Below are 133,414 nucleotides of genomic sequence, written 5' to 3'. Positions count from 1 at the left end.
GAAAATTGCACCTTCTTCCTCGAAGCCATTTAAGCTTCCCCATGGAACTCACAGCACCAACATATCCATTCCCAGCACTGCCAAAGGTAACAACAAGCCATGCTTCTTCATTTCCTGCTACAATGCTACTACTTTAGTACTTTGCTGATGCTTCCTTCATTATCACCAAAAAACAATATTAAAAAAATGAAACTTTCAGGCGGTGGCAATCATTTGCTCAAAACCCATAAGCTAAATTCAGGGGTTTCTCCTTCACACTACATTTAACTTAATTTTTAAATGGTTTTTATCCTAATTTATCATAATTTTTCAATTCAATCCAAAGACTTGTTATATGGGTTTGTTTACATGAATAAAGACTTGTAATATAGACATATGATTAACAATGAAAATTGAATTTTAATAATAAGGACTTATTTACATAACGAATGTAAAAATATGAATTATTTTTTACATTTTAAAAAAATAGAGACTAATTTATAAAATGAGCCAAAAGTTAGAGATCAAAATGTCTATATATTCATTTTTATTTGCTTAAAACTTGACTTTATTTATTTGCTGACCAATAAAGATTAGGAGTTTAAATACACGAGGTTTGCAAAAGCATCATCCATCCTTGGCTTAATCATTGTTGAAACTTGTAAGTATTAACCCATAAAACAAAAGGCCCAATTCAAAGTTATTGTCACAAATAAAACGTAAAGTAGCACGGATAAACAAATTAGTAAAAATATAAATCGCCAATTTATTTCCTAAAATATGACTTGCTGCCACTTTTTATCCTTAAATTTAACAAAATTAAAGAAGTCTCAGAAATGATAATTCATTTTATCTACATTCACTATTTTTAATAATTTTAGTTTCTGAACATATGTGAATATCATTATTAAGGAACATGTTACATATAACTTTATTCAAATTAAAATATTTGACGAATTACCATTTCGATAACTCTTTTTGACGAATGCAATTTTAGCAATTGATTGCATCACTTCAAAGAGATTTTAAAAGATACAAAAATATTCACTTATTATCTAAGTAGGAGTAAAATACTAAAATAGGAATAGAAGAAAGGTCCCACCCACACCGTCTATTTCCATAGGTTTGTGGGGATAAGAGAAAGAGAGGGTTGAGCTGAATGCAAACGACGTCAACAAAAATATAAGTAATTGGACACCTTAAGAATATTTGTCTATCTTTGATTTAAAAAATATTGAAGAATAATAAATTGGATAAATGTAAAAAAAATCTTATAACTTATTAAATTTAGTATAATTTTTTCTAATATTCAATAAAAATAAAAATACAATATTATTTTTAATTTTTAATTTTTTATTATCTCACATCTTTTCATTATAACATATGATAAATTATTAGTAGTTTACTTATGTATTTTATTAATTTATTTTAAATTATTTTTTAATTTATAATATGATACTTATGAGATATAGTTAAAAATATATCAACATAATTAATAAATTATAATTTTTTATAATAATAAATATAAAATAATACTTTAAAATATATCACAGTATTAATAAATTATAAATATTAGTAAATTATGATAATCAATTTTATTAAATGATAAAATAATTTAAAGAAAAATTAAAATCATGCTTGTATCTTTTTCTAATACAAACCAAACATTAAAGTACAAATAACATAATAAAATTTACATTATTTTATCTAATAATCAAAAAAAATAAAATAATTCGTATTATACCTCAACCATGAAACAACATAAAATATAATAGATTTTATCTTGTATTCTTTAGTAAAACAAAGGCACCTAAATCTATAGAATAATAAAATTGTAGAAATAAAAGAAGAAAAGAAATTGTATCTAGCGTTTCCCAATCATTCTTCCCTCCAAACCAAACACCCGCATTCTTTCCTCCCAAGAAAGCGGGTTCAGCCTTTCTCCATTCGTCAACCGCATTTCTTCAACTTCAAGGTCATTCTTCCTCTTCCTTCTTTTTTTTTTTTCTTTCTTTCAAGCTCAAACCAGAGGGATCAAATTTCCGCCGTGTTTATTCCTTGCAATTTTCCCCCCTTTTTCGTCACTCAGGCATTGTAAAATTGTTTTTATTCATATATTGTTATAAAAATAACTTAATGGCATCACGTGATTGTTGTTTTTATATTTTTTGTTAACAGTTTTGTGTCTCATTGGATGATTGATCCAAGGGAGAAGGTGCATGGCATGGGAGGGAGGGGAAGAGAGTTCTTCGTGGTGTTTATGAATTGAAAAAAAAATTAGAGGATATCACCGATCTTTTCTCACCGTGTTCTTCATTTGTTAAAATCATCGGTCAATTTCGTTTTATTTTCAAAATTGTTTCGGTTTGAATGCATGCATCTTAATTTATGGATTTGGAATCTTCTGGCGATTCGGTGAAATGTTGCAAGCACTGTGAATGCGGGTGTAGTGATTGCTCCATGGCAGCTCAATCTTCAGGGAATTGGCTCCGGTCTGTGAAAAGGAAGCACAAGCAGTTGGAACAGGGCGGCCAATTCTCTGCGCCAGGGCCGGATTGCGATCCGGTGGCGCATGTCGAGATTGGGAATGAATGTGATGCATTACGTGAGGCTGTTAGCAGCCAACAGAAATCAATAAAGGATTTGTATGAAGAATTGGAGGAGGAGAGGAATGCGGCCTCCTCGGCCGCGAATGAGACCATGACAATGATATTGAGGTTGCAGAGGGAAAAGGCAGAGCTTCAGCTGGAAGCGCGGCAGTTCAAGAGATTTGTGGAAGAGAGGACATCTCACGATCAGCAGGAGCTTCTTGCATTGGATGAATTGTTGTATAAGAGAGAACAGGCAATTCACTCACTCACGTGTGAGGTGCAGGCTTATAAGCACAGGTTGATGAGTTTTGGCATCACTGAATCGGAGGCAGAAGGTGATCAGTATAAATTTCCCCCTTATGAGTACCCTCCTTTGAGATGTAATGCAATGCATGCTTCAAGTGATGATAATGATGAGATAGACATTGACAAATATGCGTTTGGCGAAACACCTAAGGACCGTTTGAGGAACCTGGAAAGTAGGATATCTCAAATGGAGAGAAGTCCCACTTATAGTCAGATGGATGGGGAATTCAGTGGAAAAAATATTCTAGAGAAGGTGATAGTTGGACAGTCTCCAAGATGGGCTAAACATTCCAGGAAATTTTCCTGTGACTCATCTTCATTGTGCCCTGAGTATATGATTGATTCTCCTAGCTTTAGGAAGATAGATGAGGACCTTTCCAATTTGAAGAAGGTAGACAATGCATCAGAAGCTGGTGATGATATGATTGATAAAGTCTATACAATTGACTCCGAGTTCAAAGCTGGAGCTAGTGTTTACGATGATTATGCAACCACTCCAAGGGATTTTGTTAATCATGCAGATTTTGAAGATCCATATGTGAAGAAGCTTTGCATGAGGCTTCAAGAACTTGAGGCTGATAGGGAATCAATGAGGCAGGCAATCATTTCAATGCGCACTGATAAAGCACAGCTTATTTTGTTGAAGGAAATAGCTCAAGAATTGTGCAAAGAGATGTCACAGCAGAAAAAAATGACAGCGAGATCCTTTATTAGCAGCTTTTCATTCTTGACAGTTTTTAAGGTACTTTAGAAACAACTGGTGTCTGCAAATTATATGATAATATGGACTTGTATCCTACTTAATTTGCCCATTTTTTTTAGCTTAAGGTCCCTTTGATATAATCTCTATTCTTTTCATTCATCTCATGGTTGAAGATTTTGACAGTAGCAGCACTTATGCTATTTCATTTTATTTTTTTTGTTCAGTGGATTGCATCAATTGTTTTCTGGAGAAAGAAAGCTCATCAAATCAAGTAAGCAGTTAGTAGCTTTAGTCTTTATTTAAAAATTTGTGTACCACATCTGGTGGGATGTTGCCTGGTTGTTGAGTTGTTGAAATGTGCAGTCTCAAAAAGTGTGCAAAATCAGGCATAATTCTCACAACCACCTTAGCCAGAAATCATTTAAAGAAAACAATAGTTTTGAATTCAAGTAGTCTCATAAAGCATGCTTGCAAAAGAATGTTGTAATATTGATCCAGTCATTCTATATTTCTGAAGATGTTGTAAAACTGATCTAATGGTTAAATTAAAAACATGAAATGAAGACAAAACGAATGTAGTTTAGGTGCTCTCTTTAGTAAAACACAATGCCGTTTAAGGTTTACGGTTTACGCATCAAGTAAAGCTTATTAGAAGTTTTTTTTTTAGAACTCCCGTATCATTTTCCTGGGGAAAACAACACTTCTCCATTTTTACATTGCTGGTGCCCTGTTCCATAGCTGGAATTGCATCTCAGAAACAATTTGTTTGTCTCATTGGAAGGGGAGTAGAAACTTTTCAACAAGAGCAATAGAAAAATGAGATTAAGCTTGCCAATAATGTGTCACGCTAAACGAGTCAATTGTTGGAGCCTGGAAGGTTTCACAGTTGATACAGAAACACCACTTCAAGTTACCAAAGGCACAAAACACAACATAGGTAGCTCCGCACAAGCTTCTTAAATTTGTAGACTCATGTTCGAGATGTTACCGTAGTGTGCGTTGATTCTCCTATTTTGTCGTTTTTCAATGTGCTAGAGGCCTAGAGCAAAATCCCCAATATAGTTCATTCGCCTTTCTTCTCTTTTCCTTCAAACATCATTCGACGCTCTCTTTCTCTCTCTCTGGTGAAGTGTTCCTGGGTTGAAGGTTGCAAGGGTTTGGCGGTGGCAGTGCACGTCTCAACCTCTCACTCTCAGTATGCAAAGGTACTGCTTTCTGATTACAAGTTAGGATCCGATATGGATTTGTGGTTCTGTTTCGGAGCATCAATTTTTGCCTATAATACGAATAAAAAAAAACAATTCCCTCGCTGCTGCAGTGGTCTCAACTTGCAGGTCGTTGGTGGAGAGGGCGACACTGCAAAGGGAAGAGGGCGACACCAAAACGCAGTGGTCTTACCCTTGGAACCTGTTGCAACTCAAAACGCGATGCGGAGCCTGTTTCAACTGTTTTTTTTTAATAACTTGAATAGATTAAGTGAAATTAAATCTGAACTGGGGAAAAAATTTAATCCACATGTCATGTGTAGATTAAGTAGACTGGAGATCTTCATTTCCTCCCCGCAATGGAGAGGATCCGAACACAAATTTGGCTGTCAGGGCTTTGATGTTCAATGTGTTAAATTAAATATACTTGTAATATATTGTATTAACATAAATATTACTTTCTGGTTTACAAGACCAACATAGATTGTAAAAATCTTTGAATGATTATAAATTAATTTGTCATTAGTTGTACATTGATACAGCCCTCTCAAAGCAGAATTATTATTAAAACAAATTCAATGTGTTGTGTCTATTAATGATGATAATATTTCTTATATGAGTTTAGAGGGTACATATTTCTTAACCCGGGTGGAAAGCTGTTAGGGGATCCTTGAATGATTGTTTGACCATAAATTATTCATCATCTAATTGTTTTTGATTGTAGATATATGTTGGGGCTACCATCTGACAGCGCGGGCTTGCTAATGCTGCTTGACAAGGGACCCCATGTAAGGTCATGGAGATATCTTCAAAGTACACAAGTGGGAGATTAGTTCTCCAATTTTATTTTATTTTATCAATGAGAAAATATCTCCAATTATTGTTTTAGCTTAAGGGTAGGCTCATATGTTGGAGTGGGGGAGCGGAGCATCAACCGAGTCTGAATCACACAATTTTTTTTTTCCTTTAGATTTTTCTCGCCAAAAAGGTGGCATTTTGTGCAGTGTTCTTTTCTTTCTTTTGTATGAAATTAAATGTAATTTGTTGGTTGATTGACGAAAACTTGGACATGACAAGATATTTGAGTCATCTACCCGAGTTTATAATTTGAAAATATATTTTTTAGCACTAAATTAATTACCGTTAATATCATGAAACTGTTTGGGTTATTTGTAATTTTAAAACATTGGGTAACACCAGAACAAAGCAGTTTGGTGTGGTTTTTTCCTTTTTCTCCTATCCCTTTAAGTTATAGAGTGTTTCGAATGTATATGCAGAGTTAACCTGATGAGGAATGACAGTTTAATGGGGGTGCCTAAACTTTTTTTTCTAGACTGGCAAGTAGAGATTATACAAAAGAAATATGAGTACTTTATAGTTTTTATGGTTCTTTTTCTTTTTATGTAGTCTAACATCAGTAGCTCTTCAGATTTATGTTGTGTTTGGTTTATATGCATCTATTGAATTAATTATGATGTGAATATATTTCTCTATATTTAATGTTAATTAATAAAATAGTATTAATTAAAATAATTTATAAAATCAATTATCTTTGCTGGAAAATGAATCAAAAAAATTAAATACATTTTTTTGCATTCTTAAAATATTTTATTTAAATAATTAATTAAAAATTAAGAAAGCAAGTGAAGTAATTTGTAACAAATTGCACACGGACACAAATTAAGAATAAAATAGTAATTTAATATCTATAAAGTGAAATTAATAAAAAAAATCAAACAAAATTAGTTCTTTATTAGTAATTAAATAAAAATTATTTGTTAATATTGATATGTAATTTGCCAAATTAATGAGTATCACACTGAAAAAATAGAGTTTAATATATATAAATTTTTGAATTTACAAGCATGAAAAATTGTATAATTTTAAAATAATTTGATTGTTTAAAGTAATTATAATTTTTTTGATAAATAATTAAAATAGTGGATAAAATACTTTTAATTTGGGTCATAAATATAGTGATGAGAGGTGAAAAAAAATATATACCTATAGGTAAAATTTGCTATGGAATAAAAATATATAATTTAGTGCATGCATGTAGTAAGATTAAAATATATCAATTTTTTCTCTATTTACTTATTAATGGGACATGGGTAGCTATTAAGGTACCCAAACTTACCCGTACCAGTGATTTAAAATTACTTAAATAACTTTAATTATATATAAATTAAGTTAATTTAATATAATATAAATATAAAAATTAAAATTATTTATTTTTAATATAATATATGTTTTAAAAGTGTTTATTTTAATATAATAATATGGTTTAAATTTATTTATTTTAAATTTAATTTATGTTTCATTTTAATTATTTTAATAAATATTCGTGAATATAATATACTTACAGGCATACACACGTGCACGTCAACACATACGCACGCATATGTGATTAGTACGCTAGTACAACAGAAAATGTATCAGGCACATATTACATAATTCAAGATGTGCAACCCCATTCTTCAAAAAAAAAATATGCACCCCTTGTGAGTATAAATCATTAACTTACCACAAGATAAATAGTTATTGGATTAGTGTTGTTTGTGACAAAACTTCGATATGTGCATGTTACTGCTAAGAGAAATGTTATATCCGCCCAAGTGTTTAATAAAAAAAGTGACATCCAATTAAATTGTGACAGGCAAGAATCATGCATTAGCTGGAGCAACAAATCATATAAACCATTGGAAGAAAATCTGATTGAATGCATAGCCTTGATTTATAGAATCAAAACAAATATACCATCATTAAGTACTTGAGTTTTTCTTAACACTTACATCAAACATGTCTTAATCCTTGTTCTTCTCCAACAATTGAGCATTGACATTGGATATTACAACAGAAACAAGTACGACAACATCAACATCACGACACGATGTTGCAACAGATTGACTTGTTATGATGCCGCATTGATGACAATTTGACAAGAAGATGTGAATGAACAAAAAATAAATCCATAGATATCGGTCTTAGTTCGAACGTTGCTATCTACCTTTGTGAGGTCCACGAAAAATCTGTTGAGACACTCTTTGTCTTCAATGAACGAAAACAAGATCATCAAAGGCCACTAGTGATATCGAATGATGCATCCTTGAAACGCAGATCAATGCGCAAGAATTATGGAACCGTTCAAAAGCAAAGCGTCGAGGTTTGAAGATGTTTTCCAAGTTTAAGAATGCTACCTATGTGAGGAGAATGCAACCGGTATGCTAGACTCGCTCAGCTTGGATCCGAAGGGGCTACCTGGTGTGGGCGGGTTCATGTAAAGTTCAGTGGAGACGCTACAAATTGCAGGAACTTGCCCTTTCCAGGTTTGAAGATGAAAAAAGAAAGACATTTTAAAAAGTTTAAAATAATTAAAATCTAATTAATAGATGTCATAGTTGAGATGGGTCGATCATTTTTTACGGCTTAACTCCTCCAGATGTTATGACATTTCTCTCTTGCTTAACGGATAGTACATAAAAGAGAGAGAGGAGATATTGTCTTTCAAGGAGAAAGTTTTGAATAGGCACAAAACTACTCATCACATTTAGACACAACCAATTAAAAAATTACACATTATTTAAAATATTTTCTCTCTCGAATCCATCCCATCTCTTTCACGCATTCAAACTCCACACAACAGAAAACGTGTGTGTTTAATGTTAGCAACAACACTAAAATTCCTAAATTAATTTTGATATTATCTTAATCAAAACTAATCAATGTCCCCATCACAGTGTTCAAATTCACATATGCAACAATTTTTCTTGTGCGTGGCTCAACTAGTTGTGTTTGATTTTTTAGCCAATGGTGAATGCTATTAGGGCATGGTACACAAAGAAATATTTTTTTGGTCAACAAATCAAAGATTGTATTAACAAAATTGAACTAGGAGTACCTACAAAGATTGTATTAATAAAGGTATTGTTTGATGTTGAACCAATGAATGATTTAAATTTGATACTGTTTATCTGATGTTGTGAGGGCATTGGGTCTGATTTTTTAACTTTCAATGCTTTTATGGTAGAAGTAAGAGGTAGGAGAGTCTGAGAGAGAGAAAAGAAAAAAGAGTAGGGATGAATTGGAGAGATAAATATTTTTTTATTTAATTTTAAACAATGTATATATAGTTTTTTAATTTGTTGGGTTTAAATGTGATTTATTAGATTTGTACTTATAAAAAAATTTCTCTACTGCTAATTAGATAGTAAATAGAGAGAGGTACGGTCTTGGTCTTTTAGAGATCAGTCATTTTAAGTGTGCATGAGATTATTTTATTTTTATTCTTTATAAAATACACTAGTAATATCCATGTATGGATAGTTTGTTCTCTGCTTACGGCTGTTTCTTGTTTCTAATTGCTGGTGGTTTAGAAGAATTAAATTTTAAGAACACCACTCATTCTATCTAATGTAAATTTTTAAGAATTTAATAATTAAAAAGAAAAATGATTTAGAAATCTATTTGAAGATTTAAATATAGTTCAGGAACTTAACGTCTTGATTAAAAATACTCGTTTATAAATCAAAACGCGTTAACGTCTTTTGCTTAAAAAATAATCTCTTTCAGCCGTTAAAACAGTACCTAACTTGTAAAAAGGATTTGAAAAACCTCAAGATAAAGATAGTACTATTTTGTTTTAAAAGTTTATCTGAATGTAGAGATTCGTCTTATAATCTTCTTTTTTTTTCTTGAAATAAGATTCCTCTTGTAATCAATAAACTTTAACAACACTTGGGGATAATTCTTTTTAACTTCCAGGTTGAGTTTCATATCACGGAGCAATAATCATAGAACATTAAGGAAAAATCTGAACAGATTAATCAATTATTACAATTCAGTTTTTTTAATTTTTGAAATGAAAGGGTAGCAAAGAATTACAAGTGTGTGATTGTACTTGCTTAAAACATGATGATGTTGCATTTGACGTAGTCTTTAATCTAAAACATGAATTCCTAAAGCTCACGAGTTGAAAGGGAGTTACCGTATATTATATCATATGAGAGCATCATTGACACTTGTATTGCCCAAAAAAAAGTGAATTTAATTAGAATAAAATGATAATGCAAAATATTTTTTACTAAATCATTTAATATTTTTTTATAGTAAAACTGTAGACTTTTTTTTGTAATAATTACTGTAAAATTATATATAGAGTGGTTTTTAATTACTTAATAATATAAAATATTTACACTAAAATTAAACTCATTATTTATTTAAATTTAAAAATACTTAACAATAACTAATTTTTACATTTCTCTTCATTTTGTTTTTGAAGAGCATATCTCTTGACGTTTATATTTTTTATAGAAAAAGGCTTCTTAAAAAAAAGGCTTCATATTTGTTCTCTTAACCATCCATTAGTAGTTAGTTTTGTTGACAACAACTCCTTTTAATTTTTTTATTCCCTTAGCTTTTATGAGGATTTAAAAGTATTAAACGTGTGTTGTTCTGGTATAAAGAATTCCCAAGGAGAACAATATTGCTTCCTTGTAAATTCACCTTAGACTTTTAGATATTATTAGTCCATCCCAAATTTGAGATTGAGAGTATACTGTCATGTCTTATTTTTTAGTGACGGGCTGTTTCTTGGCCGATGCCACATAAATCATGTTAAAAATTACTACGTGTTTTTAAATTTAAAATACATTAGTTAATGATAATATTAATTATATTTGTTAAAAATAAAGTATCGCAGCAAATGTATTTATTATAATAATAAATATTTTATTTCATTAGAAACAAATAAATTTATTTTACGACTTCATACTTAAATTAGAGATCGATCCATAGTTTAAACCACTTGTATCAGTAACTTTTGATAGATAAAAATAAATTAAATACATAATCTAAAACTCATTTAGCTTTTCAAAATATCTTTTGTTTTCAGTTTTCAATATCAAGATATTTAATATTATCAATATTATTTTCTAATTAAATTTAACATTTTATCATCTCATTAATCACTATCGAATTCAATTTTAACATTTACATATCTTATAAGTGAGTTTAATGATTATATACTATTTTACATTTTTATTGAATTACAAATTATTATTTTTATAATTTTTAAGATAATTTTATAAAAATCACTTAATTTACCATAAATTATGAATTGTGATTCAACTAGAGTGTAAACAGTGTATCATGATATTTTTTTATCAAGTTGTAATTGTAATTCATAATAAACTAAGTAATCAAGAGTTAGAAATATACCTCCTCTAAAAAAAAGTTAGAAATATAGCTAAGTTTGTGACTTTGTCCTAATTTATAATTTATTTTATTTTTTTACCTTAAGGACCCATTGCTTGGGTTTTTGGGTTTTGGACTTTTGGTAGGCTTGGCCGCATAGTCACATCAGATATTGAAACCAAACCAGAACGAAAAACCTCGCCGTCGACACGATGCGGAGCTTCAGGATGAGAAACTTGTTGTCCCGTGTCAAAAAGAAAACCATCAAAAACAGAAACAGAAGTTGCATTTCCATTACAAAAGAGTTAGCACATCTAGTGGAACAAGAAGAAGAAGAAGAAGAAGTTAATGAAGAAGGTTTCAACATCAAAAGCTCTGCCCCATCACACACTCACGGTGTTCAACCCTTGGGGAATCTCTATCTGAACACAAGTTCCACCAACTCCAGAGACACTGGCTTAGGTAATCTTCACACCCTTTCGGATGAGCTTGTTCTCGACATTCTCGGGTTTTTGGATTCTACTTCCTTAGGGGTTTTAGCCTCTGTGAGCAAGTCTTTCTATGTGTTCACCAACCATGAACCCCTTTGGAGGAATCTCGTGTTGGAGAATCTTCTCGGTGGGTTTCAGTACAAAGGGTCTTGGAAATCCACTTATGTTTCTGCTTGTTACCCTTCATTTGATAACTTCGCTGTTGCTCTTGGGGGTTTCAAAGTTAGAGACTTTTACTCGGATTATCTCTTCCAGAGTTGGCTCTGTGCTAACCTCGAAATGAAGCCTGAGTGGTTGGAGAGGGATAATGTGGTTCGGAAGAGAGGAATTTCGGTCGAGGAGTTTGTGTTGAATTTTGAAGAGCCTAATAAGCCGGTGCTGTTGGAAGGGTGTATTGATAATTGGGGTGCTTTGAGGAATTGGGATAGGGATTATTTGGTGAGGTTGTGTGGTGATGTTAAGTTTTCAGTTGGGCCAGTGGAGATGAAGCTTGGAGAGTATTTTGGGTACTCGGATCAGGTTAGAGAGGAAAGGCCTTTGTATTTGTTTGATCCTAAGTTTGCTGAGAAAGTTCCAAAATTGGGTGATGAATATGAAGTTCCGGTGTACTTTAGGGAGGACTTGTTTGGTGTTTTGGGCAATGAGAGGCCGGACTACAGGTGGGTTATTATTGGACCTGCTGGGTCTGGATCTTCCTTCCATGTTGATCCGAATTCAACTTCGGCTTGGAATGCAGTGATCAAGGGGTCCAAGAAATGGATTTTGTTTCCTCCTGATGTGATTCCGCCTGGCGTTCATCCTAGTCCTGATGGTGCGGATGTGGCATCTCCTGTTTCAATAATTGAATGGTTCATGAACTTCTATGGCGCCACCAAAAATTGGAACAAGAAACCAATTGAGTGCGTATGTAAAGCTGGAGAGGTGATCTTTGTGCCTAGTGGATGGTGGCATTTGGTGATCAATCTGGAGGAATCTATAGCCATAACCCAAAACTATGTCAGTAGGTGAGGTTCTTCATTGATTTCTGTAGATTTCCGAAGTTTAATTAATGAAATACTAATTTTTGAGCAGCTTTGCAGTGACAGTGGATTTTCAATCCATTGAAACTAAACTAATTGTTTTTAATGAGTTTTTAAGCTAATGACTGTGGAGAGCTTGATAAAGCTATGACTAACCTCATTGACTGTTTCTGGATGGACCGGTGCTGGACTGCTGGTCCTTTTTTCCTTAATTGTAGTTTGATATATGTTTTGCTTTTGAATGGTATGATGGATTGACTAGTCTGTTTTTGTTCTGTTGAGTAATCAAGTGCCTCATTTTAGTTGTAATATGACACCAAAACCTGAGAATCTTCAAGGAAGTAGATATTTTGATAGAAATATTTTCTCGGAATACTCATTATTTGTTTGTTGTTGATGTTAAAATATCCATTGGCTACTCAGAATTTGGCCTGTTAGAGTATCAGTATCACCATTTGTGTTAGACATTTGAAAAAAAAAATTAGACTCATTTTGCTGTTATGAAGGGTCTGTAGATGGTTATTGCCTGGTTTGTAATAGAACGAAGGTTAATTATTGATCTCTGCTCATTTTAAGTTGAGGTGGGCTATTGCAGTTTGCATGACCTATGCTTTATGTTTGGAGATGAGGGTGAGTGAAGAATTATCATATGTATGCCCTAACCTAAGTAGGGACTTATTAGATGCTGGATTAAGTCACCTATGAAAACATCTGATTTTTAAATAGATGAATTTATTATTTAAACTATTATAGCGTGTGATCTTTCCATGTGGAATGTGTCTTCCATATAATCATTAATAAGCAGATGAGTGAAATGTGCATCTTGACAACAATAGGATGATTGCATTTGTTCTTAATAACCTGAAATCCTGAATACTTAATGAAATTCCTGAAATGAACTCATATATAAATACTAAATTACTAATAATTTGATTATATTTCAAATTTAGATTCAGCGTTGTATTTTGCATGTGCAAATGATAATCTAATATCAAATGTTGGTGGGCATTTGTTGCAGGAGAAATTTGATAAATGTATTGGATTTTTTGAAAAGTCCAAATGCTAGCACACTGGTATCTGGAACAAGGGATCGACTGAATTTGTACGATAAGTTTAAGAATGCTATCGAGGCTTATTTTCCTGGAGAAATTGATGAATTGACTCGGAAAGAAGAAGAGAGAAAGATCCAGCAAAGGAAACTTTCCTTCTGGGATTCTGTCGCGGATACTAATGCGGGAGCTTTCAAGTTCTCTTTCTAGAGAGTTTCTCGGCGACAACTGATGTTGCTGATCCACATTGCGGGAAGATGCTATGCTTCAAATTTTGACATTTTGATTACTTTTCTATTGATTGTATTTGTACTCTTTGTACTCCTTTTTAAATGCTATAAATGTCATGACAAGCTTCCATTTTTAAGCTCCCTGTTGTTAATTATCCAAAGTGCAAAACAAAGGATTCCTACTAAAGATATGTACTTGATGGAGGGTGTCCTTAGAAATGTGACGGAGAGAGCAAAATTATTTGGTGATGAATAACTCAACTTGCATTCCCTGGACACAAGATCCTCTTTAGATAAGTTTTTGTATAAGCACTAATAGAAGTTGAAAATAAGAGAGAAAAAGGAATTAAGTTTCTAAGATTTAATTTGCTCATGCAAAGTTGAAATAAATATCTACCAACAAAAAATAAGAGTAACGATTCTTAAATAAAGATTGATAGAGGTAGTAAAAATCGAACTCATTATATAAGGACGTTGTTCGAATCTCATTGTTTGTTAATGATTTGCAAGTACCAGTATTTTTTGAGCCAACTCACCAAAACTTTTGGTACGAAAAAATAAAATAGAAATAATGTCTTGATTCTGACTTATGATATTTTGTTGTTGCATTATGGTGTTTTTTTGACGGAAACATGAGCATCACCAGTGGTAGCAACTCAATCCTGAAAACGCTGAGGTTGAAGAATCCCAAGCTTGTACTGTTAGAGTGTTGTTCCAATGCTAGGGACCTCAAAATCATCCATGCCCACATGCTAAGAACCCACCTTTTCTTCGACGTGTTTGCAGCCAGTCGCCTCATTGCTTTCTGCATAGACTCAACCACCAACTTGCTGCATTACGCCATAAGGGTCGCGTCCCAAATCCAAAATCCCAATCTCTTCATCTACAATGCACTCATACGTGGGTGTTCCACAAGTGAAAACCCTGAAAACTCCTTTCACTATTATATCAAAGCTCTACGCTTTGGTCTATTACCTGATAATATCACCCACCCTTTTTTGGTTAAGGCATGTGCCCAGCTTGAGAATGCACCTATGGGCATGCAAACACATGGACAAGCCATTAAGCATGGATTTGAACAAGATTTTTACGTTCAAAACTCTCTTGTTCATATGTATGCCTCTGTTGGGGACATAAATGCTGCGAGGAGTGTTTTTCAGAGGATGTGTCGGTTTGATGTGGTGTCATGGACTTGCATGATTGCGGGGTATCATCGATGTGGGGATGCTAAATCTGCACGTGAACTGTTTGATAGAATGCCGGAGAGGAATTTGGTGACGTGGAGCACGATGATTAGCGGTTATGCCCGGAACAATTGTTTTGAGAAAGCAGTTGAGACGTTTGAGGCTCTTCAGGCAGAAGGGGTGGTTGCTAATGAGACTGTGATGGTGGGAGTGATATCTTCTTGTGCTCATTTGGGGGCTCTTGCAATGGGGGAGAAAGCTCACGAGTATGTGATGAGGAATAAGTTGAGTTTGAATCTGATTCTTGGGACAGCTGTGGTTGATATGTATGCAAGATGTGGGAATGTTGAGAAAGCTGTTATGGTTTTTGAGCAACTGCCAGAAAAAGATGTCCTTTGTTGGACAGCTTTGATTGCTGGATTGGCCATGCATGGTTATGCAGAGAAAGCACTTTGGTATTTTTCAGAAATGGCAAAAAAGGGGTTTGTTCCTAGAGACATTACGTTTACTGCAGTGTTGACAGCTTGCAGCCATGCAGGAATGGTTGAAAGGGGTTTGGAAATATTCGAAAGCATGAAACGTGATCATGGGGTGGAGCCGAGACTGGAGCACTATGGATGTATGGTTGATCTTCTTGGTCGTGCAGGAAAGTTGAGAAAGGCGGAGAAGTTTGTTCTTAAAATGCCTGTGAAGCCAAATGCTCCAATATGGAGAGCATTGCTAGGAGCTTGCAGGATTCACAAGAATGTGGAAGTTGGGGAAAGGGTGGGGAAGATTTTGTTAGAGATGCAACCAGAATATAGTGGTCATTATGTGCTACTCTCCAACATATATGCTCGTGCAAATAAGTGGAAAGATGTTACTGTCATGAGGCAAATGATGAAAGACAAAGGAGTAAGAAAACCACCTGGGTATAGTCTCATTGAGATAGATGGAAAAGTTCATGAATTTACAATTGGAGATAAAACACACCCGGAAATAGAGAAAATAGAAAGAATATGGGAAGATATAATACTCCCAAAAATAAAACTAGCTGGCTATGTTGGAAATACAGCTGAGACAATGTTTGACATTGATGAAGAGGAAAAGGAAGGTGCCCTTCACAGGCATAGTGAGAAGCTGGCCATTGCATATGGAATTATGAAGATTCGGGCTCCTACACCAATTCGGATTGTTAAAAATTTGCGTGTCTGTGAAGATTGTCACACAGCTACCAAGTTGATTTCAAAGGTTTTCGAAGTGGAGTTGATTGTGAGAGATCGAAACCGATTCCATCATTTTAAAGAAGGCACGTGTTCTTGTATGGATTACTGGTGAAACAACAATGTGACTAATACAGATTAGAGCTATGTTTAGGATATAGGGTAATTCGGATAGGATTGATCGATGATCTCAATAATTCAAATCAAATGATTAAGTATGTTCAAATTATTAAAGCTGAATTAAAACTAATCCGATTATTCGATAAGCTTTTATTTAATTTTTTAGCTTTAGTATTTAAAACATCTCTATTTTAAACTTTTTTTGTTGTTGTAACAGTTTTATAAGATGTTTATTATTTAACTTTTTATTGTTTATATTAATTAAGAATATAGAAAAAAAATTACATGCACTAACACTAGACGGCGTCGAATTTTTTGTATAATTAAACAAAAATTATACTTGGTATAAAAATAAACATACACAGTTTGTGATTAAATGATTATAAAAAATGTATTACCGGTGCATTTAAATTAAATTAAAAAACATCAATACCAGTAAGTGATTTAATTGTCTAAGATTATTGAAATAAATAATTTTTTGGTTTATAATGATACAAAATTTAAAATTTGATGAAAAAATATCTCAATGAAAACTAAACAGGATAACCTTTTTACTTTAATTTAGTGACCAATAATTAATTTAAACTTTACTTTGACTTTAAACTTAAACCAAACCAACTCCTCGACACCTTTATTTCCAGATGCATGACAAATGAAGATAGCCTAGACAAGTGAATAAAGGACTCTTAAGAATGAACTTTAAAGAAGCCAGTTTGTGCACTTTCTCAGTTATTGTCCTAACGTATATAGTGGTCCATGTGCCTCTGCACAGCACGATATCATCAATGGTCACAAATATAGAAATTTGCATTAAGAGTTTACTTGGTTAATTATATATATGTTCTTGAGTTCGAAACTTAGAAAATACTTATAAACAGATGTCAAGTTCTGTTCAGGCAACTTGCCATAAAAAATAAACGCAATTCAAGGAAGAAAAATATCCCGTAATTACATATACAATGCCAAGGCCCAAAGGCACAATGAGTTCGACAGTTCGTAATTGATTTGTTTCCCCTCACAAGGTGGTCATAGTTTTGTAATCTTGAATGAAATTCTCAATGCACCAATTGATGGAATTAGCAACTTGCAATTGACATGGATATTACATATTCTTGGTTGCCAACATGTTCCTCTAGTTTTTGGATTTACAAATGCAACATTCCTAGATTTTAATTTTCTGGAGGGTCAAGGGACGGGTAGGCATTTAAATAAATTAGCCATCAAAGTGATGAATATAAGTTACTTGTTTATATAAGATTGTACAGGGGATAGCGATGCTGTATAAGATTCATCACTGTACCTTACGCCTTTTAATGAACATGAACACAGTCGAGAAGAGACTACAACTTCTGGAATGCCAAACGTACTTCCTTGGTCTTGTAAGCTTTCACTGCCGGCAGCTTTAGATTCCGACTTCTCACAAGTTGATTTTAAGGCAACATTCAAGCCAATTGAGCTAGGTTCCGTCACAAAACTGTAAGCCATATGAAAAACATAACACCATTTAGGTTTAAAACAAATATGTATGGTACAACTAGTTTTAACTAGATAATGTGCAGCAAAAATTCATAATATATCAGTATAAACGTTCATGAAATTCTACTTATTAGATTAGATAGAGCTCACTGTGACTCAGAACAATCGGCGAGTTACTATGAGAAATTGAGAAAAGGAAAGGATAGAAATGTTTTCTCAAACCAACATCGCCTAATTGTTCGTAATATAAATTCCTTAGATCGACATATACCCAAGTTTTCTCATTCACATATTAGAAAGCTTCGTTACCAGAGCTCAACCAGAAACAATATGGCTCCAAAAACCCACTAGTCATAGGTCCACATTCATCACAAGGGGTGTTCATATAATATAATCATATTAAACAATTTTATTAAATTTAACCATAACCATATTTAACCAGTTTTACGATAACAGGTCGATTAAAGCTGGTTATAAAACTTCCATTTTATTTGATAACCAGTTAGAATTTGATTATTTGTTTTGCTGAAATGGTTAGACAACCATTAACCAAGTCAAGCTCCTGTGTCCAAACAACCAACCCCAATCATAGCAGTCAGGGCTCTGCTTCACTTGTTTTCAAAGCCATGGTTCATTACCAAGCAGTGTTCCTCTAAAGTTAAATCCAGGTTACTTGAATTTGCATGTATACCCATTTTCTCACTCATTAACCTCCAACCCATGGCTTGCATTCCAACAAGGTCAGAGAGAGTGAGTCTTGACCATAACCCTAATTGTCTGGACAGGCTACAGATGAACTAAAAGTAGCTGTATTGGCCACATGAAATTATCCTATCTAAACAGCTCAAATTTAACACGGCAAAAAGTATCACCAAACAAAGGCTATTCATACCTTGCCACAAAGCTTCTTCCTTCAGAGGCCATCAATGCACATATACCACAAATAATCCAAGGTGGAAGAAGTGCATCCTTAATTTCAATGGTACAAAGGCTATCTGATGATCCTTGTGCTGACTCAACATCTTTCCATATAGACCCATTAGAAGAAGCAGCAATGTCTTCAGCTCTTCTAGTCTCCACGCATTTAATCTGACAAACAGAAGTATAGATATTCCAATGATTTAAAATAGCTAGCAGTAGAAAAAAAATTATTGCAGCTTTAAACAAACTGTACAAAGAAATTTCAATTTTCAAGCTATGGGTTCCTCTGCATGTTTTTCAGTAAAATAACAATACATTATTGATAGTAGACCAAATGCACAGATTTCAAAAACTAAGCAACTAGTAACAATAACATTGACCACATAAGAAACTCTATTGTGGAAACACTATTAGTATTACTTGCCCAAGTAACTTGTTAGAGGAATGGTAGGATAGATCAATAATCAACTTAAATTGACATACGTCAGGAGAAGACAAAGCAGAATTTTGAAATGGCACAGGAGAGCACAAGACAGGTACATCCACACTAGACAGTGAGGTCAAGAGAAATCTGCAGAGTGAAGAAAAAAACATTAGTCAGCAGCATGATTGAAAATATAAGGGTAAACATCAAATAAGTCTGATTTAATTTAGGCTAATGAAAGTGACTGATGATCTTCCTATAAGCATTGTTTAGCTTTTGTCATAGTGAAGCTTGTCAAAATATTTTTTTTCCAGTAAACTTCACACTCAAGTTTACAAATAAGCTCTCATTTGATTAGAACTTATAGAATAAATGCTTAGTTAATTTGTTTACCAAAACACGCCATAAGTCTGAATTACAAAACCTGGAAAAGAAGCTATAAAGAAAGTAAAAGGTCAGTCACCTGTAATTTAGTAAAAAGTCATATAAAGCATGTACATTGTTGTTGCCACTAAAAACCAGCAAAGATTCTGGGCTATTATCAACATCAGATAATGACCTTAATCGCCGAGTCTGTTATTTCAAATAACAAGCACCGATTAATATAAATGATGCACAGGGAAAAAAAAGCATTCGAATTAATTGATAGACAAACTCACAGAACACCATAATATACACAAAAGAGACAGCCAATTATTAACATGAAGTGCAAGACAATAACCAATTCAAATAACTTTTGCACGCATCTTATTAATGAAATCTTATCCATCAACTAGTTGAGTTTAAGTTAGATATACATGTAAAACTTAATTCTTTTAGTAATGTAAGAAGACATAGTTAGAGAATAGAGTAATAACATTTTACACACAATTCTGAATTAAACACCAAATAGTTCAATTAATGCTAACTAGGAGCCAACAGTAACAGAGAAGTATAGTTTCAATATTCAGTACAAATTTATCAATAGAATCACAAAGAGATAAGCACGCTATGTCAAGGAATTGATCATTCAGAGATAAATACAAACATCATTTGGAAAAACAAGCACTATATAAATAACATATAGATACAAACCTGTCCTAAGTTTTGCTTCTCTATCTCTGACAACTCAACTAGATCCTCAGTTGAAACTTGTTCTACTTTCGAATGGCAAAGAGGCATAGAGAAACAGAGATCCTAATAAAGGGTATACAACCAAAAATAAAGCTCAGAGTTCATCTACAAAACAAATATTATAATAACAACAACAACAACAATAATAATAATATAAAGAAGCTCAGCAAAACAAGCAGGCTAGAGTAAAGCCTTAAAATAACATGAGTAAGTTTATGGAAAATTACATTTCATTTAGTTAAAAATGTCAGCAGTCAAAGTCTTAGAATAAGTATAGCCCTTGTTGAGTTGTTACTCGTTATACTGATATACTCCTTGTCATGATATACTTGAAGAACACAAATTATTGGGAAGTGGCAACTACAATGAGTCTACTACTCTTTGACAAAAACCTAGTAAGAGAAAACAAATAAAATGCCTTATACCTACTACACTTTCACAGACAATTTCCTAGAAACTACAAAATATACCATAAATGAGCTACAAATAATACATGAGTACAGCTTACATGCTCTCTTAACAATGATCTTAACCCTTGGGTTGACTGAGAGATATAAGCATTGCATGAACATTTGGATTTCCCAGAGATGTCGCCACCAGTGAACATCACCACAAACTGGGCAGTGCTAACTAGAAAACAAAAGGAAGAAATTGATGCATAATGAAGTTGGAAGGTTCAAATAATAGAAAAATAAAGTCTGCATCAATAATAGAAAAATAAATTTATGCAGAAACAAATTAAATTGCATCTCACAAGCAAACACATAAAATCCAGAAGAATAGAAAATGCAATGTAAAAAAGGCATCATATACACATTTTTATAATTATTACAACACTATCTGACAAAAGAAAATGAAGGTATTGTGTAATTACCATAAAAAAGGCCACAAATGTTCTTTCGAAGCATGTAATAGAGGTCCCGGAAGGATTCTTCCCAAGCTACTTGTCTTTTCCTTAAGAACTCCAATTCTATCGCATGAAAAGATGGGGAAAAGTGCTTAAGGAAAATAGAGAAAGGAAAAGCACAAAGAAGAAACCATAAATGGGAACTGCTTGACAACCTCCATCTGATGTTGATGAGCTCAAGACGGAAATTAGAGAAGGTGGTAGAATGGATTGAGGATACATCCATGACTGTAAAACTTTAAAGCCCTCGGAACCTCTCATATTTTGATTCGTGAAATAACTATGCTGGAAGGTTAACTGAGGCATGGTACCACGCATAAGTGACCTATGTATCATGAAATTTGGAAGTCAAAATAACCTTCGAAAAAAGATAACAATGGACAACAAGGATTTGACACCAAAGTAAGCAAGAAATGAAAAATCCAAACAAATCTCATAAATAGGTGCTGCAACTACATAAGATGTAGATAAACAGAAGAGACTGGTTACCCATTCAAGGTATCAAAATCTATGCAAAACAAACTATATACAGACAAAACAGATTTTACAATAGAAACATGAAAAATTAACATGGTTACTACTTACTAAGATAGAAAAAGGAATTATATAAGCAACTTGTTATTGAGAGCATGAAAAATATTTCAGTCATACTATACAGCATGCATGGTAAATACGTTAGTTCCATCAACTCCCATATTATTACATCAAAGGTCAATATTTTTATTCTGAATTTCTGAAATAACATAAAACTGGACTCCCATCATATAGCTCAAACTGACCACTATGATTAAAATGTTTTAATAGCCAGTGCATCTAATACTGACTGCAATCCAGTTGAATTGGCTTAACAACATTTGGTAAATAATTCATAAGACTCTATATCAACATTGAGCATAAAATCAAATAATCTTTATAAAAACTATAAAAAAAAAAAAAAAGCATTAAGGAAACCTAAAACACCTCATCTTTTCAATATATAAACTATGAATCCCAGTGTAAAAAGCTTTTTAATTCAGTCCATTGCCATCCTATTCCTACCAGGCTTGATGCCAATGCACTAGTCCATCTTATGCACTCATTACTTACCAATTCACAGAAGAGGAGGATACAATTCGCATACTGGTTTTTAGACTAAGATCCAAAGGGACCTTCTTGCCAGGTAAAAGGAATTCAGATAAGAAATTTCCTGTAACAGTTGTCAAATCTTTGTGTCCTTCAGCCAAATCAGCAGCCGTGTCATTAGCATTAGATGGTTCAAGTGCAGATAGTCCTCTTAATGCTTTTCCCTATAATTTATTATTATCAATATTAATAGCCAAATTATGAGGATCTAAAATGTAAGTAAACACATAAGAAAATGTCAGACACTGTCATTGTATACCAGGTCAATAGCAGCTGTGCCACAAGATTTATCAGCAGCTGATGAAAGCTCAGAAACACTACGAAATTTTCCTTGGCTGCACTTTTGAAATGTTTGGCAAGATTGTAATACACTATCTTTGCTGACCTCACTAGAAGTAACAGAATTCTCCAAGCTGACAACAAATTTGGAACAAGATCAGCATTGGGAAAACTTAACTATGGGATCAAGCAAACATATAAACTATGAAGCAAACCATGAATTTCCTTGCTGTCCCTTGGCCTCCAATGTTGAAAAAACTGAAAAATTCTTCAGATTACTAGTTTGCCCCAAAGATGGATTTTCCTGAGTGTAGTAACAAATATCAACAACATTAACATCTTGGGATCAATGATTTAATGAAGATGCCAACTGAATAAACTAAATGAGTCATAAATTGGGCAAAAACATAATAACCTTTGCATTTTCCTTTCCAGATGCAATTTTGAACCTGGGCTTTTTGGCAGCAAATACTTCATCAACCCGTGTGTCTGTGTATCTAGGGGGCTTCCATAACCTTGTTTTTTTAAATCCATTGTCCACCTCAGTGGTCCTGCAAACATAAATCAAGCAAGTTCTAAGCAAATTATGAAACAATAAATTGAAAGGGAAGCAGAATCTTACTTCGTAGGATCAGCCAAGGTGGATTGAGATTCATCAGTAAGGTCCACATTACTTGCCCGCTTCAACAACTCTCCCTGTCAAGAATGTACAGAGAGAAAATTAAAATTTTACCTCCACCACATTTAAATACTAGTTGTTCATATGGAAAGAAAGAATTTACTATTCATTTATCAGATTGAAACTGAGCTATGGCTATGTGAATTGGGGGGCATCAGATTACAAACTCCATTTCAATTGAAATGAGCATAGACAATAGTAATACTAAATGACAAATAATAAGGATGCAACTGATCACAAACAATTAGTCTACATAGTTCACTCCCAAATCATAATCCCAGGGAATATTTTACTTCAAACAGCTTGAGAGCATGTGCCTAGTCAAGCAAAAAGCACATATAGCAACTAATCCTTGGAGTGGTGAGAATCAAATTATATGTCACAAATGTATAACAATAAGAGCATAAATCACGAACTAGGATAACCGAAGAATTTTCCATTATAACCACACATATCGAATGCTAAATTGAGGTCGTGAGCTTGGGAACTTACCCTAAGTTCTGACGGTGTCTTCTTTCTAACCAAAGATCCACTTTTCAAAGGTCCTGAACCAATTCGATGAGAGCTCGGAGGCACAGAACTCGGTTTAGCCACTTCTGCCATGCCTCGTTCCGTCGCGCGTACTTTACCAATCAAAACACGCCATTGAGATTGATCTGCAAGTGCAGATTCCGTTAGCGAGAAAGGATTTGCAATGGAATTCAGAAATCGCACAATCAGAGAACAGGATAAATGTGCTACTAATTATGAGCGCGAGGGAGTGTAGATCAGGCTTAGGTTTTGAAATTAGAATAGAATAAATGCGAATCGGAAGCAGGAGGGAAGAGAAGAGACCGAATCGTGTGGTGGAAGATTCATTCAACGGCGAACGGTGTCGTATCGGTTTTCGCCGCAGCAGAGGGTGAGGGAAGAGAGAGCGAGCGAGCGAGCGAAGCGGGACCTAGTGGAATTGTCAAAATGTTTCGTTTCATTTTTATGTGCGTTTACATTTTAAAACGAAAAATTTTGATTTCCCTCCTGTTTGTGGCGCCGTTACGGCACCGTTCGGGACCGTTTGTACTTTTGGATTTTTTGTTGGGCTGGCCTGCTGCCTGCTGGGGACTTGGGTCCAGGGCTTTCATGCTTCCACCTAAATAATAAATTTTAGTTGGTGGACCCCACTCTGAAATATTCCTTAACTCCTTTGTTGTGGAAAGATGAGGCTAAATTATATTTTTGATTTGTCTAATTTTTCTAATTCATGAATTTAAATTCTTTAAAAAAGTTTTAAGGCATTTAATTCCTCTAGTATTAAAATTTCTCAATTTTGGTTAAACCGTTAAATTTGATACATTGGCTGTTAAATGAGATAATGTTGACTCAATTAGTGATTTAATCAAGACTAATTGTGATTATTAAAGTTAATTAAAAGATTAAAAAATTAATTAATTTTAATAAAACATTACAACCTTAAGCAAGTCTTTTCTTTCACTATTTTGACCAGGGACAACATTGGAAGCCATGGTTGAACACTTTTGAAGCTTTGTTCCATGTTTTCGTCATCTTCAACCCCTTGGATCCCTTCGACTCGTTCTTCCTCTTCGACCCAACAGAGAACTCATTTTGAACCCTAACTCACTCTTCTCTTCTTTTGTTTATTGATGAACCCTAACCCATTTCGTGTTTTTCTACTTAGTTTATGGAAAATAATAGAGCCTTAGGTAGCTTTCTAGACCCCTAAGAAGGTGTTGTGTGTTTGTGAATGTAATGTAGAAGTTTCGTTGGTAATGGCATGGACTGAGGATAACCCGAGGAGAAGGTTTTTTGGTTGTGGGCTATACAAGGTATGCAACACTACATTGTGTTTTTTTGGTTGTTCTTTGGATTTTGTTGTAATGGGTTTGCTAAGGAAAAGGGTGTAACTGGTTCATTTTTTGTTGTTTTACATGTATCGGATAGAAGAGGATGTAACTTTTTTTTTATTGGTAAGATCTTGAAATGAATATTCATGAGAAGAGAGTTATTCTTGGATTGCTTAAAAAATGAGCTAATGATAAAGATGAATGAGATGGAAGCAACCATGAAGATGGAGAAAACAAGTTTGAATGAAAGGAAAAATAGAGAGAAATTGTTAGCCATTGGACTAATTTTGTCTTAAAAGTTTTGTAAATTTGTTTTTTGTTGTAGTAGCTAGCAAGCGATATATTGTAAGTGTTAGGGTTGTTTAAACATGAATGTAAGATGACAAGCTTGTACAAGAGGTTTTGATTATCAATGAAATTGGTTCCTTATTTTGGTATCATCAAGTGTACATCCTTTTGATTAATTGTATCCGTTTTAATACTTCCTTAATTTGTTTAATTGACAAAAATAATTGTATTTATAAAAAAAAGGTATTTATCATTGATACCAAGATCAACAAAGTATTGTCTAATAGAAACCCACAATAGGTACCAACTAACTGGTCTCGGTTTCTTAGTGTTGGTTTCGATTTCTTAATCTAAATACATAAGAACCATAATACAAAAAAAAAATCTTAGTATTGGTTTGAGTTTCTTGTTATAGATGATCCAACTTGAGACTGTTGTGTTGGTAGGGCAAATTTTGAAACATTGTATGATAGTGGTCCAGTTGCATATGACACTTGGCTTGATGGTGGTGCAAATGGTGTTGGAACAAAGGCAACTAAAGATGTTTCACCTGAACTTGAGGTTGGAACAGGGGCAGATGTTGCTGCATTTTTTTATTTCTGCACCAAAATTAGAATTCATCAGATAAACAATTACCATAACAAAAACCAAATAGTTGAACTTCAAACCTTGTTTCCAACTTTTTCTTGTTGGGTTGGTTTTCTCTTCAAATTCTGTCACATATCCAAACATATGTTAATTTTATATCAACGAGTAACTTGCTAACAACTAATTTGAACTAAGTTTTATTACCTTGTTTCCACCTTTAGGAATCTCCCTATCAACTCATGTTTTTCCTTTACATGTGTTGGATCAAGTAGCCTTAGAATAATTAAGAAGGGGGATTAAATTAATTATTAATGTGCATTGACTAATTTAAATTTTATCTTTCTTTATGTTACTAGATTCAACAAGGCTTTTACTACTAAGTTAAGAAAGTAAAGAACAGAAACAATAACTTAACCAAAAGTAAAAGCGGCAATTAAAAGTACTCAACGAAAATTAAAGAGTGTATGGAAGAAGAAGACAAACACAAGATTTATACTGGTTCGGCCACAAACCGTGCCTACATCCAGTCCCCAAGCAACCACCGGTTCTTGAGATATCCAATAACCTTGTAAAATCCTTTACAAGCAAAGATCCACAAGAGATGTATCCTCCCTTGTTCTCTTTGAACAACTAAGTGGATGTACGCTCCACTTGAACTGATCCACAAGAGATGTACCCTCTCTTGTTCTCAGTATAACAACCTAAGTAGATGCATGCTCTACTTGTACCACAAAGGATGTACGCTCCAATGTGTTAAGACAAAGAATTCTTAGGCGGTTAGTCCCTTGAATCTTTGTAAGGGGAAACAAAATATATCTCAGACGGTTAGTCCTTTTAAATTTGTTGTTTAAAGGGAAAAGGAAGAATCAAAAGAATTTTCAGGCGATTAGTCCTTTGAATCTTTTGTCAAGAGGGGGAAGGGAGAATCAAAAGAATTCTCAAGCGGTTAGTCCTTTGAGTCTTTTGTCAAGAGGAAGAAGAAATGAAAAGATAGCACACTTTTGTTTTCTGCAAAATTTCCACTTATAGAAAAACAATGTTTTGAAACAAAGTTTAGAAAGTTTTTTTGGCAAAGAGAAAGCAATGGGCAATGGTTAGAGAAATATTGTGAAAAAAATTGTTTGGAAGAATATCATGTATGTTTTGAATGTATGCCAAAGTCATGCTTTTATAGACTCTTCATGTCTGGTCAAAGAAACCATTGGAAAAGTAATGACTTTTGAGAAAACCATGTTAAGAGTTATAACTCTTAACTTTTTCTTCAAAACTCTTCACTGGTAATCGATTATCACAAAGGTGTAATCGATTACACAATGCATTTTATGAAAAATTGTGACTCTTCATAATTGGATTTGAATTCCAACGTTCAGATTCACTTGTAATCGATTACACTGTTTGAAAATCATTTTGGAACATTGCAAACCATTTGAAAACATTTTGAAAATCAAACTGGTCACTGGTAATCGATTACTGATAATTGGTAATCGACTACCAGAGAGTAATCACTCTGGTAACTTAGAAAATTTGAGAAAATTCTTTTGTAAAACAAAACTGTGTTATTTGGTTTTTGAAAAAATCTTTTAATACTTATCCTATATGAAGTCTTGACTTGTTGCTTCTTGATTTCTCATCTTGAATCTTTGATTGAATTCTTGATGCTTGATCTTGAAGTCTTGAATCAATCACTTAGGCTTTTGGCATCATCAAAATTGCTTGGTTCATCATCATGAAACTTGCTTCTACAACATGCTCTTATGTTATGGTCAACTTTTCAACATCCTCTACAAACTACAATGGGAGGTTGTCTTACCATCCTCGGTAAGGTATAGTTGTTCCTTAGCTCATCATTTGCCTTGTTCCTAAATTTTTTTGGTCTACCAGGTGCTCTCCTCATTTCAGGTGGGTTTAGTGATTCATTTTCATTTGCAGGCCACAACAATGGACCATCACAAGGTTTTATATAATATGCATAAGTATCCAGGTATGTGGTTTTCTTGCATTGAAATAACATTTAGTTAATAACATGTTTGTTTAAAAACAATATCAAATATTACTAGAAGAATATGTGTAGCAACATGCAACATAATCTTCAAGAATGTAGTTGTCGTGCCATAAACAGGCAACTCCATGGCAGCAAGGGATACCATTGAGATCTTGTCTTATATAGCTACAAGTTATTTCCTTAACGTTCACAACAACTTAGTGATAGTAATTACAGACCTCAAATAATGAATATTGGTCATCACTAGACCAATTAGGAGTCCATCCCTTAACATCTTTTTTGTTTTTCTCCAATATAAGTTGAATCTTAGGACAAATAGTGCTCTTGTATCTCATCATTTCTTCTCTTAACTTCACAATCCTCTTTGTCGAGTAGAACTTTATCCTTTCTAGTAAGTCGATTACTGGTTTGTCCCTATACTTTAAGATACACTTGTTGTTGTTAACTTGCAAATCACATTGTGTGCTATTCTTAGATGCTAACTTAGTCTAGGCAATTTCTTCAAGATCATGCAATTCCTTCCAAGTACCTTCATTAACCTCCTTAATCTTCTGCATGATTCTCTAGAAATAAGGAACAGTTGTGGCTCTTGCAACTTGCAACATTAAATCTTTTAAGTGACCACCCAGGTGCATTTTCCTGAAATTGTTATATAAATGCCTTAAGCATACCCGATGCTCTACATTTCCCCCCAAGTCCTTGATTACATTGACCAAACCTTGTATATAATCAAAACAACAGTTAATTATATGTAATTAATGAAATAACTCAAAAAACAATTAAGTAACACAGTTAAGTTTCTTTAAGGTAAACAAACCTTTTGTTGATCAGATATGAAAACCCATTTCTTTGAATCAATCCTATTGAAGTCAACCAACAAGTACCCATGTTTTACACTATAAAATATCCTGATTGAGGACCAAAAGCAATTTAAAAACACAAACCTTGGGTTACATCCTCCAACTTTTCCTACGACCCAAATATTCCCCGAATATTGTCAAGAATCTTACATAGAACAGTAAATATGATCCTCATGTTTGCTCCCCTTCAACCCTGTGTGAGATGCATATCCCCAATGATCCTCATTGCTAGCCATTGTGTGTGAAACACAACAATTTCATGTGTCGTGTTTGCGAAGAACAACAACAACAAAAATCGTGTTTAGGGTTCAATAGAGAATCAGAGAATAGTGATTTTAAGGTTCAACAGAGAACAATGATTTTAGTTTTTTTCCTCATTTTTTAAATTGCCTAATTAAAACATTAACATTACTTAATACGCAACTAACAAGTAACTATGACACAATATCATCACGTCAACGTTAGAAACAACAGTCAACGCATCAAATTTAAGTCTTATTTGAATTTAGATTTAAAAAATTAAGAAGTTGTTATAAATAATATATTTACCTTAATGTTCACCTTAATTTAAATTAACTCAAATTAATTTAGTTATTTCAAATTAGAATTAATGAATTTTTTTAACTTTTTATAATATATATATATATATATATATATATATATATATCATAATTACAAAAAAATATATATCTCATAATTATCTTAGTTATTCCATAGTAACTTTGGATATTGTTACTTTCTTTTTTTTTTTAAAAAAAATCTTATGATTTCCCTAATTAATTCAAGAATTGTCTCACATGCATTTTGGTAGAAAAAAGTAAAAAAATCAATCAATTATCAGTTATTAATTATAATAATAATAATAATAATTATTATTATTATTATTATTGTTATTATTATTATTATTATTATTATTATTATTATTATTATTATCATAAAAAGGTTTTGCCATGTAAACTAAAATTACGTGATAGCACCATATCAATTTTTTTCTATTGAAATGTCACTAAATCTTTATATTGTAGTTTCTAATTCATAAAATATATAAATATAGTAACTAAGATGATTATTTAATTATTAAATATTTAATGATGACAATTAATCATGATTTGAACCTTCTATTATATAATTATGTATTTTGATTCAAATTAATGAATAAAGCCAAAATTTAAAATAAATAAATTTAAATTTAAACTTAGAAATCTTGCAAAATTTATTTAGACAATTGCATCTTAGAAATTTTTTATACTTGAAATACAAATATATATTTTAGAAGGAAACATGTTTGTCTTATTAAATCATTCAAACATATATCAGTCATACAATTCTTTTTCTGTTTTTTTTTTTTTTTTAGTCTGATTCAAACCGTAGCATAAGCTTACAACTACTTATTATGCTAGCAAACTCGTTCGAGTCCGTCCTCCAGTTTCTGATACACGAGACTACTCTTTGACAATCCACTTCAAACACCACCTTCTTGAACTATAGCTCCTTCGTCCACTTTATCGCCGTACGTAAAAACAGCTAAAGCTTCCCCCTCATGAACCTCAGGTTGCTCTTGCACGCTATTATTCTCCCTCTTAAACACGTGTACGTTGAGCATTTCTCCATTGTCCAAGCATATACTATATGAACTATGAAATCAGTTCTATATGTGGAGATAATAAAATGACATGACTTTTAATATATTTTACAGTGAATGAATAAATCATTCATATTAATTATGTAGAAGCTAGAAAGGATAAAATGATACATTTTCTTCTTCTTCCTTTCTCTTTTAATTTAAACAACTAAAAGAATTATCATTTTTTTTATTTTCATTTTCTTTTTTATCCAAACATGACATAAAATGGTTTAGTTAGAAAATTATTAGCAAAACACAAACAGCGGGGCTGAAGTGAATTAGTTAAGGGCTCTTTTTAGTCCAAGGACCGGCGCTGATGCATGGAATATGAAAATATATATATATAAAACGAATTATGATAAAACAACAACAACCATGTTGTACACCATTGCAGTCAAAAAGAAAATCAGCAATCACATAAATAATCACACCTTCAACTTAAAACTTTAAAGTTTTATATATTTTTTTCTCACTTGATGTTCAATTTTTTCAATATACTCATTATTGTCTTTTGGTTTGGGAACACACGGCTATTAACTAATTAAATATAGATAGTAATATTTGGTCAGTCCACCGGGTCAGAAATCATAATCATTGAAATATTCAATTCAGCTCTCAAGTCTCAGCTACTTTTTTGTTTTTGGTTAGATTGACGCACATTAATATATTTTCAAATCTATGTCCTCCTGCGAATTTTAGGAAACCATATGCACGGTCAAACATTAATTATATTGTTCCTGAACGCTTCGAAGACCACTCAGTTTCTGGTCAACTGAAACCAAGTTTCAACTATTTTCCTCTATGGCACTACTAAAATTCTTTCAACTTTTGTCTCACTTCATCCTCAGCCCCATCGCCCCATGTTTATATAATTTTGACGAACAAATTCATATATTTCGTTATAATTACTACCTCCAATTTTTGAACTATTAATTAATTCCTTTGTTTAGAAGCAGATAGACAGAAGAGTTAGACTCTATATTGGAAGAGACAGTAAATAATTTCCTGTTTATGGCTCATGCAAACTCACTAAATTTAATTTCGTTTATGCCCACAGATATTAATTTGGAAATAACTAGGAAAACAGCTAGCTATTAAAATGAGGGAGCGATTATACAAAATCTACAAAGTGCATTAAAGCTTGGAAATCAACTGAAATATTGGCAGTACGCCCTAGGCTACCAATAAAATCCTCTACTGGGTTTTCATCCATGGCTGCAACGGTGCTACTCTTCTCCATTTTTGGAGAATTGGCAGCAACAGCAGCTGCAGATACGGGGTTCCCAGTTAGCTGCTGCACGAGACTCATAAATTCTTCAGGCCTGACGTGAATGACCTTGGGAGATTTCAAATGCACTATAACTGGTGAATGATGTGAGAGGTGCTGCTTCTGCTTACTGATCTTTGTGGAGTTTCTGTTAATAATTAGAGAAGCAGGCTTTGGACCCTGCAACTGCTTGTGTCTGCTTGCTGCTTGGGAATTCATCTTCCTGTATGTGTGTGTGTGTGTTTGAGAATTCACAAAAGCTAAGAAGATGTTGAACTAATTGCTTATATAATTATAAGTTTGATAAGGCTTGAGCTTTAGAATTTGAGAAATAGTGGTGTAGGCTTATGGGTGGTACGGGGAAGCATATATATAGTATGATTGTATGAGTCAGAAATGGTGCGTGTTGGTTGAAAGTAGACAAGCGTCAAAACTCAAACGCCATGGTCTAGTCTGAATTGGTCGACTTTGCAATCTGCATTGATAATATTACATATTACTTGATTTTATTTTTCGTGCTTTTGGACTTTAGATACCAACATGGGGGAAATTTGCTATATTTTGTACAATATTTGCCGGCTGTCATGTCTGACTTGCTACGAATAGTGCTAAAAGTCGAGGTTTGGACCAGAATTTGCTGATAAATAAAAAAGATCATCACGGTCAAAGTCTTCCTATAATATATAAGGAGACATTTTTTGTTTCCTTTTATTGGCCGGCTGTAATATAATACTTTCTTTTCATTTTTAATTGTCGGATTTGAAAAAAAAAACTTTATTTATTTATCGTTTGTAAAGTTTAAAATTAACATTAATTATTATTTTATTTTGTCTCTTAATCTTTAATTAACTTATACGTGTATTTATTATGGAATGAAAAAATAAAATAAAATAATCACACAATTATTTTAATAGAATAAAGAAAATTTATTGTATACGTAATAATAGAAAAATTAGTATTCCGTACTAAGATTAATTAATGTGGTTGTTAATTCAGATGCTAAGAAATGACCGCTCAAAAAGCGCTGCTTCCTATTGAATGTCAACGTTTATATTAAGTCAATATATTTTTTCAAAATAAGAAGTAATAAATAGCTTGGGTATTGACTTTACCCATGAATTCCCTAATGCTCCCTTTGATAGAGATAAAATTGGAAATAGAGATTATGAAAATAGTATAAAAAAATGAATTAAAACAGAATGTAAAAAATGCAAATTCTAAATAATTATTCGTAAAAATTTATCTTGCCATCCATCCTATTTCCTTCCTACCAACCAAAAGCTAAAAGTTTGTGCATCGATCTCTCCCCCATCCATATCTATTGCATATAACTTGGTGTGTTGACTTAAAAAAAAAGTGACGAATTCAATTATTAACATTTTATTTAAACAACTCATGCCTAATAAAATCACAACCCAAAAAGCTCATTAGAGTAAATTCCGACTTGCATGGATTTGAATTAATAGCAAAATCTTAATCTGTTTAATTAATATATGTTTTAGACTTACGCAGATTGTTTTGCATAAGTTAAACACATAAGCAGCTTTGGTCTACTTATTTGCTATTACAGACCAACTTCTATATACCCGTATAAATTAAAAATATATTGTTAAAAAAACAACTATTTTTAAACTAAGAAAAATAAATAAATATTGTAGTTTGTCGAGCAATCTGTACGTTGATCCACTTATTCATTATTTGTTTTTAAAGAAAAGCAAGCATTTTGAAAACTCGTTTAAATACATATTTATACAAATTGATCTCACCTCAACTGATAATGCTTATTTAAAGACTAAATTGATGTTTTGGTTTTAACAAAAAGTCCACCGTATTGGCAGCTGTATATAGCTAGCTAGCCACATTTTCATAGTGTCAGTTTCATCTTTGCAAACTACGGACCATATGTAACTACACATATGCATAGCCTTTTCAAATCAACTAGCGTGTCTGTTTGCAAGAGAATTTGGAACAGGCTGCGTGAATGATGAGGTCTACTATATATGCCTTTCGCTTGATGCGTTCACCTCCGGTCTCTTGCAGTTGCATATCGCACATCATAGCTTGTGGACGTGTATATTGTTTTTTAGTGTTATGATAAGTCAATAATATTTATTAATGAGACTGCGAGAACTCACCTACATTGATAGTCAGTTTAGCTTGTCAAGAATATCATTGATTTCATTTGGGGGGTAATTTGGAGTGATTTCATATTTTGAAGTTTGAGTTTCTTAATTTCCTTTTCTTTTATTTCTAATAGTACCATTTTGATAGATGTAACTTTTATCATATTTTGTTGTGAGTTTTAATATTTGTGCTTAGGAAGTAGGAGTTATAAGGTTGCATTGATTTGATGGTTGATAATGGGGCTAGAGGATTGAAGGGAGGAGAAGGAAGAGGTCTTTGGTTTCAATCTTCTCCATTATTCTGTCAATTTTTGTGTGTGTATCTTTATCTTTATCAAATATCTTCTCAATATATCTTGCAACCTAAGGATTGATTTCATAAGGTATCTTTATTTTGTAAATCCTCTCAAAAGGGAGGGTGGAGATGCTTTTGTAAATCTTTGTTTGGTTCAAATGTTTGTTTGTAATTGTTACTCAAACATACAATAATTTGTTAAGGAGCAACAAAGTGGGCCTATAATCTATTAGTGAGGCCTATGATGTGAGGGGGATATGTGATTTTAGTAAGTATTAACTGGACAATCCATAGGTTAGTCCGACCCAACACAAAATTTCAAAGAATTGGATCATAAAAAAGGTAAAAAAAAAAATCATGATACTTGAAAAGACTATTTTTTCAAGCTCAACATAGTCCAAATATTGATGGGTCAGGTTAGACAATGAATTGTGACCCATTTTGATGACTATAAATTCACCATTAAAATGACACAAAAGAGTCACTCACTTGATCACATATGCGCCTCAAACTAGGGATGATAATGCGAAACAACCCACTAGCCCATCATAAATTTGGTGAAGTGAGGTGGAGACTTTAGTCCATTAATGTACTTTGGCTTGCTCCACCAAGTTGACCAACTCGACAAGATAGGACTGGTTAGCTTGTTGTGCTGCTTTTATTTGTTATATATATATATAGGAGTCTTGCTTCTACTTTAAAAAACAACAAATCACCAATGATACTATAGCATATATATGTAGAAACTATATTGTATCCTACAATTCATTCATGTTCCTAGTATAATGAAAGCATGCATACTTAATAATGCTTTAACTTAGATAAACCCACAAATGACTTCACCACCTAGCACAAACACATATAGCCAAATATGAAGACCAGAGGGAGTGGGTTATACCATTTCCTCCTACAAAAGGATTGCAATAATTAGTTTTATATAGGTGGAATCATTGTTTGTTCTTGCCTAGGAAGTGCACGGGTTGAAATAATGATATGTAATCAACTAGCACTCATCACTCTTAATGATATTATTACTTTTGCTGATAAAAAAATAAGTAAGTATTTGTTGAGAAATATTAATATCATACACATGTTTCAGGATTTTTTTAATTTAATTTTTTATAAATATAATGGACCAATCCGCTGACTAAGCCACAAGCGGGATGGATCAAGGTATTTAGCTCATCCCAACCCATTTTTACCGGCCGAAAGCGGGATGGCCCGACCCGCATTACCATCCCTACCTCAAACCCATTTATTTTCAAAGTTAAAAGAAACATCCACTAACGCACTCTCGTTATCATCTTAGCAACGTGTAACTCAACTCCTTATTACACTGCTATGTCGTTAATATGTTCATAATCAATCACATCATAAAGCATAAATTTAAAAATATATGCACATCATCAATATTTTATATATATAATTTATGTTATATTTATTATATGTTTATAGGATGCGAAAAGCGGTTTGACCCAAATTTCTTACAGGCTGTATTTTCATTGGCGGGTCAAATTAGTCTCTTATTTATTTTTTGTCTAAGTTTATAGCATTTTAAAACAAAAGATAATAATACAGTGACAACTTGGCTCGATAATTTTTGGATCCACACTTCACGCCCTTGACTTGCCTGAGTTCTGTTCGAACCTCAAAGTTTAGAGTATAAACCAGGCTAATCCAATTTTGCCTGCTCAGATCATTTACAGAGAAAAACAACTGAAAAAGTGAAATAAATAATAAAATAAAATAAAGCTCACATTTATACACTTTAATAATTTAATTGATTCAAATTTTGTATCTTAATTAATTTTAATTTCACATTACGGAACATGTCCTTAATATATTTCTGTACATCACATTATGGTGTTTATAAGGGTGGCTGAAAGGAGGAAATGTCTGAAAGGGCAAAAGTGGGGAAAAACAGAGAGAGAAATTGATGGATGATGCGTGGAATAAAATGGAGGATTTTGGGTCATAGAAAAGCCGCGTGTCATGGCAGTGCGGTGTGAATTGTGGGCAACACACTTGGCGAGAGATGACGGCTCAACTCCGCATTTTTGTTTTGACGTATTAAGTATTAAAGATAATAATAATTTGCTATTTTGAATAATTAAACGATAAGTGAGTGGACCTAATTCATACACACTGTGTCAGTAACCATCACGTCCTTGTCACGTGAGATTCCCTTCCACTAAGGGCACCGCCCACATCCCTTGAAAGTTTTTATGAACAGTGGTTAGTTACTGTAGTGAGTGACTAGTGATATAAAGGGAGAGGAACCTTGGATCCTTATGTATTCTATTTCTTTGAATTCCATCCTTATCATGACTTGTATAATTGACAAATGTTGACCCAACTATTTAAATTGAGATAGATGTAAAAAAATGAGACAGAGACACGGTATATGATGCTTTTTTTTTTTTATTCGTTGGACTTTATTGCATATATACATATATTTATGAAGTTACATTGAGTTCAATAATTTATAGTGATGTTTAAATTATAAAAAAAATGGTTACCCTATCTCCATAATGAATAATTGAAGTTCGAGAGTTGAAGGGTTTGCTAATCAAATTTCCCGCATCACATCAAAATAATTGAACTGGAGCATTATTTGATTGAACTGAACGTTCATTTATGAAGCGCATAGTTCATTATGTATTTGAACTCTATTTAATCTTTGCATTCCCAAAAATTTAATATTGCTGGGAAGATAAAGGCATGCTACATGTCACGTGCAAATGCAAACTATTTGGAATAAAAAATATTTTTTATCAGTATTTGGAATAAAATATATTAATATAATACTGGATATAATATAATGGGATCATTAATCGAAGGATTAAATATATTTTTATTTTTAATAAATATTTAACTTCGTAATTATTTTTTAGTAAATTTTTAGTTTGTGTTGTATTAAAAGAAAAAAATTATTTTAGCTTAAAACTAAAACAAAATATTAAAGAAAAATATTATTTGATTATAATTCAATACAGACTAAAAATTTATTAGAAAAATAATAAAAAATCGAATAATTATTAGAAATGAAAAATATATTTAAGTGTAAATGCACTTCTGCACATTTGGACTAGAGTAATACGTGGCGAGATGTTGTAAAAGGAAGGCGACCAACCATGGACACGAAAAAGATATATAGACAGCTGCTTATCGATAGGAAGCACCAAATAAGTCCTTTTGGGCCACATCTTTCTCTGCACAGCTATTCACTGCATGAGAATGACCTGTGTTTTTTCAACGTAGAAACCGTGTACTCTCACCAAATTCCTAGCCATAGATAACGAAAGCTTAGCCATTGCGAATTATATGCAGTCGAACATATATTATTATGATCTTTATCTTTATTCTTTAGTATAAACAGAAAAGATCGACTTTGATCAGTATATGTCCTATGGCAATCTATTAAACAATTTAATTAATTAATTATTCGACAGAATACATATCTGCAAGTTTCAATATATATTTTATTCAACCCAAAACTTATCTATATCAGGAATATGAGTAATTATGTTTCAACACCATAAATATTTAAAGAAAAAAGTAAATTAGTTCGATATAGCTATAACTAAATCATAGCAGATTATCAATCAAGTTACATGTAGTAGTGTATCCTATTGAAATGAAACTATCTTTGAGAGTCTTATGAGCTAAGCACGTTAGAATTTGGAATTAGGGTATCAGGTGGCCCATGCATTCCACCACTGCTTGTAATAGTTTAAATTGACATGTCAAGAAATTTGGACAAATTATATACCTAGCTACTGTGTATGTAAGCTAGTTTCAAAGAAATTTTCGAGACACCAAGCTAGCACAATAATATTCACAAGTTAATTGAACTTAATTAAATGATGAGGGAAATAAAGGACGGACAGAACGACCAGGACCATATATATAGTTGACAGCTTTTCATTAATCATTTTTCCATAATAGCAGTACCATTCTTAATAATCAAATCAAGGGTTATATAATTTTTTTGGGTAGCTAGAAGGGTTATTATAAATTTACATATATTTACGTTCTTTTCCATCTTGTTTCTGCTCATATTTTATTATTATTAATTTTTTCTATTTCTTTTCCTTCACATCACTTAATTACCATATTAATTATATGTTGGATGTATCTCACAATTTTATTCTTGTAAAAATTATCTTTTATTACTTGAAAACAAAAAATATTTATAAATGATCATTCACTTTGAGTAAGTATGAGACTTTATGGTTATGGAAACATCATTTTTCCTTTTTTTTTTCATCTCTCTTTTCCTTCTACCCAATCAACTCTAAAATGGGTACACGATGATTATTTTCCTTAGAATAAACCAAATCTCACATATAGTTAACGTACAAAAAACAATGGATATATATGCTGCCATATTGAGGGGGTAAAAAAAGTACACCTTTTTCGTAAGCAAAATTCCAAAACTCTGGCTTCCCTTTTGTGCAGGTAATCTAGATGGGATGCATGCAAGAAGCTAAGGACCTTTTAAGCTTGTACACATGCAGAGACCCCTCCAAACCCAACACAACTCCGTTATTCAAACTACAAAGCATTTGTCCATATTAGGTGTACTTGATTAGCACACACATCAGTGATGATAAGGCATCCTCATATAAGGTTAAACCTTCATTAATATATACCAAAAGCGTTAGGCTTGTCCTTGACGTGCATGACATCAAAATTCCAACCAGTTGACACACATCCTTAATGTGTCCAAACTCTCAGAATTTCATGGAAAATGAGAAAAACTATTCATGTCCAATACGTGTACGGTAAACATGGCAGGGCTCGGCATGCATTGATGCAAAGTCAATGGTGTCTCAACGATATAAACATGTATACGTACTATGACGCCACCCCCGCGTAATATATTCAATTTATAATAATTTATAGGATAATAATAAACAAAATGAACAAAGAAAAATGTGAGATAATCAAGTGGTGTCATAGAGAGATATAAAGACAAAAAATATACTGTAAATCAAAAGTGTTGTAAGAACTTATTGTACCTGTAAGGTTATCCTATTACATTAGTCACAAATGTAGTATTTTTTTTTTTTTTGATGTAAGGAGTAAAATTCATAAATGCTGAAAATGAGTAAAGTCTGCTGCAAGGTCAAGAAGAAACCCGCTGCAAGGTCAAGAAGAAACCCAGTTGGGGGAGGCTCTCCCCGCCGGCACAATGATCAAATATTGACAAGCTGAAGAAGCTAATTAAAATATGAGCTACTGTACGATTGACAACTGAAAAATATATATACAGAATGGAATTTGAGAATTAATTAATCAATGAAAGACATTAATTAAGGCTTGCTTAGATAAAAGTTAGGAACATGGTTTTGAGAATTCTAAAATACAAACATAAAACGAAGATCTTAGGATTTTTCACTTTAGACTTCTAATTAAAAACTAACTCAGCTCGAGGCAACGATTGTCTCTACCTTATATATTTTATTTTTGTAATATCTTTAGAAAAGATATAGTAAAAGTACTTGTGAATTTTCTCATTGGTATCTAAACATGCACTAAGAGGATAGCTCTGCATATCGAGTGACTTTGTTCTTACTTCATCATAGCTAGAAAAGGTTCCTTTGAGTCCACCCGAAAAGCAAAATTTTCCAGACCATAGTCTACTGCCCTGTGCGTACTCCATCTGAGTGTCAGGAATTTTCCTATTATTTTAGCGTCTTCTCGAGTTTCAGTTAAATAGGAAGTCCCTGCTTGAGAAATTCCACTACATCATCTATGTGGATAAATATTAATTTGTTGATTTTATTATAAGATAAATATTAATCCGTATTAATTTTTTAAAGTCTGAATTTTATTTAAAGGATTGATTTCTCCCAATAAATATTGTTCCTGAAGGCATGAATCAGACATCAAACCCATGATAAGGTGATTAAGAGATAAAATTCTTTATAAATCATATCACATTATTTTATTAAATACTTTTTTCATTTAATTTTTTAATCAATATCCTAAAAAAATACTGATTAGGAGGACTTTAATTATAAATGTCAATCAAGGCATTAGAACCTTGTCTCCCTTTACCCTTTTCAAATTACTAGATATAATTAATTCATAATAATGTAACAAAAAAAAAGTGATTAATCGCTAACCAACACGAATTGTGTGTACCCAGGTATATATCACGTGCCTAGTAAGTTTTATGAGCATACCATAAACCGTTGCAAATTCTCCTGACCAAACCAGCCAGCATCAATATTTACTTTCATAGGGTCCTGACTCCTGGGCACAACTGGAGTACTTAATTAGCTAATTATTAGCTTATCACAGATATGCAATAATTATAAGAGCAGGTGACATTAGCCAATAAATAGGAGGCTAGTTTAGTACTTTCGTTCCCGGCTCGTAACTGGCCGTTATAAAAAGGGTGAATGCTCCACGCTATAAGTTGGTCATATAATCCAGCGAATTTCTTCTCACGCACTCTTCTGATTTTTTCAGGAAAAAAAAGTACGGTAAGATAAAGCCCGCAGCTATTCATCTTCTCTCGTATTATCTTGTATAGTTTAATTATTTAATTAATTTATCATGGCAAACAATCTTCTCCTACTACACTACTTTGAGTACCAAACGAAGAATCTCTGATCTCTCACGCTCTTAATTTCACAAACGTACGGTGTATCTTTGCTAAATTAGTTATAGTAGCTAGTCTTAGTACTGTTATCGTTGTCTCTGATCTTCATCTTTCTCCGTCTTTAAATTTGTAGCTTCAACATTTATAGATCATCACAAGGATGCAATTCAATGTATTATTAATAAGTGACTTCATTTGATTGTTTTTTTTTTGCTATAATAAGACATGCAAAGTGTTATTTAGATTGAATTTATTTTCTATTTAATGAACACACAGTGGCGGTGAGCATGGAAAATGCAAGCACGTCTAGCTTAGCGAGAACGAAATCGGATCAGCTACTGGAGACGGTGGCCACAACAGCTGAGAAGTCGCCACCTTCGGCGGAGGGAGGCGGGGTCCTGTCAAGGAAATCGAGCTGGAGGATGACGGCGTCGTCGCCGGGTGGCGGCGGTGGGAGAAACACATACATAAGGAAGGCAAGGAGCGCTCAGTTGAAGGTAGAGGTGGACGAGGTTGGCAGCGGCGTGGCTCTTAGCCGAGCTTCCAGCGCCAGCTTGGGCCTCTCATTCTCCTTCACCGGCTTCACTCTCCCTCCCGATGAAATCGCCGATTCCAAACCATTCAGCGACGATGATATCCGTAAGTATAATTTCACACGCTCATAATTAATCATCTGCTTTTTTTGTTTTGTTTTATCAACAATCTCACGATATAATAATTTAGCCGTTAATCGCTAGTTCATTACTTAATTAAAATTTGTTAACTTATTATACTAGTATATTCAAACAATTAGTCTGCAAAAAAAAAAAAAAACAATTAGCTAGTAATACATTTATTTCCCATACGAAGTTTTGCCATATCTTCACAGCTAGACTATGTGGAGAATGGCTTACATGACCATAACCTTTCTAAATGTTCACGAGTTTAATTTGATATGCTACGTTTTGTTTGACATTAATTTCTGTCCTTTAAAGAACAAACGGTTAGGAATGCTCAAAAGCTTGTCTTGTGTGTCGTTACGGTAACCACAAAAATATATTGGGAGATTAAGGCTTAAGTCTATACATTGATAATGCTCAAAAGCAGTTCAGTTTAAAACTGCATGTTGTGCAGTTCACAATCTCACTAGTTAAAGTTAATTATATAAGATAATCATTTAATAAAATAATCAAAGGTCCAAATTGATTCTCTATCCATTGATGATAAGAGTGTCTATAACAGTCCAGATCGATGTGGGTGATTAATTGCTTTTCTTTTCTACAAATGACAATACGTGTGCATCCAGAACTACAATAGTAACCTTTGTGTGATGACAAAACAAATGAAGCAATAATGTTGCTTTTCTGGTTGAGTGTTTAATATTTTCATTTTTAAAAATTATAAATTTAGATTATTTTATTCAAATTGTTTTAGAAAAGACCTTTTCATAACATAAATCAGGTAATCCAAAGTAGTAAAGTGAAGTATATAGTCTAACTCCCTATGTCTCAGGGATGATTAAATTGACCTTGATACTCTGATTTAATGATCAGTTTCTCACCCAACTAGTGAAAAATCACGTGTGCATATTGAAATACGATCTAATCCGCGAGACTACATAGTCTTTTAGCCTCAAGTACAATGTGGGTAGAGGTTAAACATGTGTGGATTAGAATACAAAACAATCCAAGACAATACACAAATAAATAAAAAGTTTAATTTTGATATATTATTAATTAATATATATTTTTACTTTTTTTATTGACAATATGCTTAATAAGTTTAGCTACCTACGTTAATAGTTGTAAGATATACATATGACAAATATACCACTAACAATGCGTTAAAATTAATTAAAGAAAAAAATTAACATCTATTCGAAGCGTATACATCTCATTGGATAATAGAAAAAAAATGTAATAAACATTAAACAATGCAATAGTTAAGAAAAAGACATTAAAAGCAAAGGATGCAGAACTATCAAAATTTTCATTTAAATTGATAAAAGTCATAAAAGTTAACAGAGGCAGGAAAGTACGGTCTGTTTGACTTACTCATAAAATTTGGCGGAGCATTGGTTGTTTGGTTTTTTGGAAACGATTGTTTGGTACTACGGCAGCGATGTGAAACTTATTGGTCCATCCCAATGACTAAAAGAACGTTTCCTTTTGTCCCAAATTAACACAATCAAACTTTGCACATTTCAACTTAAATTCCCATACAATTAAACTCAAGAACTCTGTTTTTTTCTTACATTTTCCCCCTTTATATAACCAAGAAATTTGATTAATTTAACTAAAAATCTATTGATAGATGAAATAATAGGGTTTGAAAGATGGTCCAAATTAATTGATGCTGTTTTACTACAGAGTTTTGTTATTTGCAATTTGATATATTAGTTTTGCATATTTATTGATCGAAAAATTAAAATAAAATAGTGCACGTTTAACTTTATGCATTTAGATCTATTATAGAAACAAAAACAATGTAAAAGAATAATATACAAATAACAATAGAAAAATTGTGTTTTTAATTCTTAAATTTTTATTTGACCACGATTTTGGTTCTTAAACAATTTTTTTGTTTGATTTTTTATTTCTACCATTAAGTCTCTCCATGATGACGTGACAATTACATTTTATGACATTTTTTTTTCAATTATTTGGCTAAAGTATTTAAAAGGCATTAAAAAATGTGTGACGGATTCTGCAAACACTAACAAAAAATAAAAGAAAAGAAAAACACGAAGAACCTTCTCTCTCTGGGTGTTTAAGTTCATGCTCCAATTCTTATTTTTATTTTTATTTTTTAAAAGACAGCATTCATGCCGTTGTCTCATAACGTTTACCAGGATTTATCTGCATGAAATGTAAGTTCTCGTCAAGGCTAGGGGTTCAACACTAATAGAACATGTATTTTCTTTCTTCTTTTTCCTATCTAATGTTAGTTTTTCTGGGGGTTCAATTTATGCTTCCTAGTAAAATATCACTAAATACCACTATCGTAAAGTTGAACCTCTCTTGACTTCCATCCTTGTCAGTGTCATGTCTTGTTAGTCTCACCTGTTTTCAGTTACGTGGAGGTGTCTTGGTCGGGTCCAAACCAACCAACATCCTCTTAGCGCAAATCCGTGAATAAGGGTCCAAAAAACAAGTGACTCGTAGTTATTCCCCGAACCGAAAATAGTGTTATATATATGTCCTAGAGTGTGGTTCAGTGCTTGTCTTTATGAATCACTTGTTATGCCTAGCTATGGTCCCCCCAATCCTCACACCTACATAGTAACGTGGTTCTAATTAATTAATTAATTAATATAATTATCATTTCATGCATGCTCAGTGTACGTCTATTTCTCCCTAGTCTGCATTCATGGTACTGTTTTATTTACTTGGATATGACTTATGCCCAAACTAAAATTCTTTAATTTATCGAAAGCGGCTAACATTTGTTTAAGAAACATTAATGATATATTACACTTTTTAATATTTTTTATCCGTAAAAATTAAAAATAATATCAAAATTTATAATAATTCACACATTTTACTTAAGTTAAATCTCTTTAATATTACACTCTTAGTATAAATAAAATATTTTTAACTTAGTGAACTAATAAGGAGAGATTTTTCATTTAAGAAGCTTATAATTATTGCTTTCACATTTAATATGTGATTTTTTACTTCTCAACATGTTTCCAAACATGCTATAAACTAATAAATTGTTAATAATTTTATCAAAACAATGGATTGCTATTTGATTTTTGTGTGTAAAATGACGACACCCATGCATGATCTTATTCAAACTATCTAAACTCTCGTACCATTAGGTTGATTCTACTCGGTGGATTGATATTTGATTGGTTTAGGTTTCTCTTTGTCTTAAAATAAAATAAAATTTATTTTAAACTAATGAACATATTTCTTATATGTATCTAAATCATTTAACTTGTAAAATTTTATATTCCAATCCAACTTATGACAGAGTAGAAAGGATTGATTCTGATGTTTTACCACAAACAGACACTTAGATTCACTAGATTTGCATTTTTCCTGATTTGTTGACTATCTTGTGCCCATCTTTATAACTAACAATGTGGGGAATATGACTCATCTTTATAACTTGTTGACTGCTATATATCTTGGTCCCCATTCCTCAACGACAACTAGCTAGGTTGTGCCTGGACCCAATCTTCCTTTTTTGTGGGAGAGCATGTTGTCTCATTCTTGGGCCCCTTCATTAAATTTCGGCTTGACTTTATTCACCACTGCATGGAGTTAGCTTGACTAACTTTATCAAGTGTCATGATTAGTGCTCGATACCAACTTGTCCTGTATGCCTTAATTCTATGGAATCATGCAGTACACATGATATATATGATCCCTTTGAAACTTCCAGCATCCATGTATACGGTTTAAACAATCAACTTCACTTATATTGCCGTGTGTTTGTTTGAGCAACACATACTCATGAGTCATGAACATGCATTTTCTAATTTTTAGTACAATAATGCAATATGTGAAGCTACGTACTAATTAACTGCCTGGTGCTCTTGCATGATGAAGGACATTCTTTTTCCCTCCTTGTGAATGAATTGTATAAAAAGGGTTACTATGTATATTGCAGCGGAGGATATTGAAGCTGGAACTCCTAAGCCAAAGTTTCAGACGGAACCTACTCTGCCAATATATCTAAAGGTAATATACCTTTTATGTGTCAAAAATTAACTATGTTCCTCTTCATTCCCTGCCTGCACCTACCTCTGTCGGTACTGTTCAAACCTTCAATAGAGCATGAGTTTGATTTAGTGCTATATATGTATTTATTTGGGCAGGCAACGATGAAGCTTCATTTAGCGATCAACACCACCAATAGAACATGTTACATGGCTATCAATATAGCATGGTCAGGTTCAGTCTTGTACAAAGTTTCATTCCATGTGATGTCAATGTACAAGACTACCCCGTAAATGATTAGTAATACAGTAGATACAAGTACAACAAATGCCTAACTTGGTGCTAAAATTTTCTGAATTTTTTCTTTTTTGATGCCTCCGACAGGGCATCAACACATTAGTTTTATTTCTCATACGCTTGAAAGACCTAGGTTCAAGATTGGAACCTTTCTGGCTTCGAGGATTTAGCTATATGTGAGGCTTAATAACATGGTTTGGCAGAGAAAAAAGGGTATGAGTATGACTAGTTAGACAAAAAATTTGAAGGAAAAAAAAATGCCTTCGTGCATTGAGCTTCCTTTTGTGCTTTATTTTAAGTTATATCGTGTGTTTGTGATGGATCCCATTAATTGAGATAAATTCTTATTCTGCAATCTGCAGTTCACAGATGTGACATACAAAGTAGTGATGAAAGGCATAACTACAACTAAGGAGAAGGATATCTTAAAGGGGATCACTGGTTCTGTAAATCCTGGGGAAGTTTTGGCATTGATGGGTCCGTCAGGAAGTGGAAAGACATCTTTGTTAAATCTGCTTGGAGGAAGGTTGATTCAATCCACAATTGGTGGCTCTATCACTTACAATGATCAACCTTATTCCAAGTTCCTAAAGAGCAGGTAAAAATCCTACTAATAACTATCTGTACTGAAACTGGGAAGGTACTTAAAATACATAGAATGAATTCTTAACAAGTCAAATATTATAAATGTAGCAGGAAAACTCGCTGACTTTTATACGATCAAAGGTTTTTTAATCAAGAGTCAATCAGATGGAAATTGTGGTTATGGTAGCCCCACAATTTTGATGGTTAGAATTTTTTCTTATATCAATTTTGATGACAAATTTTTACATGGTCTGAGACAAACATAGGGGCCATCAGATAATAAAAAATAAATAAATTCTAACCATCTGGTTTATACCATAGTACCATACTTACATTAAGAATGCATTTGGCAGGATTGGATTCGTGACACAAGACGATGTTCTGTTTCCTCACCTTACTGTAAAAGAAACATTGACTTATGCAGCCCGCCTAAGATTGCCAAATACATTAACGAAAGAGCAAAAGGAAAAACGAGCTTTGGAAGTCATTGATGAGCTGGGGTTGGAGAGGTAAATGCTTCCATCCATGACAATTAGCATCTCAATTATTATGAGCAAAGTCATAATCATTTGTGAGCCCTTGTGAGTGATAAATTTTATATATAAATTGTAAAAAACAATCAGTGTAATTCGGGTGTATGAAAACAGGTGCCAAGACACTATGATAGGAGGTTCCTATGTTCGAGGAATATCTGGTGGAGAGAGGAAGAGAGTTTGTATTGGCAATGAGATCATAATCAACCCTTCACTTCTGTTTCTTGATGAACCAACTTCTGGTTTGGATTCTACAACAGCGTTAAGGATAGTTCAGATGCTACAAGACATAGCAGAGGTATTTGTCCTCATTCTTCCCTTTGAGTTAAATGAACTAGCATCCAACCACCTCAATTTAAACTTACAAATGAATGTTATAGTTTATTTTAAAAACATTATATCAAAGAAAAAGTCTTAGATCTCTTTCAAATAACTCAAAAAGAGACAATTAAACTTTCTAAATTTTACACATTTAGGTTAGTAGTATCGACAATGATATATTGACACCCCTTAATTACAAACATCTATTTAACACTTCTTATTTCTCTTTATCTCTCTTTCCTTATCACATCATATAACTTATCATACCTACAGTAATTATAAATGGACAGTCCTTAATTACAAACACTTTTTGATACCCCTTATTTCTCTTCGTCTCTTTTTTTGTTGCATTATATCACCTATTATATCTACTACTATTGAGCCTGATTGACTATCTTATTCTTGACAATGGAATCCTTTACAATTCAATTCTTGTCACATCACTTGTGGTACAGTTAGTCATTAAACTCATGACATGGAAAGATGTTAGTCTAGACAATGATTTGGTCTAATCTAATTTTATCACTAACCTTTTAGTCTTATACCAGGCTGGTAAAACCGTGGTGACAACAATCCATCAACCATCAAGCAGACTCTTTCATAAATTTGATAAGTTGATCCTTCTAGGAAAAGGGAGTTTGCTGTACTTTGGAAAAGCATCTGATGCAATGGACTATTTCCAGTTTATAGGCTGTGCACCTCTTATTGCCATGAACCCAGCAGAGTTTTTATTAGACCTTGCAAATGGAAACGTAAATGATATTTCTGTGCCATCAGAGTTAAAGGATATAGTGCAGGTGGGAAATGCTGAAGCTGAAACATGCAATGGGAAACCTTCAGCCTCAGTTGTACAAGAGGTAAATCCTCATTATTAGTTTTGACATCATTTAATTTTAGAGTAAAATTTTCACATCTGATTTCATTTGAACTTTAACAGTATCTGGTGGAGGCATATGATTCTCGAGTCGCAGAAATAGAGAAGACAAAGTTAATGGTTCCTGTCCCTCTTGATGTAGAACTGAAGTCTAAGGTTTGTTCTTGTAAAAGACAGTGGGGAGCAAGTTGGTTTGAGCAATTTTCCATATTATTTTCAAGAGGATTCAAAGAACGGAGGCATGACTACTTTAGCTGGTTAAGAATCACCCAAGTTCTAGCCACTGCAGTCATCTTAGGATTACTCTGGTGGCAATCAGATGCTAAAACACCTAAAGGTTTGCAAGACCAGGTAAAAACTATTTTTGCCAAGAGCCTAATCCCTATTCTTAAAAGGCCATAATCAGATTTTAACTTCGAGCATAAACATGAATATGTATGCTAACATCTTCATTCTTCACTTCAGGCCGGACTGCTTTTCTTTATTGCTGTGTTTTGGGGATTCTTTCCTGTGTTCACTGCAATATTCACATTTCCTCAAGAGAGAGCCATGCTGACTAAGGAACGAACAACCGATATGTACAGACTAAGTGCTTATTTCGTGGCTAGAACTACAAGTGACCTTCTACTGGACCTGGTGCTACCAGTGTTTTTCCTCCTTCTTGTTTATTTCATGGCCAATTTGAGACTCGGTTCAGGGCGTTTTTTCTTTAGTATTCTTACCGTTTTTCTCTGCATCATAGCAGCTCAGGTATGCATTGCATCTCACAATTCAACTATTAAGAAAACAACATAAAACAAAACGGCCTATAGTTCTAATGACGACTGGTTGTGAAGCAGGGTCTTGGACTTGCTATAGGGGCTACACTTATGGACTTAAAAAGGGCAACAACTTTGGCTTCAGTAACTGTGATGACTTTCATGCTGGCTGGAGGGTTTTTTGTGAAGGTAAATTTAATTAACATTTTTTTTTATTGGACTACAAAATCCTCATTTTCTGACATATGTTCAATAAATTTGTTTAAGGGAACAAATTGACTTATTGGACCTCAAGTCAGATCACATTTTTCTTAAAAAAATCAAAAACATATTCTCAATTAATAGAAGCTATTGAATATTAAATAAATGTCATAATTTAATATGAGAACTTGATAACAATGAATATGAGAAACTTCATCTAAATTTTGTAATTGTTAAATGTTACTGACTCGTGCTTTCTGAATTTGACAGAAAGTCCCCATATTTATATCATGGATTCGCTACATATCTTTCAACTACCATACGTATAAACTTTTGCTCAAGGTTCAATATGAACACATTACACCTACCATAGATGGGATCAGAATTGACAGTGGATTCAGAGAGGTTGCTGCTCTGACGGCCATGGTTTTTGGTTACCGTTTATTGGCATATCTTTCATTGCGGCGGATGAAACTTCAAGCTGGAAATTAAGAAAATTGATATTGAATGACGACTCGTAATTACTCCAAGTGAAGTGCACTCAATTTGTCTAATCTCATGTATTATTTCATTTAGCATGTTGACGCAACAAAATCATGCTGAATCATATTCTTAAAGATGCTTTTTAGAGAAGATGCTTTTTGAAATTATTTAGCTTCTTAGGATGTGTTTCATTAACTCAAGCTCGCAACTCCGGCAGTTAAGAATTAAAGGTGATTGTGCAACATATTAGTAAATTGTAACTTGTAAGTATTAAGAATTTTAGTTGATTATGCCACCAACTATACTAATCAAGTTTCAACAATAAATATGAACTATTAATCTACTTTTATCTCTGCGATCAATTTAAATTTAATATGAGTCCGTTACTTCTATTGTTGAGATTTAACACCGACTAAAGACATTGCCAATGTATTTCTTATGAAGTGTGATAATCTTTATCTTACGCATTGATTTTATGAAGTTTAGTTAGACCCTACATTTAAATTCAAAGAAGATATTAGAGTTTATTACAAATTCATTATTATGTGACGGATTATTAATTTAGTCTTCTGTATGCATGTGTGTGCATTCTTAATTTGGTCTCAAATTAAGAGTGTTACATACAAATCAAATTAAGAATATGTATATGACAGATTAAATTGGTGAAGTTGACGCATATAAGAATTTATTTAATAAGTTTTTTTTTATGTATATGGATCAAAATGAGAATATGAAACAAATATAAGGACTAAATTATACATTTAATTTATTTTTTATTTTTTATTTTGTATAACTAAAAGATCCTTAGAATTTTTAAAAGAGATAAATCTTTCCAGCAGTGAGTAAATCGCTGTAATATAAATAAGATTAAAAAATATTTTTTATTCTTACAAATTTTATTTTTAGTCTTAAAAAAAATTATTCATTTTTTATCTTCATAAATTTATAATGTGTGATTTTTTTCTGACATAAATTTATAATGTGATTTTTGTGCTCAAAGTTTAGTTTGTACTAGTCCAAACCTGACAACTTCTACAATGGGAGGTTTTGTCATTTCTCCCACTAGAAAAACTTTTTTTTAGCTGCTAGATCAGTTTATTTTAAAATTAATGGTTAATTTTAGCTGCTTAATTTCTTTTTCCTCAATTTTCCAGTTTTGTCACTTTGATTTTTCCCTTTCCTTCGAACGTTGTTGCCTGTGCAGCTGCATCTCGAACGCCGTTTGTGTTTACCGTTACCGGATCCAGGCCATCGCAGGGGGCCACCGTTGGCGAGTGGCCAAGGAAAACCTCTCCGCTACCGGGAAGGGGAAACTGCCTCTGACGTAGACGCGGAGGAACAATGATGCTAAATGGCGGAGGTGGCACGCCGGCGAGGTCGAGGTCGACGGAGGATATCTACACGCGGTCGCAGCTGTAGGCGTCGGCAGCGAACAAGGAGAGCTTCTTCACCCGAAAGATGGCGGAGAAACAAGTCGCAATTTCTTTGGGTTGTTGGGATTTGGGTTTGGACAGTGGGTGAGTAGTGTGGTTTGGACTGAATCTCCAGATTTGGTTTGAAAAATGGATTTGAAAATCTGGAGAAGAAGGAGACAGACAGTTGTCGAATGGTGGTTGTTATGGTGTTTGGTGATCGAGGTGGTGGTTTTGACGGTTGCGAAGTGGTTCATGGTGGCTGTTATGTTTATATGTATATATTCTACAATTTGTGGTGTTTTTAAATGTCACAAATTGTGTTCTAATTTCTTTTTTAATTTACGATTGTTTTCAACTCCTCAAATTTATATTTTAATAATTGAAATTAAAAAAATATCATTTAAATTTATATTCATCCAAATCAAATTTCTAATAATAAACTGAATAATTTTTAAAGGGATTAAAAAGAAATTTTAAATATTTTATAAGAATGAAAAATATATTTTAACATGTAAATATCAATTGGTAGTTAATTATTCTCATTTATAAACTTAAAATAAATAAAAAATGATTAGAAATAAAATTTAGGTGAGTGGCTTCAAATACTCATTTGCAAGCTTTTTTAAAATTAAAAGTTTCATGGATTAAAATTAGAACATGGTAAACCTTTTTAAAAGACAAAATACATACATAATGAGAGATTTAATGAAAGACTTAATTTTTATGAGTGAGAGGAGTAAATCTAAGTTACACAATATATGAATTATTAGAATTTAATGTTATATGATAATTATTTAAAAAGTTATATGACCTTTTAATAAAAATTATGACATGTATTTTAATCTTCAATAGATAAGATTTAATGACAAATATTTATTCACTTGTGAATTTTTTTAATTAGTTAGTCATGTGACAACATATATATAGTTTGGCTAATAATATTTGAACCCGAAACATAATTCATTTGTAAGAAGATTAGGGGTTTGAATTCTTCTTGTTAATGATCATCTTACAAATAAGAAGAGATAATATTTGTCATGCAAGATTAGTCTTGATTGACTATATATAAGATCCTTAAGGTATTAATTAAAGTGTGCTTTTCCTTATTTAAAAGAATCATATCCTAGTATTCAAAAATAGGAAAGAGTATATCCGGATCAGTTTAAATTAAGCATTGCAGGTTTATTGTCCTAATATACCCATCTTACAAAGGCAATTCTATCCGAATGGTGAATATAGAGAAACACTTGCAGATAAAATCGTTAGATTCAAGATAGAGAAACCCAAAGATAAATCCTGCAGCCACTCTGTGGGCCCAAAATTAACAAATTATAATTGGAACATTCTTCTTGTTTCACTATTTAAGGACTTTCCTTATGACAAAAAAAAAGTCTTTACTTTTGACCAAAGAAAAAGGTCTTTCCTTACTTGGCCTCATTGCATTGTTGGATTTTCGTGGTTTAAAATAGTTGACCAAAAAGATTATATATCTATTCCAATCCAAAGTTTGATTGTCAAATAGCAAAGACACAAAAAGATGGAGAACTCCATGAGATTAGGATTGATGGCTGTGGTTGCTGTATCTGGAAGCATGGCCTTCTTGGTTCATCAAGTCCATAAACGTATACTATCTAACTTCATGGAGAAATTTGAGTGTGAAATGGGTGGCGTCTTATACGCACATGGCCAAAAGAATTTGTGTGGTACCATTTCCATTCCTTAATTTCAACTTTAATTAACTACCATTTTCTTTTCCACTTTAGTTCTAATTAAATTCCTTGTGTAATTGAAATTAAAAGCTTATGTCATAGAGTGTTCATTTTGCGTTTGCTAGGATCAGAGAAACATCAAGCAAAGAAGAAGGTGCGGTTTGCAAAAGAAGCATTGGGAAACAATAATTGTCGTAAAGGTGATAGAATGGTTAAGATAAGGGTGCAACGGATCAAGGCTGAGGAAATTTTGGTGATCAAGAATGTTCAGAAATGGAGGCATGGGCCGAAATTAGAGGACATGATGCCTCCTAACAGGGCAGTTCTATACAGGGGAATTATGAAACATAGGAATAGGAGTATTTATGGGAGACTTCGATTTTAGGTTTTTTTTTTCAGAAAAAATAAAAACGTCTTAGTTATGGCTCCTTTGATGTCTTTACACAGAGACCCATTAAATTTTCATAATATAACAGCATTTTATAGTTGTTGTTTATATTTTTCTACAGTATCATATCATCTTTATATTTCGACCCATTACTTAATATAATATTTTATAGTTCTTTACATTTTTCTATACTATCATACTAACTCCACTATTTCATTGTCATGGAGTGGTGCCCACATCTACATGGGATTTCATCTCCATATTCTGATATACGGAAAAACATATATTAGAAAATGTCTGTTTTTTTTAAATAGATTTCAATAATTTGAGTGATTAGTCCCTAGTTCTCACTTAGGAGATATCTTGAGTTTACCCAAAAATATCTTTATTATTTTAAGCAAACCAAACATTTTTTTTCTCCAATAAAAAAACACACTATATAACATCTTAAATGAGCCTATAAGATGTAGTATGCTATGTTAAAAACACAACCAATCTAACTTGAGGCATGTGAACACACTGTCTTAAGCAAATTATCTATGTAATACGTACAAGTTCTCCAAGACACAACAAGAATTTCCCAGTATAAAAGCGAAGAAACAAAATTAGCAAGTTAATTTATTAAAGAATTTAGAGAGCACATTTTTTTCATACCTGTAATCAATTAAGTCAATACAAAAAAAATGTTTGATATTTGTCCCTTCTTGAAAAATAACCGGTCATTTAAGTACTGCCATATATAATTGTTACTCGTAATGGTTCAATGTAAGTCTTGTATTTTACTCCCCCAATTGCAAATTTGAAGAAGCTGGATTGGGGCTTATCTTTATTGCTCAAAGCCCTAAACCCAAAGGATGCCCACTTAAATTAGAATACTTGCCAGAAATGAGGCAGCAAACTTTGATAAAAGCACGAACAAGGGAAGAAATGGATTGCAATATCACTTTAGAAATTTTAATAATACCAACCACTAGCAATTTGATATGGCCATATTAATGCACCGGCACCACTAACTAGGACTTCTACAACTGTGTTGCAAGTTGCAACACACCTACTTAACACTTAACAGGGACAGTATAACCGGCCTTAATTAATGAATCATTTGAACCAATGACTCACACAAAATTGCTAATTGTTTATTATTGGTCAATAAAAAAAATACACACTGATAATCAGATGCATCATGTACTATGTAAAAAAAATACTATATGTTAGGCAATTTTATTTTATTTTTTGTCAATATCCACTTAGTTTCATTACCCTCTCTGACTCCCTGCCCAACAACATTTTCAAGACACTAAAGCTCCACGCAACAGAAGCATTAATTGTAATCTCCATCAATACTCCAAGCCATGCACTAAGCACTATTAGCCCCACAGTGATGAGTGGTGAGTGGTGACCCTTCTTCGTCTTCAAAACCACATGCACGAACCCAGCTTTTGTCAGCATCCTTTTGTTCACTTTTGTGGATCTTTTTTATCCCTTGAAGCACCCTGACAGTCAACACATGTTTTTTTCCGAAAGTCAACAATACTTTGTGCAAATTGTACAAAGAAGGTTAGTTTTTTTTTTCCCTTACTGTTCGGGCGTTTGATTGTTCTGTTGCAATATTGATTCTATTATAGTATTATCTATTATCAAAGCTTTAATTTCCAACAAAACTATAGTTTATTTTAGAAAAATGCTAACATTAAGAGTGTGTTTGGATTACGAGTGTGTTTGGATAAGGTAATTTAACTAGGTAATGTATTTTTTATAGGAAATTAAATTCTTTTTATTAAAAGTAACTGTTTGGATATTTTAATAAAATAAATTCAAAATTTTAGAATTTTAAAAGGAATTTTAGTCCGTTGAAAGAATAGAATTTTAAATTCTATTTTCAAGGGAGTGAATTTGGAAATTCCTCTCTCCGTCGCTGCCATGCCTCTCCTCCGTCACCTTCATCTCAGCGACAACTTTTTCTCCGGCCAGATCCCTCCCTGGTACGACACTAGGCAACACTTCTAATACCTTGCCCTCTCTGACAAGGAGCTCATCGGCAACATTGTGCCCGAGCTCGAAAACCTCTCTGCCCTCTTTGGCAAGAGGAATAGAGAGAACCAGTACCGCACCCAGCATCACAAATCGTAACGCCTTGAAGGGAACCTTCGTCCTTCAACATGCTCAGCGTCTTCTCCACGGTCTTAGCGTGGCCCAACCTAATGTCGCGCTGAACTCGGTTCACCTCGTCGGTGTCACCGTAGATCTTCTTCCAGCGCTGGAACCCGGAGTTGTTGAAGTACTCCCTCACCACCTCCTTGTCGTCGTCGCCCACCTCTACCTGCAACTGTCGTCGCTGCTCCGGGTCTGTTAGCGACAGCATCGCCGCCAGTGCCGCCATGAATCCCTCGCTCACCACCACGATCGTGGTCCCGTCGATGGCGCCCGAGACGTCTGCCGCAGTGGTCGTGGAGATCGGCAGGATGGCGAACGCCAACGAGAGAGGGAGTTTGGGCGATTTGTGAGAGAATCGAGTGGAAATGGCGGTTCTGCTTGGGTTCGCAATAGAGAGGGAAGAACATAGGGAGGATGAAAATGCCATTGTGATTTTGGGCGCTGTTGTAGTCAAACACAGAATTTTAAAAATAAAGAAATTTAAATTGAAGCATTTAAAATTCTCAGAATTTAAAATTCTTTAAAATTTTAAATTATCTCATCCAAATATATTAGAAGAGCAAATGCATAATTATCCGAATAAGTTATTTATTTTAAATTTTTAAATCTTATAAATATAGGTTCAAGAATTCTACACAAAAATTCACTCCCTTATTTTTCTACTAATTCTTGACTTCGAAAGTATCTTTTTCATTGATAAAAAAAAAAGTAACAATATTTGTATAAAAAATGTCATGTCAAATGCTGCAACAATATTTGTAAGCAATTTGATAAACAACCGCACCGTAGATGTTCTAACTAGCATGCTCAAGGCACTCAGTTAAGAAATTACTAAAATCAATAATTAATTATTCTAAAAATTTCTTACACTCAATCAATTAATGTATTTACATCACCTCTAAATTTTTAACTAAAGCAATCAAGTATATACTTCAAAAAAAATTTATATTAACTATATTTTAACTTGTCCATTTCACATAATAAATTTTCTTACCCTAAACGTACAAGTAGTAGTGATGTTGGGAAGAAAATGGACCGGCATCTTTCTTTTTCCTTTTTTTCTTTTTTCTCACGAGAGGAACCACGTCTTTTTTACCCTAGACTTCGTAGAATCGTTAGCCTTTAATAGGAGCTAGAAGTTTAATAACAATATAGTATTTAAGAATTTGTATTGCACAGAATAAATGTTTATTTTAAACAATTAAAAATTATAATAAAAAATACTTCTAAATATATGAATCATATAATAATTAAAATCTATAATAAATAAATATTTTTTAACATTTAAATTATTGATCATTTGTTTTTTAAAAAATAAATTTAAGTTAGAATTAAAGATATAAAAAATGATAGATTAAAAAAAAAAGTCTAAGTCCAAGCGCTCAATTGATGATAAAAACATAAAAAGATATATCAAATATATGTTAGGAGCATAATCAAATTTTGAAAATAACATGTGTGAGTGAAATCGAGTTTTGTTATTCAGTTAGAGCTTGTTAATTATTACAAGGATATCAACGGGATATTAGGAATGTATTTGAAGAATATTAGAAAGATAGTACAAGCTGTAATTTGAATAGTAGAAGATATATATATATATATATATATATATATATATATATATATATATATATATATATATATATATATATATATATATATATATTTGAAATTAGTTTTCAATCTTCACTATAGCTTGTTAAACGGTTAAATATATACTGTAAAATATTTAAAAGAATATAATAATTTAATATTAATAAGTATCAATTAGTAGTATAATTCAATTTTAGTTTATATTCATGAGTATTAATAAATACAAATCAATTTATATTCATTAAATTTTTGTATGCAAGGAAATGAATTTCAGAAAAGCAATTTAAAACCGGAAATATTATTTCAGTTTTTTGGTTAAACACAAAAGGTCAACTTCATTTGTAAAGATTATTATATTCAACCAAAAATGAGTTCCTGGTTACATATTTTTGTTCTGTTTAAAAAACAAACTCCGGGCCCGATCAGGCCGCGTAGATGAGGTGGAAAGGAAAAGGACGTTATTTGTTAGGGTTGCAAGATAGAGTCCACGTCTTCACCCTCTTCATTTAGTTTCACGTATGCTTTCTTTCATTTCAATATTTCACGTCACTCCTAGTAATGCCCCTCACAAATAATAAATCTCCTCTCATCCCTTCACACCATATAACCAAAACCCATTCTTGTTACACCCCAAACACCACCACCACTCCTAACACCCTTACCCTAATATTCCTTCAATACTCAATCTTTTATATTGCTTTCAACCCTCAACCATTTCATCCACTGTTCATCAAAAAGAAAAAAAAAAAAACTTCAAAATAACGGACACGTTTTGTGAAAAATAAGAATTCTAAACTTTCGATTTTAACGGCTGTTTTGAGAGTTTACAAACATTAAATCAAACACGCACCTAGAAAGAAATAGAGACCACAAGGCTCCAACCGAAAAAGATTGAATCTTTGATCAGGCCCACGATGTCGAACAGGATAATTCTCCGGCAGGCGGGTGGGTCGACGAACCGGCGGCAGCCGCTGCTGCTGCAGCGGCGTCCCTCGAAGATGGCGACGCGCGTGGGGGAGGTGGTGGGCGGCACGGCGGCGGAGTGCGTGGCGGTGTGCTGCTGCTTCCCCTGCGGCGTGGCGAACTTCCTCCTCCTGGCAATCTACAAGGTCCCTGCGGGGCTGTACCGGCGAGTGCTGAAAAAACGGCGGCACCAGAAGATGCTGAAGGAAGGGCTGCGGAAGCCCACGCGCCGCCACTGCTCGTGCGGGTGCTGCGACGACGTTAGCGGCTCCAGAATATACCCCATGTGCGCCAACGACGCCGTTGACATCAAACGGCTACGTTCGACGACGACGGAGCTTGATAACAACGATGACGCCACGCGCGCGCTCGAGAAGGAGATGTGGGACCAGTTTTACGGCACTGGGTTTTGGAGAAGCTCTTCTAACAGAGAAGTCAGAGAAGAAGAAGTAAAACCCTCCCAAACGCTCCCTTCTTCAAATATTAATGTTCTTGTTCCCAATCCTCAGCCTCAGCTTTTTGCTTCAAGTTCAAGTTGAACCCTACTACATACACAATTTGTATGCGCAATTTTAATTTTTCATTATTGAGAATGCAATTTTGAGTTTTTGGGTCTTGTTTTAATGTTCATCACACTCAACTTGTTCGTATTTGGTTTTGATGACTTTTTTTTCCCCCTTTTCTGCTGGTTTTTGTTGCGTTTTCCAATTGGGCTACTTTGTGTAAAATTTTATTTAGAAGAAGTATAAATTTTAAATAAATTTATTGTCATTAATTAAATTAATTATTTTTTTTAATTTTAATAAATTAAGTAATTGAGTTGTGCTGGTAGATGAATGTATTGAAGATTATTCGATTCAATTTCCTTTACGAACTTGTGGGTGTTGGAATTTCTGTATATATATTATTCTTTAGAAGGGAGATACAGAAGATCCAGTTTCATTGATTGATATAGATTGATGCCTTACTCGAATTTGTGAACTCATACGCTCCAGACCTAGGATACTAATTTCTGTTATATTTTTTTAGTCTTTTAAAGCATTTTCATCTGGGTGTTTATCTCACTTTTTTATTCAAGTTGGAAGTACTTCTCAAGTTGGGTGTTTATCTGAGTTTCATGTATTTTTATGAAGTAGTGAATGATGAAAGAATATAAGGATGCAAAGTTATATGAGAGACTTATTTAGTGAAATTTTTACAGTAATTTTAATTTTAATGGCCAGGCTGATTTTTAAATTTATGACCTCATATATTTTATCTCAACCTCTTATGACCAGACCAATCCTAACGAGGCATGTAGTTATTTAAATTATATATATGTGTGTGTGTGTGAGAGAGAGAGTAGTAAAATTCATTTAAGAGTCGCAAAAAAGTTAAAAAAAAAAACGGTGGCTTGCTGAATGTAAGATTGAGTTAATTAATTATTTTATAAGTGTAACACACTAAATTAAAAAATGTAACACCATACAATTATTTGTCGTGGAAGCTGAAGTTAACATTGATGTAGTAGGTAGGCTGCTTGAAGGAATTTAAACTCAAGGGATTAAATCTTAAAAAATTAGACGAGAGTAAAATGGTACTTTAGCTTTAATTTTAATTCCACCATTATTGCCTAATAAATGATTTTATTATTGTGGGCCTTATGGGTTTTAATTTTACAATTACACCTATGTTATATAGTACGTTTTACCTGCCGCATGTTGATTGGGGGTACTAGCTAGTAAGTCATAACCTATAAGATTAGACTATCAGAAAGGTGTTGAAAAAAAAAATAGATATTGTAACTTGTGAACAAACTGTCAGTTTCGCAAATGGAGACCAAATTAGGCGAGATGACGAACATGTTTTTTCGACGTAATTAATTTGAATGTAATGTGTGTGGATGAACTGAGACACTGTATAGATAGAGCAATAAAGGGATCAGAATCCAATCCATGAGACCCTTGAGTTAGTAGTACAGGCTGCAGGTGCTTCAAATGGAGGGGGTCCGCGGGTGCTAAACGTCCACGTTATACCATTTGTCTCCCTGTGAGATAGGACCTTGTAATTTGTCTAGAGACATGGATACCACTTTTCCTTTGTACCATTCCAATTTTTCTTTCTTTGTTCTCCCCAATGTTCTTCTTCTAAGTTTCCCTCCCAATTATTCTGACACATTGTTTTGGACTGTACCAGTTAGGGGCCAATGGGGATTCAAAATAATAACGCTGGGATACTAATATGGGTAAAAATGCAGATCTTGTGGCAATGATTCAGTGATAGTTGCCATCCAATATTACTAAGATTATTTGATGGATCCAGCTTCATTCATAATACTGAGACTTGAGAGATGCTGAGTACAAGGGTCCACAACATGGTTAAACTCTAGACATTAAATGTGACCAGTGTGTTTCATTGAGTCCTGGAAACAGAAAATTCAATATATAGGAGAAAAGGGTAATTAAGAAAAGTGAGTTATTTGTCAATAGTACTCGATTCTTTGGCAGGAATTAGAAATAAATTCGCCAATAGGCTGTGTTTGGATTTACAGTAAAAGAGTTTCGAAAGTATGTCTAACAGTAAAATGAATTAGATGTTATGTTTGATTATCTCTCAAAAAGTATGTTTGAGAGTAACTTTTGTTTGAAAATTCAATTTGAGAGATTTGTGATGGTTTTACAAACTTTGTAAACTTAAATTTAACCTAAACTTAATGCTTGCTAGCTTGATTTGCAATTAAAAATATTACGACACATATTTCAACGTAAAATCAATAAATAAAAGCAATAAATATAAAAACAAGAAATTTGATTCGTTGGCAAAAATTACTTTTTAAGTCGGACTTAATTTTATAATAGATTCTCAAACAACATACTTTACTTCAATTCCATGTACCTCGTTCACTTTTGTATCCATGTCTCTTCAGTGCTATAAAACATTATATAAGCAAACGTCGCATATTAAAAAAGAGTGGTAATTTATTTATTAACTAAGTTGATATTAAACTTTACTTGAATCGTATTTTAAATTGATCACAAGTTTTTTTCTCGTAGATGAATTTACGAATAGATAGTTTACAACTGCTGATGCAATTGAAATTGATATTTTCACTAGTTTTTTGAGTGTCAAACTCATCCAAGCAAATATAATAAAAAAAATTAATAATTTATTGACAAATGGTGTATAATATCACTGGATGACATGATCTGGCACAAATATAATCAATAAATTGAACGGGATTGTGATGGATTCAATTTATATATGATAACATGGGCCAATGCTTCCAAAAGTATTTTCCATGCATGCGTGAAGCATTCTGAAACTCATCTATTTCAAGCCACGTATTTGAACGAAAGAAAAAAAAAATCTTACGGAAAACTAAAATATTCACGACGATTTTGCTTCTTTATTATTTGATTTTATGCAACAGCTGTACCTTGTTAATTCTAGAAGGGACGATGACTTAAAAACTTAATTGCCAAAACCAATGACATTAAAGAAAAAAGAAAAACCAAATGCACGCATATATTAAAAAAAATAAAGCATATTCAATTATAATTAACCAATGAAAGTGAAGAATGAAAAAGACAAGAAACAATTCGAAGGCAATCGATGGAAAGGGATACTGCTAGCAATCAAGTTCTAAAAGAGGTTTAAAAATTATTGCATCTATTTTTTTTAGCTTCTACATTGAACACATACTTACTTTTGAGTGTCTTAGAGCTTGTTTGGAAATCAACTGAAAAATTACGTTTGAGATAAAAATAATTTTATCAACAAATTAAAATCTTTATTTTTAAGTTTATTTTTTTTTATCCATTGAATTCTAATGATACTATTTAGTGTTTGTAATTGGACAACCATAAAATCCCTCCTTTCAGACAGCTACTGAAGTGTCTCTCTGGTTGAAACCTGTAAGCTAGCTCCTGTGACCTCATTATTTTCAAGCAGAACAATTTTAAAATCTTATATATTCAAATTTACTACAGACATTTTTTAATTAACATTAAATTTTTAAAATACAAATAAATTCATTTTAAAAACTATTTTTGCTCGAAATTAAGTTTGTAAAATTAAAATGACCTAAAAGAAACTTACTAATGGCACTAAAATTTACTCTCTCTCTTTTTTTGCACAGGATTAAAATTTACTTGTTTGCGTTGAACCGAGAGAATGAAACTGTATACATTTTATCAATTTACTATTTGGCCTTTGCGCTAAAATCCTTTTTTTCCAGTGATTTGATCGGTTGTGGCATACCGTCACAGTTATGTTAATGGTCCATTTTCATGAAACACTTATTTATTCCCTTAACAAAAAAAAATATGACTGGTATCTTTTACTGTTCTGCTCATGCGCTGACCTCTGTTTGATATGCACCAATATCACACGAAACCGATCCATGTTTTTAACTTTTGGCTATTTCGGTTATCAGCCTTTTCTTTCTCTTTCACTTTTTGTGCGTATTTATACTAATTTATATTTGTTATTCACCAGCAAAAAACATGGTTTAGTTGCTGAAAGAGACATGTAAGGTTTTCTGTCCCTGTTGAGAGTGTAGGTTTTTTCTTTTGTAAAAAAGAAAAGAAAGTAGAGAGAGAGAGAGAGGAATATATTATACATGTGTGCATACTTCATCCTCTAACTAAAAATAAAATATTAATATTAAAAAATAATTTATATTTATAAATAATAAATTAAAAATGAATTCATTTTTATTTAAATATTATATCAAAGCTTAATTTAAGTATTTGATTACGATTTTATGATGTATTTTCAAGTCAAGATAGAATCCTTGAATAAAAATCAATGATACAGATTAATAGACCAAATCTAGGGTTGTCAATAAGGGTCGGTCTGGCCCGTTTTGGCTCGGCCCGCTTTTAGCTCGTCATAAACGGGCCAACCCGACTCGGCCCGCTAAGCAAAACGGGCTATCTTTTCTAGTCTGGCCTGTTTCAAGCTGGCATGCTTGGCCCGCGAGCCACTCGCTATCCTGTCAATTTATTTTTTTTCTTCAGATTTTGTATTGTCCTTTATCGTTGTTAGTAACATCAATTTAGCATTGTCCTTTATCGTTATTGGTAACATCAATTTTGAATCTAACTCTTGTCTCTTTATAATTTTTTATAACTAAAAATAATAATATACTAGTAGTAAGCAATAAAAGAATAAAACCTATCACAAACTTCAATATCTAGAATCTAGATGACCTTATCACCTTGTGTGCCTCTAATCCACATCAACAACATTGGATGCACCCTTGAAAGAAGTTGTCTTCACAATTGAATCTTCATCAAACAAATCATCATCATCTATAAAAAAAAGTGAGAAGTGACAAATAATTACCAAAATAATATAAAATAAATAATAATTACTTTGCTCTCGAAGTCCAATCGAAGACATGAGGCTGATGGGGTTTGAAATCGAAAGGGAAGGGTGAAGGCTCAAGGTCAAGGGTGAGGGTCTTGAGAGAAGAGATTCAAGAGAATGAGAAATGAGATTCAATTCAAGAGGTTGTGAGGGTCTGGTTTGGCTTGCGTGCGTTTGGGTCATTTGGATTACGAGAATGCGTTTGAGTCATTTCAGAGTTCATAATCTATTTTTTTTATATAAAAAAACACTAGCCAACGGGCTGGCCCTCCCCGGCCCGCCTCTAGCCTGTCGGGCTTGCAGGCTAAACGGGACGAACCTAAATGGTTTACGAGTCTCAAATTCCAGCCCAGTTCAACTTTTTTGGAGAACGGGCCGAGCCAGCCTATCATACTTGGCCTGATTTGACACCCCTAACCAAATCCATTCACTTAGGTAGTGATATTGCTACCATTGGTACCACCATCATTAGCAGTGATAGCAATATCGACAATGACAATAATTGTGACGATAGGTGTGATATCAATGACAATATCAATAAAGAGATCATGTGACAACAATAATAATAATAATGTTCCACCAACCTAAGTGAATTTTCAAGTTGATATTTTAATCTCAACATTCATTTTCATTTAATGAACAAGATTCAACATTATCTTTCTCACCTAAAAAAATCAAATAAATGTCATCATTTAATTAGTGAATACTCCTGTAAATAGTATTTTTTTTTATGAGGTCACAAGTGTAAAACACAAGAAAATGAAAAAAGAGAAGTTGAATTATGTTTTAGGAATTTTTCACAAAAGATGTATTATCTTATAAAATAGATGATATGAGATAGACTTATTAAAACACAATTTCATCTATTTCTTTTAAAAAATGTATACACATAATAATTAAAGAATTATACAAAAGAAACCAGTAATAGTATTATTTATTAAATATTAAATAAAAGTAATCAATTAAATTATAATGTACCCTTGTGTTAGAGTATTGGATTTGTTTATTTTTTTTACATGAGGTTACAACTAAGAGAGACCGTGCAACAGTCTTGTTTAAACTTATTTTTCAAATAAAAACCTTTTTTAAAAAATAAAAAAGTATATGTTTTTTTTTGTTTAAACTATTTTTACGTAAATAAACTATATTATGTTTTTTTAAAGTAATTTCTGTCTACTTCTTAAAAAAATACTTTTTAAATGGTTATTTAAAAAAGCTTACTCAACATTATTTAAATCGAATAAGATTACTATAAATAACAAACTCACTCAATGGTATTTTTTTTAATTAATTTAACATAATTGTACAACCAAATCTCTTTTCTTGAATATTAATGCAAGCACTAGTACTGAATTTATTAAACTATGAAATATAAAGTATAATAGTTGATAGCATGAACACGAAATCCGTATATAGATATTCTAAGATGTGATTGGTCATAACTCATACGTATTACTCTTAAAACAGGTTTTTTTTTTCTCTCACTGAAAATGATTTTTTTTAAAATTAATCTCGTTCTCATCCTAATCTTGATGATTGCTTTCTGCACTTCTATATTGCTTCCTGCACTCTTAATAGAATATTTTGTAACCTTCCAGAATGGTTATTCAGGAAGTCAAAAAGGGAGCATATTCTAGAATGTAATTTTACATTTCGAAATGAACATTTCATAAAAAAAAAAGCGTCATGGAAAGTAAAAAAAAATAGCCCCTAATTTTAAGTCTGATAATAATCAACTTGTCTGTTGATTTGGGTCCAACAAGATTCCAAGCAATAACCAAACCTTATTTTGGATTAGTAAAATACATATTTTTTGGGCCATCGAATAACTTGTAGAAGGACCCCACTTCAAAATAAGTTTAAAATGATATATTTACTTTGTGGAAATAGAAGTCATCTCCAAAAATGAAGAAGTTGAAGGTATTTTATTTATCTCTGTGCAGTTCCGATGAAGGTGGGTTAACAAAGACAAAAATAAAAAAATGTTGTTTCAAAATGGATAATATAATATGATTTATATTGATTTAATTGTTGAATTATATCTACATGATAATTGTTTGTGTCAAATTTTATTAAAATTAAATAATAATAAAAAATCAAATAATTTATGTTTTAGTATATATATATATATACACCTAACTTTTTTTATGTGTATTATTGTTTAGCACATGAACTTATAAAAGATGTTTTAAAATTAAAGTTCGAATATACTAACATAATATCAATGAATTTATAAATATATATAATCTCCTGATTTTTATATTTAATAATTTGACTCTATAGAAAAAAATTGATTCACGCTAATTAATTAATTAATTACATTTAATTGTATTAATTTTAATTAAAAATAATTTTTTCTTCAAAGTATCATTGAAACTTAGAATTAGAAATAAAAAGGAATTATTGGAATTAAAATTTCAATTAAACGAAGATTATTTTAAAATAATAATATTAAATATGATAAAATTAATTAAAAATTTCTTACATTTAAGTATAATTAATTTTTTTTTCTTGATACAGGGAAAGAAAGTATTGAATAAGATGGAAAGAGAAGGAGGTGATATTTGGGGAACACAAAAATAAGTGCGTCCAACGGAATATAAAGCATGAGAAAAATGCCCTCCCCTCTGGTGTCTCTGATGCGGTTGGGAGTGGGGACAGGGAGGGTTTGTCATTAGGTAAAGGTAAAGCAGCACAAGTGTCATTCATTTCTCTGCAATGGATATGGATCTCTAGCATTCGCATTCATCCCCTCCTTTTCTCCATGCCTCCGTCTTCACCCGTTATTTTCTTGTCCTGAATGCATTCCCAGGTATCCATTCCTTCCCTAAATTCCTATTGCAAACACTTTTTATTTTATCCGGGGTTGCTTTTGATTCCGTCCTTACTCCTTACATATGATCATCCTCTTCCTTTGGTATTTTACAGTTTTATTTTTGTCATGTATACGTAAGAATGAATAGCGACGGTTTTCTACCGCCTTAGATATTCCATCTTATATTTTATGGATAATTCATAATTGTTAACGAATTGATCCAATGTTCCACCCATACTTCCGAAACGGGATTTTTTTAATCATCAAATAAATTCAGACTCCCAGAAACTGCATTTATTATTACATTTTGGGTTGATATTGAGTTTGTTTTATTTCATTTTTAACAACAGTTGTTCTTTATTCTCTGGTGAACTTTCTATTAGCTGGACCCTTTTTTTTTTACTTTATCATCTGTGTTGGATTGTGGTTGGGATAGATGATTGAAACGGTGAGATTATGAACTTAGCTCAAACTAGATGGGAGTTTGGCAAAGTAGAGTAGTAATGCGATGCATTATTTCCTTGTCAGCTTTCTGCTTCAGTAGGTGACTTCGGGTAGAATCTGGATTTTACATTTACTTATTGAAATGAATTTTGGATAATGAATCTAAATGGATTTCCTTTTGTGTTTGTTCACAATATTGTGCATTCAAGAGCACCACTTGCACAAGCAAAGTATTGCATCTGACTCTGAGGTTGTGGGCTGATATGTAGAATGTTGTAGAGATGGAAGGCAAGACAGAAATTCGTATGACATCAGCTGCTGCCTTTGTTGAAGGGGGGATTCAAGAATCCTGTGATGATGCTTGCAGCATATGCCTTGAGGAGTTTTGTGCAAGTGATCCTTCGACGGTAATATCCACTTTTGTGTCTCGCAATTGTCGTTTCTCAAATATATTGAAAAGCAAATCCAGCTTATTTGAAAAAAAAAATTGCTTACTTTTTTTCTTTCTCTTGCTTTTTTCAGGTCACTACCTGCAAGCATGAGTTTCACCTGCAGTGCATTCTCGAATGGTACATCTTAATATCCATTAATTTTTCTCTCTCTCAAATTTCAGACTTCTATTCCTGTATATTTTCCCAAAAATCCCTCTAACGCAAGCTTGACTTCCGTCAATGTCCCATGTTGTAATTTCCTTCAATTTTAATTTCTAATTGAATTTTCTTTAATGCATAAAATCCATTTCCCCTCCTTTTCCCATCATATTCACACCAAGCTCAGTATAAAACATATCATAGAACCTTCAAATTTACCTTCACCAACAATATCTGGGTTTCGGTGCTCATTAGAAGTGAAAGAACATGGAAGTAAAATCCTACCAGTATGGATGAAAGATACACGTGAATTTCAGCTCCTGCATAAAAACATAATCTCTAGTGCCTTATAATGATGGAGTGTTCGTGGAAATCATAATTTCATTGACTTCTTTGGTTGCATGAATTGGAATGCTGACCTATCTTTTGGTTCTCCTGACTTTCATCAATGTTAAGGCCATTCAGACTGGTTATGACTTGTGATCTGAGATTAGACTTTGCTGACTGTTTTGGCTAGAAAATCAGTCAACTGGCCTATAGTTTTGTAGTATGGATTTGAGTGGGAGGAGGGAGGGTCTTTTCGCTGTTGAAGATATTCTTGTTATATCTGTATTTCTTAATAGCCAATACCTTAATGGCCTTAAAGTTTCTCTTCTCATAAACAAAAAAATTGGAAGAATATACTCTAGCAATTGTTAATGGCTCTTGTTTCTAGGTGTCAGAGAAGCTCCCAGTGTCCTATTTGCTGGCAACCTATTAGCTTGAAGGATCCTACTAGGTTGGTTATTATTTTGCTCACAAGATCTATGCTATCATTCTGTTGTTGATTGTGTAATTAAACTTTTATGCATTTTGTGGCAGTCAAGAATTGTTTGAGGCAGTAGAGCAGGAGAGAAGCTGGAGGGCTACCCCTTCAAGAAATGCTGCTATTTTTCATCACCCAGCCTTTGGTGATTTTGAATTGCAGCATGTCAGTTACCAATCTCCGAGTGTCTATTTGATTGTCTTATGTCTTAAGCACACAAAAATTCTTTCATTTGTTTATGTTAGTACTTTTTTTAAAAAAAAAAATCATTCTGCAGTTGCGCATGAATGCAAATGATGCTGACTTTGAAGAGAGAATTATTCAACATTTAGCTGCTGCTGCAACGATGAGGAGAGTGAACCAGCTTGGTCGGAGGGAAGGGCAGCAAACTCGTTCATCACCTCATGTTCATCCACACTTCTTAGTGTTCTCTAATCAGCCTATTGCGCCTTCATCAGGTCTTGATCCAGTTTCCAGAGGGGAAAATGACCCAACAGCAATTCCTAATAGAAGTCCATCTGCCCCAATAACATCTGATGGAAATGAAGCATCGCAGCAGATCCTGCACCTTCAAACTCAAAGCTCTTCTTCAGCTTCTGGATCTCCTGTCATGGCTACAAATCGCCAAGGAATTTACTCTAATGATAGGTCATTATGGCATTATTATTTATTTGCATAAATCATTCTCCTCTCCTTGATATTATGTCTAGAAATTGGGCTTACTCAGCCCACAAAACTGGCTTGTAAGGCAAGGATTGCCCTTGCCTTATAAGGATTACATTGACCATATCCTAGTTGATGCGGGATCTCAACACACCTCCTCACGTGACTCATGTCCAAGACTGGACATCTGGAGACTGGAGTGTGGGCAAATGTGGGTGGCCAAATAACAACAATTCCTTCACCTAGCAATAGACATCTAGAGTGTAGACAAACACAAGTGGCTCAATAATAGATCTAAGATAAATTCTAAATAGCATCTTAGGATTTAGACTTAGGCCCTAACTTGCTGGTGGCCAAATAATGAATGTAGAATAAACTTTGATGTCATCTAAGAATTTGGGATTAAGGTTTAAATCTACTCCACAAAACCAGCTTATAATGCAAGTACTGTCTACACCTTTTAAGGACTACATTGGTCATACCTCTTGATGTTAGATCTTAAGAAAGTGGTTACTCGGCACACCTTCTTTCCATCTTGAAAAGCTACTAAAAGTTCATTTTGTATTTATATAAAATGCTACAACTAAATCCAAAGTGTTGTCATGCCTAATAGATTAATTATCTGATTTTTAAACTGTTAATTTCTTATCTCAGTTATGATTTTGTCAGAGCTCCAAGTCTCTAACAAATTGTAATGTATTTCTGTAAATATGATAGAGTTTTGTGTAGATTTTTAATAACAGAGGTGCACAATGAACATAAGGAGGGCAGAGTAATTTACTCAATTTATTTTCTTGGATCAGTTATTGGTTGGGGATTATTGGAATTATACCCTGTGCATTTATTTGCTTGCAGAGGCTCTACTGCTCGTTCTTCTCCAGTGGTCCAAGATAGAGCAGAATCATCTGAATTGCAGTCATTTTCTGATTCTCTGCGGTCCAGACTTAATGCGGTGTCCATGAGGTATGGTTTTCTAAATTATAATGAATGTGAACTGTATTGTCTAGTTAGCTTATCTGATATTAACCTATCTTGTGACTAGATACAAAGAGTCAATCTCAAAGGGCACTAGGGGATGGAAGGAGAGGCTGTTCTCGCATAGTTCTTCCATGTCAGAACTTGGTTCAGAAACAAGGAGGAGAGAGATGAAAGCTGGAATTGCTAGTGTATCCCGATTGATGGAATCCCTTGAAACTAGTGAAAATAATAGAGCTGTGGGTACTTCTTTGTCAAATCAAAATCATATAGAGGATAGTTCCATGGGAGGGGTGAGCAACCAGAACAATGTTGAAGCTAGTGGAGAGAAATCTTCACATGATGACAATACTCCAGCTGCATGTTCTGCTAGTTCACATTTAAATTGAGCTCTTTTTTGTTTCTGTTAATTCATCTTTCCTCAGCATCTCATATTTGAAGGTAAGCTTTGATCTTTGTCTAAACATTCAGAACAGAATTAACAGATCTGCCTTCCATTTATTAACTAAATAGCTGCTTTGGTTCCTATTATAGATGTCACCAATAGCTGTTTTGCTTTAGTTTGAGAGCCCTGTCTCTCCTCAACACCTCCCCAACTGTCAAAATTGATCCCCTCTCTACATTACAACATGGTTTCTCTACATTTATTCTCTTCTCTTTATTGTAACTAACCTGCCCCTGTTTCCATATTCTTTATTCAATATTCAGCTAACACAACAGAGTTGGACCCCTCTTACACTCTCTACTATAGATTTATTAACTGGGGGGCCTAACAATACTCTTCCCCTAAAAGACTCACCTTGTCCTCAAAGTGAAAGCTTGGGAACTGCTGCTGCATGAGGCTGAATAAATATAAAAAATCCTTGGAAATGGGTATATCATGCCAATGAATGAGGACTTCTACTTCTCTTGAAGCATTACTATGGGCAATCAGGACTGATTCGGGGCTGACTTGTAATTCCATGTCATCTGTTGAGTGTCGATGCTGAAGGAAGAGGTTGAACTGCTGTGGAAGGGGTAACCGCTCTCTAACAATGAGATATGGAATAACAGGTGAAAGGAGCACCCTGTAGGCAGTTGTACTTGCTAAGCTACTTGCCTATTTTTTTTTTTTTCTTTCTAATTTGACAAAGGACCATAGTACCTTGGTCCCAACTTCTCACACCTTTTTCTTGCCAAAGTTTTCATCTGGTAAGGATGTAACTTAAGGAATACTCAATTTCCTTCCTCAAACTGTACTTCTTTTTTTGTCAGCCTGGACCTTCATAGAATCTTGGGTCCTTAAAAAATTGGTCCTCAGCTCTTATAGAATAGAATCTCTGTCAGTCAACAGCTGCTTGACATCTTCTATCTTTGAGGCTGGCTGCATCCCCCTAAAAATGAGAGGAAGGTCCTATCTATATAGTGTCTTGAAAGGTGTAAGTTTTGTGGAACCAATATGGTTAGTGTTGAACCAAAACTTAGCACAAGCTTACCATTCCCTCCACTGTTTCTGTTTATCACTAGTGAGACACCTTAGGTATTTTTCTAAACACTTATTGATGGTCTCCATTTGCTCATTTGTTTGAGGGTGATGGGCTGAGCTCAACTAACTTGGTGCTAGCTTGATTAAATAATTAAGTTTAGAATTGTTGAAGAAATACCTTGCCCTGGTCAGAAATAATGGTGTAAGGGAACCATGTAATCTGGTTATCTCTTGGACAAATTGTTTCACTATGTCTCTACCTGTGAATGGATGACTGAAAGGAATGAAATGGAAGTACTTGGTGAAAATAGTCTACCACCACTAATATCATGGTATCTTTTCCCATTGATTTTGGAAAACATTCAATTAAATCCAATGAGATGTTGTTCCAAACCCAAGTGGGAATTGGTAAGGGCTGCAATAACCCTGCTGGTGACAGAGATTCCTGCTTATTTCTTTGGCAAGTGTCATATGCCACCACGAATTTTTGAACATCTGGAAATGAACCAAGAGCAATGGGAGCTTGTTTGAATCTTTAGATAGCACCTACCTCTTCTTGGAACAATTCATTACCCTGCAAGACAACCCAGATGTAAGACCTAAGAATTCTTGCAACCTTCTTAGTTCTCATCTCCTTAGGTATTGGCCAAGCAACCATTACTTCCAGCTTTTTAGGGTCTGCAGATACTCCTTTTACTGAGATCATGTGTACTAAGTATTCAAACTTCTTGCAACCAAAACTGCATTTTTTCCTGTTGGCACCAACTTTGCTTCCTTAAAGGTTTGTAGGACTATCTTCAAGTGTTTCTCATGCTTCCCCTCATTTATACTATATATAAGGATATCATAGGAAAAAAAACAAATTTGCATAGGAAGGGCTGAAGTAACTCAGTCATCAAAGCTTGGAAGGTTGAGAGAACATTTGTCTATTAGGATATCATCGGAAAAAAAAAATTGCAAAGGAAGGGCTTAAGTAACTCATTCATCAAAGCTTGGAAGGTTGAGAGAGCATTTGTCAAACTAAAAGGCATCACTAAGAACTCATAGTGTTCTTCATGATGAGTACCAAATGCTGTCTTAGGAATAATTTGGTGATAACCAGATTTGAGAAAGCCATGGCAGCACCCAATTCATCTAATAATTCATCAATGATAGGAATGGGAAATTTATTTGGGATTGTAACCTGAGATAGTCATCACAAAACCTCCATCTGCCCCATCCTTTTTTTACCAAAATCACAAGGCTTGATTAGGGGCTACTGCTTGGTCTAATGATTCAAGCCATCAACATGTCATTAATCGTTTTCTCCATTTTATTATTCTGATAATGGGGTAACTTGTAGGGTCTTAAATTTGGAATTGTTGCTCCTTGAGGACTATGATAAATGAAGTCCAAATCCTATTGTATCTCCTAACCTTGTATCAACAAGGTCAAATTAGGACATTTAACTCTAGAATTTGTCTTCCATCACCATCTTCCACATGAAAGGGGAGATCTCTATAGCCTTCAATTCCATTTCCAATGCCAATTCAATTGAATTGGTACCATGAGTCACAGATTTTGAGGCCTTTTTTCCTTCCTAAATTTTCAGAAGATCAAAAGATGAAGCTATGATAAATTTTTGTTGTGTTAGTTCTGTAGTGTGATATTTGAGTTTAGCATGATAACTGTTTTGTGGACGCTGTTAAAACTAAAGAAAATGATCGATTATTATCAGAGCAGAAACTTAATATTGGGCGTGTAGCGTATGTGTAAAATTGTTCATTTTACTAACCCTTTGGTGCGTATTACATTTACATATTTGGTCTCACCGGAGGTTTTAACCCCTCCTCAGGTAACTTTCTCCAGACATGACATGCTGAGGAGCAGATGCTTCGGAAATAGTCGTGCGGCACTTACGTCGTGGTTTGCAATAAAGATGAAGATATGAAAAACAGTTGTGCTTATAGCTAAAAAGTTAACGTTTCTATGTATATATATTATGTGCATGGAACAGTGAAGAGTTGTACGTATCTAAAGTGTCTGGGTGAACGGATTTATAAACTGGCATGTACTCTGGACATCAATCTATCCGTGGGAGAAAAATGCTATGAAATTCAACAGAACTTGTGCCCGTGATTTGTTCTGATTCTTTTACTTTTCGCTTATCAAATAAATCGATATGAGACGGTGGCAATTAGATTGCAAACATTCCAACTTTTTCACATGCACGGTTACTTGCGGTTGCAGTGAAGAAAATCCTAAACAAATAGTTGTTACAGTTTCTTTTTTGATGGAAAGGTTGTTGCAGTTTCTAATAATTGATGCTATAGGTCAAGGGTTAACAATGTATAAAATCTTAAAATATCAGGCGTTGATATTTGGTAGAAAAATAGGGGAAATTCAACTCGTATTTCCCGAGGTTTCTTAAATGATAATTGCCCTTTCTCTAATTTTTAAACTGACATCTACACACTTTGTTTTTTTGAACTGCAAATTTTTTAATTACGCCCAATCAAGATGTGCCAATGACAGGACCAAAAAAGAAAGAACACCAGCAAAAGCTGCGTACAGGAACATAAGCAACCAAATACAAAATAAACCATAACCAGCTACTCCCTACCCGATAATCTTCTACACTCGTATATTTAACAAAGTGACACATCCCTTTTTTATGTTATCTAGGAAATGTAAAAATTAGAAAATCTTATATACTAAATAATGTGATATACACCCTTTTTTTAGGTTATACACACACCCCTTCTTTAATGGAGTAGTGAAGGTTTATTACTCTAGATTCTTTCGGCTAAAAGAAAAATAATTAATACAGATAATTATATTAATTTTTTTTAATAATTTATATTATTTTTCTAAAATTATTTTTTTATTTTTTTTCTATTTTATTGTTTCCCACCTCATCAATTGATATGACTTCTTTTTTTCTTCGATCCTAACAAGAGAGAGTATGATTAATTAATTGAAGGTATTAAAGGAAACAAATAATTAATGTATCAAATAATTAGAAGAGGATCTTATATAAAAAAAAGTCTTATATAAAAGGATGAATATAGTAAAAATTAAAAAAAAGGGTGTGAATTTCATTTAAGAACAACTCAAAGGGAGGTAAGTACAATTTTTTTATAAAATATAGTTAAATTAGGTGGCCCTTTGTTTTGTTTGAGTATTTCCTATTTTCATTTTCAAAGAAAATAGAAAATAAGAGTGAGAATATATTTGTTTAAAATTTAAAAGATATTTTTCTGAAAATATTTTTAAAAATAGGCCAAAAATTTTAAAAAATAAATGAACGTTTTCACTTTTTCCAAAGAAGTAATAACATGTTTTTTTTTTCAAAAAATAGGCCAATAAATGTAGTGACACCTCAAAATATTTTATTCGAAACATGTTTTTTACTTCTTGAAAATTTGAAAATAAAAATCATTTTAAAAAATAAAAAAAATAAACATTCAAATCAATCGTGATCTCATGTTTTCGGTTGATAGTAATTTTTTTAAGTGTTTTGTGCACGAGTGATTCTGGGGACGAGGACAAATTTTGCCAAAGGAAACATGCATTTGAAAACTAGATACAAAATAGAAATGTTAAGCTCACACGTAATAATTTCACACATAAAAGAAGTTTATGATGAAAATGGATCTATGTACAAAAGATATAAAACGTAATCATTATTGTAGAAATCTAGATATAAAACGAAGCACATGATGGAAGGTGGATATTATTATAATAACTTGTTAATGAGTTGCTTTAAATTTTGAGATTTTTCTAATAGAAGAAAGTTCTAAGATGAGGGGAGATGTCCTGGTTTAAGGGGAGAGGCAAAGCAGAAGCGAAAAGGAAATATGGACGTCAAACTGTAAGTAAGAAGTGAAGATGAAAAATAGACAAAAGAACAACCGCTGGACGGGAAGTCACCGTCGTCTCTGTAGTAGGAAGCTTAAAAGTTAAAAAAGTTTTGGTGACACAATGACGCACGAGTCACGGTTGAAATTGAAAGAAAGGGTGCGTAGAAAATAAATGAACCCGATTCTCTTCTCTTGGACACCGACACCTTGCCAGACACACACAGCATTCACGTTTCCGCTCGGCTCCTTTTTTTATTTATCTTTCAAAACAACAATACTTGTGCTTTCAGCTGGTATTACGTGCCATCTTCATTAATCATTTAATTTATAACTGGTTTACATCAATTTGTTGATTAATTACACTAATAATGAAATGCTTTACTAAAATGGAGTTGTGGCTTGGCTTGGCTTGGCTTGGAAAGAAACACATGGAGCTGTCAGTTGCCGTGTGGTCCCCACACACAGGCTGTCAAAGAATAGTATACTTATTATGCTATATGGTATTTCACATCTCCTTTAAGCTCAACCATTAAGCATTGAAAACTTAGAGAGAGTGAGTGAGTAAGACAGAGACTCAGCAACCACGCTACCTTCTTCTCTTCTCTTCTCTTCTCTTCTCTTCTTCACTGCCATTTCATTTCCCCACTCTATCCTTCCCTCCATGAGCACCATGGATTCCTCTTCCATCTATGGTGTCTCACACAGACACTTCCTCACCCTCTTCCTTCTTTTCCTTCTGCCACTCCATTCTCACTCTGCATTCTCTCATAACTCTTCTTCCTCGTCTCAAATTAACTCTAATTCCATCCTTGTCGCGCTTCTCGATTCCCATTACACCGAACTCGCTGAGCTTGTTGAGAAAGCGCTTCTTCTCCAGAAGCTAGAAGAAGCCGTCGGCAACCACAACATCACCATCTTCGCGCCGCGAAACCAAGCCCTGGAACGCGACCTAGACCCTGAATTTAAGCGATTCCTTCTCGAGCCTCGCAATCTTAGGTCGCTTCAGACGCTCTTGATGTCTCACATTCTCCCGACGCGAATCGCCTCTCACCACTGGCCCTCCGACGACCTCCGCCACCGCACTCTCTCCGATCACCGCCTGCATTTGGCCTCCAAGCCCTCCGGCCATAGAACCGTCGACTCCGCCGAGATCCTCCGCGCCGACGACGTCCTCCGCCCCGACGGCGTCATCCACGGCATCGAGCGTCTCATCGTCCCCCGATCCGTACAGGAGGACTTCAACCGCCGCCGCAACCTCGCCGCCATCTCCGCCGTCCTTCCCGAGGGAGCGCCGGAGGTCGATCCCCGTACTCACCGCCTCAAGAAGCCCGCTCCCGTTCCCGCCGGCGCGCCTCCGGTCCTCCCAATCTACGACGCCATGGCACCAGGCCCATCCCTCGCGCCGGCGCCGGCGCCGGGACCGGGAGGCCCGAAGCACCACTTCAACGGCGAGCGCCAGGTCAAGGACTTCATCCACACACTCTTACATTACGGAGGTTACAACGAAATGGCTGATATTCTCGTAAACCTAACGTCTCTGGCCACCGAAATGGGAAGGCTAGTTTCAGAAGGTTACGTTCTCACCGTTTTGGCTCCAAACGACGAAGCCATGGCGAAGTTAACGACGGATCAGTTGAGCGAACCTGGCGCACCGGAACAGATAATGTATTATCACATTATTCCTGAGTATCAAACCGAAGAGAGTATGTACAATACGGTTAGAAGGTTCGGTAAGGTTAGCTACGATACACTGCGGTTACCGCACAAGGTTCTGGCTCAAGAGTCTGACGGCTCCGTTAAATTCGGTCACGGCGATTCCTCCGCCTACCTGTTTGATCCTGATATTTACACTGATGGTAGGATCTCCGTTCAGGGAATTGACGGCGTTCTTATCCCTCCTGAAGAAGAAGAAGAACGCACTCGCCGCACCACTCCACTTGTTAAGGTTGCTGCTCCTAAACCAAGAAGAGGTATTCTTTATTATTATTATTATTATTGCTTTTGGTTTTCCTTGCTTGCTTCATTTTATCTCTGCATTAATTATTTGTTGTGTCTTTTATTATTATTAGTTAGGGATCGATTATATTTAGGTTTTCGGTGAGTAGTGTTTGGTTGGAGTGAATTGAGGGAAAAGTTGTTTGGGTTAAGCACTTTTGATTTTATGTTTTATATTGATGGCATTGAGCTTTCTGGAAAGGACTGGTGTAGAATAGAATACCACGTGTGAAGCCATGGTTTCGTTTCACTTTTTTCGGAAGGGAGTTTTTGTGATTCGCGTGTGTAGTAAACTAGTTTTCTCTTTGTTATTTCTATTGGTTTTTCTAGTTTAGGGTTTTGGTATCCACTTTACACGCATTATTAAACTATCTTGGGTTAATAATAGAAGAGGAGAAAAGCGCTTCCCATTCTGCTCTGTTGAGTAAAGAACTATGTATGAATGTGAGATTCTTGGAAGCGGTGAGGAACTTGCCAAATATCAAAGATGCAGACAAAAGGGAGGGTGGTGTATGCCGAATTTTCATTTCTGTTTAGTCTGATTAGCCTGTCTCTTTGTCTTGGCTAGTCCATGTGATTGATTAATACACCATATAAGAATAATTCGGTGTGCCAAGCTGTAAGCCACAGTCTACTTTCCCCACCCAGCCCAACTTAGGTGCTAAAACAGTCTCTCTGTCCAAATTATAATCTGGTTATTATATACACCCACACCCTCTATTTTGTTGCTTCATATCTTTTATTTACACCATATCATGAGTCTAGTCAACTAACATATATTTGGATTCCTTATTTTTCTTACAATTTAATTGTTTGGTAGGAATTTAGGAGGGATATAAAATTCATTGATTCCAATCACCCTCTGAATATATAACTTTTTTTTTCTTTTTTCTTTTTATTATATGCATGTGAAAGTGTAATGGAATTGCCTGGCTAATAGTTGACTTAACATTTTATTTTTACCTTAACGCGTGTGGCAGGGAAGTTGATGGAAATCGCTTGTAGCATGTTTGGATCTTTTGGACAAGTCTGCCAATGAAATCGCATTCTCAACTAATCACAAAAATAATAAAGAGTGAATGTATGTAAACTCGAAGAATGGTAAGTTTTACTTTTACCCACCACTCATTGCTTGCTTGGGTTTCTTCATTTCTTTGGATAACAGTATGATCTGAATCATTTTTTTTTCCCATGCATTATGCAGTTGTAGAGTAGTCATTTCAATACAAAGGATGGATGCATGGTGAATCTATAAACGGAGAGCGAGCGATTACACGGAAGATAACAAAAACAAATTTTCTGTCATTTTGCTTCATACTGTAATTACATACCATTTTTTTATTAAATTTTATTTTATGTTGATTCTCCGTCTTTGTGCGTAAATAACCGACACCCCTTCTTGGTTGCCTTTTTTTTTTTTTCTCTTCTTTCTCTCATGCTTATATGTAAGTGAATCAAGTCATACATAATCTACTTTGTTATTATTATTATTATGCCTTCCCAAGTTCCAACTAGTTTTCTTTAGCACATTTTTTTTTTAAAGAAAAACAACTAACAATGAAATGGACAACATAAGATATTTTTTTTAAAAGAAATAAATAATGATGTTCTTTCTAAAGAAGAAAGCAAAGAAATGGACCACTGCTAAGTTTTGAGAGGCAGGTGTGTGTGCTTCACTTCCTTGTCATTGTAAGCGAAGCTGTTGTTGAGGGGTTTATTTCATGGAAAGCTAAAGTAATGGTGGCGGTGATACTGTTGCAGGAAGGAAAGGGAGTAGTTGTGGTATTAATTTTTTGCTGAGGAAGACAGAGCAGCTAATGGTCTTGCTTTGCTGGGCCTAAGCTGGTGTCGGTTATTATAATATCAATAAATAAAAGCCTCTTGATGTAAGGTCACGTTTGTGCTTTTGTAGGAAACCATTACTCTTAAAGTTGACCCTAACTTTAGATTAACAAATTCTACTCTCTTTCCCGTGTTTCTTTCCTGATTAAACTATGGAGTGAGAAAAATTACAGCACTTTCAATGCGAAGATAATTTTCTTTCTAGCACCCAAGATTTATTCCTTTACTCTCGCGTAAGAAAAGTCCAGCTAGACGTATTCCTTAATGTGTGGGATGTGACATCTCATTTTTCATATATAAATTAAAAAAAAAAATAATTAAAAATAGAGTTTTAGAAAATGACGAGGTTTTTTATAATAAAATAAATAGGAAAAAATAATTTTATTAATTAAAGTAATGGTTTAAAGGAAAAAAAGAAAGATATTTGATTTATTTATTTGATAGGAAATAAAATAGAGTATTTGTTTATAAAATAATAAAAAAATAGAGTAAATAATAGGTTGTGATTACCCTAGTTATAAATAGATGTATTTTAGGTTAGTTTATTATCTATGTTTCCTTTTTCACTCAATTTCGTTTTCTCTTCTCCTCTTCTTAAAATCCCTTTTTTTCCCACATACCACCAAACTTATCTTAGAAAAAAGACGATCGCGGACTCATTCACCGTTGGATCATCGTGAAATTTGAGCACCAGGTTTGTAACTCATTTTCGAACATTCTCACCGTTGTGAATTACGAAAACATGTCAGAGTTGAGAGAAATACCTTTTGCATCATAGCTTTTTCTTTTCCTGTAGAAACCCAAAATTGTCTCAGTAAAACTACGATCCAGGATTCGTTAACCGTTGGATTATTATAAAATTTTGATATGTGTTTCACGATTCATTTCTTTACATCTTCACCGTCGGGATTTGCAAAATAATGTCTGTGGAGGGAGAAATACTCATCACACATAGACAGTGGAATGGAGGCTTTAATCCCTTATCTTCTCTCTAACGCTTGAAAACCCCATCAAAGTAATCAGAGAAAAAGCTAGAGGAATCTCAGGAAACCACTAGACATGCCGCTATCACTGTCACAATACACACGTGAGCCCGCTTAGAGGTAAGGGATGAGTTTATCGCAATTGGGGTTAGAATGAACATGTGTAGGGATCCTTAGAGGATTAAATTGGGTTTATTTTGGGATGTTTATTGAATTTCTCCTTTATAATTATAAATACAATATTGATGTCCTGATGTGAATTGATTGATAAAATTGAGTTCTCTTGGTGTTTTCGTTTTTCATACCTATGATTTTGATTAATTGATTTTGATATAATTGTGAGAAATTATTTGAGGGATTTTACTTACGATGTTGTGATAAACCTTTTGTATAAATTGTTATATTGAGATTATGAAATTGTTATTCAAATTGTGAATATGTGATAAATTAAACCTCTGATTAAAGGTGAAGTACATGTGTATTAAGATGTGTGTATTGAGTTGTGAGCTATGAACTGTGCAATTACACAATTGTTATACCCTTTAAGGGCGACGAGTATTGTGATGGGATCCACTGTGGGAACCCGACAAGTTTAATCACAAGCTCAGCGAGTTAAAATGATTTGAAAACGATTGAGTAATTGTGTGTATTGCATAGTTCATAAGTAAAGTGTATGATTCATGAGGTGTGATAACATACTACTTTAGGATTATATCATTGTGATTAAGACCGAATATATGTGATAAATTGAGTATGTATTGACTTGTAATATATATGTGCATTGAGATGTTGTGTGCATTGAGTTGTGAGTTATGAGTTGTACAATCACATGACTATAAGACCCTTTAAAGGCGACGAGTTAATGCTAAGATCCTTTAAGGGAGACGAGTTAATGTGCAACGAGTATTGTGATGGGAACCACTGTGGGGATCCGACGAGTTTAATTACAAGCGCGACGAGATAAAACTATTTTGAGAACAATTGAGGAGTCGTGTGTTTTGTACAGTTCTTAGATAGAGTCTATGTGCTAAAATATTTTCTGGATTGGACCTGAATGAGGAGGGAGAGACCCTGACGAACTCTTTGGAGTGTAGGCCTTGGGGATAAATACACTCGGTTTGAGTGCTTCTTTAAGTCTATGCCGATCCCACATGGTTGGAGCATTCTCGCAAAACAGTGTGATCCCGACTGGTCTCCCTATGAATATACCTAGTGAGAGTGACATGACTTACTAGTGTATGGTTTGTCTTGTCATGTACTCCTAGGCGTCCGACGAGATTTTTCACTGACATGGTACCGCATTGCATATAAGATTGAGTCTTAGTGTATATGTTGCATAACGCTTGTGTATTGATCGGTATTTATTGACTTGGTGATATTGTGTTTTGATCTTTGAGTACGTGAATGTTGTAAAAATGAATGAGACGTGTTGTGTTGTGATGTGATGTTGGGCGATAAAGTGGTGAAATGGCGTGAGTTATGTTTAAGTAAGTTTTATTTTGTTTATATAATATTTATACCTACATGTTGTCTTGTTTCTCTCCATTAGTTAGGAATGTGATAACTCACTCCCCGTGTGTTGTTTGTGTTTGAATCCTGTGATGATCTCGAACTTTGTGTTCGTGGGAGTAGATGACTGGGTGGATTACTTTAAGGAACCTTGTGCTCAAGAATGTCGGGACACAATGCTCTGATAGGATGTGACATTGGGACATGAGTTTTGTTTAATTGCATGATGTTTTGAGCAAAAAAATGTTTCTGACAAGTTTATCTAGTAATAATGAAGTGAATGTGAGCCTTATACCTTTTTGAAAGGATTTTATTTAAATATGCTTTAAGAACTATAAATTAATTATGATTTTTTATTTTTTTTTATTATTAGTACATACATGTGTGGGGTATAAGGCGTTACATGTGTGATAGACCTTGAGATGTTATCCTAATCCTGTAATCCTTTGGAAGCATTGACATTTGTAGTACTAGCCAAGAGATGATACTTGTATAATACTTGCACTATAGTAGCATTCGTTGACATAAAACTTAGCTTGCATACTTTACTGCACGTCATCATTTTTTCTTTCTCTATTTGTTTCTTGGCGATTTCAGCACTTAGGTAGTGTATGGTTTAGAGGGATAAAACATAGATGAAAGTGATTGCAGTTGAAAAGAAATAAAAGAGATAAATATGAATATTTAGTGTGAGTGAAAAGTAGATGAAATTTTGAAATAAAGGTAAGTCTCATGGTATTTTATTTTTCATCTCAAAATGAGATGAAATGGGATGAAAGTCACATGTGTGCAACACTCACAGTACATGAAAAGAGAAGTTTTCAAAATGGACTCTTTCTATCCCCATAACTTTTGTGTATCCTTGTTGAAAACATAATCAATTATGCTTTTAGCATAATTAATTAGGTGGTCATTGAGGAGAAATTTGCTTTTGAATGATGTCATCTGAAATTACATAATTGATTATGCAATTTACATAATTAATTATGTGCATTAAATTTGTTAAAAAATATTTTTTTATTAGATGAAGAACTTGTTTGACTTATAAATAATGTTTCATAAACAAGTGTTTTTAGTAGTTTATAGTATTTTTTAAAATGTCACTTTAATTAGTGTTTATTAAAGAAACAATTAAATTTTAAAATAAGTTCTTTTTTTTTTATTATGGTTTTCATGAGCACTTGAGAATGAAGATAAGTATAAAAATTATTTTTTACTATTTGGAACTTGATTTTTTGTATTTCTTAAAAATTGTAATAATGTATTTTGAATGTAAATTTTAATTCTCATCATAGATCTATGATATGATTATGTTAACAACAGTGAGGAGGTAACATAATTTATGGGTTGAGTACCCATAGTTTTTATAATGATGGTTTGGTGCAATAAATAGAGAATGCAACTTATGAGTTAAGTACTTATAGTTATAGTTATTGTAGGTCATAATAAAGAAATAATGTGATTTATGTATATATAAGAATGAAAATTCATAAAAAGTTTATTATTCTTGATTATAATTTTAATTATATTTAGTAGATACCGTCCCTTTTTACAATAACCTATTCAGAAAATTGTTTTTCTTTTTTCTATAAGATCCTTTCTTCACTTCCCTTTTTTCCTGTTTTCACTTTTGATTTCCATCGTCTCCCACAGCACACGTTTTTTCACTGGCTTTCATACTCTCCGATGTTCATTCCTTTCAACTCTCCAGTGTTCATTTTACTCTCTGGTGACAGGAATGCCGCTTCCCATTCTCCTTTCGCTTCGTTTTTACCTTTCTATAGTTCGTTCCGGAATCTTAGTTCTGGATTATTGTTTGCTTGGTTCCGGAAACTAACATCCAGAACATAGTTTTCGCTTTCAAGTATAGCTCCAGAATAAACAATGTTCCAAAGAACTACGATTTTTTTATAGTAGCAAATATTCAAACAATAAAAAGATTGAGAACATTCTGTTGGATGATAGCCTCAACACAGAAGTTAATGGATACAGCTTTCCATAGCCATCCGAGGTTAGAACAGAATATATATAATTTGACTTGTCTCAGTAATATATGCATTCAGTGCCTCTCTCAAAATCTACAACCTCAATGAAATCTGCCTTTGTCAATTTTAGAAAGGTCCTAGCTGCAAATTTTATGAGCAAAGAGACCCCAATCAAATTGTTTCTCAGTTTATATATACATATCTTTCTTCCACTGATGCATCCAAAGTATAACATTGTATCCCCACGTGCAATACCAATAATGCATAAAAGAAAGACATCTATCAGTTTGGTGATGGAAGGTTATACGATTATTTTATATAAAACGGTATTAAGTAAACAAAAAATACAAAAAAATGAGAGGGAAGTGCATTTAGTAATTTGAAAGGTATTTTTAGTAATTATCTATTCTTTATAACAATAGTCTGAGTCCATTTTTTTTAAGGATACCCATGTGATGTCTGAGTCCATGCTTATTATTGACTCCAATAGTCCAATAATCCAATAGAATTCTCAATCCAATACATTATAACTTTTTTTGCCAGCGGTGTCGCCAATACTTACTTTTTTTTTTGTTATCTTTTCATCAGTTTACCTTTAAAAGTTTTCTTTATTTATCTATTTATTTAAAAAATTACAATAATATTATCTGTTATATATTTTTATTATATTATTTTCTCTATTTAATTTTTAAATATTTTATATACTTATTACAAGTTAAAAATAATTTTGATATAAACAAAAATATTGATTACATTTCTTAATTTATATTCTCTCTTTCAAAATGAAGATAAAAAAGTAACAAGATATTTAAGTATGTCAAGTAAAAAAAAGAGATATAGGCATAGGTTCATCATTGGTAAGGAGTTCCGCTTGTTCTATTTATTGCTTTAAACTTAAAGTAAAATTGTATTTGCATTTTTTTTATATAACAAAAAGACAGAAATAAAACAAAATGAATAGTGAGATAACATAGTTAATTTGATGGGAAAAAATTGTTATCATAAAAATATGTATAAATAGTATAACTCACGATTAGAATTACTTATCTTTTGGTATTGATTAAATTTTCAAACCTTCATTCTAAAAACAATGTGTTCTAGGTTCTAGTTACCTTACCATGCGCTTCAATGGAAACTTCTTCATATGCGTAGCCTAATGAATAGAACTTAGAATGGCCAATGTCTTGATATTTCATTCAACATATACTAGTAATTTATCCGTGCATTTGCATGGATCGTGCTCATCTTTACACATATGTTTATATTTTATTTGATGAGATAAAACTAAACATCAGAGCATTATAGGAGAAATCTATTTGCATTCACAAGCATCAGAATTATTTGTCTCAAGTGCAATGTTTTATTCCTCCAACACCTTACTAAAGCACAATTGCAACTAAGAAAAAAAGTCGTTATTTAAAAGAGATTTTTTTTTTCAATTAACGAAAAAAAATCCGTCAAATACATGGACGACTGGCTAAATAATGAATTAATAAGGCATTTTAACGTACATCACAGAGGGTAACAGCTCAACATTAAAAAAAAAAAAAAAACTTATTTGCAATACACGTTTATGATGAAAATGAACCAACCTCTATATTCACAAAGATAATGAAATAATTAACAACATAGAGCTCTAATCTTACATAATTATCAAGTCCGGTGATATAAATCTACACTCCAACAGTAACCTCATATGACAAAAGCTCAGGTGTAGTTGAATTTAGAAGCAGTGTACTATTTGGTGCATGACCTGTTTCAGATTGTAACTCCATGTCATTTTTGCATTCAGAATTGTTAACATGTGTATCTTGGCATTGTTCTTTGTTTTCTGGCGTTACATTTTCCTGAGACTTCACCTTGGCTTGGGTTTTCCGGATTGGTTTCTTTGAAACCATATCTTTATGACCCTTAACCTTGTTTGAATCATTCTGCTGTTGTTTCCCACGTGGAATGGAGCAAGTCTTGTCTTCTCCTGAATTGTTGTTCATAGCAGATTCTTTGTGCCTTCCAAGCTTTGGGGATTTTGCGCGTGTTGTTGGTATCTAATTGGTAGATAAAATACATCAGAATATGTGTACGAAAGAAAGAATAACAAAAAAGAGATTAAAAACACTGTAGCTATTATATTACCATCAAGATGAGAATCTATAACCATAAAAAAAATTAAGGAAAAAAATAGATCATAGATTGTGAATGTAGACAAACATTTCATGACCCCAATTGGAAGTTAACTTTTAGAGTTGTTACCTTCTTCAGCTCAACTTTGGGAGGTGGTTCCTTATAGAAACTTGGCATTGGAGTTGCTTTGAATGCCATACTCTTCCTCAATAGCCTGATCTCTGCCTCTTGGTTTTCCTGCCGAAAATCCAGAAATATGGAGAGAATAAGCTTAAAGCAGCAGATAAGCTCTTTGTTAAACCACTAGATGAATCAGAAATATATTGAAGCTAGATGTCACATATGAATAAGTTGTTGCGCAAGTTAATTTTAACTTGCAAGAAAAAATTAATTTATTTTACCTCTTTTATGTATTTTATTTCCTTAAGTGCTTATTCTACCTTTGATTTAGCTTGTAGGTTGGTTTTCTCTGCTTCCTTGGCTAGAATTTTTTCCTCCAACTTTGAGAAAAACTGAGTAAAAAGGGATAAAATGGGATTAACATCTGGTTTAGGCATTTCCAATAGTAACATCAATAGAGTTGTAAGGTTCAATTTAACAACAACCTCCTTCCGCTTTTCAGCTCTTTCTTCCAATCTAAAGGAAAATCCACTTCCACTGCTTCTCAGACAAGGAGTAGCACTTCTGATGACACATAAAAAAGTTCTCACCAACATTTTAGCTAACGAAGAAAGAAAGCTAGTTCATTAAGAATTGAAAGAACTCAAATCCTATAAGAAATAGAAGAGCAAGGATGACAATATGTCCTCAGAGTAATAGGGTATAATCATACGAAGTTGTGGAATGAGAATCATCATTCTCTTTATCTGCTTTTGCAGTTTTTGCTGTGTTTGACACCTGGTCAACGGGTCTGCAATAATGTAAAAAACCATAACGTGATAAATCCATGATGATTCCATTCAGCAGAACAATCTTCTGAGCATAAATTTTCCAAAACAGGCCCAGCATTGAGTTACCATAAACCGAAAATTCTTGATATAAACACTACAAACCTTAAGGCTGAAACAAAATGTAAAGAAGGATTCACTAAATCTTGGAAGGTTGTAACTTACAACGATGCCTCAGAAGTTTGGCTCTTGGTGAATGCAGCAACTGTAGTGGACCTTCCAAACTGGTACACAAAACTAATGTCACGAACATAGAAACAAACCATTGATAAGAGGCAATGAAGTTACACAAAGAAAGGCAATGGGGAATTGAAAGTCTCTACCGCAGAGCGTTTCAAACCAGGCATGCCAGTGTTGGTTTTTGCCAGTGAGTTGACTTCAGAGTTTGTGGACTTGTTTAAATGACGAATGGGGGCCTCACCTCTAATCCCATTACCTTGATTATTTCTAACTTTAGGCTTCACAAGATATCCATCAATGCTTTTCTGCATGGCATCTTCACCAGCTGATTTGGCTGGGAAAGAAAGGCTTTGGGAAAGGGATGGCCTTTGTTTTTGAGATATTGAACTTGGACCCTTCAAAATGGGTTTATCTTTGGCATATTTGTTGTTCTTGGAAGCAACACTTGCTCTACCAACAGTTTCCTAACCATGTTAAGTTAATTAGTAAGAGCCCCCTACTGTGTATTGTGCGTTGGAACTGGAAATAATCATCACGAACAAATACTTTAGTTTAAACAAATAATTCAGATACATTCTGTATGGTACCTTAGTAGTAGCACCTTTTGAATTTTTATTTGCATAAGTTTTGGAGGCTTCAACTGCAACTTTGTCACCAGCAGAAATGGGGCGTTTAGCCACTACTGTGGGTTTAGATACTTCATTCTTGGTCATAATTTCTGCACCATTGCAGTCATTTTCAACTTCTTTCTTTACATTCTCCACCTTGGTTGTTACCCCAATAACACGTTTCTCTTCCTCCACAGCAACCCCGTTTTCAGATTCCATTGTGCTGTAAACAATTACACAAAGTAAAGTCGAGTTGAAGGATGACCCATTGTAAAAAAAAAAAAAAGACAAATATTTTTCTCTGTTTCTGGTGCACATAATTATGGATAGAGAATACAATACAAAAGGCAGATTTCTTTATAATTTTGAAAAAGTCTGATTACATAATTTACATCAATCAAATTGCTGTGTTAATGAGGATAAAGGACAAAACAGGCCATGCGTAAGCATAGTGAGTCCTGAAATCAAGAGAGCACGGCCCACTCTTCCCTTTTCTTTATGGGATATTCAAGGTACACATCAGGTGTAATTTATTTTATACTTAACATTTTAATTCTAATCCATCAAAAAGAGAAAATAATATGTACACAGTATAAATTTTTTTACTCAACAATTTATAGATCATCATATATGATCATCTAGTTAACTCTTACAATAAGTAAAATTATTTTATATCATCCGTGTAATTATTTTAAACTCTAAATGAATTGTTCTTTTTTGTGTCTTATAAAATTTAAAAGGTTTGAAAATGATTCTTAACAACATTTACTAATTATGTGATATGTATTTATACATCTTACATCACATGTCATTTTAGGATGGTTATTGTGAACATGCATCACATCATCACTAAAGAAATAATGACAAAAATCATCTTAAAAAAATAAATGGACAAAATTTTTCAAATGACTAAAATTAAATTTGCTACAAGATTAAAATCATAATTTATGTAGGCAAGAAATGACATAGGATCAAAACGAAATTATTTTTTTCAAATGACTAAAATTTTATATCAAACTAAAAGCATATTTTAGAATAAATTACATTGGTACTTTGAGTTATTTTGAAATACAAATAATGCTTTTTTTTAGACTAATTCCCAAATATTAGAAAACATTTCACTGACATTTTTTTCTTGTATATTATACTAACTCTTTTAATATTTGAAAATAAAAAATTACATTGACACCCTTATAAAGGAGATAGGTGTAAATATTAAGGAGAAATATTAAGTGCTATTTGAAAAAATCTATGAGATGCTAATGGGATTTGTGCTATATTTTATATATGCAAGAAATGATGGCCTATGAGAGAACAAAAGCACACTACTAGTATGTCATTGCAATTTATTCCATTATAATGACATAAAGATGTTCTAAATAGGGCGAGATCTAGAAAATATATAAGACAAGTTTACTTTAGAGATTTTCTTTTTCATAATTTTTACTTAAACTTCTGTCTAAAAGTAACACTTAAACTTCGAAATCTTCCTTGCTACGTAAATTTGTTGCGGCTTATACGTGTGTGTCTGTGATGATTTTACTTAAATTTAGACTTCACCGTTTTCCGTTCATGTAAGATTAGTTTCTGAATATCAATCCTAGGAAATAAGACAAGCAATAAACAAGGAAATGAATCTTCATTCCCGGCACACTCTTTGCAAACTTGTTACACAGATAAGATTCACTTGATCCAAATCTAAAACACACAGAATTGAATCACACAATCAACTGTAGAATCAAATCACAATGGAAGGAAGACAAAATGCATCTGTAAAACATCATGAATGTGAAAATTAAGAGCCGTTCTCTACCAGAAGTTAGATGTAAAACATATACTATGGTTACCTCAAAAACTTGTGTTTCTTGAGTCACGTGGACACAGTGGAAATGGAGATCGGGTAACGAATTAAAAGATTGGGTTGTGCTTATAATTGGAAGAGCAAAAGACAGACAGAAGAGAGTATTGGAATAGGAGCACAAGAAGAGAAGAGAAGGCTTTTAAAGTGTGATCGATTATATAGTTGTTGAATTTGAAAGGTGTGTGAGTAAGAGAGAAAACTCAAGATTTGTTTTGTGGAAAGAAAACTCGTCTTAAGTGGGACGAGCTTTCAATGAACGGGATAGATGGATTAATAGGAACTGCTACAATGACTTTTCTACCACTTCGTAACTGTCACTGGAAGCAAAGCAAACTTCCCTCTCTTTAATTGTTTAACTGTCAATGCAAACCATCTAATGGTGAAATTGCATGACATTGGTTCGGAAACAACGTCTCACATTCTTCCTCTTCCTTCTTTGTTAATCACCACTATTTTAATTAATCAATCATTTCACTTCTTTCATAATTATTATCAATTCCTAAAGGAAAGTTTCTTTGTAATATTTTTGGTTTGGAGATTTTGGCACAGGCATATGTGGTTGTCTACAAAATGCTAACTATGGTTCAACCAATTTGACCCGATTGTTGATGAATAGGATAATGCTTGTTTCTTCTAAGGAAAGAAGAGAACCTTACCTTGTCCACACCCCATGAATTTTATTTCAGCTAAACATATTGAATTTAATTATAGTGTGGGACAAATCACTCTCTTAGTTTAGTTCATGTGATTTTAAAGATTAATTAAACACAAAATTGCATACACATTTTTTTAATCGACCGAAAGTTAATAACTAATTTCTAAAGGTAATATGATTTATTTAAGGAATTGATTTCCTAATCACAATGTTTAAGAAATAAAATTATTTATTAATTATGTCGCACTGTATTAATCACATTTTTTGTTCTTTACCACATCAACAATGAACTCATATACCTCGGATACCTTTGCTTAAATTTAAGTACTTCATTATGGAAATTGGAAGTAGATACACATTAGCATTATATTATACGAAAGAGGAAGGGGGAGGGGGGTTACAGTTGTTTTTTTTTTCCAGTTAAATATTAAATATAAATACTTCTTTCAATTAAAAAAAATTAAATCTTAATTTATGATATTGTGAAAAATTAATCCTTTCTACTAAATTCAATTCTGTTGATAAGGGGTTATAATTATATTGAAATCATGTAGAATAAAATACTTGAATTTTGATTTAGGTAATAAGTTAAGTTAGAAAACAAAATGATGGTAGAAAAGACATGAAGGTTTGGAAAAGGGCAGGAAAGTAAATTGAGGAATGAATGAATATTTGGAAGGGAAGGGGCAAGTGTAGTGTATGAGAACATGGCAGGAGCAAGGAACATGATTGGTCGCACATTAGGCCAACCTTGACAAGTACCCCCACCACCTCACCTCCCACCAACCGCGCGTGAGCTGTCAGAACGTGCCGCTTTCACACCATCCAATTTCTTCTCTTAATTTCTATTTTCCTTCCAATTAAAATATCCTATTTAAAGCATTTCAATCCCCTATTTTATTTTATAAATAATTTAGTATCGTTTTCAAGAAAAAATATTACATGAAAAAAAACATAAATTTTATAGTACTGTAAAAGAGTTATTATTTATATAATTTTCATTAATTTTTAAGTTTAATTAAATTATATTAGTAATTTTTTTTACATTGTTAGCTAATCATAAATTGTGATATGATAAATATTTATTGAATTTTATAATAATTAATCTCTTCACACATAATATCATTTCAATTAATTTACACTCTTTTGAAAAAATTGTTATTTTAGTTAGTCACATAAATTTGTCAATAATTTATATTATTCTTCTAAAATTATCTTTATTATTGTTGAAATTAATTATTTTTTGTCATCATGACATTGGTATATAGTACTAATAGGTTTTATTGGTGACTAATTCCGCTAGAGAACATGAGAGTCTCTCTTCCCAATCATATTTTTTATCCATAAAACTCAAATTCATGATCTTATTTTAAAAGACTAAACTCATTCTCACTTTAACCAAGAATAATATAACATAAAAAATGATCCATTGCTTTATAACCAATTTAAAGTATATATTTTGTAAATCAATTTTTTGTCAATGAACTCAAAAGAAAACATATATTTTTTGTTAGAGAAAAAGAGTTATAGACTAATAGGATAAAAAATGTCAATGAAGTTTAACTTAATTGGTTTAATAGAGTGTCTGAATTATTCTAAACATCTAACATTATTTTTTATTCTTATTGATAAAAAAAGTGTAAAATTTTTTACACAATCATTCAATTACCATTTAATTTACTATATATGGTAAGTTTGTTGACTTTTAAAATAATTTTTTTAAAGTAATTTAAACGATAATTTATGATTGAGTGATAATATAAAATAATTTTACACTTTCAATACATAAACATTAAACTCTAATTTTTATCCTACTCAAATAGTCAAATGTTCATTTTTTTTTCAGTTGACCATTTAAATTAGCTCATTTGATTTGCATGGATAGGGTAAAGCTTTCAAGTCCTTATGTTATAGGCTAGTTAATTGACCACACTAAATTTAGCATGTAATTTATGATTGAGTGATAATATAAAATAATTTTACATTTTCAATACATAAACATTAAACTCTAATTTTTATCCTACTCAAATAGTCAAATGTTCATTTTTTTCAGTTGACCATTTAAATTAGCTCATATGATTTGCATGGATAGGGTAAAACTTTCAAAGTCCTTATGTTATAGGCTAGTTAATAGACCACACTAAATTTAGCATGTAAAATTGATTTTTCTTTTTGGTTTTTTGTTAGTTATTGTTTCTTTAGTCTATTTTTCTTTTTCTTAGTTACACTATAGATATGTGTGTCATTAATATTTATTGTAATATAAATTACTCAATATAGTTTTTATATAATTTATATTTTAATTGTAATTGAATTTCTTACAAGAATTTAATATTTCTAATTTATGGCATAAATTTAAACCTATATCAAATATTTATATCTCATGGAGAAAGAAATTATTCATATAAAAATAAAAATAAATAAATATCTGTTGCACAAGGAAAAAATATGTATTAAGATTTGGAGCTAAATTGTTTGAACTTTGAAGTGTGTTTTTCAATGCATTTATCCAAACAGTAAAAAGAATAGTACCTCAACAATGTCAGATGTATTTGACTAGCATTTTATCATCGCGTTTATCCAAAGCAAGCTATTATTGAATAATCCAAAATTAAACTATAATGCAAAAAAATTAACATTACAAAATTATCTCATATTATATGTATTAATGGTTATTTTTTTAAGGTATTACTCTTTTTTTAATTTTTATTTTTTTATTTGTAAATATAATTTTAAATATTTTCAATTAATTTATAAAAATTTAATAATAATATTGAAAAATAATTTACTTGATAAAAATTATTGACTTAAATATAAATTATTATTATTATTATTTGGATTTGAAATCGAAATAATTTCAGACTTAAATATATTTTTTTCTTGATAGATAACAAAATTTTATTTTTTATTTCCAACAAAAAAAATTGTTGTTGATCCCTAATAAATTTAAAATTTTATTTTTGATTCCTAAAGCGCTATCTAAATCATTTTATGATCACTATTGGTGGTGAGGAAGCGTTTGATAGGAGTCTATAGGCATCATTATTTTTTATTAAATTCATACTAAGATTTTTTTTCATGTTTAATTATAATTAATTTGGTTTGGGAGGTACCACGTAGGACTGTGCTAAACCTAAAAAGAATATAAATTAGATTGTGTTTGACCTATTTTGACCAATCCATTTTGTCAGCTTTAATTTATTAGTATCTTAGATATGTGAAATTCAATGAATGAATGAAAGGTTAAGTAACATAATTAAATAAACATTAAAATGTAATGTGAGAAATGACGTGCATAAAAAAAGTAGGCCATAATCAAATAGATAAAAAGTTTAAAAGAAGGGATCTTTATTCTGATTTAAGTTAAGGCATAAGAAGGTAATGGGTCCTTTCAAAATAAATGGAAACAAGAACGAAGATTTCCAATCTTAATACAAATCCCGTACTTTATGTTACAAAATTGTAATGAGTAGGCCCCTGTAATTGTGAATAACAAGCTAAAGCATCAAATATTAGAGAGAAACATGTTTAAGTAGCAGGAATTTAAGATAATATGAAGACAATGTTAATAAAGAATCATGTAGTTGATAAAGTTCACAATATATATTAGATACTACAAACCACCAAGAAAAGCAAAGGAGGAGATTATGAGGAGAGGAAAAAGTATTAGTTCGTTAGGTGACCTTCGATAGCTAACCATGGAAGTAACAAGTGTAACGACAGCACTCCTCTTATATGTGATTCGATTATGAAGCTGGGATATTTGACCAAGTGATAGACAATAAAAAAAAAAGGCAATGGTCACCAAATCCATTAAATATTTCAAGACAAAATTGAGGCCTGGTTTGTACATAAAAGAGATTTTTTTTTTATCAGCTAAGAAACTACTATTATAAAGAAAGAGGATAAGGGTACAAGGAGTACCCTACCCTTACACAGTTTAGGACAAAATTACAAGCCACAAAATGTAATTAGAGTAAAACTACATGCCATAAAAGAGAATATTAATCCTAATTTGAGTAAAATTCATAATTAAAAAATCCTAATTGGAGTAATGATCCCCACTTAATTTAAGAATTTCATAATTAATCAGACAGCCAAAATCTCACTCATTGATCTGCCAGAACTTATGACCCATATATATTGACAATTACTCTCAAGCCAACTTCGGATAATGAAAGGGGATATGCACTATCACTCAACCTTCATGTAGGCATCATATTTTTGTTAAATGTTGATGTCCAGTCCACATGTTTTCTTTTATTATATAATGGAAATCACTGCAAGTTGAATTTTGTCCAAATCTCTATCCATTTTATACAAATTTTGTCCAAATCTCAAATAATTTTCCAATTACTGAAGGCCAAAAAGAAAGAGAGTCTAGTTGTGAAAGATTTTGGTTAGCTTGCAATAGTTTATATATTTAAACATCCTTATTTTCATTGACATTAAAGGAGAGAGGGAGAGAGAGAAAAGAGACAAGTGGCAATGATAATTTAAAGAACAGCATATAGCCATATGCATACCAACAAATTGAAGGCACTGACTAGCGTTAAGTGGACCTTCCATTGTCCTCATCCAAAATGCTCGAGGATATGTTGAAACTTGAAAGAAAACGTAGTCAAAAAGCCTGCGTGGTATGTTTCTCAGTATAGAAGTACATATGCAGTGAATAATTGATTTGATGCCACACACTTGACCAAAATTGGATCTGCAAACGTGTGAAGGATTTTTGCTCCCATTTTAGCTTTTTTTTTTTAACCCGATGCTGTAGTTTCCTTCTCACCGGGTCAGTTCATTTTTGGAAAAAAATGATACCTTCTATGGTATTTCATGTCAAACTCGAGATTGAACTTCAAATCTTAATTAATGGATAAAAGTGTCAAATCACTATTTTAACAATTTTTTATTAACATTTTTTTTTTGTTTTTTTTCTAATGAGCTATGAGAATAATAAATCCTAGTAAAATGTCATGTATATTTAAATTCATAATTCTCATTTTTTTAATAATAATAAAGTATTCTCACTTGATATACTCACTATGCTTTAATGGTGCTGTACCTTATTTTCTTTTTTGTCCTTTGGAGTTTTCAGCAGTTCCCCCAAATTCTTCAGTTTTTCTTGAGGAGTGAGGACTACAAACAATTGTAGTATAATTTTTTTGTGCATTTTCTTGATAATGTTTTTCAGTTTGTTTTTGAATCGGAATAAGAGGTTGAGACTGATAATTGTGAGAATCTCTAGTTAATGCTTATGCTCAATGAAATCATTAAAAAAAAAACAAACAAAGAAAGGCTTTTTTGATGTTTAATGGGCAGAGAGGAAAGAGGAGAAACAAGTCATCTTAATTTAATGATAAAATCTTGATCTTTAGATTAAGGTAGAATAGAGAGATAGAATTTACCAATTTGGTGTAGGTATAAACTTTGAGTCCTACTGTCTACTGTTAATTATGTCTCTCACACACACAATTCTTATCCAAAAAATCGTTATGAAGATACATTGACCATGGCCAAGTTATAAGATTGAGACAGAGGATCATTTAAGATTGTGTTTGAATAAGCGGATTTGGAAAGTTTGCAATTTTTCTTTTTTCTTTTCCTTCTTTTTGACTTTATTAACTCAATTTTAGCCATTGATCTTAAATATTAAATTGTAAAGATTTAAAATTGAATTGATTAAACCGTTTCCCCTTTTATATATAGGTTGTTTTACATTATAATTCATATCTATAACATTTGGAGGCGAGACAGAAATAAAATTCAGATAGTGATATTTTTGACATTAGGCAAACTCATTATAATCCTTTAACCCTAAGTGTTAAGCATGACAAACACTACTTGAAAAACTCCCTCTACCAACTCCATTATCAAGAATCATCAGTTCATGTTAAACTTGTTGATATGAATTGTCCTAACCATAATGATGCATTCAACACTCTTAAATGCTGGCCTGGATGGAATTTAGAGGTCACCAAGTTGAAACCCAAAAGTTTGATATGAATTTTCCTCAAAAGCAATTAATTTCACCATATCTTGAGGAAAAGGAATAAAAAACGTTTCCACTTTTTCTCAACACACTAATAGTGCCTCCCTAAATCCAATACTAAAATCAGTGTCACCCTTTAAACCGTTTTGACTGAAATCTGCATTGCCTCTCTGCATCATAGCCACGAATTCATTGTAGTCTATTCGGCCATCCTGAAAGGGTAAAACATGAAAATAACAACGTCATAAATTTATTTTAACATAAATTTGAGCTTATGAAGGCCACTTATGACCTAACACCTTATACGAGAATCAAACATCCGAACAGCAAAGAAAGCATTGTTTAGAATGTTGGTTTACTTTTCAGTCATAATTTTCATCTTGATGAGGACAAGGGTTACTTCTACATAGTTACCGTCACCGATGTAGGAAAACGGACAAGGGTTACTTCTTAAGAGTCTCAGAGGCATACACGTTGGGATTTCATTTGTCAGATACCAAGCATTAAATTACGTTACTATAAAATGTACTGACATTATTCTGATCAGCTTCTTGGATCATTTCCTCCAAGCAGACATTCTCCATGCCAAATTCTTTACAAGCTTTTAGAAGCTCATCTTGAGAGATGTAGCCACTTCCACTTCTATCAAAAAATGAAAAAGCAGCAACTAAATGATCTTCTCTTTCAACTTTGTTTAAATGTAATGTTGCAGCTATGAATTCTCTGTAGTCAATTGTGCCACTGTTGTCAACATCTGCCTGCGATCAGAATTATTTTTTTTTTAAAATGGAACAAATGGATTATAATTTATAAGGATGTGCTACTAAAACTGGTTAACACTACCTTTACCATTTTGGTTTCTATTTACAATTTTACTTTTCCCTACTTGCATAAGAATGTTTGACTAAATGATACTCAGAAATCTTTCCCTTGTAAGACTAATCATAAAGAATGGAATTAGAAACACTAACCATAATATAGGTCAAGTTACAACTTGAACATGTGAAGTCCAATAGGACTACTTCTATAGTTCTACACACATAATAAGAGTCATACCTCCTAAAACAATAAGAATCTTAATATTCTATCAGGAAAAATTGTTTGGCCGAACAGGAAAAAGAGAGAAAATGTACGCTTATTTTGTGACATTAAGGAAATTTAAGATAATTCTGTACTAATACTTACAGCTTGCATTAGATCCAAAATTTCTGGTTCACTGAGATTAGCACCAAGCATTTTCAATCCAGCCTTAAGTTTTTCTAAAGTAATATGACCACTGTTGTCTGTGTCTATCATCTTAAACATTACTTTCAGTTCAAAAATTTCTTCTTCTGAGAGATTCTCTGCAATAACCTATAGAGATAACAAGGAAAATATTATGAGTGCACGATTTGACAATTCCAAATGGAAGTATGTTGATATATTCTACTTTGCTAATAGAAGTTATGGTGCAGAGTTTATGTCTTGGAAAAATAACTTACTCTAAGAGCCATTTTTTTGAGCTTGCTCATTACAGAATACTGCTTCAGGCGACTCAAAACTGCAGAATCAAGAGGCTTGTCTGGAGCAACTCCATCAACCTGAATCCAAGGGTGACCTGCAAAGAATCAGCACATTATCATTTACAAGGTGGTAACAAAACCTTCAACTTCTATGATTTTGTGACAATGACAATTCACTAGTCAGAAAGTCTGATAAAATGCCTAATATTTTGTCCAAAATCTTAATACAAGATATTCCTTCTTATAGTGTGTTTGATAAATTGAAAAGATCTAACAGCTCAGCAATTTTAGTGATGAAAAATTAAGCACTGAATAATTAATTTTTTAAAAGATTTTCATAGTAACTTTGTATGTGTTGAAGGTGTATCAAAGTAAATTATCAGCAATTAAAAGAATAATAAGGCCATACTAAAGAAAATATGAAATGTGTAATGGCATGCCAGATGTGGCATTGAAATGTGTTTCACTAGCATCTAAATGGAACATGAGTACAGAAACTTACGAAGAACTTCATGTGCTGTCATCCGTTTTCTAGGATCTCTAACAAGCATTTTCCTAACCAAGTCTTTAGCACTTTCAGAGATATTAAGCCAAGGATCTGAAGAGAAATCAAGATCACCATGCAAAACTTCTTCAAATATCTCTTGCTCCGATTCTATCACCAAGGAAAATATTTTTTAGAACCAGGAAAAACAATAAGGAAATACAAACTAAGAAAAACGATTGTATCATTCAAGGGCTAGATATCTGAAGAACTCTTACCACCCCAAAATGGAGGTGTTCCGCATAAGAGAATGTATATGATCACACCTGCACTCCACACATCAACTTCTGGACCATAATGCCTCCGTAGAACTTCAGGTGCGATGTAATAAGGACTTCCAACCACGTCCTTAAAAATGTCTCCTGTAAATTAAGATTGTTAGTGACAAAGACTCATAGCAACCATGTAAGTAGAACAATGCAGGAAATTTTAGTTTTTCAAGTAATTATTTTGAGGGAAGCATCAGCTACAATTTATTTCTTCAGGAAAGCTCTGCATGTTCTCATATCAAACTATTTTAAATAAAATAATAAACTAACACAGACTCAATATCCTAATATTTTATTTATTTTTATAAATATTATATAACTCTCTTAAATTTTTAAATAAAAGAAATTAAATAGTAAATTAACATGCACTTACCATCTTAATCTTTTGTTTTTTTTATAAATATTAAAATTATATAACAGTCCTAATTTAAAAATAAATGTCTCTTTTTTTCCCCCAAAACATCCTTCCAAAGAGACGTTAAAGTAAAAAAAAGGTAAGTTAACTAATTAATTACCTCCCAAAACAAAAAACAAACGATGGCAGAAGGAAAACAAATATTGATTAGACAAGCAGGGAAAAAGAAAATGAACATTTTAGCCAAACCTGGTTTGAAGAAAACAGACAATCCAAAATCTATGGCCTTAAGAGTAGACTCTTCATTCCCATCAACGAAAAGAAAATTCTCAGGCTTAAGATCCCGATGGATCACTCCAAGGGAGTGGCACCCCTCTATAACACTGACTATAGTCCTTGCAAGTTTAGCTGCTTTTCTCTCTGTGTAATGCCCCTTTTCCACTATCCTATCAAACAGTTCACCCCCTCCACACAACTCCATCACAACATAAACTGCAACACCATCCTCATAAGACCCTTTGATTGATATCACATTAGGACACCCTTCCAAGTGATGCATTATCTCAATCTCCCTCCTCACATCCTCCACATCATCATCCATAGCCAATTTCACTTTTGGAATGGACTTGCATGCATACTTTTTCCCAGTGGCTTTCTCAGTGCATAGGAATGTTGTTCCATATTGCCCCTTCCCAAGCTCTTGTCCCAAGTTATAGTACTCCTTAAAGTTACCATTTTTTCTCTTCAAAATTGACTCGGCTTGAAGCCCTATTGGTAGCCTCTTAACTTTGTGAGGCATTTTTTGTATTTGCCTTATTTGTTCCCCTGAAGACATGTTAGTCTCTTTCTGGTGTTTATTGGTTGGAAGTGGAACTGGTTTCAGCTTCATCTCCTCATTGTTAATTTTCACTACAAGTGGTGGCTTTTCTTGAACATTCTCTAGAAAATGTGTGTCTTGAATTCTACTCACAATTGAAGGTGCATCAGAAATTTCTTTGACACTTGTTTGATGAAGCCACCAGAATGAACTCGGAAGAACATAGGGAAATAGTGCATCATTTGAGGTTTTCGATCCGAGACAATTGTTTCCCATCATGCACTTGTCACTGTTTTTGCATATAAGAAACAAGAAGCAGGTGAAGCCCCGAAATCAGATTCGAATTTCTGCACCAAACCCACTATAGCCTAAAGCGAGCATATGAACATTGAAGGGAAAATCAGTGGAGATTTGAAGAAGAAGTAGAATGATTCGAATTAATGAATGAAACCCTTTATGGAAACGAAAATGGACGAGGAAAAGAGGTGTAAAAGGATAATTTTGAAGGCGTAAAAGTGGAAGTTTTCAAAGGAGTGAAAGTTGTAAACTAGAAGGTGTGAGACAGAGTCCGAGTGGGAATTGTTCGCGTTGAATAAGGAAAAGGATAAGAGAAAGTGTTGATGTTATATAGATGGAAAAGATCGTGTGCAATCTCTTGTAAGCAATTAAAAAAATGGAAATTATTCTTTCATGATGAGTGAGGGGAATGAATGATCCTTCCATGATGACTTATTAGTTTTTACACATGGGAAAATGTGTATTTTTTTCCTAGAAATTAAGTGAAATGAATCAAATTGTAGTATTAAAGTTTGTGTATATTTAAGAAGAAAGAGAGAGATAAAGATGTGAGAATTTAAGGTCCCAATGGGTGAGAGTGAGAGGGATTAGGTACGACAAAAAGGAGGGAAGGACAATGAGCGGGTGACAGACAGTTACCTGTGTTTATATTTCTGTTAATGGAGAATGTTTCAAACGTTGGAGGAAACGCGTGCGAGCGAGGCAATCCAATGGAAATGAAGGGATGCCACGTGTTGACTGTTGAGTGAATGTTTCAGACTTCTTTATTAAATTTTGTGAATAAAAAAAAAATCATAAGAGAACAGAATCAAAAGTGGCAAGCAAAACTTTTGGACAAAAATTAATTATAAATAAAGTTAATAAATATCATCTTCATGCTAAAAAAAATAAGTACAGTTGCACGTGACCATGGTCTTGGTATTGGCACTCTTCTTCCGGTAGGGATTACTTGTGTGAGGGAGGCCTCACTGGAATGGAAGGCACTAATCCTCCGGCCATCGCCGGTTTCTTTCTTTATAATAAAAAAATGTAAATAACATAAATAAAGTTTTTTTTATCATCATAAACATATATAAAGTTATTCAAGGCTTGTCTTGTGCTTATTTTTTAAAGGTTTTTTTTTGGATAAGATTAGAAACCTATACTATACACATGTAATAGTTTTACCTTGCTTACGAAGTCAAGAGTTTAAATCCAACATGAACTTCAAAAGATTAAATAATTTCAGAAATTTGTATGAACCGAATAGTTTTTTTAAGAAATTTTATTCCGTGCTTGGTTATTTTCCAAGTTATTTTAAGAAGGGATAAAAAATATAGTTTTAGTAGCATCAATTTTTAAAATTAATTTTAAGTACAAATAAATAAAATTTCTATTAAAATTACAACAATATTCCCTTTTTGTAATAAAATTTTTCACTTATAATTACTTAAAATGTAACAAGACCAGAAAAATAATACCTTAGCAAGTACTAGTATGTTGCTTTTGGGTTAAGAAAGAAGAAAATGGGAAAAGGTTGCCGTTCGATTTTTCATGTTAATAAAAACTAATATTTGTAAAAAAAATGTTGCTTTTGGGTACAAAGTATTAAGTTTCAAATGATTAATAAATAACTTTCTTTTAAAATAAATATATTTTTTAACAAACAATATAAATTATAATCACCCATGTAAGTTGTATGATACATTCTTAAAGATAGGATAACTTTTCTATATACTTCTCAATGTCTTTCTTGCTTTGTATCACATGCTTTTGATTTTTTGTCAAAATAAAATTGTATTTTTCCTTTTTAATTCGTTATTCAAATAAAGAATCTTTTTATTTTTCTTATTTTTTTGAATGATTCTTAATTTCATTAAGTAATATTTAATTTTATTTAAATGAAATTAAATATAATGAGATATATACAAGTCACTATTAAAAATATTATATTAGCTGTATTAATTTTAAATATTTCAGAATAAATTTTTGAATGCCTGTACTTTTTTATTTAATATTTTTACTATCAATAAAGTAATCTTTATTAATTAAACTTATCTTTTGTTTTAGTTTTAAAGTTTATATTTTATGGCTTTTAATTTAAATTTACAAATATTCATGCAATATACGTAATATATATTAGTTATTAATATACAAAAATGTAAAATTTACTTGGTCCTCGATGTTCAATTTGATCAATTCAAATACGTCATCATCGACACAAAGGTTGACAAATCCATCTGGACATACTTTTGCAAGTGACCCATTCAGTACCAGTCAGTAGTATTGGTTAATAAATCTAAATCAAAAATAAATAATGACCATTGTATTCATCAACTCTTTCATGATTTAACAACAAACAACACGTCCTTAAAAAAAAAAAAAAAAAAAAAAACCTAACATCACGTTATCAAATGAAAATGTTTTTATATTATCAACGAATCAAAATGAAACCCTTAAAATTAACAGTTTAATTAACAGAAAAAAGAAAAAGGTAAGGGGACATGAACATGGATTTTACGAGAAAAAAAGTCAAACAGATAAGTGGTGCCGCATTAGCTTCCATTAGCAACTGAACGTTCTGAACGTGTTTTTTTACTTCTTCAGAGGAACAAAGTTACTAGTCGATTCACAATTTACTTAAAATTATATTTGTTTTGTTGTTACCGTATTTTCATTTTATTTAAAATAGATTTTATTTTTAATTCTGAAAATAAAATTTTATTATTTTTATTTTTTATTTGTTTGAGAAAATAATTTTATTAAAAATATTTTCAAAAATTCAACAAAATATATTTCCATCATCATTTTTTATTTTCGATAAAAATAAAAACAGGAAATAACTAAATGAAAGAGCCCCTTAATCATTCATATCGCCTATAACTGAGTGTAGGGGAAGATATAAATTGGGTCACACGCTCCATCAGCCACAGCTTAAAGAAAAAGAGTAAAGAAACATTTTAAACAGCTGCCAACGATGCAGAGAAGCATATATTAGAGGACTTGCTTGTGGTTCAGATGTTAACAATTTAATACAAAACTAAGAAAACTTATTTTATATCCAGGGCATATTTAAAGTTTAAACATCTTTAGCCATTGCAACAAAATCAGTATCTCCTGATTCATTTTCGTTGGATTTAGGATAGGTTTCTGGCCGACGATATTCTTCAATAGGTATCCCTCTCCTCACAGAGGGCACTGAGGATGACTCTGCATCAAAAGATGCTTGGAGACTTAGAAAAAACATCAAAAAACCCATTCTTCATTTATTCAGCTGTGTCGAAGAAACGACTGAGACCACCTAACAGGTTACGTTCCATGACTTCAATATCATTTCGTAGCCCAGGGAAATCAAACACACCACCGTCAGATGAGCTAAATGGAACAGACCTTCCTTTAAGTACCTCATCTGTGATATCCTCTTCAGTATACTCTTTGTTTGATTGCAACATTCAGCAGGCCTGGAAAGTGTGAAAGGTAAAAAAGAGATGAAAATTTGAGTCACATTTGAAAAAGAGTGAAAGTAATACGACTGTTACAGAGAGACAGTAATTGGATAGTCCAGCCATATTCTCAAATAATCTCTTAATGCCCAAACATTAAAATCAACCTATAAAGAACAGAATCTTTTAAAAATCCATATGAAAATACTCCAATGGAGCACCTCTAAAAGGCTGTGCAACACCTAAAGCCTGAAAACTGGAATCAATTAAAGCACATGCACTGATGCACATAAACATACTAGTGCACCCACATACAAATAGAGATGGGTCCATATCATAAATTTGAATGGAACCAAATCATGCCCTTTTCGAATAACCTTCTCCATAAGCACTTAAAATGTAAAATGAATTGAGCTTCACCCATGAGGCATAAGTTAAAATCAACTTATGCTCCTCAGCTTTTGGAGAAGTTGGATGGGAAAACTTCTATAAAATTAATTGAATAAGTTGATTTAAACTAATGAGAGAAATTCAATTTATTTTACCTTCTTATTTCTTCTTCTGAGTCAAAGCCTAAGTGGGGTACAAAGGTTCTTATAACTAGGGCTGCTTGGCCATCAAATATCAACTGTGCATAGTATGGACCAACTCACTGATGACAAGTTCAATTGCAAGAATCCTGTGTGTGTGTGTAAGTGTGACTGGAAGCATTCCCTTTCCCTCCACGTTCCCAAACAAAACATTATAGCAATTTGATTTTCAGTTGAAAGAACAGACAATTAAAATCAATTGAATCTTCCACTTCTAATATGGTTATAAGTCCTCTATTTGTGAGTCATGATAAGAAAATAATTTGACATCCAACAATGTAACAAGAAACAATTCATTATTCTATAATATTACGAAGGCGATTATATGGTTTGTCATGATAAAAAAAACTAATCATTCAAATTATATCTTAAAACGACTAAACAAACTAGATTTAAAAAACTAATCTGGCCATTACATATTTACATAGTATGTCTTACTCTTACCCACTTTCACCCATTTACCATAGTCATATCAAATAACAAGCCATTTTCACCTGGTTTTGCATGAATGCAGATAGATGAAATCAAAATAAGTTGGAGAGAAATAGAATAGGAGATTCAGGACAAATTATTATTTATATTGAATTGAGTTTTATGACAATCTTGGTTATACATTTAAGCTTCTGTTTTGATCAATAGAAGAACAGGACTGACAAACAAGGCCTTCATTACAAATCATTCTCAAGGCTTTTTATAAAACTCAGTTTGCCTCTTTTAAGAATTTTCAACCATGGCCTTAGATACATGTCAAGGTCATTGTGAAAGCTTCATAACAATTCAGTTAGTTTTATAGATTTTCTACAAGTCGATTTTAAGCGAATAGTACCTGCACCTTGTGACTTACCAACTTATCTTAATCCTTGTGACTTACCAACTTATCTTAATCCTTTAGAAAAGGATATATATACCACTGTCATACGCCCATAGATAGCTCTAGAAGATACAACAGACTTTTTGGACATTTTTCCCTTGAAAATCCATACCTCGAGGCTTTACACTAATTCTTAAACGGAGCAAAGATGTCAGTGCATCCGTTACCAATTATAACCCAGATTTTGATTCAAAACATTCATCAAATTAGTTTATCATTAAGGGAAAAAAATCCACACACGGTAGGCTAGAATTCATAGCAAATCTCTTCCTAATAACTAATCAATCAATCGTATTTTATAGGGCATCAGATTTGAGAGTATTGACAAAATATTATTTTTTTTAAATAAGTGAGAAAGAAGAGGAAAAAAGAAGTATCACTTTCCGATGCAATTCCTGAGAATCTCTTCGGTTTTCTCGCACTTTCTGACGAACTTTCCAGATTCGACCTCCTCTGTTCTGCACTAAGATTTCACAAGTTCCGAAGACACATCGCGTCTAAGACCATCGCTGATGTCATCCCTCCAAACCCACCCCATTTTTCGCGCTTGCAACTTGCGCACCATATCTGCTTTTAGGGTTAATAATCTGTCGTGGAACCTGACTTATTAGATTTAGTAGAGTTTTCTGTAATCATCTTTTTTTTTTTTTCATCAGCTTGAATGGTGATCTTGCTTATGCTTAAAAAAAAAAAAAATCAAATCCAATATCATCCCGATCGATGCTTTATTGAATTTTAGATAAATTTATATATTAAAATTAAGGACACTGACATCAATGTTTCTTTTGAAGATTGAATACAATATATCATTTTTTTTTAGCATTTAAAACTTCTTTATAAAAAGTAAATGATTTAATATTTTTCAAACAAATAAATTAATTAAAGTAGAAGCGATGTCATTATAATATTTTCAAAAAGTTTCATAGTGACAAAAAAAAATGAAGAGTATGATGTGCAGTTTGAAATTTTTTTAAAAGACACTAATATAAATTACTCATTTAAATATTATTTTTTTATGCAAGTAATAAAACATAAATTCAAAAATTATTTTGAAAATGATTAATTGACAACAATATTAACTTATTTTAGTTAATAGAATATCATTTTATTAGTATTTTTAAATATGCAAATAAATTTCTTTTTTATTCCTTACAAGTATCTTCTTTCCTACACAATTATGCTCGAATAATAATATTTGCATGCCACGAGAATTTAAATTTTGCTTTAACATGTTGTGATATCAACTTTTAATATTAAAATGAGTTTAATTTTGATTATTTTTTTTATATAAATTCAATATATTCAAGATTTTAAGCATAAATAAATTTGTAAAAACTTTTTCATATTAAAATCAAGTAATTAATCTTAGCGTTAATCTTACAGACTATGCCTTCATCACTATGCTTTGTAAAAAAATCAATTTTATTTTCTTAGCATTAATCTTGAAATTCTTGGTAATTTTCGTAGTTATGGTCCTTCTAAATTTTATTTTACAGGAATAACTGAAAAGGTAAAAATAAAGACAACAGTCCCTAACAGAATGTAGGTTTAATGTTAACACAGGTTAATGGCTGTAGTTTATAACAGGGTTACCTTACCTTACATGATATTCCAATAAACAGGTTAGAAATTATAATGGACAAGTATCACCACATCATTTTAGTTTCCAAGCCTTCATATAGGATGCCGCCATGGAAGCACGGTACGAAACCTACAACAGAAAGAAGCTGTCTTGTATTTGTATCCCAAATGCGTAAATAGCTATCCAGGTCCTGAAAAGAAAGATTATGATGAGACATTAGGCTGGGCATGGTAAACTGAATTGATAACATGAATTTAATACATTTTGATCAGACCAAGAAACAATGAATCACTTTTCATCCAGGTAAAAGGTGATCCAGTAACTACACGCCCCATACTTTTTGGATGAGCTTCAGGAGCAAATATGCAAAAGGTAGATATTGGAAAATAGTGCTCGCCGCATGAAGCTATCACAGGCAGCTCCCTGACTATGGATCTGATGCTTCCAGAGCATTTTCCCAAAAAACATCCTAGCATTTTTCCTGCAATAAAATTATTTGTTAAAATAATTAAAAAAACAACCGCATACAAAAAGGTCAACAAAAAGACAACATCAACCAAGCCTTTTTCTGACTATGGTCAGCTCCATGAATCAAACAACACCATAATGTTTTGTTGTTAATCATGTCTAAAGATAAAATATTGACTTCTAATTAAAGAAACCTAATTAATGAAAGAGCAGCATTCACCAGCATAGAGGTTACACAAGGCAACAAAATGACACTTTAAAAATCACAAAAATGTAAGCTCATCTTAGAATGTCGGCTTGGATCTAACTCTATTTTGATATTGTCTCTAACTGATGCGGAATTTGAATTTTTCTCAATATATCCCCTCACACCTAACACTTTTTGGCTTAGTGTGCGTGGACAATATGGTGAATGATCCTTTAATGAATATGGACTTGAGTCTGACTCAATCTCAAAAATTAGCTCATGGGATAAGAGTTATCCTCCACTTATATATTTTATCTTGATCCTGTCTCTAGTCGATGTGAAACTTGTATTTTTTTCAATAGCTATATTTCTGGGATAGGTACCTCATTATCTTTAGTTTAACCAAAACTAAAACCCACACAAAAATTTCACTGAAATTTGCCCTCAATAAAGGTAAATACAAGCATGATTGCATTTTGTTTCGCACGGACTAAAATATGAAATGTTCAAGCTGTGAATTAACTTCCAAACATTTGGAAATCACACTTTTCAAGTTTATATCAATTGCTACAAAAAGTGCATGTAACTCACCCATGTGAAATGCAATAAATAACTAAAGTACAACATTGTCCAAAAGAAAAAATATTGTATAGAATCAATAAATATCCATATACATAATAAACAGGACTTCAATGAAGTAAATACTAAATAGTGTCCAAAAATTTTACTCACAAAAGATAAGGAATATCAAGGAAAAAACAGGTCACTGTATAATATGGGAGCAAGTTAAACAATGCTATAATCACTGTCCTTAAATTATGACAACTTTCCCATGACGTTGGCATACCTGTGTCATCCAACTCATCTTATATCTTATAGATGAGTTTGTGTTTGACAAAAAAACAATGAAGTGTAAAAAAAGACAACATTTTGGCATTACATACAGGGTAAGAGTTGCGAACGATCATTGATACAGCAGTCACAAATTCAGAAGAATGAGGGTCGCCCCATCTCTCTACGACCTGAGGAACACCTTGTTGCTTATCACGAGCTTCCACAACTAACAACACAAGCGGAAGAAAGATAAGAAACAGAAAGTAATGATGTGCTAAGAAAAAGGACATGCGAAAAGTCATCACCTTTGATGAGACCAAGTGCGTCGGACGATTAGAGCACGAAGCGGAGGACAACCGGAGCATTCCACGGTGCTTATACACACAAGAACAAAGCGGCGCCAAAGCCGAAATTGAAAGGGATGCGTGAAATGTCAAGGGTATTTTGGGGGTTTAATTTTATTTTAATAGACTATATTAAGGGGTGCAGGAAGTAACAGCCTCAAGGGAGCTCCTGCTTCAGAGACAAATTGCATTTAAATGGCAATTTTAGGGGCTTCAACACGAGATTTTAACTCTTTTAATCTATATTTTAAGCTTTAATTATTTTGTGTGTCCTCGCACTCTTACCAAATTTTCTATTAGTCCCTTGAACTATTTTTTGTTTTAATTGAATATTTGAATTTCTTATTTTCAGTTAATTCCTTCCATCTAATTTTCATTATAAAAAAATTAATCACATACACTGTGAGATTATTTTTTTTAATTTCAACTTTTAATCTCTGTTGATCAATTTAGTGCAAGTATTATTTTTTTTACATTATTTGACTCTATAGAAGATTGAAATTCTGTATAAATTTGTCTTAATTAATTTAATTGTGCTTACAATACATTCTAAAAGTATCAATCCATTATTTGCACTTCTAATTAAGTGTCTATGACTAATTTGTATCAACTATTAAATCGGAGGATCCAATTGAAAAAAAAAATATATGTTTAGAGATTCAATTAAAAGAAAAAAAAAAACAGGACCTAATTAAAAAAATTGTAAATATATGAAACATTGGGATCAATTTAACTTATCTTTAATTTTAATTTAAAATTTAATATTTTTAAAAGAAATTATTAATGATTAAAAAATATCATAACACAATATAAATTATTATTACAAATCTAAAATATAATTTATATTTCTCTTTCATCTTTTCTTAGAGAAAGAGGAAGTCATTCTTTCGGAATTTATGATAGTGTTTTCCAAATTTCTATTTAGGTTTCATCAAAATAACACTTAGAAGGCGTAGTTCCTACTTCCTTGCCACCGGCCTAACGTGAGCATACCATCCTCATTCCTTTTCCTTTTCCTTTTCTAATATTCAAGACCTTGACTTCAAAACATCCATAGGGATCATCGAATTAGTGAATGGAGGATTAAAAATCACACCCTGTATGCTAGGAACAAAATAAAACTTAGTTAATTATAATTATAACATTCATAGACTACGCAGTCTACCTTAACTAATCAATCATACATTTCTAAATAAACTTAATTCTAGAGATAGATTGAGCATAAAAAAAATACTAATAATAATTTGACATTTTAGTAGAACAATAAGGGACAAAATTAGTCCAAACCCGGTACCTGGTCCCTTGGCAAGTGGACCTCATGCCTCTAAATACCCTATTTTCTTGTTATTGGCTTTCACACTTTTCTCTTCTTAGTTAATGCATAAAACAACAGTATCGATACTTTATCTCCCTGGTTGACTTTTTCAGGTCATCTGAAGACATATCTTGGACTGCATCACTGTTTAATTGCTTGTTATCATATATTGTTTGGTCCAGAGTTGTCCCATTTTTCAAAGAATATGAATCAGCCTGGTTTGCTTCCATTGGTCTTGAAAGATTCTGCTCTGGTGAAGCTGGTACTACTTTCTTATAGTTTACTTCCTTGTTAGCATTTGTTCCTGTGTGTCTGAAGGAACCAAAAAGAATAAGAGCATCAGTTAAATACATATTCATAATAAACCACACTCTGAACTACTTGGCTTATATTGCATTAGATGTTCACAAAATATTATTCAAAAATCTTTGTTCCTTTAAACAAGAGTTGGAGTAAACTAAATCACCTGAAGCTTTGTATCGTCCCAGGTTCTTCTAAATTTTCCTCCAGCATATTGCTGCTTGATACTTTGACACTAACCTCATTTTTCAAACATACTTCAATAACTTTTGCAGAATCTGAATCAACTGTGCCACCATTTTCCATGCAGTGGAACTCTTCACCAGCAGAGTTTAAAGTGGACCCGAGGGAATGAAATCCACATTCTCTAACCACTGAAATAACCCTCTCTATTGTTTCTAGAGCATTTCTCACATCTGAGCGTATATATGCATTCATTCTGTCCTTCAGTACACTCTTTGTACCATCTTCCTCAACTGGAAGGTCATGCATTTTGTTGACATCCATCTCAATCTCAACAATCTCTTCACTATCTGTTTCTACAATCTCACCATTTTCCTTTCCCATCAGTACACTTAATGAATTACCTTCCTCGATTGGAATGCTAAGTACCTTATTGACATCCTCTTCAATTTGCAAAATTTCTTTACAATCTGCTTCAACAACTTCTTCACTACCTGCATCTAAAGTCTCTCCAATGTAATTATTTGAACACTGGTTGCTGCTATCCTCACAGGTTACATCTTTTGCCTCATCCTCACTTTGAACAAGTTCTTCAGTAGGAACAATGCTTGCATCTTGCTTAAGCTCTTCCCCAGCCATAGCCTTTGATTCCCTAGTGCTTAATAGAGCTTCGTGTATTCTAACATACAACGTGTCCTCCAAAGCCTTGCTGAAGTCTTTGTCTTTATCATTGCCCATCATAGAAGTTACTGCCTATAACAATATGAGAAATTGGTAATTGTTAAAAGGTGATGAAAAATAATAATATAACAATGCACTGAATGCAGTATACATGAGCAAGCAGAAAATGGTAAATAAGCTGAAACCTATCTTCTAACAAGCCATTGCAAATAAAGTGACTATAAGTTCATAAGCCAGGGCAAATTCACATTATTTAGTACTTCATTTTTAAGTAATAAGAAGTATTTAGTTCTGTGTCAATTGTCAAATACTCCTTACAAGAGTCTTTCAGACAATCATTAGCAAGAATCGAGTTAAATACATGCTACAATTAAAGAATCCATATTAATGAGTATGAATGCTATCCTTTTTTCTTTTTCCATCTAATCCTGATTTCCTTGTGATAAAGTAGCTCTCTTATCAAATAATATTAACAACAACAACAATAACAATAAAGAATCGATGAAGCTAATGATATGTAGAATTTAAAACATAATTCTTTCTGCCTTACATTTACTTATAATTTGTACATTTGTTTTTAAAAGAAGTTGATAATCTTATTATCAGTTAGATGCCAGAAAGTAGAAACAAAGTCAATATTGGTTGATGCTTAAAATAAATCTGAAAAGAATCTTCCACCTTCTGATAAAGCCTGAAACCACTGCCGATGAGCTGCCTTGAAATGAAATTTAGGAGGGTTGGAGGTAGAAAATCCAGCTTTAAATCCAAATTTGCTATTATCCTACAAAATTTGACAAAAAAATTTAAGTCTCGAAATAAGGATTGCTGACCAAAATCCTTTTTCATTTTTCACCACATGTTGGAAGTTAAGCAAAACAATTAGTCTATAAACTAAAGCCAGTTTAATTAGTTTAATAATATTACACTAATGATGACAAATCAATATAAATATCAATTATATTAAGAAAAAGGGAATTAAAGAAAAATAAATAAATGAAATATAAGAAATATATATAAATGTAATTATATTTTATTTCATTTCATATATATTTTTGTACTCATTCTAATTTTTTTAAAATATCATATTCACCTATAGTGTCTTGAGAAATTCTATAGTACTTCTGGAAATTTAAGCTCAGTCATCAACTATTGTGTGCAAGCTCAGTCAACTATTGGCGTAAAAAACAATTATACCAAAACTCTTAGATTCCTTTGGTACCATAGCAACCTTCATTGTAGATTGTAGATTACTCAATACTTGTACTCATATTTGGTTTTCCCCTTCGATCTCCACACTCCAAGTTACTTCTAATTTTTTTAGTACTTAAAACTCACCGAAAATAACTTCTTTCTGATGTCACCTTTTGCATAGCATAGCCTCCCACTAAATCAATTCTCACGACATCCTTTGCTTCAGGAATTGCATCCTTGTTTAAATTATCAGTTTTTGACTCAGAGACCTGAAAGCAAATAAAACACACATTTCTTGAAGCTTAGATCTAGTTTATAATTAGCTTTCTTGAGAAAAAAAATAAAAAAAGGGCCTAGGGTACTACCGTATTCAAAAGAATAACTACTAAGTCATCTTGAAAGTACTCAAACAGATAATAATGCACTATAGCCTCCCTTGTAGATAGTGGCCATGGAACCTTCATCCTTTCTTCCACAATGAGCATTATAAGTATTCAAAAATGAAGGCTTTTAGCATGGTCAGTGACACTAAAAATTAATTTTTTTTAATTGATACAGGTAAAGACAAACCTAACTAGTGATATTTGTTCCCCAATTTGGACCCTTTGCAAACGATCAGATACTAAAACTTTGAAACTGGGAAGAGTAAACTGAGGCCACCTGAAACAATGAAAATTGTGAAAAGGGTATCAGCTAGAAGTATCACTGAAATTTTTAAAGTGATCCCCTAACATAGATTCAAATAATTTCTATGCTATACAAAAATAATGTCAAAAGGATGCAAACAGCATAGCGCTTGTAACTCTAATATTAATTAATTGGTATGACTTCAATTCGAACCTTAAACAGAAAATTAAAAGCACACATTGCAATATGATTCGTACCATTTCTTGTAGAGGGGGGTCTCCCATGAAAGGCATAAAGCTGTAAATGTAACGAAGGTTAACATTTCACATGTCAGTACCAAAAAAAAACGAAAATCCACATGTTAAAATCATGACATGGCCTTTGTTGTTAAACTAAATAAAAGGACGATGCTAAAAATTTTGGCTCATTATAACTTGACTCACAAAGATCTAGAGGCCCATCTACATAGCCTTCAACTAGCAATGTATGAATGGGAGTTCCCTCTGGTCCTTCACGATACATAACACGAAACTCTTCATTATCCTGTTTTAACTGTTGAAAGAACTAAAATCAAAAACTTCCTCGAGAAGTTGATTGAACAACTCGTGTATATCTACTGCCCAAAGCATAAGCAGCACTCAAAATATAAATATTACACAAGAATGCATCAGTGCGTTGAAATATCAGTAGGTAAATCACTGAAGCAAGAAGTTGATCAGCCAATGTAAATTTTTTATTTCTATTAAAAGAACTCAGCAATTAGGTAAATAAGGACAAAACTTAGACTTAATTCTAGTAGGTGTTTATGATGGTCTTTTTAATCAAAATTGGAGTTTTACCTCGTTAATCAGCATAATCAAAATTCGCATTAAATGTCAATATAGATTATCGAGATAAAACTTTAATTCTGATTTGATAACAATACATAAAATAATGTGAAATTGTATGTAAGTTTTGTCTGGTAAATAAGCCAGGAAAGTTCAAGATCTAAGTCAACGGATGATGATCTAAATAATTCAATTGAAATATCAAGAAAACAAAAATAGATAGCTTACTTTCCAATCAGCGTGTGATGTACTACTAGATCCTCCACCATTGTCTCCAGAAGCACTTCTCAACATATCAAGAAGGTTGCATAACTCTGTAGTCTTGGTTTCAACTTCTTTCTCATTACATCCTGCAAAACCAAATATAGAAATAATAATAATAAAGATAAATATAATTACATAACTACCTAAAATAACAATACCTGTCACCTAGTACCTTTTTTTTTCTGCCGAAGAGCTCAAAGCAAATAAGGGAATGCTATTACCTTCAATTTCCACTTCTGAAGAACGTTGGAGTTGACTTTTGACAAGCGTTTTGAGTATCTGTTCATTTGTCAGATCAGGTAAGGCAAGGGTGTTGTCCAACCTTTCCCGATACTGCACAATGTTTCCTTTTTTCACCATCTCTATATCTCTAAGGAAAAAAGAACGAGCCTTCTATCAGAAAGTCATGTGCTAAAACAACCATTAATGTTATAATAATTCTAAGATTCTGAACTTAACATTCTCCAAAAACAAGCCATCTATTAAGGTTAAATTCAATTTCGCATTTCAACGAAGCAGAACAAAAATAGCATATTATATGCATAAGTCTATGACACATCCATTTGAAGCTGTGAGTCTTAGCTACCACTGTGCACCAATAAAACTCAGAAATAAATAAGTATTGAAAATTTTGAGCCAGTCGTCACCAGAATTTGGACACACACACACACCAAGAAAGATGGGTGGCAAAAATTAACGAAGCCACGTGAGCAGAACCAAACTCAAGGACTATTCATCAGTTCCAATTCATGGCTATAACAGAGGCGCTAATATCCAATCCAAAGAAGCAAATTATATTGAAACAAACCCCACTTACACGAAACTTTCGGTGGATCACTTGTGGTTTTTAATACGAAAAAGCTGAAATTTGCATCGACCCAAGAGTAACTCAATTGTCCTTACCATTTAGAGAGGAGACGGAGTTTTCTGAAGTGAAAGCACCCATACGGAGGCCAGCAGACATGGGAACAACCAAACCAAGTTTAATACTATGAGGAACACTTGTTTTTTAACAATTACTGTATGGTTTGCTCAATCAATCAATAAATATATATATATATAAAAGGAGGAATTAAGTTACTATATGGTGTGCTCACTTTTTTAATTATTTATTATAAATCATACTACATCACTTCATATTTATGATTTTGTAGTTTTAATAAATTTTAATTAATAAAAGTAAATATGTATAAAAGAAGAAGTTATAGTATTGTGTGAACTGTGAGACCAAAAGATCATGAAGTCCCAGCTAATTTCAATGAGATATAGTACAATACAAATATGTTATTAACTATTTTTCTAAACTAAAAGTGAATATGATTATGAAATACGTGGAGATATTATTTTAGCTTAATAAATGATTTTGTGTTTGAATCTTGAATACATGATTACATCTTAAAAAGTGAGTTATAAAGTATTCTGATTTCTGATAGTGTTGTTTTTGTCGTTTTTATGATATGTATGGATTATTTATGAAGATCCGTTAAACATCCTTTTTGAAGAAGATATCGTCTTTGGTAAAAGGAAAGGCGTATGAGAAGAGGGATAGGTGAACGTGGGGATTGCAACTGCACAGACCCCAGAGGTGGAAGGAAGGGTGAGACTTGACAGTGAGTGAATGGTTAGTCCTTGTAGTAGTAGGACCTGGTGCAGATCAAGGGTGTGACGTATCATAGTCAATGAATTGAATTCAGCCAAGGTAAGGTGAGGTTAGGTTGGTAGTTGCAATTCTAATAAAGATAGTAAGACTCAGACAACGTGGTGAGACGTATTGGCACAATAGGTGGTGTATGAATCAGAACAAGACAACAAGCAACGTACAATGCACGTGTCTGTCTTTCTTCCCCCAAATTGGAACACATAATCCAATTACAAATATATATTGTTTAATTGATGTTTTTATTTGGATCTTAATTATTTTGTTTTACCTGATCGATCTATCTTTAAAAAAGACAATATCTTTAATCACAATTTTATGCTAAGTTGGTGATAAAAAAATATATCAGCTCATTATTGTAAATTTCTTGTACCTATGATATGAATATAAATAAATAAATATCGTGCTCAAGTTAGTAATCACTTGTTGAACAGTCATAAAGCTAAAGAAAGACTAAAAAAATCCCAATGATTTATTACTCCAATGCATAAATATATTTATATTGTGATTTTTTTCTATTAAAAAAATAGGATATTTAGATGACAATGATGGTAATCACTTCCTGACACGTCTGTAATGTGTCTTGCAATCTTGACATAAAAGAGTGGTGGTGTCTTTTATAGTTGTCACGCATTTGTGTTTGTATCTTTGACATGTAAAAAGGTGATACAACCTTTGTCACTATATACTTGACAGGGGTTCAAATGTACATAAGGCAACCAATGACCAAAAGTTTCCTAATTAGGCACAACATGGGTCAACCTAGAGATTAAACGATTCACAGCTCCTTAAGCGCAAAGCTGAGAGGTATGATTGCTTGGGAAGATCGAAGATTGGACAATTCACACCCCTCAAGTACTAAGTCAAAAGGTATAAGTGCTTGGGAGGGTTGGTTCATAGTAACTAAATGGGTTCACAATCTCTCCAACCCCTTAAAAGAAAAATGTTTGTAATACCAAACATAAAATAATCATTTTATATTTTTTCATATTGAAAATATTAAATAGGTTATATTTAATATTCTCTAACTAATATATTTAATATTCATAAAAATTGATTTACTTAAATCTAACTTATAAAAAATGAAATGAAAAGCTAAAAGTTATAACTTTTTTTATTATTATATTGATACAAAGTATTTATCGTAAAAAAAAATAATTAATCTTTATTAATAATCATAAGCACTCACACAAAATAAATATTTTATTTTTAATATAATTTATTTCATATATTTAATTTGTATCTTAAAACTGTATCACTTAATTAAAAAATATGAACTGTTATCCCTTGGATTAACCAGATAAAAGTCAGATAAATGAAAATAATAACTAAATTTGAATATGATTTTAAAAATAAATCCAATCAATCAATGTGCTGCAAATACGGGTATGATGGCCCAATTAATGAGGTGGCATAAATAAATGCGATTTGACAAGTATCCTCCATGTACATAATATCTACATGTACCAGATATGATTAATTAAAATTCAATGATGTACGTTTTCATTGTTTTTTAAAATTATCGAGTATTGATATGCTCTTTTTTTAATTTTCTGAAGATATTTTAATAGATTTAAGAGTAACCAGTAAATTTTCATAGAGTTATGTAATATTTTATGGTATGAATCCATCACATTTAGAAAGAGAATAAACGTTTTAATATAAAGAAGATATCTCTTTATCTAACAAAATATACCTAAGCCAATATGATGAATTGTTTTTTTTTAAATCTTATACCAAATCAAGTTATTATTAGAGCTTGGTACTATTAGAGGAAATTATAATGGGGTTGGTTCTAGTAGAAGGAATTCATCCCTTACGATGTGAAGAACGAAAGTTTAAATTTTCATTGGAAGGGTGCCCACATTTAATACCTAGTCATACTTTGAACGGATTATCTTCGAAGAAGGATACTTATAAGAAATTAAAAATATTAGTAGAAAATGGTTAATTCTACAACCATAAAAAGTGCATGACCACGATTTAATTTTAAAGAAGCTTACTTCACGCATAGGTACTCCGAATACGTGGTTTGAATAAAATAAGATATTCTATGAACTCGTCCTTGTGTGTGTATCTTTTGACGCTAAGGTTTTGATACCAAACATAAAGAAGTAATAAATATAACAAAAAGTGAAAACATTTTTACCCCATAAAACTTAAATGAAAGAACGATAAGATGAGAAATGTAGAAAAGAATTTAGTTAATGTTGATAAAAAGAAAGATTGATACAATCTCGAAAAAAGAAAACCTGAAAACTTTATAATGCAATAACGTTTTAGCACCAGGAGAGTATGAAGTTCACTTTGCCTTGCATCTTTATAATCGAATATTTATAGAAAGAAGATTATGAAGTCTTGAGATGTTCCCTTGATCTCTTACCATATGTGATTTTGACATTCGGGAATCGGAATTCTATGATTCTAAATTTTGATTATGGGCATGGGATGCGGTTTTTCATGTGATTCTAAGTCTTGGTGATGAGACATTGGGTCTGATATGTAGTTTTCGTATGATTCAAAGTCTCGGAATTTTGTTTCATATGATTCTAAATTTTGTAATGTTATTATCTTGTATCAGGTTTTTAAATTACTCCTCTTTGTTGTTAGTCATCTGTCTATTATTCAAAATGCAAACGTTGATCAATTGCATATCCTCATTTGATTGGATATACTCACTATTAGATTCCACCTTTTCATTTTCTTCTTCTTGGCGTCGTGTGTTTTTGTGTGTTTTATGTAGACATATAGTCTGTTTTAATCTTTTTAAAATGTCCTTTGGTGAGGTGGTTGAGGTTAAAGAAAACATTAATTTGGATTTGTATTTAAGAAACAATGCTTCATTCTAATATTGAATCCTTGTTTTTTTTTTTATGTTGAGGTGATTTTTGAAGTCATTCTCTTACTTTTTCTTTGGTGAGCATTTTCAAGTCAAATTTGACCCATCCTTTTACCTTTATTGATTATAGCATTGTACCGAATATTGGACATCTAAATCTTGAAGGATCTTGACAATAGTATAATCCCAAGATATAATCCAATTAATACTTGACTTGCAACAAAAGAAACATGGATATATCCTAAGATAAAATTACTATTTTTCTTTGAAAGGTTGATAGGTGGTTTCGGCATAAGTTTTGTTATTGATCCAAAGTCATATAACCATTCAATGAACCATTTTGAAAATTTTAATGAAATTCCTCTCTTGAACCATAAGAATGAAGTGTGTTGGTCAAGCTTATAGTAAAGCATGTTGTATCAGACATAACAATAATCTTGATAATTATAGAGTTGGAAATTAGAGGATCATGAGAAGTATAAGATAATGTATGGATTGTTTGTAATCTTGGAGTTAAGAATTTAAGAATCTTGACTTTTGAATATATAATTTGCCCGTCTTCATTGGCATTGTGAGTGATCTTTATGGAATTAGTGTAAATAAGGATGAATTCATAGAATCGATCTCCAACTTTTCAAAGGATCTTGGCAAGGATATTGCCATAATTGAGCAAAAATATACTGTGCGATTTTTCTAGGAATCATTCCCTTCCAAGTTACAAGGATGAGAAATGGGGGGCAGTCTGATTTTTCGTACAAAGATGTTCAGGTTTTTGAGGTTTTGGGGAGACAAGGTAAGAAGGTTTGACAGGGTACTGTGATATCGTAGGGTGATAATTTTATTGTAAGACAGAACTACAAGATTTTTTATGGGTAATGGTGGCCCTTGTTGAACAATTTGAGCAAATGAATTGACTATAGGAACCCGTTTAAATGAGTTGAGTTACCAATTCACATAGTTAATTCATCCCAATGCAACCCATTAACCCTGACAAGTCAACAATGGATTGGGTTGAGTTAACCCATCAAATTCAGATTTACACTTTTTTTAATTTTAAAATTAAAATATTTGAATGATTTATTATACTACTAGGATAATTCAGTTAGATTTTCTGTGTAGTTTATGTATATATTACAGTAGTTTTTTTTTTTTTTACTTTTTATATTTTTTTATTGCCTTAATTAAATTTTTCATACTTTAAAAAAATAAACTGTTTTTAGAATACTATTTAACATCCATTATTTTCAATTAAATACCTGGAAAAAAATATTTTTCAATTTATTACTTGTCGTTAGTCTTATTTCGTTCATTAAATAATAATGTGATAGACAGAGTATCATGTTATCATGTCTTATCATTGATACTTCATTATTACATTATCACCTTCAACGTGATAATGACGTGTTATTGGTTAGACTTGATAATGTAAAACTTCATATGTCACATCATCACTTGATGGAAGAGAACTAATGACATGTAATAAATTAGAATATAAAAAAAATTCAGATAATTATTTGATAAGAAATGAAATTTTATGTAATAATATGAAAACAACTTATTTTTTAGATATGAAAAACATATTTAAATCATATATAATTAGTGATGATATGATAATGAAATGTTAGTGATAAGAAGTGATAACATGATACTTTATCTGTCATGTTATCACTTAACAGACTGAGACTACCGACTAACCACAAGTAGTAAATTGAAACATAAATTTTTTTTCGATACTTAATTGAAAAAAAATGAATATTAGATAATAATATAAAAATAACTTATTTTTCAGGTATGAAAAACTTAATTAAACAATAATTTTTTGGGGGAACTCAACCCAACAAAAATTAGGTTAAGATTTTGAACTCCATGAAAAACAAGTTTAACCCAACCCAGCTGTTAGTGGGTTAAGGACAAGTTGAGTTAAGTTAACTCATTTGATATTGGTGATATTGATAATTTGTAGACAGGCAATTCTTAATGTTATTGAATCAGATTATGAAGTGGTAGTTTTAAAGGTCCTCCTTTATTGATTTTTGTTCTTTTTTATTTTTCACTCATTCGTTTCCTTAAAAAAAATTGAGTAAGAAAACTAGGTAATGAATTTTTCTCTCTTTTAATGTATAAAATAATTTCAAAATCAAAGCAAGATAATAAAGCTTGTCATCATGTAAAAAAAATTGTTTAGGAACAAGGTTGTAACATCATTTTGAAGAACATCGAGAGATAAAAAAACTTGTGTTGAGTAAATAATCTAAAATCTTGTAATTCGAGAAGTATTAATAAAATCTCTCTTGTAAAAGTAGAGTACTTTTATTGGGTAGGATGTTAGATACCTAAATGATGTTTGTTCTTTTGAAGAATTAGAAAGAACTTATTTTAAGAGACTCCTATATCCAAATTCTGGGAATAAAGTTAATCCTTAAAATTACAAAAATGTTATTTTTGTTTCTAAAACTGTCAAACTACCAAAATGACCTATGTTGATAATTTCAAGACTTAAAACATACTTTTACAATTTTGGTTGATGGCTGTAATTTCAAGGATTAATGGGATTGTAATACTCTTCATATTATAATTGCGGGTTCATCACAGCTTCTGGTTTAATTGAACTAAAAAGGCATACCTGGGAGAAAAGTGAGTGTATCGCAAGTCAAATATAGAAAAGGGATCAAGAACTCTACTCTAGATTCTAAGCCACGTGCAAATAATGGGTCTGGTCACCAATTAATTTTTCAGCCTAATTTGCTCCAAACCTTAAGTGGAGACAAGACACTACTACAACCAGGGCATGGCAATTGACAGATACTACTAAATATGGCAGCCTCTGGTACATTACTAAACAAGAAGAAAAATAAAGTAAATACTGTTATGAGCATTTCTTCGGATATACCAAACATGAATGATGACGATATAGTTATTAGACAGCTGTGAATTTTGGAAGATGAAAGAAGAGCAAGAATGTTTCTAGCCTTGGATGCTAATCTGAAAAAGAAATGGTCATTGAATAAGCTTTGTTCAGTTTGATTTATTAATTATAATGGCGTAGTTCATCTGATGAGTCGGGTTTCATAAATTCTTTTCAACTTTATTCAAAGAAAACTGTAACCTGTTTTGACCTTTGAACTCTTTAACATAATCGAAGATACAATTATGCATTGGTAATCTTTGTCAACATCAAGACGAGAGTTATTGGCTTTGAATTTCCTTCGGTTCAGAGTTATGAAATGTGATTAAAGTTATACATTCAAGCTTTTATAAGCCTATAAAAGATATCCTTCAGTTCAAGACTGTATCACCGAGGGGGGGAAATTACAAATGAAGAATTTGTTAAGTAATGAACAGAAGTTTTTTTTTTTTTTTTGAAAGGCTGAACATAGTTTCTCTTCATATAGAAAAATTGAAATCCGAAGGTTATTCTTTTCGGGCTTCTTGAATATTCTATGATAGTTAATTAGTTACATAAACTTTACTCACACATTTAAGCAAACACATTAAATAACTGTACAACAACAACAACAACAACATCTTATCCCACTAGGTGGGGTCGGCTACATGGATCAACTTCCGCCATAATGTTCTATCAAGTACCATACTTCTATCCAAATCATTAAGTTCGAGATCCTTCTTGATAACCTCTCTTATAGTCTTTTTGGGTCTTTCTCTGTCTCGAATTGTTTGTCTTCTCTCCATCTGGTCTACTCTCCTCACTACAGAGTCTACCGGTCTTCTCTCTACATGCCCAAACCACCTAAGTCTATTTTCCACCATCTTCTCTACAATAGGCGCTACTCCAACCCTCTCTCTAATAGCTCTGTTTCTAATTTTATCCTGTCGAGTCTTACCACACATCCACCGCAACATCCTCATCTCCGCTACACCTACTTTAATCTCATGTTGGCTCTTGACCGCCCAACATTCTGTGCCGTACAAAATCGCCGGTCTTACCGCAGTCCGATAAAACTTTCCCTTTAGCTTGATCGGTACCTTTGCATCACATAACACCCCCGATGCTTTTCTCCATTTCATCCATTTTGGAGAATCCACATTAATTGATTAGTTCCTTTAATATGCCTGACTTTGATCTTGTAATTTCATTAGCAAGATTGATACGAGATAAAAGACTAATGGGGCATGAAGGAAAGAGTTACGTTGCTTTTGTCTCAAGTGGAACGTGAAAATATAAAAATTCTGCAGCAGTAAATATGAAACTTCTGCGTCTAAGAATCTCAACGCCTAAGCAGTAAACATGAGGCTTTCCAACCTTCACTCGAACAGCAGATATTTCTTTATGATTTGTGATAGTAATTGCAATTTTTTGGGCCAGAGACTCCAGAAGGTTGTGAGGTGAGCCTTCAAGAACTTCCTTAGCTATACTGCATCACCAATTATTGATATGTTAATAAGATTACAGCTACTACATTAGCAAATTAGCAATATGAAGAGCGCCACTGACAGTTTATTCAATCAAACGATGAAAGCAGAACAAAGACGTGCTGAAGTTGTTGGTGGCTCACTCATATATTTCTTCTGTGTAACAAACGGTATCTGATAAGTGATCAGATTTGCCAGCTGCTTTGAGATCCATCCAAGCATCTATATCTATGAAGAACTTCTGGCCCAGCGTCCTTTCTTCGGGCTTTGCTCCATGAAAACCATGGAATGACAATCCCCATAGCATGAGTTTGTCTCCCCATGTCAGTGCATCAGATTCCATTTTTGCTGAAATCAATGACAAGTAGAAATGCAAAGGCGTATTTAGTATTAAAAATCAAATCAAATATAACAAGTGCCTTTGTTAAATATAACCATCACTAAAAACTCTAAAAAGTAAAACTCTGATTCACAAAAGGAACTTCTTGATTTATTAATCCTCCTCATATTGATTTCATATAATAAACGCATGCAACAAAAAAGGAGGAAACAATACATGACGAGGCAGTAAATCAAAGCAACAACAAAATTGAAGTATAAAACTTGTACATCAATAATTTTCCAGCTGCAATTCAATTAGTGTCCAACAGAATATGCTTTAGCAGATAATCAAGACAGAAACATTGAATCTTGACTTGCTCAGTATTATACACAAGCACACCATGCACATTTGTGTCCAGAAAGTAGTCTGTAAACTATACAACAGTGTATAAATATAAAATAAAAACATGAGTTCTCATCATCAGACCACGCTTTCCAAAATGTGATTTCATTTGGCACCTCTTAGCTATTAGTTGAATCACAGGTTCAGTACCTCAAAAAAATTGTTTGTCTGAACTTTATACAACCATATACCAATCCACCCATCTCAACCAACCAACCAACCAGAGAAAACAAGGATTCTCCATCTCCTAGCCCAACAGAAACTAAACAAAAAAAGAATCCCTCCTTGAGATTCTCTCATATCCACTTCCAACCAAGGTTTTAAAAAACAGTCTGTGACCACAATTTCAACTGCAACGTCAAGGTTTTTGTAGTCATCACAGCTGCAATTATAGTTGTATCGGCCACAATGGTTCACAATTTTCTGTGACATCAAGAATTGCAACAAATTTCTGTGATTATTTTTTAACAAGAATGATTGAATATCAAAAACTTATTATGCTAAATCCCATTTTTTTTTTAAAACAAGTTGAGGGGGTAGGTGTAGTTGATATAAAGGAAGTAATAAATTGGGGTTTATCATGACCGATGCTTCGGGCTTCCGGAATACAATGAGATCGGGTTTGAAAGGTTTTAAATCGATTGATAAATCAAATTCCAATATCTTGATTTCTAACGGCAATGCATCGTGAACCTCTGTATATATAGTCTGCTAATACACAACCAACTAATGTATGTATCCAAATTCTTTCCGGCATCATTCAATTTTAGGTATTCACCGAAACCCTCGAATGGTACCACAATCCTTGAGATGTTTTAGCTTACATTCCTATTAATGTAATTTCCATTACAGATGGCCACAACAACTACAACTGCAATTTAAAACCTTGCTTCCAACCAAACCAAAATTCCAAAATCTCTCACACATACCTGATACACAAAATGCTAAACGTATACAGTTTTATTTGTAATAAATGGAAACAAAATTCATACGGATAATTGCACATCATTACGGTGAGCAAAGAATAAAGGCATGAACTGTGGATAGTTGCTTCAAAAGAAATTATCACACCTTGGAGAAGGACAACTAAATTGTTCACATGGATAAACAGTCGAATTTTAAACCAGAAAAATAAGATATCGTGGGAGGTATAAAGACAGTCCAAGCACAATTTCTACTACTACTAAGTTTAAGTTCTCTAATCTATATACTTGAAACTCAGGATAAAATCACTTGCATGCAATCACTACCCATTCCAACACAAAATGAAGAATAAGAAGATGATGACCTCTGGAGCTCGTAGGGATGTGGAATGCAGCATCCAAATGAAAGAGACCCAAATAATTTTGAAGTTACTTTTACTTTAAGTATACGCTGTAATTTTTACCCCTTTATTACTTTCAAAAACATTAATGAAACGAACATTTTTTTAAAAGTTAATTGGTAATAGCAACTTCACCTCATTGGTTAGTTTTTCGTTACAATCTATGCTAATTACATTTGTACAGAAACCCTTTCAAAAGTTTAAAAAGGAAACATAGAAAATCATTTTGTTAGATTTGAGTCTAATTCAAGAAATATTTCGAAAAATTCTACTAAACATATTAACTTAATTTTTCAATCTTATTAAAAAATAAAAACAGAAAATAAATAAACCAAATAGCACCAATTAGAAAATGGGTAATCGAGACAATTTATAAAAAATGTAGTTACACTCTAACTCCTAATCCATATCATCAAACGCCCTAACCTGAATAGAACACAAATTTCTAAATCGCTGAAATAATAAATAAATCTGGGGAAAAGAAAGAAATGTAGGTGATAAAAAGAGTAGAGGACTTGTTTATAATTAAAAGACAAGGAGAAGAACGTGTTAAGCAATAGTGAATTGGTAATTATGTTTAAATTCAATTGAAATCGAAATTCACACACGTGCATATTATTAGATAGAAGAGGCATTGGCAATTAGTGAGAGATGGAAGGAACTCACATCATTAGTGGAAAAAATATCTCTAAATAATATCATCAAATATAATTACTAATTAAATTATTTAATTTGATATAACATAAAATTATATAAAATTACAAGGAAAGCAATAATTTGATACATAAAACAAATATTAATTCATTAAAATTATAAGATTATAATAATAATTTAAAATATTTATTACATTAAAATAACTGAGACGGGACAAAACCCAGCATACCTGGTTCCATTCCATTCCCAAACCTGACTTTCTAAATCAAGAAAAATCCAATCCCCATCCCGATCAACTCGATTTTTTTTTTCATCAAAGTCGGAGGGTCTGGATCAGTTCCCAAAAATAAAACCATAAAAATTTCTCACGCATTTCAGTTTCAAATATTGCTAATGCAACACTCACAAACATGCGAGTAAAAAATTGGAAGTACAAATATATCGGCATTTCCCTACCGAAGATAGGAAATGTATAGCATTAACTGAACAAGTCAGACGTACAACTTGAAACGGGAACTTTTGGCCTAACTGAAGAGCAATAAGAAAAATGGGATGAACCACGGAGGCAAAAAATGTGTAATTTTCCATATCTAATATGATCATGGTTTAAAAAGAACCCAAGCTACATCTGCTTAAAAAATTGGTTAAATATTTTCAGGATGCATATGTACATGTCCCACATATGTAATAATCTATCCTCTGGGTTTAAAAATTGAAGTCCTACCTTCTTTTACCTGTAGCTTCTAAAAGCTGTACAATATTAAGTTCTTTGCATTTCTCTTCACTTGTCTCCGTAAAACCCTACCGGTACCGCGTAAGCAGCAATTTTGAGGAAATCAGACAATTGTATGTATAGGCAAAAGGTCTGAAAAGCCTCAAGCATCCCATGCTGCTATCACTAATTACACAATTGCATCTAAAATTTTCATCTAAATTTTCCTGTAGAAAAGAACATAGGCAGCAGGAGTCTTTATCATGTCCTCACTAACAGATTCGACCCTGCTGTCATCAAAATCATACCATTTATCATAGCCATACTGCAAGGGGAAAAAAAAGTTGAATAAGCGTAATTATAACGAATATAATATTGTATCAAGAGATTTAGTTAAAGCAAATAACCCGAAAAACACTAAGATTGTATCAACTAAAAAAATACATAAATCAATAAGGATGTCAAATTAAAACTAATATTATATGGAAAACTTATGTGCCATAGCATCCTCGGGAACAAACTACTAAAAACTAAACTACAAAAACATATTTCACCCTCTCCGTTAGTCTGTCAAAGCTCTCTTACTTCCCACTGGCCTCGCATATCATAACATTGTTTGCCACTGACCCCTTAATATCTAACATATTTCATTTTTTACTTTTTAGTGATAATCACAAACACTTTACGCCCTGAGTTTAAATATTTGAATTAAAAATAGTAGAAAAAGGAAATTTAGGTAATTATTAGTAAAAACAGAACATAAAAACAAACAAATGTCTTCTCAAACCAATCAAGCTTAGTTTTTCTATGGATAAATAATTAACCCCTAATATTATAAAAAAAATTGAGAAGAATGCATTCTAATGTTTTAACAGAGCAAGAGACATTACAAATTGTGAGGTACTTACACGGACAAATGCTGTATAGTGACCTCCTCCTAACCCTCCATAATGACAACTAATTGCATATAACACATAGCGGTTGGAAGACTGGCTATTCCCGTGGGCTACATATGTTGATAAGTCCAGATCATTAATTGGGAAATCAACAAATGTTTCCAGCTTGTTCTTGAAGTAGCGGCTGTATGAGAACCTCTTCAAATGAACAACAAGAATTTCAGGCAATCTCCAAAGATCTAGTTTCTTATATGCTTGCTGAGGTTCTTTGCAGTGAGGACAGTACCTTGCGCGCACCAAATTGCAATATCAAACATCAGAAAGACATTGATCTTGATTAACATATTAAACATGCTGACTAATAGTATTGAAGATATAATGTTCTCAAAACAAAAAGAAAATGTCTTAAAAGATAAAATAACAGACTAGATATATCATATATCAACTAACCACATGTCTTCTGGCCCAAGAGGTTCCTCTTTCAAGAAGGCTTCAAGGCACTTGTAAATAGAAACTGATTCTTGCATTCTCTTGGCAAATAGCTGGGGCTTGAAAACCTCAGGCAATGAGTCAAGCAGGTATGTATCATACATTTTAAGCATCTTATCCGACCACAAGACAACTACCACAGGCAGCTTTCCAGGCAATGTTGTGACTTGTGGTAATGGTTTTTTCACTATTATCTTCGCCCTCTCTATTCCTTGTAAGTAGAATTCAAAGGCAGTTGAAGAATGAATGCCATCCTCTGTTCCACTGTTTGAGTCTGCATCATTTCCTATTGCTGCAGAGTTAGTAGCATCACCCAATTCATCATCTTCACTTACTCTTTTATTAACACCATCATTCTTATCATACTCATGTAATACATCTTCAGTGCGCATCAGAAATGGATTGATTAACTTCAGAAACTCCTTTTGAACATCATCATATCCACAGGAAATACTGGACCACCTTGTAACAAGCGGAATACCAAACAACCTGTTTTCAAACCTCTCCTTCCCAAAACTGTAATACATGATAGATAGACATAAATTTAGTGCACCAAATAAAATCACAAAGGTATTAAGGTAAGAAAATTGAGAAACAACCAACAGAATAACTTCAAAAACATACTCATCTACCCAATACACGTGACATTTAACACCAAAATTTGCCTATGTAACCATTTCAGAAACAAAAATTATTGCACAAGTCCTGAAAAATGTGTATGTTTTATACTAAAGGCATACAAGCCCAACTTGTATAAATCAATCATATTAGCAACCTGAGACAAAGAGGTAGGTTGTTTGGGTATTTGCAAAATGTTATGATGACAGAATCTAAAGTTCTTTTTTATTCAAATTCTGTAGTGACAAATGTGAAATTATTAGATGCTTTAGTAGTAATGTGCTCCCAACATTTGAGGTCACGGCATGATGGCCACAGTGGGATTAGTATGAATTTCAGGTCGTGGGATACACAATAATTATTCATGATATACAGGTAAGAGTATTGTAGGGATGAAACTGAAACAAATTACTTCTCTGTAAGGAATGGAATGGGAGTATAGAAAAACTTACTTTTCCGCCAAACGTTCATGCAAAAAAACAACCAAGGGACTAGGCTCATTACACTTCTGCATTCGGTAAGCGACAAGTTTGTCCTGATCTCTAATTTCAACTAACAAATCAGATGGATCCTCGAATACTCGAAAAATTTTATTCCTGTATATCTGTATAAACTCCATCAAGTCATAATTTTAATAAGAATACACACAAAAAAAGTGTTTGCATTAGATAAATTATAGTTAAAACACCTCAATAACGTTTTATTCAATTTCTAACTTTTGCAACATACCTCAGCCACCAAGAGGGTTTCATCATCTCTCAGAGAACAAGAAGTACTTAATGCCCCAATAAGATCCTTAAGTGTTCCACTTTCAGGCACTGTTACCGTAATTGTGGAAGGCGATGTTATCCCATCAGTGCTTATGACCGTCAAAGTCATGGTCCGTATCGTAGTAGAAGGTAAAGGCAGAGATAGATACATAAAAGGGTCAAATGTGATTGAAACCTTCTTGCAAATAGGGCAAACCAATGTCGACCGAAATTGACCCTACAAGATAATGGAACAAAGTATAGTATTGTTATAGCTTCCTAATTACCGTATTGCTTTTATTTCTTTAAAAAAACTAAAGAAATAATTGTTTTAAACTCATTCATTGTGGTTGTCAACCAGTCAATAAAAAATGAGCTCAGTGGCAACTAGTAGCCAGTTCACCATAACAATATTATGCCAACTGCTTCAATAAATAATCTCATAATCTGATATACAACAAATTAAAATATCTCTTTGAGATATCTATTTGATTGATTCCATCAAAAGTTCTAATGCATCTCTGGTACAAAAAACATAGAGGGTACTGAACCCAAAAATTATGTTAAAAATCTATAATGAGATTCTCACATCACGAGGAGGGGGGTTCCTATAAGACTCACTTGGCACAAATCAACTACTATGGAGTCATTGCGAGCAAGGTGATTTCGCCAATACTCTTCTGCCACTTCTTCATCTGGACGACCATCTGCATCCTTAACTTCATGATATGGTTTGCGTTTTACACGATTAAGGTCTTCATGCAATCCATCCAACAAAAAAGCAAGAAGTTCCTGCATGCCAGAAACTTCAATGTTTTATAAAATTATTTCCTCTCATCAAAACAAAGGAAAATTCATCAATGATAAGAGATGCTCATGGAAACCAGAATTTTTTAATGCATATTTTGCATTATAAATACTACTATTATTAATAGTATAAAAAGATGAAGGTATTAACTTGAGAGTCATGCTGGCTATAACCACTAAATTGAGGAGCAAAATTAGCTAGTTTCATCTTGAACGTTCTTGGTGCAATGGGCGCTGCTCCAGGAACCCACAGCTTTCTAAGCAAGTCTCCAAAAGCTAGAGCAAGTTCTCCCTGAAAAATATTTTTACAAAAAAAAGAAAAAGAGAAAAACAAAAAAAAGTAAATCAATAAATAATATTACAAAATAAAAAATAAAATAAAAAAACTGTTTAGAAATGAGATTACATTACTTATAAAACAGAAAATAAATAGCATACATTCATTCCCAACGGATTTTCATAATTTATCTCTTTACAGTAATCTCCAAGGAAAAAATCAACAAGTTTTGGGGTATGAGCTAAACACTGAATGGCACTATTCATAAAACATGTATTTCCAAGATTCTGTAATCCTGTTAAGCCCAAAGATTGAATTGCTCTACAGCTACTGCCTCGAAAATGGTTGGTCGCTGATATGCAGGGGATCACATTGTCGGTGCTTCCATTCATTATAACAGAGCCACTATGTGAACATTCCGTCTGAGACCTATCTAAAATCATTTCATTGCCCCCATTACCCCCTACAGAATCTGGAAGTCCATGAACTTGTAACTCCAGAACTACCTGAATAGACATGGAGCACCAGAAAGCTATAAACAGACAGAAATAATAGATAGAGATATTAAAAACAAATGTGAAAAAAGTTCAAAGTTATCAGGTGCATGGATTGATTCCAATATCCCACCATCAATTATCAAACATCTAGATCCTTCCTAGACCACCACAAAATTGATATTTCTATAGAAAATTATATCAAAAGAAAACAGAGAAAAATAATGGATCACTGATAACTGCAAAAGAAGGCCCACGAGGAAGCTTAGATGCGCGCTTAACGCGAAAGCTCGCGCTAAGCGCAAGGTCAACGTGAAAAATAAGCTACCTTAGACCTGTAAAAGGAATAGGAAGCAGAAGGAAAATACACACTGCGTCTTAGAGCTATCCAAAGTCTGAGCCTATCCCTTAGGAAAAACCCTCCTCCTTAGCCATTTTCCTTTTTCTTGCTATTAGTAGTCCCTTCTTTCATTACCCCTTTTTGTTTATATTATTCTTCTATGTGCTTTTCTGTTATTATAGTCTGATCATTCATATAATGTTTAAAAAGTAATGCATTGAAAAATGATTATTTTCTAAAGAACCGAGAAAAGGTATTTGAATAAATTCATTACTAGAAATAGATTGACATTTATTTTGCCCAAGAATTTTTGCATTTCTTATCTTAATATGGTGTGTTAATTTATATCTGCAAATAAATTTGGGGGAAAATGATAAATAAACTAGGTCCTTCATGCTGGAAACCAAAAATATGATAATTCAGTAGACACAGGTGAAAACAGGGATTTCATTAATTAGAGAAAATCTACTACATTATATTATAAGTAATTTTGGCATACTAGACCCCAACATTATTGCATTCTAACTTTATCTTTTCGCATTTAAACTATTATTTATTTTTCTTGTTATCTTCTTTTCTTTTACTCCCAATTTTCACACTTACAATTCATTTTCTCTTCTACTTCTTCTCATTGCTTAATAATTGGGTTAGAATCACTAAAGTACAACCAAAGTCCTCGTGGATTCGATACTTGAACTTCCATTTTAATCTTTACTACTTGTGATAAAATTGATACACTTGCCAATCTATTAACAATCACCAACTACCTCTTTTCCAAGTTGACCAGGAGAATCGTTTGGCAATCTAGATTTGTCATTCAAGAAGAACTGGGTTGTCTGTCCTGAAAAGTCCCAAATGTGCACCTGCAACATCAATAAAATATAAATATATGTAACCAACGTATGATAGAAATTAGAAACCTATAAACAAAATAAAATCAATAGATAGCTAACTTACAGGGTTATATGTAGAATTGAAAATGTCACAAGCTTTATCATAGAAGTCAGCCACATTTTCCTGAAATCATGCCACTTATCAACAATCCCAGCAACAGGAGTACTGTTTATCCAAATCTACTTTATATAAAATAGAAAATACAATTTGAGCAACAAGCAAATCATTAATTCAACCTTTTGGCTTATCTTTGCTACCAGTGAACTGGTTTCCCATGAAACAAATATCTTAACTTGCAAAGGGAACAAATCTGGCAAACTTTCCTCTTCATATGGGATGCTTCCAAAATCTTTCACTGCATTATTAAAATCATTATACCTACAAGAGAGTGAGATGAATGATGAATCAACTTTCTACTTCTGCAAACAATATGTTCTTACAAGAAACATCTAGAAATATTTTCTAACTTGAAATGGAAATAAATCAGGCAGAAGATCTTTCATCAGTAGACTTAGAATATCGTCCATTGCTGTTAAAAACATTATGCCAGTGGAAAAGCAACAATAAAATATAAATCACTGTTAAATTGCTATAATTTTTTTTTGGTGAAATGTTAAATTGCTATAATATACGCAGAGAATGATTGAGAGAAGAATAAAAGCACTGTGGCTTCCCATTCTGATTAAGACCTGATTGTGGTGCGTTTAATGTCACATTGGCATTAAAAAAAAAGGCAAGCAAACTGAGTGGGATACTCCTAGCAAAGTCCATGGCTCATTTACTGCACTCTGTTGTTCTTGTAACCATTTCTGTCAACTGTCAACATCATATGATAATAACCCACAGGCGGAATTGGAGGAAAAGATTTATTAGCACCACACCACCATCCAATCCTTAAATAATTCTCAACCACTTCATTTTTTTAGGTTTAGTATTTGCTTACCAGCTGCCAAGGCTAGTGCAAGTGAAGTAATGAAAACTATTTGGCCTATGCAGTTCCTAGTGTAGACTTAATAGTTAGTATCAGACACGCACTTAATAGAGCAGGCACATCCTGGGGGACACGTGTTTGGGCCTTATGGATGGAGACTGCATCCATAGAGCTGCATTTACAACAAGAGCATGGTGGCACAGCCCTTCTGTGCTTAACCTTGTAAGGTTAGAACTTGCAACCCCTTAACATGGACTTGGAAACAAAGAAGACATTATTTCATGACTCTCATACCTCCCAACTGCCCAATGGAATTCCTCAATAAGACAAACAATTATCTAGACTACCCCATTACCTATTTTGCAACCCTATTATTATTATTATTATTATTATTATTATTATTATTATTATTATTATGGTGACTCACCTCTTGAGAGCACGCAACCAAAGTCCCTCGGGAACCAAGGCATACTGACGGGCAGAAACCCCAATGTTGTTGTGTGGTTCCTCTTCCTTCCTGAGATGAAGCAAAATCTCGGAGTCGGAATCGGAATTGCATGACACCGTATAAAGCACTGCGTCTCCTCGATCACCTTCGTTTTCCGCTTCCAGCCACCAGGTGTAGGGGAGGAGGTAGAGGCGCTCGAGGGCGGCGAAATCGCGGTCGCGGTGGTGGTCTTGGTCTTGGAGGAAGCGGCGGTGGGGACGGTAGGGGGAGGAATCGAAGTCGTCGGAGAAGTAATCAGAGAAGAGGTTGTCCATGGCGGGTAGTATTTGGGAGAGTAGGAAGCGAGCGAGGAACTTGCAGAGATGAAGGAGATAGGAGAGAGAAACAAGAGCGAGAAAACGGGTCGGTTTCGGAAACAACCCACGCAAACGGACCAGTCTCTCGGATAAACGGGTCATAGAATAGAAATCCCTTTTCTTCGCTACGTCAAATGCAACATCATCATCATCACGTTTTAAACAATCACACTTCTTAATTCTTTGCTTGCACCGAGTTGCACCCTTTTCTTTTCAAAAAAAAAAAAAAACTGAATGGTAATAATGGTTAATCTCTTCAGATTTCTCCTAATCTTTCTATAAATATTGCTTTGTGATATGAAAATGAAACTCAAAAGAATTATCCCGAAATGCTACTATTAAAGTGCATTGATTAGTATAAGATAAGATGAATCCACATGTGAAAAGGATGTTCAAATTATTTTTGTGTTTTTCATTTTTAAAATGAGTCAACATAAGATATTTATACTATATTTTTAATTAAGATTAAATTAGTCCGTAAGTCCCTGAATTATATGTAAATTTTCAAATAAGTTTTTAAATTATTTTTCGTTTTAATTGAATCTTTAAACTAAAAATAGTGGGTCTTGGAGTTACTTTTTAGCAGCTTAAAATTGTTATAAAATGATAATCAGTGACGACTTTAAAAATCCTAAAAAATTCAACTAAAAAGATATATCATCGGTGACCTAATTAAAAAGAAAAATACTTTAGGAACCTATATAAAATTTGCAAATAATACAAAAACCAATTGAGAGTAATTTAACCTTTAATCATTGACCATTTTTAAAAAGAGTTATTATCAAGAGTTTAATTATCATATATAGTGTTAATATAAAAAAGTTTACATTATAACCTAGTTATAAAACATTCTTGAAATGATTTTAATATAGAATTAATGACTTTATCTTGTAATTATATAAAATAATAGATTGTAAGTGTATTTAAATTAAAGTTTATTTTTTAAATCGTGCAATTATTACACAAGCTTTAAATTAATAAACAATTTTAAAAAAAAATAGTACAAATTAATGAATCTTAATTTCATTAAATTTTTAAATGATTAAAGGTAAATTTAGTTAGGATAAATAATTTTAATTTAATTTATCAAACTTGCAGTAAAATTTTATAGTGATGGGC

The 133,414-nt window shown here is 32.8% G+C and overlaps 15 protein-coding genes and 2 pseudogenes across 22 annotated transcripts; 8 read left to right on the top strand and 9 right to left on the bottom strand.

Moving 5' to 3' along the window:
* The first annotated feature begins 1,860 nt into the window (after positions 1-1,860).
* On the top strand, positions 1,861-5,873 carry LOC114399588 (myosin-binding protein 7-like). Of its 3 annotated transcripts, none has more exons than XR_003663772.1 (4): positions 1,861-1,954; positions 2,158-3,618; positions 3,804-4,784; positions 5,509-5,612. XR_003663772.1 is itself a non-coding variant. In XM_028361793.1 (4 exons), the coding sequence occupies exons 2-4, from the start codon at positions 2,368-2,370 to the stop codon at positions 5,615-5,617; spliced, it is 1,407 nt and encodes a 468-aa protein (XP_028217594.1). In that variant the 5' UTR covers positions 1,861-1,954; positions 2,158-2,367; the 3' UTR covers positions 5,618-5,873. The 3 variants fall into 3 exon arrangements, 1 of the variants encoding a protein (XP_028217594.1); XR_003663773.1 differs by lacking the exon at positions 5,509-5,612 and adding an exon at positions 4,898-5,502; XM_028361793.1 differs by having other exon boundaries at positions 3,804-3,850; positions 5,509-5,873.
* Positions 5,874-11,101: 5,228 nt separating this feature from the next.
* Positions 11,102-14,021, top strand: LOC114398177 (F-box protein At5g06550-like). Its single transcript, XM_028360340.1, has 2 exons — positions 11,102-12,471; positions 13,505-14,021. Exons 1-2 carry the CDS (start codon positions 11,189-11,191, stop codon positions 13,743-13,745), a joined length of 1,524 nt encoding a protein of 507 aa, XP_028216141.1. The 5' UTR covers positions 11,102-11,188; the 3' UTR covers positions 13,746-14,021.
* Positions 14,022-14,287: 266 nt separating this feature from the next.
* On the top strand, positions 14,288-16,409 carry LOC114399644 (pentatricopeptide repeat-containing protein At5g06540-like). The gene has a single exon (XM_028361850.1). The coding sequence runs from the start codon at positions 14,398-14,400 to the stop codon at positions 16,264-16,266; it is 1,869 nt and encodes a 622-aa protein (XP_028217651.1). The 5' UTR covers positions 14,288-14,397; the 3' UTR covers positions 16,267-16,409.
* A 763-nt stretch (positions 16,410-17,172) lies between these two features.
* On the bottom strand, positions 17,173-24,174 carry LOC114398028 (protein downstream neighbor of Son-like). The gene is made up of 15 exons (XM_028360139.1): positions 24,027-24,174; positions 23,685-23,848; positions 23,136-23,209; positions 22,929-23,064; positions 22,729-22,817; positions 22,494-22,647; positions 22,199-22,398; positions 21,268-21,437; positions 21,080-21,175; positions 20,714-20,835; positions 20,167-20,268; positions 19,556-19,665; positions 19,152-19,239; positions 18,640-18,836; positions 17,173-17,745 (listed from the first exon to the last, which is right to left on the bottom strand). The coding sequence occupies exons 2-15, from the start codon at positions 23,793-23,795 to the stop codon at positions 17,511-17,513; spliced, it is 1,884 nt and encodes a 627-aa protein (XP_028215940.1). The 5' UTR covers positions 23,796-23,848; positions 24,027-24,174; the 3' UTR covers positions 17,173-17,510.
* A 7,332-nt stretch (positions 24,175-31,506) lies between these two features.
* On the bottom strand, positions 31,507-31,881 carry LOC114398877 (VQ motif-containing protein 8, chloroplastic-like). The gene has a single exon (XM_028360986.1). The coding sequence runs from the start codon at positions 31,879-31,881 to the stop codon at positions 31,507-31,509; it is 375 nt and encodes a 124-aa protein (XP_028216787.1).
* An 8,597-nt stretch (positions 31,882-40,478) lies between these two features.
* Positions 40,479-49,740, top strand: LOC114399052 (ABC transporter G family member 22-like). Of its 3 annotated transcripts, none has more exons than XM_028361152.1 (11): positions 40,479-40,577; positions 40,973-41,335; positions 45,296-45,366; positions 46,005-46,240; positions 46,581-46,736; positions 46,875-47,058; positions 47,630-47,938; positions 48,019-48,306; positions 48,421-48,705; positions 48,795-48,902; positions 49,185-49,740. In XM_028361152.1, the coding sequence occupies exons 2-11, from the start codon at positions 40,984-40,986 to the stop codon at positions 49,404-49,406; spliced, it is 2,211 nt and encodes a 736-aa protein (XP_028216953.1). In that variant the 5' UTR covers positions 40,479-40,577; positions 40,973-40,983; the 3' UTR covers positions 49,407-49,740. The 3 variants fall into 3 exon arrangements, with proteins under 3 accessions (XP_028216953.1, XP_028216952.1, XP_028216954.1); XM_028361151.1 differs by having other exon boundaries at positions 40,497-40,572; XM_028361153.1 differs by lacking the exons at positions 40,479-40,577; positions 40,973-41,335 and adding an exon at positions 45,504-45,855 and having other exon boundaries at positions 45,314-45,366.
* A 2,600-nt stretch (positions 49,741-52,340) lies between these two features.
* On the top strand, positions 52,341-53,017 carry LOC114399045. The gene is made up of 2 exons (XM_028361143.1): positions 52,341-52,515; positions 52,647-53,017. Exons 1-2 carry the CDS (start codon positions 52,350-52,352, stop codon positions 52,904-52,906), a joined length of 426 nt encoding a protein of 141 aa, XP_028216944.1. The 5' UTR covers positions 52,341-52,349; the 3' UTR covers positions 52,907-53,017.
* A 1,758-nt stretch (positions 53,018-54,775) lies between these two features.
* Positions 54,776-55,490, bottom strand: LOC114398876 (annotated as a pseudogene).
* Positions 55,491-57,570: 2,080 nt separating this feature from the next.
* Positions 57,571-58,158, top strand: LOC114398875. The gene has a single exon (XM_028360985.1). The coding sequence runs from the start codon at positions 57,571-57,573 to the stop codon at positions 58,156-58,158; it is 588 nt and encodes a 195-aa protein (XP_028216786.1).
* A 7,373-nt stretch (positions 58,159-65,531) lies between these two features.
* LOC114400306 (E3 ubiquitin-protein ligase RHF2A-like) lies at positions 65,532-72,846 on the top strand. Of its 2 annotated transcripts, none has more exons than XM_028362710.1 (9): positions 65,532-65,783; positions 66,440-66,637; positions 66,753-66,799; positions 67,536-67,598; positions 67,682-67,790; positions 67,903-68,273; positions 69,144-69,251; positions 69,331-69,704; positions 72,563-72,846. In XM_028362710.1, the coding sequence occupies exons 2-8, from the start codon at positions 66,512-66,514 to the stop codon at positions 69,650-69,652; spliced, it is 1,146 nt and encodes a 381-aa protein (XP_028218511.1). In that variant the 5' UTR covers positions 65,532-65,783; positions 66,440-66,511; the 3' UTR covers positions 69,653-69,704; positions 72,563-72,846. The 2 variants fall into 2 exon arrangements, with proteins under 2 accessions (XP_028218511.1, XP_028218510.1); XM_028362709.1 differs by having other exon boundaries at positions 65,533-65,783; positions 66,500-66,637.
* Positions 72,847-75,081: 2,235 nt separating this feature from the next.
* On the top strand, positions 75,082-78,062 carry LOC114399941 (fasciclin-like arabinogalactan protein 15). Its single transcript, XM_028362171.1, has 3 exons — positions 75,082-76,540; positions 77,546-77,666; positions 77,770-78,062. Exons 1-2 carry the CDS (start codon positions 75,232-75,234, stop codon positions 77,602-77,604), a joined length of 1,368 nt encoding a protein of 455 aa, XP_028217972.1. The 5' UTR covers positions 75,082-75,231; the 3' UTR covers positions 77,605-77,666; positions 77,770-78,062.
* A 6,284-nt stretch (positions 78,063-84,346) lies between these two features.
* On the bottom strand, positions 84,347-89,019 carry LOC114399068 (protein WVD2-like 4). 2 transcript variants are annotated; one of them, XM_028361169.1, is made up of 9 exons: positions 88,588-89,019; positions 86,720-86,963; positions 86,276-86,596; positions 86,118-86,176; positions 85,838-85,915; positions 85,611-85,686; positions 85,446-85,517; positions 85,135-85,242; positions 84,347-84,929 (listed from the first exon to the last, which is right to left on the bottom strand). In XM_028361169.1, the coding sequence occupies exons 2-9, from the start codon at positions 86,957-86,959 to the stop codon at positions 84,558-84,560; spliced, it is 1,326 nt and encodes a 441-aa protein (XP_028216970.1). In that variant the 5' UTR covers positions 86,960-86,963; positions 88,588-89,019; the 3' UTR covers positions 84,347-84,557. The 2 variants fall into 2 exon arrangements, with proteins under 2 accessions (XP_028216970.1, XP_028216969.1); XM_028361168.1 differs by having other exon boundaries at positions 85,611-85,689; positions 88,588-89,016.
* A 5,985-nt stretch (positions 89,020-95,004) lies between these two features.
* Positions 95,005-99,471, bottom strand: LOC114399392 (calcium-dependent protein kinase 26-like). Its single transcript, XM_028361577.1, has 7 exons — positions 98,165-99,471; positions 97,510-97,653; positions 97,250-97,402; positions 96,727-96,842; positions 96,431-96,598; positions 95,779-96,003; positions 95,005-95,457 (listed from the first exon to the last, which is right to left on the bottom strand). Exons 1-7 carry the CDS (start codon positions 99,009-99,011, stop codon positions 95,329-95,331), a joined length of 1,782 nt encoding a protein of 593 aa, XP_028217378.1. The 5' UTR covers positions 99,012-99,471; the 3' UTR covers positions 95,005-95,328.
* A 2,495-nt stretch (positions 99,472-101,966) lies between these two features.
* LOC114398030 lies at positions 101,967-104,611 on the bottom strand (annotated as a pseudogene).
* A 3,878-nt stretch (positions 104,612-108,489) lies between these two features.
* On the bottom strand, positions 108,490-113,753 carry LOC114398071. 2 transcript variants are annotated; one of them, XM_028360205.1, is made up of 11 exons: positions 113,533-113,753; positions 112,937-113,085; positions 112,680-112,801; positions 112,068-112,176; positions 111,882-111,921; positions 111,568-111,657; positions 111,363-111,462; positions 111,142-111,266; positions 110,485-110,587; positions 109,109-109,878; positions 108,490-108,954 (listed from the first exon to the last, which is right to left on the bottom strand). In XM_028360205.1, the coding sequence occupies exons 2-11, from the start codon at positions 113,073-113,075 to the stop codon at positions 108,702-108,704; spliced, it is 1,851 nt and encodes a 616-aa protein (XP_028216006.1). In that variant the 5' UTR covers positions 113,076-113,085; positions 113,533-113,753; the 3' UTR covers positions 108,490-108,701. The 2 variants fall into 2 exon arrangements, with proteins under 2 accessions (XP_028216006.1, XP_028216005.1); XM_028360204.1 differs by having other exon boundaries at positions 113,619-113,753.
* A 7,487-nt stretch (positions 113,754-121,240) lies between these two features.
* Positions 121,241-123,681, bottom strand: LOC114399768 (dihydroneopterin aldolase 2-like). Its single transcript, XM_028361985.1, has 3 exons — positions 123,595-123,681; positions 121,726-121,930; positions 121,241-121,584 (listed from the first exon to the last, which is right to left on the bottom strand). Exons 2-3 carry the CDS (start codon positions 121,923-121,925, stop codon positions 121,356-121,358), a joined length of 429 nt encoding a protein of 142 aa, XP_028217786.1. The 5' UTR covers positions 121,926-121,930; positions 123,595-123,681; the 3' UTR covers positions 121,241-121,355.
* A 1,040-nt stretch (positions 123,682-124,721) lies between these two features.
* Positions 124,722-132,504, bottom strand: LOC114400603 (ubiquitin carboxyl-terminal hydrolase 8-like). Its single transcript, XM_028363130.1, has 12 exons — positions 131,919-132,504; positions 130,797-130,938; positions 130,624-130,683; positions 130,434-130,529; positions 128,994-129,338; positions 128,707-128,847; positions 128,370-128,540; positions 127,729-127,986; positions 127,452-127,603; positions 126,343-126,897; positions 125,905-126,178; positions 124,722-125,321 (listed from the first exon to the last, which is right to left on the bottom strand). Exons 1-12 carry the CDS (start codon positions 132,395-132,397, stop codon positions 125,214-125,216), a joined length of 2,781 nt encoding a protein of 926 aa, XP_028218931.1. The 5' UTR covers positions 132,398-132,504; the 3' UTR covers positions 124,722-125,213.
* Positions 132,505-133,414: the final 910 nt, after the last annotated feature.

This window comes from Glycine soja, chromosome 19 (genome assembly GCF_004193775.1).
Source record: "Glycine soja cultivar W05 chromosome 19, ASM419377v2, whole genome shotgun sequence".
NCBI lineage: Eukaryota > Viridiplantae > Streptophyta > Magnoliopsida > Fabales > Fabaceae > Glycine > Glycine soja.
This window is presented reverse-complemented; position numbering and strand designations above follow the sequence as displayed.

Bases quoted from the DNA above. Each gene is read 5' to 3' on its own strand.
- LOC114399588 (XM_028361793.1), top strand. From the start codon at position 2,368: ATGGATTTGGAATCTTCTGGCGATTCGGTGAAATGTTGCAAGCACTGT. The intron at 3,619-3,803 runs GTACTTTAGAAA...TTTTTTGTTCAG, and splicing joins CATTCTTGACAGTTTTTAAG to TGGATTGCATCAATTGTTTT. The intron at 3,851-5,508 runs GTAAGCAGTTAG...TTTTGATTGTAG, and splicing joins AAGAAAGCTCATCAAATCAA to ATATATGTTGGGGCTACCAT.
- LOC114398177 (XM_028360340.1), top strand. From the start codon at position 11,189: ATGCGGAGCTTCAGGATGAGAAACTTGTTGTCCCGTGTCAAAAAGAAA. The intron at 12,472-13,504 runs GTGAGGTTCTTC...CATTTGTTGCAG, and splicing joins ACCCAAAACTATGTCAGTAG to GAGAAATTTGATAAATGTAT.
- LOC114399644 (XM_028361850.1), top strand. From the start codon at position 14,398: ATGAGCATCACCAGTGGTAGCAACTCAATCCTGAAAACGCTGAGGTTG.
- LOC114398028 (XM_028360139.1), bottom strand. From the start codon at position 23,795: ATGGCAGAAGTGGCTAAACCGAGTTCTGTGCCTCCGAGCTCTCATCGA. The intron at 22,399-22,493 runs GTATACAATGAC...AATAAATTATAG, and splicing joins GCACAGCTGCTATTGACCTG to GGAAAAGCATTAAGAGGACT. The intron at 21,176-21,267 runs GTTGTCAAGCAG...TTCATGCGATAG, and splicing joins CTCATCAACATCAGATGGAG to AATTGGAGTTCTTAAGGAAA.
- LOC114398877 (XM_028360986.1), bottom strand. From the start codon at position 31,881: ATGAATTCCCAAGCAGCAAGCAGACACAAGCAGTTGCAGGGTCCAAAG.
- LOC114399052 (XM_028361151.1), top strand. The intron at 46,241-46,580 runs GTAAAAATCCTA...TGCATTTGGCAG, and splicing joins TCCAAGTTCCTAAAGAGCAG to GATTGGATTCGTGACACAAG. The intron at 48,903-49,184 runs GTAAATTTAATT...TGAATTTGACAG, and splicing joins CTGGAGGGTTTTTTGTGAAG to AAAGTCCCCATATTTATATC.
- LOC114399045 (XM_028361143.1), top strand. From the start codon at position 52,350: ATGGAGAACTCCATGAGATTAGGATTGATGGCTGTGGTTGCTGTATCT. The intron at 52,516-52,646 runs GTACCATTTCCA...TGCGTTTGCTAG, and splicing joins TGGCCAAAAGAATTTGTGTG to GATCAGAGAAACATCAAGCA.
- LOC114398875 (XM_028360985.1), top strand. From the start codon at position 57,571: ATGTCGAACAGGATAATTCTCCGGCAGGCGGGTGGGTCGACGAACCGG.
- LOC114400306 (XM_028362709.1), top strand. The intron at 66,800-67,535 runs GTACATCTTAAT...TCTTGTTTCTAG, and splicing joins CTGCAGTGCATTCTCGAATG to GTGTCAGAGAAGCTCCCAGT. The intron at 68,274-69,143 runs GTCATTATGGCA...ATTTGCTTGCAG, and splicing joins GGAATTTACTCTAATGATAG to AGGCTCTACTGCTCGTTCTT.
- LOC114399941 (XM_028362171.1), top strand. From the start codon at position 75,232: ATGAGCACCATGGATTCCTCTTCCATCTATGGTGTCTCACACAGACAC. The intron at 76,541-77,545 runs GTATTCTTTATT...CGCGTGTGGCAG, and splicing joins TGCTCCTAAACCAAGAAGAG to GGAAGTTGATGGAAATCGCT.
- LOC114399068 (XM_028361168.1), bottom strand. From the start codon at position 86,959: ATGGAATCTGAAAACGGGGTTGCTGTGGAGGAAGAGAAACGTGTTATT. The intron at 85,916-86,117 runs GTAAGTTACAAC...ACATTATTGCAG, and splicing joins CAAACTTCTGAGGCATCGTT to ACCCGTTGACCAGGTGTCAA. The intron at 85,518-85,610 runs GTTGTTGTTAAA...CTTTTTACTCAG, and splicing joins GAGCTGAAAAGCGGAAGGAG to TTTTTCTCAAAGTTGGAGGA.
- LOC114399392 (XM_028361577.1), bottom strand. From the start codon at position 99,011: ATGATGGGAAACAATTGTCTCGGATCGAAAACCTCAAATGATGCACTA. The intron at 96,843-97,249 runs GTAAGTTTCTGT...GATTCTTTGCAG, and splicing joins GACAGCACATGAAGTTCTTC to GTCACCCTTGGATTCAGGTT. The intron at 96,004-96,430 runs GTAAGTATTAGT...TTCTGATCGCAG, and splicing joins TTTTGGATCTAATGCAAGCT to GCAGATGTTGACAACAGTGG.
- LOC114398071 (XM_028360205.1), bottom strand. From the start codon at position 113,075: ATGGTGAAAAAAGGAAACATTGTGCAGTATCGGGAAAGGTTGGACAAC. The intron at 112,802-112,936 runs GTAATAGCATTC...TTGGTTTTGCAG, and splicing joins TTCAGAAGTGGAAATTGAAG to GATGTAATGAGAAAGAAGTT. The intron at 111,267-111,362 runs GTAGTACCCTAG...ATTTGCTTTCAG, and splicing joins TAGTTATTCTTTTGAATACG to GTCTCTGAGTCAAAAACTGA.
- LOC114399768 (XM_028361985.1), bottom strand. From the start codon at position 121,925: ATGGAATCTGATGCACTGACATGGGGAGACAAACTCATGCTATGGGGA. The intron at 121,585-121,725 runs GTGAGCCACCAA...TTGGTGATGCAG, and splicing joins TACACAGAAGAAATATATGA to TATAGCTAAGGAAGTTCTTG.
- LOC114400603 (XM_028363130.1), bottom strand. From the start codon at position 132,397: ATGACCCGTTTATCCGAGAGACTGGTCCGTTTGCGTGGGTTGTTTCCG. The intron at 130,530-130,623 runs GTAAGTTAGCTA...TTGATGTTGCAG, and splicing joins TCAATTCTACATATAACCCT to GTGCACATTTGGGACTTTTC. The intron at 126,898-127,451 runs GTAAGTTTTTCT...CATGTATTACAG, and splicing joins CATGAACGTTTGGCGGAAAA to TTTTGGGAAGGAGAGGTTTG.